Source organism: Vitis riparia, chromosome 14 (assembly GCF_004353265.1).
Source record: "Vitis riparia cultivar Riparia Gloire de Montpellier isolate 1030 chromosome 14, EGFV_Vit.rip_1.0, whole genome shotgun sequence".
Classification (NCBI taxonomy): Eukaryota; Viridiplantae; Streptophyta; class Magnoliopsida; order Vitales; family Vitaceae; genus Vitis; species Vitis riparia.
The window spans coordinates 4,922,932-5,035,590 of NC_048444.1; the positions used below are offsets into that span (position 1 = coordinate 4,922,932).

General features: G+C 36.6%; 11 protein-coding genes across 21 annotated transcripts; 5 read left to right on the forward strand and 6 right to left on the reverse strand.

Moving 5' to 3' along the window:
* The first annotated feature begins 11,341 nt into the window (after positions 1 to 11,341).
* Positions 11,342 to 15,312, forward strand: LOC117931335 (ACT domain-containing protein ACR6). 2 transcript variants are annotated; one of them, XM_034852283.1, is made up of 7 exons: positions 11,357 to 11,641; positions 12,437 to 12,482; positions 12,619 to 12,733; positions 12,830 to 12,897; positions 13,499 to 14,101; positions 14,357 to 14,461; positions 14,547 to 15,312. In XM_034852283.1, the coding sequence occupies exons 1-7, from the start codon at positions 11,595 to 11,597 to the stop codon at positions 14,883 to 14,885; spliced, it is 1,323 nt and encodes a 440-aa protein (XP_034708174.1). In that variant the 5' UTR covers positions 11,357 to 11,594; the 3' UTR covers positions 14,886 to 15,312. The 2 variants fall into 2 exon arrangements, with proteins under 2 accessions (XP_034708175.1, XP_034708174.1); XM_034852284.1 differs by lacking the exons at positions 14,357 to 14,461; positions 14,547 to 15,312 and adding an exon at positions 14,193 to 14,331 and having other exon boundaries at positions 11,342 to 11,641; positions 13,499 to 14,130.
* A 721-nt stretch (positions 15,313 to 16,033) lies between these two features.
* LOC117929717 (pentatricopeptide repeat-containing protein At5g14080) lies at positions 16,034 to 24,269 on the forward strand. Of its 4 annotated transcripts, XR_004653803.1 has the most exons (4): positions 16,034 to 17,111; positions 17,337 to 17,760; positions 17,921 to 18,329; positions 23,913 to 23,995. XR_004653803.1 is itself a non-coding variant. In XM_034850102.1 (2 exons), the coding sequence occupies exons 1-2, from the start codon at positions 16,107 to 16,109 to the stop codon at positions 24,044 to 24,046; spliced, it is 1,788 nt and encodes a 595-aa protein (XP_034705993.1). In that variant the 5' UTR covers positions 16,034 to 16,106; the 3' UTR covers positions 24,047 to 24,269. The 4 variants fall into 4 exon arrangements, 2 of the variants coding, with proteins under 2 accessions (XP_034705993.1, XP_034705992.1); XR_004653802.1 differs by having other exon boundaries at positions 16,034 to 17,760; XM_034850102.1 differs by lacking the exon at positions 17,921 to 18,329 and having other exon boundaries at positions 16,034 to 17,760; positions 23,913 to 24,269.
* Positions 24,270 to 26,254: 1,985 nt separating this feature from the next.
* Positions 26,255 to 29,349, reverse strand: LOC117929947 (cation/H(+) antiporter 15-like). Of its 2 annotated transcripts, XM_034850394.1 has the most exons (3): positions 29,279 to 29,349; positions 28,382 to 28,508; positions 26,255 to 28,182 (listed from the first exon to the last, which is right to left on the reverse strand). In XM_034850394.1, the coding sequence occupies exons 2-3, from the start codon at positions 28,472 to 28,474 to the stop codon at positions 27,535 to 27,537; spliced, it is 741 nt and encodes a 246-aa protein (XP_034706285.1). In that variant the 5' UTR covers positions 28,475 to 28,508; positions 29,279 to 29,349; the 3' UTR covers positions 26,255 to 27,534. The 2 variants fall into 2 exon arrangements, with proteins under 2 accessions (XP_034706285.1, XP_034706284.1); XM_034850393.1 differs by lacking the exon at positions 29,279 to 29,349 and having other exon boundaries at positions 28,382 to 28,859.
* A 1,643-nt stretch (positions 29,350 to 30,992) lies between these two features.
* LOC117929866 lies at positions 30,993 to 42,344 on the reverse strand. Of its 5 annotated transcripts, XM_034850287.1 has the most exons (12): positions 42,026 to 42,344; positions 40,855 to 40,917; positions 40,562 to 40,656; positions 37,186 to 38,037; positions 36,966 to 37,065; positions 36,628 to 36,732; positions 35,681 to 36,481; positions 33,260 to 35,572; positions 33,103 to 33,175; positions 31,879 to 32,012; positions 31,328 to 31,668; positions 30,993 to 31,185 (listed from the first exon to the last, which is right to left on the reverse strand). In XM_034850287.1, the coding sequence occupies exons 1-11, from the start codon at positions 42,099 to 42,101 to the stop codon at positions 31,337 to 31,339; spliced, it is 4,944 nt and encodes a 1,647-aa protein (XP_034706178.1). In that variant the 5' UTR covers positions 42,102 to 42,344; the 3' UTR covers positions 30,993 to 31,185; positions 31,328 to 31,336. The 5 variants fall into 5 exon arrangements, with proteins under 5 accessions (XP_034706178.1, XP_034706179.1, XP_034706177.1 ...); XM_034850288.1 differs by having other exon boundaries at positions 30,993 to 31,668; positions 33,103 to 33,163; positions 42,026 to 42,343; XM_034850286.1 differs by having other exon boundaries at positions 30,993 to 31,668; positions 42,026 to 42,343.
* Positions 42,345 to 44,049: 1,705 nt separating this feature from the next.
* On the reverse strand, positions 44,050 to 47,651 carry LOC117931305 (60S ribosomal protein L7a-2-like). The gene is made up of 7 exons (XM_034852250.1): positions 47,554 to 47,651; positions 47,182 to 47,232; positions 46,884 to 47,085; positions 45,074 to 45,243; positions 44,836 to 44,964; positions 44,653 to 44,745; positions 44,050 to 44,556 (listed from the first exon to the last, which is right to left on the reverse strand). The coding sequence occupies exons 1-7, from the start codon at positions 47,554 to 47,556 to the stop codon at positions 44,425 to 44,427; spliced, it is 780 nt and encodes a 259-aa protein (XP_034708141.1). The 5' UTR covers positions 47,557 to 47,651; the 3' UTR covers positions 44,050 to 44,424.
* Positions 47,652 to 51,976: 4,325 nt separating this feature from the next.
* On the forward strand, positions 51,977 to 60,299 carry LOC117930792 (actin-related protein 2). The gene is made up of 15 exons (XM_034851526.1): positions 51,977 to 52,188; positions 52,808 to 52,918; positions 53,330 to 53,464; positions 53,773 to 53,844; positions 53,959 to 54,037; positions 54,319 to 54,368; positions 55,229 to 55,332; positions 55,449 to 55,517; positions 55,597 to 55,660; positions 55,967 to 56,035; positions 57,495 to 57,578; positions 58,248 to 58,306; positions 58,565 to 58,631; positions 59,485 to 59,568; positions 59,744 to 60,299. The coding sequence occupies exons 1-15, from the start codon at positions 52,147 to 52,149 to the stop codon at positions 59,822 to 59,824; spliced, it is 1,170 nt and encodes a 389-aa protein (XP_034707417.1). The 5' UTR covers positions 51,977 to 52,146; the 3' UTR covers positions 59,825 to 60,299.
* A 2,129-nt stretch (positions 60,300 to 62,428) lies between these two features.
* Positions 62,429 to 63,737, reverse strand: LOC117930793 (pollen-specific protein-like At4g18596). The gene is made up of 2 exons (XM_034851527.1): positions 63,462 to 63,737; positions 62,429 to 63,358 (listed from the first exon to the last, which is right to left on the reverse strand). Exons 1-2 carry the CDS (start codon positions 63,664 to 63,666, stop codon positions 63,021 to 63,023), a joined length of 543 nt encoding a protein of 180 aa, XP_034707418.1. The 5' UTR covers positions 63,667 to 63,737; the 3' UTR covers positions 62,429 to 63,020.
* Positions 63,738 to 67,646: 3,909 nt separating this feature from the next.
* On the forward strand, positions 67,647 to 69,740 carry LOC117929918 (GRAS family protein RAM1-like). The gene is made up of 2 exons (XM_034850362.1): positions 67,647 to 68,531; positions 68,619 to 69,740. Exons 1-2 carry the CDS (start codon positions 67,647 to 67,649, stop codon positions 69,738 to 69,740), a joined length of 2,007 nt encoding a protein of 668 aa, XP_034706253.1.
* Positions 69,741 to 82,656: 12,916 nt separating this feature from the next.
* On the reverse strand, positions 82,657 to 94,485 carry LOC117930749 (membrane-anchored ubiquitin-fold protein 4). 2 transcript variants are annotated; one of them, XM_034851440.1, is made up of 4 exons: positions 94,017 to 94,485; positions 93,489 to 93,705; positions 84,334 to 84,504; positions 82,657 to 83,191 (listed from the first exon to the last, which is right to left on the reverse strand). In XM_034851440.1, exons 2-4 carry the CDS (start codon positions 93,616 to 93,618, stop codon positions 83,136 to 83,138), a joined length of 357 nt encoding a protein of 118 aa, XP_034707331.1. In that variant the 5' UTR covers positions 93,619 to 93,705; positions 94,017 to 94,485; the 3' UTR covers positions 82,657 to 83,135. The 2 variants fall into 2 exon arrangements, with proteins under 2 accessions (XP_034707331.1, XP_034707330.1); XM_034851439.1 differs by having other exon boundaries at positions 93,489 to 93,700; positions 94,017 to 94,484.
* A 7,213-nt stretch (positions 94,486 to 101,698) lies between these two features.
* LOC117929785 (transcription factor bHLH30-like) lies at positions 101,699 to 105,590 on the forward strand. Its single transcript, XM_034850193.1, has 2 exons — positions 101,699 to 102,694; positions 104,881 to 105,590. Exons 1-2 carry the CDS (start codon positions 102,398 to 102,400, stop codon positions 105,316 to 105,318), a joined length of 735 nt encoding a protein of 244 aa, XP_034706084.1. The 5' UTR covers positions 101,699 to 102,397; the 3' UTR covers positions 105,319 to 105,590.
* A 1,623-nt stretch (positions 105,591 to 107,213) lies between these two features.
* On the reverse strand, positions 107,214 to 108,006 carry LOC117930956 (glutaredoxin-C1-like). The gene has a single exon (XM_034851773.1). It carries the CDS (start codon positions 107,917 to 107,919, stop codon positions 107,548 to 107,550), a length of 372 nt encoding a protein of 123 aa, XP_034707664.1. The 5' UTR covers positions 107,920 to 108,006; the 3' UTR covers positions 107,214 to 107,547.
* Positions 108,007 to 112,659: the final 4,653 nt, after the last annotated feature.

A 112,659-nucleotide genomic window follows, 5' to 3' on the forward strand; every position in this document is an offset into this window, starting at 1 on the left:
GGTTGGTAAGTGTCAATTGTCTATATAAGTTCTTATACTAATGCTACTCATTGGTCCAAATACAATTAATAATTTGAGATATTTATTTGAACTATATTAGTTCATATGTAAGGTCGCATATAAACATTATGTTAATTGCTAAGATATGTGCTTGTGCTTTTGGATTTTAGTTGTGGTTGGATGTGGGTTCCTAGCTCAGGGCATGACATTTTGTAAGATTGTTTGAGTAATGAGCTTTGAACCACCAGGCAGTGGTCCTACACTACAGTTTGGACTTCTCATTGTAAGGCATCAACTACTTTAGAAGTCCAAAGCTCAGTCAAGACATACCTTGGAAGGCCATGGCAAGAATATTTTTGGACTGTCTTTGTTACACTCCTAAGTCTAAAATCGTGGTTTGATTTAATTCAAGGTTAGTCACAATTTTAGAATATGGAGCGTGAACTAAGGAAGATATTAAAATGTTTATATTGTGAATCTCTTCTTATTTATTTTATTGATAAGAAATATCTTAAATTAGACAAATGTTAGTCCAAGGGTTTTCCTAATTGGATTTTACTAATTACAAGATAAGGTTAAGATTATTAATAGTTCAAATTAAGTTAAGTTTTTCAAGTTTATTTGTGAAAATTCAAAGAAAGCTCAAACATCTATAGAAGAAGATCAATATTGTGAAGACTTGGAATCCTTGAAGACTTAAACTGATCTAGGACATTGTGTAAGTATTTGTTGGTGCACTTAAGTTGAAATCGTTTTTATGCACTTAAAGTATCAATTTCATCCACCCTTGAACTTAAAAAAAAAAAAAAAAAAAAAAAAAAAAAAAAAAAAAAAAAAAAATCATTTTTATCTTAGATTGGATGATTTATTATTTTCAATAAAAATTTTAGGCTAAATTCTTTCAAAACTTATTCTAAAAGGTTTTAAAAATGTTTTCACAAGTTATTAGAGGTTTTAGATCTCAAAGCAGACCATTTGAGCACTTTATAATATTATCAGTATAGGAGGCTAGAACCAATTGAGCCAATAAGGCTTGACCAATCAAGGAGCATACGTCATCTTCTCCCTCTTTTAGTAATTATGGTGTTGTCGATTGAATTGGTTGCTCAATCGATTGAGGGTCTGAGCCTTAACAATCACTTGCTTATGCATTAAATGCTCAACGGTTAGTGAACTAGTCGAACTAGTTGCTCAATCGGTTGAGACCTATTTTTGGCTATTTGGGTTCTCAAGTTAGAATACTATATATTGAAAAGTAGTAAAGCATTTATGGGCATGAGAACAACTATATTCAATTGATAAATTCTCTTTTATAAGTGCATTGAATTCTCAACTTGTAAATCTTTTTGTACACTTTCAAATCCATCCTAGTTTTTTCTTGTATAAAGAGCCTAACTTGCCACTAGGTTTGGAATTCTTAAATTCCCTCTAGCTTACTCTTTGTGAGAGATCTTATTCAAGTTAGTTGATTATTTGAAAAACTTGTGAAGGTCCATTGGAATCTAAGAATCCATGTGTAAAGAATTTGAAGATTTTGACTATTAAAAGTCTTGAAAGTATTGGAGCTCTCACTCGATGTGGAGTATCATGAGAATAGATGTAGGTGACTTGTCAAACTACTATAAAAGTGTTTGCAAATCTCCTTCTCTCAACTTCTTTATATTGCTCTTATTTTGTTTATCATTTCTCTCATAGTTTGCATATAATTGATTGTTTTAAAAAAAAATCTTAATACCCAATTCAACCCCCTCCCCAATCTTAGGTGATTATCGTAATTTAATTAGTCATTTTTCACAATAAAAAACCCAAAAATATTGGTTTTCGCATTTCTTCTTTGAAGTTGCTTGTTTAAAAAATAGTTCACACATGCACAACTTATGCTTAGTCTACGCACAATTATTTTTGAAACACAATTACAACATAAATGTTGTTTTGGACTATGTTATGATGACTCATAGTAACCAAGGTTTGAAAATTCGGGATATTTCACATATCAAAGATGGTCAAACGAAATCGGCTACCGAGTATCGGTTGGGCAAAAAATCGGAAAATCAGTGAAATTGAAAGTCTCGCGTGGGGAGGATAGCGAGCAAAAAATCCCCAAAAAAATCGGCAATTTTTTGGCCAAAAAAACTCTATTTAAAAAAAAATATTTATCCTTTTAAAAAAAAAAAAAAATCATTTCTTATTAAATATTTATCTTTTTTGTTTTGGAAAAATAGTTGATTTTTAAGCAACTTTTTCGAAAAAAGGCCAGTTTTTTAAAAAATATTTATCATTTTTTTTGTTTTTAAATTATTCATTTCTAATTTATTTTTTATTTTAACTTTATATTATCCATTTATTTTATATTATTATTTTATTTTTAACTATTTTTCATATTTATCTTATTAATCCTATTTTAAAAAATCACTATCACTTCAATTTAAAATATTTTTTTTATATTTATCCTTTTAATTTTATTTCATTTTAAATATTTTTATTTTAAAATATTAAAAATATAATTTTATTAAAAATTTTTGAAATATAAAAGCAATTAATGAAGTTCTAATATTTTATAAATTAAAATTAATTTGATAAGATAAATTATTAATATAATTATTAATAATTTTAATTAATTAATGTTAATAGAAAAAATTGTAACTACAAATTTGTAATAAAATTTTAGAAACTAGATCTCAAACAAATTATTTTATGTGAATCAATTTAATTTTTTTTATTTAAAATGTAATAAAATATGTTTTAATAAAAGTGGTTTTTAATTTTTAAAATAAATGGATATAAATATATTAAAGGAATTTAAACTATTTTTATAAAAAAATTGATAAATATTATCTTTAATCATATTTATGTCATTTACATTTAAAAAATAAATTTAATATATGTATTCTTTCTTATTTTAACATTTTTTTTTTAAAGTTTTCTAAGCATTTTCATGAATTTAAAACAATAATTATCTAATATTTCCGATATATTCGTAAAATTCAAGTATCGATATATCCATGTTTATCGATATTTCAAACATTGATAATAACACATAGTTAGGCTTCTAGATTTGGAATAAGCGAGAAAATGCTGCATGAAAAGATTGTCTCCAACTTTATGAGCACATCATTTTTAAACTTAATGAAGCTTTTGATCCCAACACTACGTATACCTAAGTCAATGCTTAAAAATGGTTAAGTAGAGCTCTTACCAACCTCCAAATGAATATTGTGATGGCAAATAATAGGTTGGGGATGACATAACAATAGGAGTAACAATGCAACATCTTAAGGATCGAGAAATGAAAGGTATGTAATATATCTAAAGGCAAGGACTTATAGTAAGAATGTTCATATCATTAGTGGTTTAAAGAATATTATGTTGTTGGGCGATGAGATTGGAAAACCATAGTGTTGGGAACCTCGTATTACTCTGTTCTCATGCACTGGATCGTGTAGGGTGCATATAAATCTATCATAGACTCTTTAAATCTATTGTAATAAATAAACATGCATTAAAAAACAATATGGATACCATAAAAAAAAAAAAAAAAAAAAACATAGATCTAGAGAATAATGTCTCATTCCTTTGATCCGAATGTTCTCAAATCTATTCCAATTGATGTAGATAACCCTAAAGTCGTAATGGATCTAGTAAACACCATGATCTTTAACCCAATGATTCTTTCTTGTGTCTAGGCACTAAGATGGTGAAGATTTCAAAGGTGGAGACTAAGGGTTTCTCTTTGGATTGAAGGAGAGAATGACAGGATATGGAAACCCTAATCTTTAAATGGGTATTTTTAGGTTTCCTATTAGGCTTAAGTGATTTAAGTCCATCATGGGTTTGGGTCACTTCATCTAACCTAAAAAGTTCCCAATTGATTAATTAGTCATACAATACCATAATTAATTAATTAACTTAGTCTAGAGATAACACTCACTTATCCCTGTGAATCTTGCATAATTATCAAAACGTCCTTATGCACAAAAGTGAAGTAAAAAATTCATTTAACCCTTATAAATCGTGTCATCAAGGAATATTAGCTCAAAGTGGGGACCATTATGACACATAGGATACTCACTCCCTTAGAATTAAATTTTAAAATTGACTTAATATTCCACTACAGAGAGTCAACTGCACTCTAATACTTTATGTATATTACAACGAGACACCAAGTACTCTAGTCTGTGACCTACTATCTACTACAAGCAGACTTCCCATGAACTGGTGTCTATAATCTAACAAAGTAGTGCTATCACCTATCAAGATTATCTCTCAAATTGTTGAGTTGCAAATCTTACTTATTATATGATCAAACAACATGCTCTAACTCTTAGGAGCATATGTTAAATTCCACTAAAGGAATTACTATGACAACATAATGTATGATCACATGTCCTTTGGATCACCCAATGGGACATACTATCTTAATCTCATAAGATATCATGGTGCCTCTATTGAAAATACTTATTACTACCAGTCTCTTTCAATAGTAACTCAACCTATAAGGATATATAACTACTTTAGGATCCTACCCATAGGTTAAAGTCTCCTGTTGATTTTGACACAGACTTAATATCTTCTCAAGGTTAAGAGTCCATGCAGTATAATATCTTAATGAATCATGACAATTGATAGCCTTGTGACATGATTCACTATAAGTCATGTTCAATGTGCATCACATATACTAGTACACTCACCATGGGAAACCTATCTTGGCGGTTAATACAAATCATCCTTCCAATTAGAAGGTGGTGCACTACAGTTTCTATTGGATTGCCCAAATTCATGAACCAACTATGGACAACTTATCTACTTACAAGGAATTTATGACTTGTATCTTCTGTACAACTCCTAATGCAGCTAAGTCATGTACAATATAAGAGACATGGGTTGAATGCTCAAATCAATGTCAATACACTAAAAGAATAGTAAGGGGATAGTTAAGTCTAACTTTGTTGCATTATTTCTTACTTTTAAGAGCTCAATCCCAACACATAATGACTAGAAGTAGGATAGTTAAAGGATGTTTTACCACCTGCAATTCAACTACAGTTGGGTAAGTGTCTATTGTCTATAAACTCTTACATCAGTTTCATTCATTGTTTTACATTGAGTGGTTTTTTCATATTTTTTCATTATTTGTTACAAAAAAGTTCTTAGGTGTACAATTTGTGCACAATTATTTTTGAAGTACAACTATAGCATAAATGTTGTTTTTGATCTCATCTCGATTGAATGATACTATCACATTCTTTTCATGCAATTAAAAAATCAACCTAACTTGATACAAGAAACATGTGTGCAATATCCCTACAACATGTAGTTCATGTAAAGAATTTCCATGACTTTCCAAACATGTGCATTTTTATGTCTCATATACTTTGGATGACTTTGATTTTAATGTTTTATTTAAAATGGTAGTGGCTCTATATAAAGCAACCATTGAAGTTATTATCTCCACACAAACCTTGATAAGATGTCTTAAGATACCAAACTCACCTCCATCATGGTTTTTGTAGCTCTTATATTCATGTCCATGCTTATTCCTCTCATCTCTAGTTGCTCCCCGATGATAATGTAAAATCATGGTGCAATAAGGCATGTTATCCTTAGATTTGTGAGTACTTTATAATCAACCATAAGCCTGATCATTCCCTGGTTAAACAAAAGTACGATTTTCTCAACATATTAATCTAACTTCTTTTGGAACAAGACATGATCACTCATAGTAACATATCTCTGCTCTTCTTTAAGTGTTGGAATGAAGGACAAAAGGTTGTATGAAATGATTGTCTCAAGCTCAATAGGCATAACATTCTTAAGCTTAACAAATTATTGATCCCGACATTGGATGAACCTTGTTGACCAATATTTTTCACAAAGTGATAATGTGTTCTCACTCAATGATGACACTCACACCTTGTATAAAAAAATGAATGTGTATTTTAGAAAAATGGTTTTTGAAGTTTGCAATCACAACATATTTTAAAGGTTATTTTTGGTTTTCTAAATTCTTTCCTAACGGTTATTTGTTTCAAAAGTAGTTCTTACATGCATGATCTATGCACAACTATTTTTGAAACACAAGTACAATATCAATGTTGTTTTTTATCCCATCTCGACTAATTCATACTACCATGTTCTTTCCATGCAATTAAAAAATCAACTAGACTTTATTTAAGCGACATGCATGCAATATCCATAGGGTCAAATGTTGGGTTGACATATCCTTGTAAGCCATGTCTTTCTCTTTAAACCCACAAAAAAACTAACCTTAATATCCAAGAAATTGAAAATAATGAAGGAAATAAAAGTCATGTCCCATAATACCAACTATGAATCAATAATGAAGGAATTGTCACTCCATGGCTTCTTGCAACCATGAAAGAAGATGTTTTGAAGATGATCTTTAGTATTAAAATGACATATGAGGCATGGACTTCCCTTAAATAGTAATTGCTTTAATTACAATTGAGAAAGAAAAAATCTAAAAAAATTTGGATGACTAAAAAGAAAAGGTCACGGTCTCTTGAAGAATATTTAAGAGACTTCAAAAATTTATGTGACAATTCCGCTTTGATAAAAAGCTAGTATCAAACTAAGACAAAGTTTTTCAATTCATCATGGCTTAGGAGAAAGGTATAAAATGTTTGATTTGTTACACTTGTTAAATCACCGTATCATTCTTTTAGCTAGTTCATATTAGCTTTTTAGGGGTATGAACAATTACTCACTATCAAAAAGGAAGAGAAAACATTATTGGAGTATGGACAAGTTTTCTTTGGACGACACGATCATGTTCAGAATGGTTGAGTGGTCGACATGTGGCTTGCGCCTAAGTTCATAAATCTAAGAAGCATCACTACCATCAAAATATGTTTGAACCACAACATCTCAAATAGCATGAACCATAGGAAGTTGAAGGAAAGTGACACTAATATCTAAAGTCATTGAATTAAGAAGCTATGACATCAACATGGCATTCTTCTCTACCCAAGTAAAGAACAAGGATAAAAAATAGTTGGTTGTTCTTCGTGCTAATTAAGTATCCCAACTTCTCTTTTCTTGTAACATACAACTTCACAAATGAATTCCAATTTGTTGGCTATTACTTATCAAATCTTGCTCTATAATTTAGTTTTTGATCTTGTAGTCCAAATAATCCCATACCATCATGTATCTAAAATTGTAGTAATTAGTGATGCAAAAATACTTGTATAAACTATCGAAGTAACCCCATTTCTAACGGTCCAAAGATTAAAATCTTTGTAATATTCTGAACCATTCATGAACATCATAGCAATTATCATGAAAATATCCGCTTAAAAAAATGTTGCAAATAAGAAACGTTTTAACCAAAATCACTTCCAAAACATCATGTGTATATGTATGAAATGGGCAGAAACTACTGAATTATACAATAAGAAAAACATTAAATGGGGAAAAAACCAGATACAGACTCCAATTTACGAAACCTAGAGCAAGGCCCAGGCCTGATCTAAATCAAGCAAAAGTAAGGAGTGGCCCATTAGCCCATTGGGCCTATGAAGTAGCCTAGGTGGCCCATTTCAGAAGGTTTCATGAGAGGTGTCAACCGGGGGGGTGGGTTCTGTGTATGAATCCCTAATTCAATTTCATATTTTTAACCGGAAGAACCGAAGAAGGGAGCAAGGCACATAGATATGAAGAAAGGGGGGACGACCCACTAAGAGAATATAGCGTGGACACAGTACATGTGTAGTGGAAATGGAAGTGTCCCTTCCGCACCTACATTTCACAAAGCCAAAAGGGCAAAAACCATGATCGAACCAAAGGCCTTCATTGCTGAGTCTGACACTCAACTCCCACTATCAGATTTTGGGGCGTTGAGATTGAGAGAGCCATCAGCCACCTCTAACCTTTTCAGTCAACATCACCCAATAACCACAAACAAGCAACAACCCCATCTCCTCCATTCACATCTCAAGTAAACCCTCACTCTCTATTTGAGAGTTTTCCTTCATTTATTTATTCGAGGGTTCTTTTGTCATGTTGACGTGATGGCATCATCCTTGGTGGAACTCATTCATTTGCAGGGGTGACGCTGATCTGATGCCACAAAGCCATTCAAATCCCATGCCTTGTGCTCTTTGTTGCACTTGCACTCCATATTTTCCATCACCAACTCCATTACTTGAAGGGGCTGTGCTGTCAGATGAGTGGGTTTCATTTGCAGAAAGGGAATTATTTCTCTTTTAGTATAAATATATTTATATTATATGATTTATTAAGTTATAATATCACATACCCAGTTGTTAAAAAAAGGGACCTACCAAAGAATTCTACTACTTTAGGTAGTGTAAGTTTCTGATAAAGCAAAGAATCATAATTTGCCATACAAAGTCAAGATTCGGAATAGACAAGCCGTAGTAAATTCATCCTATGATTTATCCACATTTTTGTCATGTGTTCTTAGCTGCATCCCAACAATTGGTATAACCCTTACACCTAAAATATCTTGAATTAAAAAAAAATAAAAACTTAGGGTACATAAAGGGAAGAAAAAAATAATGATGTATGGAAAGTATTCTTACCCAATTGTTTTTTCCAAAAGCAAATCATCAAAATTTATTCCAAAATTCTGTAATTCTTTTATAAAACAGAAAACAAGTTTGATAACTAAAAATCATTTTATGTTTTTTTATTGTCACCAATAAAAAATATGATATTTTTTTATAACATATTTGAGTTGTTTTTACTTATTATTATTTTAGAAGAGTTTTAAAAAATAATTTTAGTATTTTATTTTTAAAAATATTAATGTTTTACAAAACCGAATCTTAAATCTTTACAGGAGTGTTTGGAATCTTTGAATTTGATATTCGTGTGAAGAGTGTTGAATGGGTTTTCCATGTTGGAGGCAAACTTAATGTGCATCCAAACAGGGAAATAACCCTTGAGGGGGCTGCTAAGCCATTAGAATAATAGCAATAATGTATGACTTTCAAAGGGATACTTGGAATGCAATGTCTTAGTCAATGCTCCATCTATTTAAAATTCTATGCATATAAGATATCAACTTTAACGTCTTAATCCTTGGATTCGATGTGGGCTCACCACCTTGTCCTGGAACCAACCAGATATTCTACTTTCAATTTGTGTTTTCCTCCCTCTTCCACCTGTGCCTCTTTCCATCCTGATCTTCTTCTCCACTTTATTCCCCAAATCATATTCTTATCATACAACTGTTTTTCAAAGCAATTTTTTACAAAACAATTTTAAAAAACTGTTTTTCAAAACTATTTTCCCCAACATTCTAAAAAAGTGTCATTTTTCTGCACATTTTTGAATTTTTTTTTAAATTTTTATCGAATATATAATTTAAATAATTATACAGAGGGAAAAAAAATGAAGTTGAAGAAATTTTGATAAAATAAAAAATATCTGGGGAAAAGGTGCCATGTCAGCAATCTGCATCCAGTAAACACCGCCCTTGTCAAGTTGGGCCAGTATATTATGATTCCAACATTAAGGAAATGGGCCCCACCCTTTTGTTCCATTATTAGCCCACCAAACTAAAACTATGTAACTTAGTGTGCACCCATCTTCTAAGTGGGCCCCTTCTGGGCGGCTCTCGGTTCATATCCACCCTCCATCCTCCCAAGCCCAATCATCCCATACTCTTTTTCCAGAAATTTCATATTTCACACCTCCACCACGTGGCCGTAAATAATTGGACCGGTTCACGCTGATGTTGACAATCTTAAGAGTCAAACTTCTCTTTGATTTAAAGGGAAAAAAGATAAAAGGGTTTAGGCTAGCTTAGCTGGGCTGGACTGGGCTGGGCTGGGCTGGTCAAGCCCATTTTCAGGACAGATCGTCCACGTTATGTGGAAAGCATTGATTATGATGCTCCAGTATTGCAGGGAATCTTCCAAGTGCTTAAGCCTCCTGGGTGTCAACTTTACAGAACTATTACCCAACAATAATTTTACTACTTGAAATGACTATAATACCCTCCCCTTCCATACCCCAAAAAGGAAAAAAAGATATTTTTGTCAGGAGAGTGGGATAGACAAGCCCGTGTGTTTCCCAATTTGGTATGAGAAAATTTCAGGATTAGGGTTCAAGTGTCACCCTTGGCGGTCATGAATTAGAACAAGGAGCATAGAGGGAGGGTAGCAAGACTTGGAAGTGGCAATAAACTAATGGATCACATTTCCCTAGGTTTGTCTTCAACTTATCATTATTTTAGCAATCCAATATATATATAAAAATCAAGTAGTAATAATGAGAATAGGTTTATGGGTAGGTTAGGGTTGATGGTGTTTGAGCGCCTACCTCCACTTAGAGTCTATTTACAATTTGGGGTTGACCTCTGCCCTCTGCCTCATGCCATGTTACCAATCTTAATTGAGTTTGTATATTTTATATACATTTTTTATTTTTTATTTTTTATTCTTATACAGGTTTATTTTTAAAAAGACTATAATTTTTAAAACTATTTAAAAATTATTACTAATTTTTTAAAAATATTTTATTTATTTTTTACTAATTAGATGCAATTTACTTCTTTATCAAGATAGGATTTTATTAAATTTGGATACGGGTTATATGGAGATTTGAGTTATTCAAAGTTATAAAATTTAAGGTAAGTTTTTATGATGCTTAATATAAGAAATTAGGAAGAGAATATTTTGTATTTTCATTATATTTTTAATTTAAAAAATTATTTTTATTAAATTTTAAAATTATGTTTATCTCTAAATTAGGAATTTTTTAGAATATTTGTTAATAAGTTTTGAAATTATGATTGTTCTAAAAATATTTTAGAATTAGAGAACTTTCCATTATGTATAATAATAAAATTTGAAGATTGATGGAAAGATCACATCTTCTAGGCTGTTCCATGACCGACAGAAAAATATCTTTCAAATCTAAAGAAGCATGTGTTTATTTATTTATCCTTTCAAATTAAAAATAAAGCTATCTAATTAAGTGCTAAACTGCCCTTGGGTTGGGGTGGGATGAAGGGTATTTTGGGTAGAGGGGCCAAGACCGAGTAGTTAGGCACTTGAATTAACGTGGGCAGGAAACCAGTGGATCACGCTGGAATTGCCGCTAAAATACCGGCAAACATCCGACCGATCTGTACCTGCCACGTGCCATTCACTTCCCTCACCATCACGTGGCCTCGAATCCTCCACCCTTCCGTACGGATACTTAACACATAAAAACACCCCCAAAAAATTATTAGCGAAAAGGGTAAGTGGACGCACGCAATTCACTCTGAAACCGCGGGCAGAAAGTAACCGCCGGTCTGACCAATCATAACCGGTAAATTGATATAAAAACGCCTCCGGGCAAATCTAACGGTCTGAGGTCACTCTTGCCTTTTACCTTCAAGTCGACCTTTTTCTCCCTCCCTATCGTCTTCAGTAATTCACTCACTCTCTCTCTCTCTCTCTATCCAGACTTGTCTTCCTTCAATGTTGGAGACACCATTCTATAGCGTATAGAATCTCAACACTATCGTTTTCTTTTGGGATTTTGGCTTTGTGGGTGCTCCATCTCCCTATTTTACACCGAGTTATTGCGTGGTTTGCGCAAATTTACTTTCGGCCATGGATGATGAGTATGCTAAGCTTATCAGGAGGATGAACCCGCCCAGGTATTTTGCTCACACCTGTCCCTTTTTTTTTCTGTTTTTCTCTTTGATTTCTCTGGGTTTGTCTCATGGGTGTTTTTTTTTTTGGGTGATTATGGTGTTATGGTTGAGATTTTTGTGGCTGTAGCTTTTTCTGGTTTCCTTTTTGCCTTTTCTGGTTTTATCACAAGGTGATGAATGGGATGGGGAAGATAAGCTCAGGCTACCTTTGGTTGCGGATGAAATGTGGGGGAAGCAGGGAAATTTGTTCAACTTGGGCTTTTCGATTCTTACCACATAAGAAAATCTGTTTATTTGCTTTAGTTGGATCGAATGTTTAAACATGAGTCTGGAATTTTCGTTTCTTTTCTTTTCTTTTCCTTCCCTTTGTTTTCTCTGCAACCAAACAGAGGGTTGAGTTTTCTACAAGTTTTATGTTGTTTTCAGATTTCTTATGGAAATCAAATCGTCCCTGTTTGGGTTGTTCCTTTTTCTTTTCTTTTCTTTTTTTCCTTTTTTTTTAGCTTCCAGAATCTAAGCAGAAGTCTTTGTGAAATCTTCTAGTTTTTTCCTTTCCTAATTGTGGGGTGGGATTGTTTCAAGGCTTTGAAATCTTGCAATTTTGCTTTTAAAATTGAACTATTCCTGCAATTTTGCCTTTGGGGTTGAACTGTGCGCCTTTATTGTCTTCTTCTCCTCCATCTTCCTCTGAATATTGATTGACCATTCACTGTTATGGTTTGTTATGTCAGCTCCATGAGAAATTTATTTTTTGAAAGAGAGAAACTCCATCATCTAATCTGGGTCATGTTATTGCAGAGTTGTAATTGACAATGATGCCAGCGAGGAAGCCACTGTTATTCAGGTAAGGCTGGTGTTTTGCTGCTGATTTTCTCATTTGGGCATTTTCCAGTAGGTTGAAATATCTTGAGGGTGCATTTCAGTTAGTTTATCTTCTATAATTTCTCGGGTTTTATGACTACATGTATTATCTTGTTCAGGTTGACAGTGTTAACAAACATGGAATTCTCCTGGAAGTAGTCCAAGTTCTTACAGACATGAACCTTGTTATAACCAAAGCATACATCTCATCTGATGGGGGATGGTTCATGGATGGTATGGTTCTTTGTTCAATTCCCTAAATCAGTATTAAAAAGAATGCTTTTCCTAGATTCCTCATCCTTTCCTCTCTTTGAAATTTCATATGTTCAGTGTTCAATGTGGTCGATGGAGATGGAAACAAAATCAGAGACAAAGGGGTCATCAATTATATCACAAAAGTAAGCAGTTTTCCTTCTGTTTTTCTTTGTTTTTTCTAATCAAGGAATCCCTTGGATTTTTACTTGCCGCATAACAGATGCTGAACCGTCATTGAATTGGTTGTGACCTATGCAAATCTTATGCCATGAAAGGAAAAGGATAAAAAAAGGGAAAGATTTTTATTTTTCCTGTTAGATGATTAAAGATTTTACATTATCATGCATTGTCTTTTCGGCTAAGATTTTGAAGTCTCTTTAGCCAAGAATGTTTTTAGTTACAAGAACCATTGTTTTGCATATATTACTCCTCAAGTAGGCTGTTTCTCCTGCTGCAATGAGGGGAAGAACAGGAAAAATCAAATCTATGAACCAGGTTTTTAAAATGAAGTCCATAAACAAAGCTTCCACAGAAATTTCAACACATCCAACTGAAACAGCGGCCTTGTTATTGGTGTTCAGTTCATATTTTCTCAGTTTTCAACCTCTCCCATTCAAACAACCAGAAGTAGTTTTCAATCATTACCCACTGAGATTGTTCTTTTCCACGGCATCCCTAAATGTCCTTTATTTAGCTAGAGTTCCAGAAACTTAAATGTTTCTTGTCTTATTTGTACGTTTGCAGACACTTGAAAGTGATGCCAGCTTTGTGCCTCCAATGAGAGGGACTGTTGGGGTGATGCCCTCTGAAGATCACACCTCAATTGAATTGAGTGGTACAGACAGGCCTGGTCTACTGTCCGAAGTGTGTGCAGTTCTTGCAGACCTTCACTGTAATGTGGTGAATGCTGAGATATGGACACACAATGCTAGAGCTGCAGCTGTTGTTCATGTTACAGATGATTCCACAGGGTGTGCAATTGAAGACCCTAATCGACTCTCAAAAATAAAGGAACTTCTTTGCAATGTTTTGAAAGGAAACAATGACTTGAAGACAGCAAAAATGACACTTTCACCCCCTGGGTTTACACATAGGGAGAGAAGGTTACATCAGATTATGTTTGCAGACCGCGACTATCAAAGAGTGGAAAGAACAGAACTTGGGAAAGATAAGAGCTCAAGGCCCCATGTAACTGTATTGGATTGTATTGAGAAGGATTATACTGTGATTACTATGAGGTCAAAAGATCGGCCAAAGTTGTTGTTTGATACTGTCTGCACTCTAACAGACATGCAGTATGTAGTTTTTCATGGAGTGGTCCACACAGGGAGGATGGAAGCTTATCAGGTAAGGTCAAATTTCACAAAAATTTATTATTGGAAATGAAGTTTGGGCAAAACAAGTTGATAACATGACTCAACAAATGAAAATTCTATGGTTCAACAAGTTTGCAAATCTTGGTAGAATTGGGAACACAACTATTTTAAACCTTAAGGGAGTCAGAAAGTCAACTTGCTGCATACATTTTTGCAGAATGGCTATGTTGAATTGCTACCACCTTTTGAATGTGTTTGACTGAAAACAAATTTTGGTTTGATATAGGAATATTATATCAGGCATGTTGATGGACTCCCTATGAGCTCAGATGCTGAGCGAGAACGTGTCATAGAGTGTCTTGAAGCAGCAATTGAAAGGCGAGCATCTGAGGTAAGCAACTGATTGAGTCAAGAGTATTTTGTTTCAGGAGACCTACCTGTGGTCATGCTCTAACACATATTTCCTCATTTTGTAGGGACTGGAGCTAGAACTCCGCACTGAAGATCGGTTTGGACTTCTGTCTGATATCACCAGGGTATTCAGGGAGAACAGTTTATGTATTAAAAGAGCAGAAATATCAACAGAAGGTGGGAAAGCCAAAGACACCTTCTATGTCACAGATGTGACTGGTAATCCAGTCAACCCCCAGATTATTGATTCAATTCGCCAACAAATTGGGCACTCCATCCTGCAGGTGAAGAACTCCAATCTTTCACCAAAGGCCCCCCAAGAGACAACAATGAGTTTCCTCTTTGGGAACATCTTCAAATGTCGAACCCTTCAGAATTTCAAATTGATCAGATCCTACTCTTAATACCTTCCTTCCCATAATACATACACTTCCATAAGTAGAAACTGTGCAGACATATCAGATGCTTCTTCTGGAAAAAAGAAACAACATACAAAGAGACTAAAGGACAATGTAAATAGTCTTCCCTTCCTCTTGTTGCAGAGGGTTTACTGCTATGTCCTGATACTGGATAGAAGTAACTCAAGACACAAATACTATACTGTAAAAATGCCTACTGGTCTTTGTATATCCTTGTGTCTTTTAGTAAGCTGTGTACAGTGTGATATTACTTGCCTTGTACAAAAAAATAAAAATAAAACAAGATTGTACAGATGCCTCTAAATTTAGTGATTGGATGTTATCTTTGGCTTCTTGCAAATTGAATTCATCCAATCAAAACTAAATTTGAAGCCCTGGTTCATTTAATGATGGGTTCTTCCCTTCTTTTTTTTTTCTTCCTTTTTATGTGGGGCATGGTAAAAATGCTCTGTTGAGGTCTTGAAGCCTCCATAGAAAGCAGAGTAACACAACTATTGAAGAGGTTGTAGCTATCTTAGTCTATTGGATTTTCACTCTGAATTTTATAAGTAAAAACATTTTGACAAGAAAAGGCCATTCAATTGAATAAACAATCATTTTTATTACTATTACTACAATAAGGAATTTATTTTAGAAGAATAAGCCTATCTGTGCTTCTTGTTCTTCCAAAATAACTTTTAAGAATAAGTTTTTTAAAATAAAAAGACAAAAATAGCTGTTTAAGGGTTTGTTTGAAAATTATTCTTGGAAATGATTTTTTATGTATTAGAATAAAAATTAGTTTCCGAGTTGAAAATGTTTTTTAAGAATTTGGTCTAAAAACATATTGAGTTTAAAATTAAATTAGTTTTTTATACAGTGTTTTTTTAATAATAATTGAAAATATCGAGAATAATTTAAGAACCTTTAATATTATTGAAAATATCGAAAATAATTTAAGAATTTGTATATTATGTATAATTTATGTGTATAATATTTTTATGAAAACTAAGTCCAGAAAATTGTTTCAAAAATAATTTTTTAGAACTGTTTTTGAAAAGTTACCAAATAGATCTTCAATTGAAATCCTATTTAATTTCAAAAAACAATATTGAAAGAATAATCTAATGTATGAGTACTTTGTCTGTTTCCAAACAGCCCTTACAAGTTCGTAGTGGGAAATACTGGGAGTCACAACTTGGCGGGAAGCAACGACCACTCTCTACGATGAAACCTTCGGCGACTGAGGCGGCAATTCGAATAAGCCGAGCTCTAATCGCAGCTTCAAACCAGTCGAGACCCACTCGATCATGGAGCCCTTCACTGGAGCAGACTCTACATCGACTCGAGTGCCACGAATTGCTGAGTCCCTCACTCGTAGCCCGAGTCATCGACCCCTTCCTCCTTCACCATCATTCACTCGCTCTCGGTTTCTTCTATTGGGCTTCTCAGAAACCAGGGTTTGCTCACACTTCCATCAGCTATCAATCAGTCCTTAAGTCTCTCTCCATTTCCCGCCAATTCAATGCGGTTGAAAGGCTCTTGAAAGATGTGAAAGCCCAGAAAATTGTGCTTGATTCTTCGGTTTATCGATCAGTGATTGCCTCACAGATTATAGGGAAGAGAACCCAAAATGCTTTCTTGATATTTAATGAAGTTAGCGCGCTTAGTCGCGAGATTGGACCAGATACGTGCAACTCCCTTGTTGCTGCTCTTGCATCTGATGGGTGTGTTGTTTATGCCCAAAGAGTGTTTGATGAAATGATTCATCACGGTGTCCCTTTGAATTCTCTTGGATTTGGTGTTTTCATATTGAGGTTTTGTAGAAATGCTGAGTTGGGTACTACTTTAAGTCTGTTAGACGAGGTTACAAAGCATGCTTCCGAAATTAACGGGTCCATTATTGCACTTTTAATCATTCACGGGCTTTGTCAGGTCTCCAGGGTGTCAGAAGCTTTTGAGTTACTGGAGGAGTTAAGGAGCAGGGAATGTAAACCTGATTTTATGGCGTATCGGATTGTTACTGAGGCATTTAGATTGAAGGGAAGTGTGGCTGAAGTGGAGAAGGTCTTGAAGAAGAAGAGAAAGCTTGGGGTAGCTCCAAGGGAGAATGATTATAGGGAGTTTATCTTTGGTTTGATTTCAGAGAGACGGATACCTGAAGCAAAGGAATTGGGTGAAGTGATTATAAATGGGAATTTCCCAATTGGGAATGATGTTCTTAATGCATTGGTAGGATCTGTTTCATCTATTGATCCTGGTTCTGCAATGTTGTTTTTCAAGTTCATGATTTCAAAAGAAAGTTTTCCAACTCTGCTAACTTTGAGCAATTTGGGTAGAAATCTTTGTAAGCGTGGAAAAGCCGATGAATTACTGGAGGTTTTTCATATTTTGTCTTCTAGAAACTACTTCTCAGATTTGGAGACTTACAGTGTGATGGTTTCATTCTTGTGCAAGGCTGGGAGAGTGAGAGAAGCTTATGGGGTTCTTCAGGAGATGAAGAAGAATGGGCTGGATCCAGATATATCATCCTATAATTGTCTAATGGAAGCATGCTGTAGAGAGGATCTATTGCGCCCTGCAAAAAGGCTTTGGGATGAGATGTTTGCAAGTGGATATGGTGTAAATTTGAAGACTTACAACATCCTTATCCAAAAGTTCTCAGAAATAGGCCAAATTCAAGAGGCTCAGTGGCTCTTTCAACATATGTTGGAGAAAGGAGTAAACCCTGATGCTACAACCTACACATCCCTGCTTGAGGGGCTTTGTCAGGAGAAGAAATTTGAATCTGCTTTTGAAGTTTTCAAGAAGTCTGTTGAACAGGATGTAATGCTTGCACAAACAATATTAAATACATTTATTCTTTACATCTGCAAAGAAGGTACAGTCTTTATATGTATGGAAAGATATATGTGAAAAAGTTCAATGTTATGGTTGGTGTTAGTGGTGTTTAACCATTTGTTTCTTCTATGTGATGTTTTACATGTTGAAAGGTTGCTGAATATGTTATTAATTTAGTTAATTCCATATGCTCCTTGCAGGTAATTTTCTTTTTGCTTCCAAGTTGCTCTGTGGTCTCACTTATGATGTAGGACATTCAGACTCCCATGTGATTTTCCTGAAATATTTAGCTGATGCTAGTGAGATTTCAACTGCCATTGAACATATAAAATGGGTTGGAGATACCTTGCCTTCAATGTTGCCAACAATATCTACAGAGCTTTTTGCATTGCTTGCTTCTTCTTCAAAACCAGAGCCAATCCTAAAAATGCTTCTAGCAATGCAGGAGAAGTCTCCAGTTCCTTACAATGATAGTTGGAAAGAACTTAGCAACCAATTGTTCACTGGCCATAGTTTGGGAACAAATTGAAGGTTGTGTCTTACTTTTAACCATAAATATTGGCTCCTAAGTATGGTAATAAGGGGTCAACAAATCCAGGTTTACAGCAGGTAATTTGCTCTTCCCCATTTATGAATTGAGTAGGGTATTCCATGTGTATACACAAAAAAATAAATAAATAAATAAATAATAAAATAAAATAAAATAAAATAAAATAATAAAAAAACAACTGATTCATATTCATAAAACACCATTCTATGGGTTTCTATCTGCAACTATGTGAACTTATACTCCTAAAGTTTATATACTCTGTCCCTTCACTTTGTACAGCACTGTTTCCAATAAATGCCTGCAATCAAATTTTTTTGCAATTTTTTTTATTCTACTTCTGTTTTACTGCTCTCTGAGTTTATATTAGGCTTGTCCATCACTAAATCCCTATTCCTGTGCATGCCAAAACCAATTTGGCTCTCCCTTGTTTGATCTCTCTAGTATGTCCTAGAAACTGAAGCATGGTGGCTACAAATCCTGAATGCCATGTTCTATCCAATAGAAAAAGGGATAAGCATTGGTAATGACCCAATCAAACAGTCAAAATGCACAAAAACATAGGTAGTTTAGACATAGGAAAAATTTATTAGTTCAGAAAGACCCAAAGATCTAGTGGGTGGCAAGCTTACTGGGTCAAACATACAGCTCTATGTTTTTAGACATTCTGATTAGTACTTTAAATACAAATCATTTATTGAACTCAGCTCATCCTTTAAATGAGTCAGCTCATTTACTCAATTGGATGATGCATGATGCTAACCATATACTCAAAAAAATGAAAAAATTTGGAAAAGAAAAAAAAGGGTTACCTTAAAACTAGAAGTATTTTTCTGTTGGTGAACTTTGAAGAAAGGAGAATAAGCCTTTTCAATATGCTTTAATTTCCAAGTAACTGTATCAATCACGTAAAAATTCCAACAAATGGAGAAAAAAACAGCAATTCAAAACTAACCAATGATATTGCAAATGCATTAAACTAACCTCTAAGCTAAGCAGGCTCACATGGCAAAAATTATACATGCATATGGGAAGGGAGGGGACGGTGTTGTTGGTTCAGTGTGGAAGGAGTAGATCTAAGGACCACATGACCTTCTTCATCCTCTCTTTACATTTTTCTCCAAGTCTCACCTGTTTTGAGGTGAACATTTTGGTTTTGGAGGAGGCTATTATCTTCTCATTTTTCTTTTTCCACTAATGAGACCCAATAACACAAGTAAAGTCACTTTAAATTTTTTTTCCTCTCCTTATGCCCTACAAACTGCAATTTTAAGCTTCTTTACTGAAAGGTAAAGTGAGGTATCATAATTCTAAGCAAAGTCTTAGCCCTAACTCATTGGAACCTTAAATGTGTGTTTCTTAAATTTTTTATTTTTCCTTCACTATCGATGCTCTCTTATAAACGAGAGTATGCTTTTATGACAGGTAAGGGAAATTTCACACCCTTATTATAAGCTCACTTTTTTTTGTCTTTATTAATTTTGAAAATAAGTCTTGACTAAGTGAAAAATTTAACAGAATTTATGCTTTACACTTAGACTTATTCTATGAATGAGAACAAAAATGTTATACAAAGGGGCAAAAATCGGTTGTGTTCATGTCCAATTCATGTTATGTCAGTTATTAAAAATGGCTCAACCTAGGTAAAACTCCTTTATAAATGAAGCAAATCTTTTGACATTATTAAACTAGCTTAATATATCAAACTCATTTAAGCTTGTTTTAATATGGTTCTTATTTGTAGGAGGCCAACCATATCGGTGAGTTGTTTAGTAGTCTGAGGTAAGAGTGGAGTAGAGTAAGAGGTAAAAAGAATGGCAGTGGAATCAAAGAGAGAACCTAAAAAAGTAGGAACAACATTTTTTTTTTTTTTGGTTTGGTAGGAAATGGAACCTTCTTATAGTGCTCCAAAATAGTAACTCTCATGTTAATGGATCAATTATTACATAGAACGTTTTGGGGATGACATGTGTCATAAAGATACACCGGTCCCTTATCTCTAATTTTGGTCAAGATAAGTTTGATGTTTGTTAATCCAACCTCTAGACACCAAACCAAGACCCTTAAACTAGTCCAAAAGTGCTCAATGATTGGAAGGTTGATTCCACCATTGAGATGCACCAAATTCATTTTATGAGCCCTATTCCAAACTCAGGCAAACATATAAGCATCACAGTGCTATGTCAAGGATGAAATTTTGAGGGAGATGTAGCAAATCATCTAGCTACAAATATTATGGAGGAAGTATCCTTCCTATAGCAGGGATGAAACAATCAACCTTCTCTAGTGCACGTAGTGTCTCCTTCACCAAGGAGTATAGTAATAGAGACCCCCATCCACCATAGGTGAGCATCCATATTCTGTGGGCATCTGGGTAGCTTGGGAATATATTTGGAGGTACGAGAGACCAGATGATATAACATTATGGCATAGGAACTATGTAAGGAGAATATGGATTTGTCCATACATTGGAGATCAAAGGTGAGATGCATTACATGTCATGTTCGTGGAGAGTGGTCTTGAGCATGTTTTACTACATACTAAGACACATGATGTTCTATAATCGATCATGTTATGATGGAGCTCACATTGGATATATTAGACACATGGTAAGTTGTGTCCATGTGGATTTTGCTAGATAGGACATCAACAAGCTATAGCCTTAATTTTATCTCATGAGCAACCTTCTTTTAAACTTGCATGTGGGCTTAATAAATTGGAAGAAATAAGCATGTGATGAGGTTCAAACTCATGACTTCCAAATAACTACGGATCTAATACAATGTGAAGCTATCAATTGACCTAAAAACTTAACTTGTTAGGTAGTAGGTCAATAATATATATAAAACTTATTTGGGTTGCAATTCTAACGAACAAAATACTACATGTTTGTTATATAGATAACAAAATACGATCTCTATAAACATAACAAACGGTTGGATTGGGTTTGGTTTACATAACTTGTTAAATTATATGTTAATTAGACATTATTATAACTCAATCATGACCCATTTAACATGTTCAACAATCTAAACACATAGAAATTACAATTGAAAATGTTTTCTCAATTAACTTATTATAAAAACATAATAAAATTAACGTGACTTACTAATACAATTCTTTTTTAAAAGAATATAGAAATTATATGGTTAAATGGATCATACAATTGAGCTATAATCATGTTAATATGACACCATTGTTAAAAGGGTCCATGTATAAGTTGAATCATAACTAATTAAATATGTTAAATAGGTTGAAACCTCTAATGTGAATATGGTCCATTTAACAAAGGGTTGGGCAAATTGCTTCAAGTGCAATTAGATTGATAGGGATGAATCTTCAATATTTATTCACAAAACAAAAAAAAGAAATGGAAGAAAAAGGAAGATACTAGAATTTGGGAAGTTTCCAAATTTCTCCTAAAAAGAAGTTTCTAAACTTTGACAGAAAAGTCTTTTTTACTTGAGTCCTTTTTATAATCTACAAATCTTTTTTATTAGAAAGTTTTATTACAAGATAAAGTTTAAGTTTATAATTCTAAAAAGAAAGTTTTTATTTTTCCTTTTAATTTTATTACATTTGGAAGAAATAAGAGCTTTGATAAGTTATTATGTAAAGGTTTTGTTTGTTTTTTCATAGTTTTATCGGGGTATTAGCTTTTTCTAAAGCCTATAGATAGGGCTAACTACTCTATCCCGAATCATCCATATTTTTCAAAAGACTAAGAGCGGTAAATAAAAAAGTCAAATCACACCATTTCTGTAATAGGTAAAATGCCTCTAATCAACTTTATGAGATAGAGAAGAGGACGACTCTATCTCCATCAAAACTTGACCGATCTAATCTAGTGGACAGGGAACTAGTTGTTGGGTCTAGAGTCAATTTGAGGAATAGAAGAGCAAACGGCAAACGGTTTGGTTTTATTTTTTATAGTTTTGTTGAGGTTTTTAGCTTTTTCTAAAGCTTATAGATAGGGCCAACTGCTATAAAACAAGTTTAATGAATAAATGCTGAATAATACAAATTTATCTACATACTTTACAATTTATATATATATATATATATATTATTTTCAATGATGAGACTTTATTGTTTTTCTTCTAAGTGAGCCTCGTAGAAGTCCTTAGTGAGATTCTAAGATTTCCTATTTTTCTCTTCTTTACCTTGTTCTTTTCTCTCTTTCATTTTACTTTTCCTTGTTGACATAATTTTGTTCTCCATTCTCTTCATAAATCTTAAATGATCAAAGCTATAGCCCACCTTATTTAATTGTAGGCAACCATCCTAGGGTTGTCCTACATCATAAATCCAACCCAGATCCGCTAATTTAATTGATATTATTTTCTAAGTCACCTTTGCAGGTTGTGTGAAGTATTATTGGCTGTAGTTGTTGTTACATATTTTGTCCAACATTGCTTTATTTTGTTGCCTTAAGAATTCAATTTTCATTTATTATTAGGGATTTATATCATTGATTAATATCAAATTCCATATTTGCCTCTGCTATTGACCTACCTTCTCCCCTTTGTACAGAGATTCTTTGTATTAATTGTAATCCGTGAAGTTGACCATGTACTTATATATATATATATATATATATAAAGGAATGGGGAGGGTTTGTGGGAGGTTCTAGGTTCAAGTCCCAATGGGGACGAAAACTTACCTATCAAAATAGAAAATATATAAATATATATAATTCTGGTAATGAAATATCACATCACAATATTCCAGATACAATATTTCTTCATATGGTGTCAGAACATTTTCTTCCTTCTGCCAGTTGACACTTTGCTGTCATTTACTTACTTTGGTAGTTCTGCAACTCCAGATTCATCTGTGGTAAAAAGGGATTTATTTTTTTCATCTTTGTCTTCCATGTTCATCAATCACAGTAGATATCTACGCAACTGTTGATATCAATCATCCATTTCATCTGCATCATTCTGATAATTTAGGTTCTAATCTTGTTTCTCAACCATTGATTGGTGAAAATTATTTAACATGGGATAGAGCCATGATTATGGCTCTAAGTGCCAAGAACAAAATTGGGTTTATTCATGGATCGATAAATAAACGAGTAGAGATGAATAGTTGAATGTCAATCAATGGGTTCACAGTAATAACATAGTGAACTCTTGGATCTTTCCAAGGAGTTACCCAGCTGAGTGATTTATGGAGAACGTGCTTACAAAATTTAGTCTGATCTTAAAGGAATATTTTTCTCGACTTGATGCTCCTTGTCATTTTGAAATAGAAAAGGCAATTATATCTTTAAGACAAGATCAATTACGTGTTACTAGTTATTATACTAAACCTAAAGTTTTATGCAATGAACTAACAAATCTACAGGTTTTTCCCATTTGTTCTTTGTAATTCCTAATGGGTCTTCATGACTCATATTTGGTAATCCATGTACAAATTTTGTTAATGGATTCTTTTCCATTAGTTAAATGTGCACATTCTCTTATTTTGCAAGAAAAGAGATAATGAAATATTGCCCCAACTGAGCATTCAAGCATTTAGATCACTGCATGTCACAACAAAGTGGAAATTTTTTTTCTCAAAGAGAAGGTTCTCATAATAATAAGAAGTGGGATTCCAAGGGTGGTAAAAGACAATAACCTACTTCTATTCAATGCAATTAGGTCGGTCATGCAATCAAGAAATGCTACAAACTTCATGGCTATCCCCCTGGACATCGATTTCACAAGGAATCATTTCAACCAGCTGTAAATCAAGCATCCCAGAACACCCTTGCCAAGCCCAATATAGAGGATAACATCTCCGGATTGCCCTTCACAGCAGAACAAGTTCAACAGTTACTCTCCTTAAGCCTCCTACTAGGGTGAATCAAGTAAGGTAGCAGCTAGCCAACCACTAATCTTTCAAGTACATCTTTGAGTTTTCTTTTTCCACAATTCCAATTGGATAATTGATAGTGGTGCCACTCATTACATTGTAAATCCTGTCTCTTCTTTCATCCATCAAAGGTTTTATTGCTATCATACTTCTGCATGGTAGATAAGCTCCTCTAACAAATATAGGTACCATTTCGTTAATTCCTTCACTTATTCAATGTGATGTTCTTTGTGTACCATCTTTTTATTTGAATCTTGTTTCTGTTTGTAAACTCACCCTTGGGTAGAGATCAGGTTGAATGGTTTATTTCACTTTTCATTTAATCCAGCTTGTCATTCTATCATTTCGTTTCCTTCAATTGATTTTGGCATGAGCGTTTAGGACATTTATCCATTAAATGTTGAGATCTTTTTTCTCATTTAGTTCTTGGTATTTGCATTTAAAATATTTAACAATGCAATAAAACAAATTCATTCTCATGGGTAGCATTTTTTTTCAAGAAAATGGAATTATACACCAACATAGTTGTGTGGACACTCATCAATAAAATGTAGTAGAACATAAACATCAACATGTTTTATATGTGGATCACACATTGCGCTTTCAAGGTCACCCACCTCTTAAATTTTGGGGTGGTTAGATTCTTATATCTACACCTATGATCAATCGAGCCCCATGTACTATATTTTTTGGTTAAACTCCTTATGAAGGACTCTTTGGTCTGAAACTTCTTACATTCATTTAATAGTCTTTGGATGTGTTTGCTATCCTTCTACTCTTCTACTCATGCTTTAAAGCAAACCAAATTTCACCCATTTTCTAAGCATCCTGTCTTGATTGGATATCCATACGGTCAAAAGCAGTATAAAATTTATGATCTTGAAAATAAGAAAAGTTTTGTTTTATGTGATATCATATTTCATGAGGACACTTTTTCCTCTTAACCAAATACCCCAGACCTCAACTTGTGACCATGTGCTTCTGTCTCTATCAAAGGAATGTGACTTTGATGAGGATGAATATTCAAGATATATATCAAGAAAGGGAATTAGTATTAATTGTAATTAAAGTAGGATTATTATTACTTGGAATTAAATTAGGATTAATATTTGTTGGAGTCTAATTAGGATTAGCTAATTGAGTTATAATATAATTAGAATTTGAGTCATGATAGGTTATTAGAGTCCTAGTAGAATAGGTTATTAGAGTCCTAGTAGACTTTGGATTTCTTAGAGAAGCCTATAAATAGGCTAATCAATGTAAAAAAGGGATCAATTTTGATGAATAATATTATACTTTCTTTCATTGCAAGGTTGCAATCCTCAATGGTGAGACTCCATTGATTTTCTTCTAGGTGAGACTCCTAGAAGGCCTTAGTGAGACTCTAAGGTTTTCCATCTCTTCTTCATTGTTTCTTCTTTCTCTCTATTTCTTATCTTATAATTTTCTCTACCATAAAGTTTATTCCTTGTTCCTCTCCTTGCACCCTAAAAATAAAACCCTAGCCCACCTACCCTCGAGTGTAGGCAACCATCCTAGGGTTGTCCTACATCAGACTTATTTCCCCATCCCCCTACATCACCTTCTACTTCTCAGCAATCTCACACACTTGGTTGTTCTGAACGTCTTCACCAATGACAAGTTATTTGATGTCAGTAATGTTTTTCTTTATGGTGACTTGGATGAGAGTGTTTACGTGCAACTTCCACTCAGTTTTCATTGAATGAGGGAGATTGGTGTTTGCAAGCTTCATAAATCTTTATATTTCCTCAAGCAAGCATCTTGCCAATGGTTTGCCAAATTATCTGTTGCTTTACTTGGTGTAGGATTTCTACAATCAACATCTGACTGTTCCCTCTTTACTAAAATAGCTACTACTTCTTTTGTTGCTATTCTAATTTATGTGGATGGTATCCTTGTTTGCAGCAATGATTCTTCTGCTTTCTCCTTTGTAAAGGATTATCTTTTTCATCATTTTGCCTTGAGAGGTCTTAGACCACTTAAATATTTCTTGGGTTTAGAAGTGGCTCCTTCTAAATATGGTATATCTCTTTCTCAAAGAAAATATGCTCTTGATATATTGGAAATTATTGGCTTCCTTGGTTCTCAACCTTACACAACTCCCATAGAACAGAATCTTCAGCTTTATTGATGGTGAACTTTTACCAGATCCATCTATCTATCAATGCCTAATTGGAGATTTTTTTTTACTTACCATAATTCGTCCTGACATTGCTTTTGCTGTCCAAGTCCAAAGTCAATTCAGGGATAAGCCAACAGGCAACCACAGCTAGACACCCCTGATTGATTGCTTCAATATATCAAGCAATCACCTGACCAAGGCATCCTATTTTCCTCAACTAGTAAAGTCCAATTAAATGCCTTCTGTGTTTCAGAAACATGACCATTTTTTGCTGATTATTGCATATTTCTTGGTTCATCTCCAATTTCATGGAAGTCCAAAACACAGAATACTGTTTCTCAATCATCTGCAGAGGCCGAACACCGAGTGATTGCTACTACTTGTTGTGAAGTCGCACGGCTTATTCACCTATGGCAGACTTAAAAATTCCACATGCCAACCAAGCAGCTCTTCACATTGCAGCCAATCCAGAATTTCATGAACCTACAAAGCATACTAAGATCAATTTCCATGTTGTTTGTGAAAAGCTCTAGGCTGGTATAATTAAAATAGGAGTTTGTTGAATTTCTTTCTGAATGCGCTTGTCTAAAGAGTGTCTACGTTATATAAATATAAAGACAGCTACCATCTTCTATCATACAGAACAGAGTGTGGCTACATCGTATGATTATAAAGATAGCTACCACTCATCATACCAATATCCCTGATCATCTTACCACACAGTTCTCGTCGTAATTGGAATATATTCTGCTTCCTCCTCTGTCACATCTTGTCCTTCAAAGCTTTGTCTGGTTCTCACCCCATTCATCGCTATATGGGCATGCTGTTGCACCACCAAGATTGTTGTATTGCTTTTGAAATCCGTGGAAGCCAGCATCTCTCCAATTATTCCCAAATTTGAATGTTCGTTCCAATCTGTAAGCCCTGCTGTGAGTGGGGACTGTTCATCATGGTGTCTTCCCACCATGAGAAGTTTGTAACTGATCTGATCACAGCAACTGTCCCTGAACCATCCACCTCAACCTCCTCTATGTACATTACTCGATGGTTTCCAGCTGTAATGACTCTAAATTCACTCACTAGTTCATTGTCAAGCTTCCGCTCGCGCCCATCTTCACTGGTAACTTCTCCATCCTTAAGTAGCCGAACCATTGTTAAGTCAATTTTTGGGTGTTCTGCCATTCTTGCCACTACAGATAACGCCTCCCTATCATCAGCTCCACCCAAGAAGAGAACAGCAACAAAATACAAAGCCCAGTCTGCTATCACATGCCTTGAGCTTGAGCTGCTGAGGAGGCCCGGTCAACAAGGATTGCGACAGAGCAAGGTGCCTTATCACGGACCACATTGTTCATTGTCCTAACTGCCTTTTTGAACAACTCCAAACCTCCATTGGCATTAAATCTCCTGTTGAAAGGAACTATTATGAGAGAAATCTTCCTGTCAAGCGCAATTGCGCATACTTCATTATGCATGCTTGCATAGGGAGAAATTGCAGTGAAGGGTTGCACTGAGGCTACACGATGATTGCTTTCCTCAGAGAATCTGAAGGCATTGACAATGCGCTGCGACATGGTGGCCTTGGAGGAGGATTTTCTGGTCAGCTTGTGGGGAATGAGGAGGGGTTTGGCACGGCCAACAAGCTCCACAAGGTGGAGAACATAGATAGCCATGGGGCTCCATTTTGTTGGATATAAGGCTTGGAGGAGGTTAATGGTGGTGTGGACATTTTCTTCATCATGCATGCACACTAAAACTCGAAGTTCAGAATTGGGTTTGGAGTGCATGACAGTTCTCTTGTAGGATAAGTACCTCCTTGAGGGATCATAAAGGTATTTTATAATAGGTGTGATAGACCCTGCAACCACCAGCATGGATGTGCACATCACCACAAAACTTTCATGGTCTATCGCCTGCAGGCAGTTCGATAAACAATTCTCAGATTCATTGCGGTAATAGTAATATCAAGTATAATGCCATTTAGAGATTGTAAAGACAGCCTGCCAACTGTTTCTCTGTGTGATTGCTTCATATTAATGGCCTAATGAGTAGCAGCACAACTGTTTGTCTGATATTGCTCAGCAGGTATAGAACAATGAATGTCAGCCTTACCTTCACTTTCTTCAGCATTTTAAATAAACCGAGCCCGAGCACACCTTGGGCGTTCATGATAAGTCCAAGCGAGATTGCATCCACTGTGGGCATTTTGTAGTAAACTGAAGGCAAAAAGGCTCCCTCCCTGTAGGGACCCATCCCTGATGACACGTGGCACACGTCCCCTGACGACACGTGGCACGTGTTCCTACCCGGAATATCCACATCCGGATTCCCCCAAGAGTACACGTGGCGCGCTTTCCTATCCGGACCACCTCCATCACTCATCCGGCGACCTTTCATGTTCCACACGGATACGTTCATCCCGGACCACCGCCATTACGCATCCGGCGACCTTTCATGTTCCACACGGATACGTTCATCCCGGACCACCGCCATTACGCATCCGGCGACCTTTCATGTTCCACCCGGATATGTTCATCCGGATCACTGGCCAGACTAAGCGTGCCTCACTACGTCATTCTGACATCCTGTCACAAATCATATTCTGATACCTGCAGAGCGAAAAGACAGAAGTGACAGCTAGTCACTTCCCGTTATCTCTGACAGCCGTTCGTAGGATGAGGATGTCCCTGCCACCACCTAGTGGCAATCATGGTAAACCAGAAAGCCTTCCATCATTTATGGAGGAGAGAGAGTTTCTAAATGGTATATATATGAACCTTCGCACAAAGAAGAAGGTAAGCTCCTCAATACCTAGAAAAAGGCCAACTGTGCCATGTACTTTTATCTCTCTTTCCATGGCTGACAAAACCGTCGGAGGGTGTGTCCGGACACCCTGTCCGGACGCCTTTTGCAGGAGCAGCTGAATCAGGAATTTGTGTTCGTTGAGATCGTATGTTTATCCATTTGGCAACTACGTGGATTGCTGAGAATACGAGGCCTCAACACTCCCTGTGGAGCCAAGGAGGACAATGAATTGCACAACCAAACAATTTTTCATTTTGACTGCAAAGATGTCCATCACCAACCCATTTTTGACGAAGCAGAGTGGCATAAACATCCAAGAGGTCAGGAGATCAATCTTTTCTACTAGAGCTGACCCTAGAGGCGGCGGCAGGTATGACCATCCCGAAAACAAGGGGCCCGAAGAACATGTTCAAACCGGTGGCCTGACTACAAAACCCAGTCAGCAAGACGCCTATGAGTACAGCATAAATACAGTCCTCCACTGGCTCTCCCTCTGGACTCTGCCTTATCATCCGTAGCACTGCAGGTCGAAGCACAAAATAGATGAACGCTGCAAAGGAATGCCGGTGAACATTGTTGTGTTTCTCGAGATTGCACTGTTGATTCCATAAAATGCTGAGTGTTATGATGAAAAAATTGAGGAAACTACTAACCATGGAAGAAGACAGTGCCACTCGGCCAAACTCAGAATTTATAATCTTGAGTTCAGAAAGGTAGCTGGCAATGACAGGGAAGCCGAGCACAGATTCTGCCTCTGCTACCAAAGTGATTTGGCAATATGCTTATCTAAACTGAGATGGCTTGTAACGATGAAAGCCCAGGTGGTGGCCAGTATCATAGGCACCACCACAGTGGAAACGCCAATTGTAAATGTCTTTCTGTTTACGTTCTTTAGTATCCTTGGATCCATCTGAACTCCCACCAGGAAGAAGTAGAACATACATGCGAACATGGAGAGCAAATCCAGCTGCATGAAGCCCCTCAATGGGAACACTAGTTTTGTGAATTCACTGATCCGCCCCAGAACCGATGGTCCTGGTATTATACCACCCTGCTACGTTAGGTTACAAGCAATCAGTTCAATTGGGAGACCAACATCTGATCAATGATCAGTTCTCTGTTCTCTGTTCTCTTGCAGGTCAATATCCATTGTGTTTTTGTCTGATATGCCACGGATATATCCTTAAAAATTATGAGAGGAGAGGAGAGGAGAGAAGGCGTACCAAAATCTGAGAAACAACGACAGGTTGGCCAAGAGGCCTCAAAAGCCTAGAGAGGAGGAGGACAGAAGAAGCGAGGGACAACTGCAGCAACAAAATAGGGAGGGAGTAATGCAATGGATTTGTGCCCATAAAAATACCGCTTGATTGTATCCTTCCTGCTGATGTGCAAAGGGTTGTGAAATTCCTAGTCAGGTTTATGTTGCCACCATAGGCGGCTGCCTCATCGGGTTCCATTATTATGGGCCCCATCCCTGCAACCTCTCTTTTCACAACCCACCCGAGAGAGAGGAACAAAAATCATACACAACACACAAAGACAGAAAGACGAAGAGAGGGAGAATGTTTGGACAGGAGGCTGTTGTTTCGGTCAAAATGCATGTTAAGCGTGGCTAATATTAGCCATCCACCACTGTGAGCTCACCTCCAATCCCAACCAACGATTTTATGCGCACATATTGGGCTGATGATTACTGAATGCCCCATCATAATTCATGTACAGTTTGAACTTGGCAAATAATAAAGACATCATCTTACAAACATCACCCCGCAACTGCTTCTCGATATTAATATTTTTTTATATCACAAAAAATAGGCATCCAATGTTCCATATCATGTATTGCTCAAAACAACCGATTTAGTTCATTTTGAATTTGATATACACACCCCAGCACTCCAGTCCCCAAGAAGCATTGAGATTATATTAACCCAGATAATTTAAGCAAACAAACCAACAACCTGGTTGGCTGTAAGTTTATAACAAATCTTTTATTCATCAATCTCTCCTATCAACATTTTTCTCACTCGTCTACAATATCATCTGCATGCACTATACATATCATAGCCAACGACAGGACACTACAAAATTGCATCTGGCATCTGCCCGGTCTCCTAACCCAATAAAGAGACCAAAAAGATGGGAAAAAAAAAAGGCCAAAATAAGTTAGTATATGAACAACTTTTACATGAGAGACTTTAAAAATCTAGAATGTTCAAAAAAATGGGGGAAAGAATTCACAATAGAGAGCACAACCAGTGAGCATCAATCTTCCAGACGTTGGATCTCACCCATCAAGATCCGGTTGCTGGACACTTTGAATCCGAGAAGAGCAGGATCAAGTTGTCTTCCTTTCTTTCCTTTCTTTTTGCCACTTCGTCCAGATTGCACACTACAATCAGATGACTCCAAAGCAGCCCCATTGGTGGCATCAGCCTCTGGAACAGGTTTTTTTAGCATGTCTATGAACGAAGTTTCAGATACAGCAGCATCAGTACAAGATGAGGTCCGCCTAAACCGCATGTCTTTCTTGGCAGATGTCTGAGTTTCAGCCATCCTGTTCGTCATTGGATTCCCAGCAGAATTCTGTCTCCAATCTGAAATTACCAGTGTTGGAACAAGCTAATCAGCCACAATAGTTTGAGCTCATTACCACCAAACAAAATTAACTCATTGAATAACACAACCCCCAGCATTTAATTTCAACTCCCAAAATAAATTTCAAGTCAAAATATTCTTCCAGTGCACTTTTAAAGCAAGCACAATTACCAAACAGAAAACAAATGGGATTAATAACTAGGGTATACCATCTATATTGTTTTTCTGCTTGACAACTGGAGCTGGGGCCGCCTCCAACAGAACATCTGAAGACAAGACTCGAGAAACTGGTGGGCGTTTAAGCATTGAATTATCAAGCTCATTGGATACAATAGATGATAGCCTGCCAAAAAGGAAAGAAAGAATGCAAATATTTGAAATCTGGAGGGAAGAATAATGCTCTACTTCTATAAATTTACAAGTCTTCATGAAAACAGTACATTATGACCATTCAAATGTCAAAACCTCACTTAAAACAAATTATAAAGATCATCACAGTACCATTATGAATTTTTGTTATTAAACCAAATCTTGTCTCAACAATGCGACACAGCAAAGCTGTTGAACTTGTATCACATAACTAACTCCTAGGTATTATATAAGATACTTAAGATAACTTAAATCAGTTATAAAAGTAGACGAGACTTAGATGTTTAACATGAAATAAGAGCTTACTAGAAATAGCAGGAAAGCAAATCCATCCATTTTGTTTTAAAAGGAATTTAAATCCGCTAGTGAGTAGGTACACAGCCACAAACTAGACATTGCCTGACTTCCCAACTCTTGAGGCTAATACTTCTCATGGAATACCACCTTAGGAGGCATTTGAAAGTCTAAAGAAAATGCCAATCCAATGTTTTCCATAAAATGAAATGAGTTCGCTTCATTTTCCAATTTATCTGAAATGGAGATAAATTTGCATTCTGTCTAGGATCATTTTAAAATTTCAAGTAGTGAAATCAATTATTATTTTTCCTTTCATCATTTTTTGAAGTATCTTCAATTCTTTGCAATAACTCAATTATCAAATATAAACCAACTCCATTCAGGAGGATGAATGTCAGCCTTCAAAGGACATGAAATACAAAATCAATCAAAAACACATCCATAGCATCTTCAAAATGTCCCCTTAACTGGGCAATATTTCATGGTTCTCTGACTCCATCCAGTAGGCAGTCAGATACCCTACATGCCTATAAGAACAAGTAGGGTTGGATTCAAGGAAAACCTTCATATTTTTCCTAGATCCTATGAAGTAACAAAGCAAGAATAGTAATACCCTAGTTTGAAACACTTTCAAACATGCAAATATCCCCCACTTCAATGTAATGATACCTCTAGACTAGAAAAATGATAACAAACCTCATCTTATTCAGGGTATCACAACTGTTTCAAAATAATCTTGCAGTGCAATAAAGCAGAAAAAGACCTACCTTTCATTAGAAACATCATCTTGGCATGCTTTATCTAATCCAATGTCATGGTTGTATAAGCCTGCATTTCCACCTACACCATTAAAATGTGCTTTCAAATATATAGTAAACCCAAAATAATATCAGTAATGAAAATGGGGAACGTTTGACAAATTACCAGCATTGCTCAGTGATGTATGCCTGCTATGGGCATTTACTAGCAGCTCCCCATGATCCATGGCATCTTCAGCTTGCTCAGATAAGTTACCTTCAATCTCTGAAACTGACCGGCTCATTTCCGTTCTGCTTTTGGACCCACGCTTCTTCCCTTTCTTTCCCTCCAGCTCTGAGAATTCTTTGCCCATTGATGAATTCCCAATCGAGCTAGAGTCCACAAAACCAATCTGAGAAGTCTCTAGTGTGCTTGAAAATAATGGCTGTTCTCCTAATGCTCCAGAATTAGATCTAAGGGGAAATCTTTCCCTGTTTTCCAAATTGTTAAATTGCTCATTCGCATAAACATTAAGTAAATGATTTTGCCGCAAGTTGCTTGAATTGGAATTTGGGGACCCTTCTGTTAATGTGTTGTTTAGACTGACTATTTGATCTGGTAGAAGATTAGGAGGAAGATTTGAAGAACTTGACTCAGGAAATAGTCCAAACGAATCCCGACTTTTATAAGATGATATAGAATGTTGATGGTCCACTTCTGATGACTGTGTAGATTGAAGATTCAGTTTTTGGTGGAGCATGTCCATCAAAACTCTCTTTGATTTTTCCTCATCATCTCCAGCCAAAGCCCATAAACTTGAATCTGTAGAAGCTACAGAAACTTCAGGCTCCATCTTCCGTCGCTCAACTTCAAAATGTAATTGTTTCATCCCTGGTTCTAGCCAACAATTTTCTGACCGCCCATTGTTCCTGGAGCGGGACTCAATTGCATCTGGATGAGAAGCATGTAACCAGTCTGAAACTTGGTGGTGTTGAGATGGGATACCAGAAGAGAAAGAACCCATGGGGTCAATGGAATGCATATAAGGATGCCGATCTTGAATGTCTAGACCTTGAAAACGAGCATTTACATTATCCAAGTTCATCCCAGGAGCACCAGAAGGCATCGGCCTCTCAAATGCAACAGAAGTAGGCTCATAAAACCCTCGTTGTAGTTGCTCCTGTACAGCAAGATTCCGTTTAAGTTGGCTTAGTTGTTCTTCATGGGAGGAAAGCCTCTGCTGTTGCTGGTAAAATTCTAAAGGGTTCAACCCTGCCAACTGAGCTTGGTGACGGCCAGCAGAAGTCCTGATGAATTGATCAGCTTCATCAACTGGCCAGAGCCCACCAGCACGCCTCTCTCCCTCAATCCCCATCTGCTGCCTCAATGCCAGAGATAACTGCCTTGCATGCAACTGTTCTTGGTGAAAACGAAGCTGCTGTTCTGAAGGGAATGCATTCCCATGCTTCACCTGTGATATGAGCTCCAATAAATCATTTGGTCGTCCTCTATGTGCATTCTGACCAATCTTTGCTTGAATGATCTGTTCTAGAGATGGATCCAGGTGCCTTGAAGCAAACGAATTCTGCTGCAATTCATGGAGAAGGCCTTTCCTCAACAAAGCCTGATCAAGCATGTTGTCTCCCATAAGGTCCATCTTTGACTGCCCAAAACCCGGATCAGACATGTGATGATGCCGCAACTGTTCAAGAAGCAATTGTTGAATATGAGACTGCTGCAGCTGCTGCTGCTGCTGCTGCTGCTGCAATTTCATTTGGTGGTGATGAAGCTGCTGTTGATGAAACTGATGTCGTTGATGAAGCTCAAACTCTCGCTGATGTTGTAACTTAAGCTCCAAAAGATGTTCCATATCTTGTGCTGGATGGTGGACTGACTGTTGGAGAACAGGGTTCTTGCTCTGACTAAAAGAAAAACCAGGAAATTGCTCCACACCTGATCCAATAAAATGAGATGTGGGATGAGGAGATGGACGGTTCTGTGGTTGAAGTTGTTCCTTTTGCAACTTTTGTGGCATCAGGTGCTCTGCCAAGTCATAGCCACTGAATTCTTGCTCCATGCGAGATAAATGCCGGGCATCTATGGCACCTTGATGAACACTGGAGTTAGAACATATATTTCTTCTATAATCATCAGACCATGTCTCTGCAACAAGAGATTGATCAGACACAGCACCTAATGAACTCTGTCTGGGCAACAGGGCATCTCTCTCATGCAAGGTATCTATAAAGTGACTCTGATCACCTATATTTGAAGGTAAATTTGATGACTGACTAGACCTCATGTGGGAGCCTCTGAGCTCAGACATTAACAGACCAAAGGGATGCAACTTATCATCATTATCCATAGACACACCAGTTTCTGCAAATTCATTTGCGAAAGATGGGCGGCTGCTCAAATCAGGAAATGAACCATGAACATTAGCAGAGAGTTTCCTCATATTGCCACTGCTAGTTGCAGACTCTCCAAGAAAGGCGACTTCTATATGAGAGAAAAGAAAAACATTCAGGTAGTAATATAAAAGAACACATGCATGCACATGTACATACATTTAATAAATGGCCAGCATAATCAAACAGAGTAACTCACTCTCATCAAGTGCAACAAAATTTTGGAAGCCTTGATCTTCAGTATACTGGGGTTCAACAGGACACTCCTGTTTAGGTATTCTTGGCTGAACATAAACACCTGAGCTATCCTCAAATACAGAAGATTCCCACTGCTGATCATTCAAGACAGCTGAAACCTTGGCTGAAGCAAGGTCAGGAATACTCTCTCCCAATCCATCTCCAAAAGCATCAGATTTTTCTGACTTGGTAACTAGATCAGAGCTGGAGGCAGACCTAGCTTTATTTTTCAGATGTGGCATGATCTCGCCAAGTTCTTGAAAAGGAGACCCATCAGGAGCATCTGACAATCGTACAGGTAAGTCAGCTCCAAAAAATCCTTGCTCAAACCATGAAATGATGTCAATTCCCAGAAAAGGTCCCTGAGTTACCCCTTGAGGATCACAATAACATAAACTTAACTCCTCAGGTGGGATAGTCCTTTCTAATGAGAAGGCCACATTATTGCCCTTTAAAAGGTCCTGGTTGCTACTAGAAATTTTCTCTATAGAAGAGAAGTCAAATAAAGAACTTGAATCATCAGGAAGCTGGGTACTGATTTCAGAAGACAAAGCTGCCTCAGTGTGTTTCAACTTCAAGTGTTTTGGAGCAGAATCTGTCCACTGCTGATTTTGAAGAGGCTTCAGTTCATTATGTCCAGTACTGTCAAGCTCCCTCAAACTGCTGAAATCATATCTATTTGAAACTGCAGGAGTCAAATCATCAGTCACTGCCACACCAATTGGGGACACAAAATCCTGTTCACCTTCTTTATGTGGATCTCCTGGAAGAAAAAAAAGATGAATGGAATTTTTAACCTATCATACTTTCAACTCAAGAAAACCAAAATTACCAGAGGCTATAGCTTTTTCTTACCCTCAGCTATATCCATCTGGAAACAATGAATATCTAAGATGTCGGCAACATTACCTTGATATGCTTGATCATCAGCAGTCTTTCCCAAAGATTCATAATCAAATTCAGTATTATTCAAGGAAACCTGTTTCCCTTCAGTCAGTGTTAAGTCACCAATGCCTGAAAAAAAAAAGGAAAACACCCTCTAGATGAGAAAAAAACCGTATCCATTTAATCTTTTTCTTTTTCGTTCTTTTTTGTTTTTTGTTTTTAATAGACAAACAAGAATATATTAGACATGTCAATCAAAATGAGGGGAGCATGCCCCAAGTACATGGAAGGTATACAAAAGATGCCTAAGAACTATCAATTCAAAATTAGACAGGGCACAAAGAGATAGAAACTGCTATTACCTGTAAGGTTTTCATCTGATCCCACATTCTTCTCTCTAAATGAGCTGTAGAATACTCCACTGGTAGTGATTTTTCCCTTCCATATATCTCCAAGAACAGCCTGCAACCATCAGAAAATCAATCTTAAAGTAGCAACTAGTTGCGAAAAGCATCATCAGAAAATCTTCAAAAGAAGGGGTAAAAAAACACACACACACATATGCAGGCATATATCTAGTACCTCTTCATCAGAATCAGGCGCCACAAAAGCCAATGGCCCAATTGAGTCTACTTGTGTTATTGAGGGCACTTGCTCCATCTCAACAGGTATGGTATCAAAAGCAGGAACTGTATTTTGCTTGCGGTAAATGTCCAGAAGCTTTCCCCTTGGGTAACAATACGCAGATTTCCCAAATACATTGTCATTCTTATCTCCCGGAACAAAACCACTAGAACCAGCAGAAAGAGGCCTGCCAATTTGTAGACGTCCACTAGCATTTGGCTTTCCTCGTCCAGGAGCAAATCGCACATTTGAACCCTCCACTCGTCCTCTCTCCAATCCAAATCCTGGTGCAGTACGATATGTAGCTGATCCACCTACATGAACTTCCATACGATGCCGTGGTCTCCATTTATCACGTGAATCATTGTCACGCTCTGCGGCTGTGCGGTTGGCACTAAAAGATTGCTTGTCAACATGAGGGTCTTCCTTTTCCACATCTGTCCTCTTCTCAGTTCGAGAATCCTTCTCTTTATCTTCAGGACCCCACCTTGATGACCACTTGTTATCTCTCCGAGGTTCATGCACAGAACTACGGTTATTATCATGCCAGCGATCAGAAGAAGTTAAAGCTCTACTCTCAGCAGTTTCTCTTGTAGGAATGGCATCAGCACGACGTTCTTCTTTTCTGCGATCTCGTCTACCAAGTAAGCCTGTTTCTCTCTCCTCTTCACGCCAGCGACGACTGCTTTCAATGTCAGCAGCAGTCCTCCTCCAGTCTTTCTTGTCCTGAGATCCATCTAAACGCCAGCCATCTTTCTGATTGGGATCAGTAGAGTTTCCATGGGGTATAGGGTTTGGTGCTCGCGTTTCCTGCCATTTTTTGGTTTTGGACGGAAGGGGAAGCAACGCATTATAAAAGTTCTATTAGATAAGCAGACAAGAAATGAATGATGTTGCATGCTGCAGAAAGCTTGGGATATAAAAAAGATTCATGGCAACATGAGGCTAACCAGTTTGCTTCATAGGGTTGGCTCACTATTCAAGAAATGGAAATCATAAAGAAATAAAAAGAAAGGAATACAGCATCAGGAACTTTCATAATCAATGCACTTCCAGTGTTTGTTCATGTATAAGAAGACTATTAACTGACACTACAGAATTGCGTCAACAATGGGAAGCATACAACTAAAGGCTCTTGTAAAATATTGAAGTTAATAGTATTAATTTCACACTGAATAACAAGAATATGGTGTATCAAAAGGTATGCACCAAAAGATTGCAACTCCTCAAAGCACATCTGCCATGCAACCAAACTTAGACATATATTTCTACTGAAATTTAATGATTGAGAGGAGGAGAGAGAGAGAGAGAGATGTTAACTAAAAGTTCACAGATGACATTAGTAAACAGTAAGAATCACAGCAACCAAGGCTAATAGAATTATTTGAAAATAATAGATTAACATCCATTTTTTGGAGAAGAAATAATGGACTAGCATTAAGGCCTTAATAAGGGAAAAATGCTCAGAAAGAAGCCTGTTCCATTGTACAAACTGCTTGCATATGCTCATGTGTGCTCAAGCACAGATGATAGCCCAGTCAAACCTTGGCAATCCACATCCAAAATGCACCAGAACTCATTTCCAATGAAATTCCAGTCAAATTATTCCCCTGATTCACCAATGTAATAGCTTCAACATATACTTCTGACTGCGTTGAATTATCTTAAATAATATGATTTAGAATTTTGTAACTCAAATTCTCAACGTTTCTACTCAGATGTGGTTAAACCTTAGATTAGTTATTGGGTGTGTGGGGGTGGGGGGGGGGAGAGAGAGAATGTGCTTTTTATATAAGATTATTTTACCTCTTTTTCCCTTTTGTGCTCAACTTCTAACTTTATCGTATATTTTAAACAATTAATATAATAATTTTTTCAAGAAAAAAAAATTTTGAATTTGGTTTTTCTTAAAAATTATGAAAAATAACTAAAGATGTGTTATCATTGTATTGTTATACTTTGTATCGTATCGTGTATCGTATATGTCTTGTAAGATACAATTAAGGTATGACACATATTGTGATACATATCAATGTTCATAAAAAATATATCATATTGTGCATCATAAGTTCTTAACAACTATGGTACAAGATTACCTATCCCAAAAAAAAAGGGGGGGAACAACTATGGTACAAGGCACAAGGCCTATCTAGGGTGCACAAGTCTCCTAAGGCTTAGGCTTCAAAGCAATCCAAGGTGCACACTTGAGCAAAGTAAGGCACAACCTAGGTGCATGTCAATTGTATAAAATATGATCCAAAAAATTTAACCCTATAAATTTCAATTTCAATGTAAAATTAGAAATTTTAAGAACAAAAATGTTAAAGAAAAAATAAAAAAAAAATGAGGAGTGCCTCTTGAACAAGGCACAATAGCTAGGAAGTTGTTGTGCCTTAGGCGCACTTAGGCTTGCCTTTAACAACTAATGCAATCTCAGTGAGAAAATTCATTAAAAAAATGCAAGATAGTTTCATGGGAAAATATAGAAAATCATTTAAATATATTTTACCTGAAGTTGCAAGACAAGGATTGCTATGGTATGTCATATAACATTATAGAATTTATTGGATGGCCAGAGAGAACAGTGAGATTGGCCTGTGTTATTTTTAAATGGGAATTGCAAAGGTGTGTCGTGTGACACAACAGAATATATGGAGATGGTCCCATTGGACGGTTAAAAAGGGAATCAAAAGGTCCAAAAACTATAAAATTAAAAGAAAAAAAAAATCAAGAGAAATTGAAAGGCTTGCCTTGAGCTAGAAGTAGTGCCTCTTACTTGATGTAAAGCAAGGCTCACAATGTGTGCCTTGCTGTCCTTTGTACACTTTTGTGGTTAGGCACCCTTTTACAACTATGAGTTGGTAAGGCAAATCTTGTTACAGAAAGTTGGATTCATCAAACCAGACAAAGTGTCCCCAAAAGATCAATAAACAAATACATTATTAAAATCACATTAATGGCAAAATAGAATACCCATCCATACACATGCACACACAAACAAAATCATTTTTAAATTACCCACCTTTTTGCTAAATTTTTTATGCATCAAGGAGTGTAAAATAAATGGAAAAAAATGCACTTGCAAAAATAACATGGTGTCAACATAAATTCAGTTAAAGATATGCCAACAACATGCGGTCCTGCAAAATACAATGCCACGGTTGTTTAAGAAGATGAGGAAGGATGGCAATAAAAGGATTGGAGAAAACAAGCCATACTTGCAGAGAAATAACTTTAACTAAGACATTAATCAAGTTCCTATAAACCAGCCTATCTTCCACCACTTTTTCCAATGCAGAATGAAGAGATTGAAAATAGCTTGATAGGTCCATACCCCTGATGTGCCACCAATCAATATCTTTGCCTCGACTGGCTTGGCATAAAGCCACTGTGGGGACAGAGGTATGCTACTCTCTGATGTTGCTTGATCTGCATTTGTAACCAAAAAATAAAGAATAACAGTGATTATATTAGGATTCACTTCCTTTTAGAAGCACATAATGAGTGCACATGCAAATGAGAAAGTTTAAAAAAAAAAATGCATATCGTTTAAAGTCGGCATAAGGCTTTTACGAGTTAAGTAGCAGTGAACATATAGACTAGAAACTTTAGATGCAAAATAACCACCTTTCAACCCATCAAGTAGTCCCATAAGCACCTTCCCATCACCCTTTCCTCCCAATACTTCATCTACATTGCACAAGACCCAATTAGAAACTGGGATCATTTGGTTCTGAAATTGCCTACAAGTTGATTCAAAAGCAAGGGCCCACAGGAATGTGTTCATAGAATATCATAAGAGCAATATTTTCATAACAAATTTTAAGAAAATGTAACTGGTTGAAGAATTTGGGCCTATTAAAAATTCAACAATTCCATTCCGTCCATAAACCCCAACACAAAGAAAGGATGCAATTTTCCAGAAAATGGAGTTCCAAGCTAGTTGCTTCTTGTGAAGTATGGAAGAAAATTAAACTTTCCCCTGCGTTTTTACTTATAAGTCTGACCCTCCAGCAGCCAGAACAGAGGGTCCCTCACAGAAAAAGGGCAACAACCAGGAGTCAAGCTACATGACACAAACATTTTTATCCAATGCATTCAATGATTACTCATTAACCAAATAATAAGAATAACAAAATTAAAGTCATGATTTTACATGAATGCAAAGAAAAAATATGTAGAATCAGCAGAGCTCTTGCTTTAGAGTACTATGGTGTGAAAAAGGAAATAAGGAAGAATTATGGCAGCACCTCCAAAATATCCATCACTTACAGATTTAACATCAACATTTAAAGCCTAAAACCAATACCCACCTAGAATCACTGAAATTCAGCCAAACACATTTAAAACTGAATCTTCTAGTAGAAGCAGGCAAGAAAATTTATGGCATCAACTAAAAGCACATAAAATTAAGGAGATTTTTATCTAAAGTACCGTGAAAACATACAAGTCAAATCGAACAAATATTATCCGCAATACAAGATCTGCAAAACCCTAAAACAGGGAACCACATATCCAATCGACAAAACAATTTCACCTTATAACTCGCACTAGTGTGCCCACTAAAAAAACCCTATCAGACGATCACAACTACCAACACAACAGCAGGGGGGAAAACCTAATAACAATAAAACAGGTAATAAAATCTTTCAACCATCGAGAATTACAGATATCAGACACTGCAGATCGAGTGGATATAACTTGATAGTAACCATATATGGAAGGGACCACAAAATCAAGAACCCACGTAACAATGCCAAAAGAAAAGGCACATAAGAATTCAAAGCCCTAAGAATACCTTTGTCGGTCCAGTGTTCATCGGGCGCTTTGGTGGAGAGGAGATCGTCCGGAAAATCAATCGTTCCGTCAGCCATCGTCGACCACGCACCAATTGCAAGGCCCCCGAGAGATCTCGGACTAGCGAATAACGCAAACTACGGCAGGGAGATGGAGAAGAAAGAGAAAGGGAATGGAACGGAAATTGATCGATGCAGAAGAGATTTCTAGGGTTCGATCGGAGGAATTGCGGGGCTTCGAAGCGGAGAGAGGAGGGCGCAGAGAGGTTGAGGAGGGTTTGGGTGTATGATCATAACAGCCAAAACATCACTGTGATTTTTTACAAGCTTGGAAATAAAAAACCATATATACGTAGATATAATTAAATTTGGAAAAATATATACAAATTGCAATATCGAACTATCGCTTTGGTGTAACGCGGAATTCCCAAACTCATTCTTTTGGTCCAATCCACTACTGCCACATAAGCAAAGAGTTGGTAAAATTACTTGCTTGGCCCTCTGATGAAGTTTAGCATATTCCCATGATACAACCTCGATGCGTACTATATTTTCCTTAACGATTGAATAAAATATGGAAGATGCCATTTTTATTCACTCGAAAACAAAAATAAAATTCAAAATAAATTAATTCAAATAGCAAGGATCATATTTCAAGCTATTACTTTAGAGTAGGAAAAAATAGAAGTAGCTCTTTTAATCATACCTCCAACGAAAGAAAATAAAAACCTTATATTAGAGAGTAGGAAAAAATAAATTATCTGATTTTATTTTTAAAAAATGAAAAAAAAAATCAAATAGAAATAAAATTAAATAAAAATTTATAAATTTTTAAACTATCTAATTTTTATATAAATGAATTAAAATAAATAAAATGAGTATGAAGAAATATATATATATAAATAATTTATTGACATTTTCACTTTAATTTTTAAAAAAAATTAAGCCCAAAAAATAGAAAAATTAAAAAAAAATTGTGTTTTCAAAATTTTCTCAAAAAGAAATGAACACAATTTTCTAAAGAATTGAGAACAAAAAAAACAAATAAAATCACATAAATAATTTTGTGGAACCAAAGTATAAAAGGAATTTAATATTATAAATCAAATATTAACATACATATATTGAAATCAAATATTATTTTAGAAATAATGTATACATATTTTTTATTAACATACATATATTGAAATCAAATATTATTTTAGAAATAATGTATACATATTTTTTGTTGGAGATAATTATAAGTGGATATTTTTTTATATTAGAGGCTAATTTAGAGAAGTTGATTAATTATAAACATGTTACCATTTAAAAATTAAAAAATAATAATAATAATTAACAATTGTAACATAATAATAGCACCTATAAAGTAAAATTAATAATACTATCATTATCATAACATATACCATGTACCATATACCATATTTATCATTATGATAACAAATACCATAGTTATCATTATAATAACATAAACCACATTGGTATGACATGTATATTCTATGAAATTTTAAGACTTAGATGATGTTTATTTTTTTTACTTAATTCTAAATAAAACTTTAATGTTTAATAGTGTTAAGTATTAAACTATTTATGTTTATAATATTTTATTTTTATTAAACATTAAAAGGTAAAGAAAAATCAACATTTTACTTATTCTATTTAGAAAAAATCAAATATTTTGACTTTCTCTATTCAACAAAAAGTTTATAATAAGTTATGAAAAAGTAAAAAACACAAACAATCAAAAATTTAAAAGCAAATTACTTTCAATAAAAAGCTAAAAAAGCAAACCCTCTTAATCATACAAAAGTAAAGGGAAAAAAAGGATCCAAATGTATTAAAGAAAATGGGATTATATTAGTTGCAAAGGATGGCCCAAAAAAATTTAAGCTATCAACAATTTCATTGCCAAATGGAAGATTCCTATAAATTCACTCTGAAAGCACAACTGTTATAGCTCAAAGGAAATCAATTCTGATGGAGAGGCTAGAGACTTTTTTTAACTTGGTATTGTTGAAAAACAAAATACTAAAATCACTAAATAATTTCTCATAAACCATAACCCATTCACTGCAACATTACCTACGGACTGATAGTATATGATCACGTTCTACTCCGGAGCTATGGGGCAAAAGTTCCCCACTTCATAACACATTGTCATCCACCATTGATGAGATTTTCAAGGTAATTCTTCCAAATAGAGCACCGCCATATAAGTTTAGCCCAAACAGATATAACAAGACAGATGCAAGTTCAAAGAGTGAGCAAGACCATTATCCGCCTTTTCCAAAAACCAGAACCTCGCAGTTAAAATCCAAATGAATTGAAATAACCAAAATTCTACAAATAAACCATCAAAACTCTCATATTCTAAGTAAACAGCAATACAGGGCACTGCCTCCTAGGTCATCCTCTGGGCGGCTTCCTTGGCAACAAGCCTCTCTTTAGCCTTAGTTTTAGCCTGAGACTTGGAACCCATGATCCCACCACCCCACTTCTTCCTATTTTCATCGTACTTATCATTGAAGTTTGCCTGAAACAACAAAAAGAAACATGTCAAATGATATAAGACCTCCAACTAGGCCCCATAGACTACAACATCTAGAAGAGATATTTAATTCTATGCTACCTTGATAGCCTCCAAGATTTTGCTGAACTCCAATTTATCTTCGTTCTTGACTGTGGTCAAGCACAAAACAGAGGCAGTTTTCTTGTGAACAATCTGTCATAAAGATAATATAAATTAGCAATGGAACCAAAGCTCTGCTTTTGAATAGGGATTCAAGGAAATACAAATATAGGGCGCAATTACCGATCCCAAGCGAGATTTTCCCTTGACAATGCAGTATGGGATTTCCATCTTCCTGCATAATGCAGGAAGCCAAACAACCAACTCTATAGGGTCCACATCATGCGCAATAACTACTAATTGTGCTTTGTTCTGCTCAACAAGGAAAATACACTCAAATAGCTGTCATTTCAAATAGAAGCATCCTATGAAAGAGATAGCGATAAAAGGATCTCTTTGAATGACAAAGGTAAACCAAAACCTGCTCAATAAGGTAGGTCACATGATTGAGACCATATTTCACAACAATAGGCTTCTTGGTCTCAGCGGTTTTCCCTTCAGCCTCAGCCTGAGCCCTTTTCAAGAGACGCTCCTTCTTTGCTGCTTTGTCTTCGGGCCTGTACTTAAGAAGCATCTTGAACAGGCTTGTTGCTGCAGAGGAGTTCAGACAAAGTCAGTTGTGAATGTATCTTATGTCTAAAACCCATAATTTTAGAAGGCATAAGGCGCACCTAAGGTGCAAAAGTCTTGTATGGCTTAGGTGCAAGGCACAATACAAGGCGTGTTCCTGAGCGAAGTGAAATGCTACTTATGATACATGTCACTTTTGGACAATATGACCTAAAATCCAATCCAATTAACAAAAAATCTAAGATTTAAAAGAAACATACAAAAACATTATGAAATATATATAATAAAATTTCAATTATATAAATTGGATTGGTCATGGAGAGTCCTAAGGGTTTGGCCATGGAAGGTTCTTCAATTATCGAAAAACAAAAACATAATGAAATCATGTAAATTTCAAGAATAAAAATGTTTTTAAAAGGAAAAGTAAAGTGGATTAGGCATGCCCCTCCAACAAGGTGCACGCCTTTGTAAGCAAGGTGCTATAATTAGGGAATGGTTGTGCCTTGAGCCTAGGCACACTTTAACGCGCCTTTTACAACTATGCTAAAACTGAGGACCATTCAAAAATATTGTTTATCAATTTAAGGTGGAAAAAATGCCAAAGAGGGAAAACAAGAATTCCGTAAAAAAGAAACATAAGCATCAAGAGTTTTTCTCAACAAATGCAAGCAGGGACCCATAAGAATAACTATACCAAGACCCCACACAACCACAGATCTGAGATAGGTTAAGGGGAATTCAGGTTAGTCAAAGTTTAAGTAGAAGAGGAACTAGGTCTCACAGGCTTGGCCTGAGATATTGAGGTAACTACCAAGCTAGGCTCAGGCCTTGGCTGGTCTTCAGGCCTACAAATGCACTCTTAATTTTGATGCTTTTGGTCCTTCTATTTATTATATCATTATACGTACATTATTTGTTAACGATAACGACACCAACTTGGACTTAACCATAACAAACTTGAGGGCTTTTCACCATAGTTAATTCCTACCAGAAGATATTGCATAAATGTATAATGCCTTGGGGGGAAACCTTAACCCAGATCATTTCTGATATGTTATTGAAAGTTTAGTTCTAATGGGCAGATTACTAGTATCCTTATTTTTTTATTTGTGGGCAGATTACTAGTATCCTTGAATTCAAGAACATTGCTTACATAAAGAAGGGACTGTAAGAGGATGTTTGGTAAATCAACTTAATGACTTAAAAGTGATTTAATGACTTAATTTATATTAATCTCAATTTTTATTTTTATTTTTTTGTAAACATAATTTGAAATTTAAGTAAGAATAAATTAATTATTTTGACTAAATACTTAAATTCATTTTTAACTTTAAGTTATAATATTAAGTTATTGTAACAAACATACTTAATCTATTTAATAACTTAAATAATGTTATTAAGTCATTTTAACTTATTAAGCTGATTTACCAAACACCCTCTAAGTCTTCTAAATGTAAGGATTGCATAATTGAATCATGCAAACATGTGAACCACAATGCACTAGTTGTTGAAGCTGCACCTCAAATTACGGCCAAACAAGGGCTATTCATCACATCCAAAAGATCAAACTAGTTTGTTCAAAACAACAATTCAATCAACATGGGCTTCAACTAAAAAGCTATTCTCAACTCAAATAGAAGCTCTAACAACTAAAATCTTACCAAGATTCTTGTCAAGGGTCTTGGTAAATTGGTTCAGAGCTGGGGGAACCTTCAACCGCTGCTTGAGGATTCGTCTCTTCCTCTGAATCTGAACATGCTTCGGAAATTTCACAAACCGGCTAAGATCCCTCTTTGGAGGCAATGCCCCTCCTATTCCAAACTGCTTTGGACGTTTCTCGAACAAGGGATTCACTACCTTCTCCTAAAAACAAATATGATTTGCATTAAAAATAAATAAGTAAATTATAATAAAAAAATGGCAATGAAAATCACAAGGGAGAAAAAAAAAACGAAATACCTGTTTCTTCTTGGCTAATGCTGCTGGTGCTTTTACCCCTTTCTTTGGAGCCTTCAAATTAAAAATTCAAAAAAAAAATCCGCATTAAAGCAAACATAAATTTCCCAAATCATATAGCAAAACTGGCGAAAAAAATTAGGATTTCGCAACATTTACAAGAAGAAATACTTAGATAAACATCTTGATCCACCAAAACACCACAATAAGTTAGGAAATGAATATTAACAAATAGGACAAGCTTATATCTAGAAATCGGTAAAAGAGAGGGCTGTTCTGTTCTGGCTGATATGTTCCTAAGTCATTTGAATTGAAAAGAAAGAGAAGTCCACAAATCAATGAACAATGAGATAGATAGCGAGCGGACTAACATACCATCTGTGATAAGGTTAGCGAACGGCGAAGGAGAAACCCTAAAACCTAAACCAGCCGTCCCCCACACGATATAGCGAGTTGGGGACTATATAGTGGATGTTGTAAACAGTGGAACGACGTCGTTCTAGTCCTCCTGCGCTGTTTTATGAATCCCAAAACGCACCATTTTGGCTTGTAGAATATTCCTCATCTCAATATGATTATAATTAACGCCAAGAATGAAGTAAGATATTTTATTTACTCAATATGTAATTATATGTAACAAATTTGAAAGGTTAAGTGATATATTAAGATTGCGTTTGGTAGTGATTTTAGAAAATATTTTTAACCATTCTAATACTTAAAATATAAAAATTTTCAAATGCTATAAATGTTAGAAGTGCTGCTTAAAATCATTACTAAACAGATTCTAAATATCTTTTAAATGTCTGAGAGATACTTCTTCTTTGTTATATTTATTTTGTGAAAAAAGCTAAAATAAGTTAAAAGTTTTGTATGTATGAAGTCTAGGTATATTTATATGTGGTGTGGACTCTATTACTCTTACATATTTTCCTTATTATTTGATTAAACGAGTTCTTTGGATAATCTTATAATCCTAATAGAGATTTACCACCTAAATTCCCTTAAAGAATGTTGATGGTAGGTCTTAGTACCATATGAGATAAGCTATGGGGAAAGTGAGATGTCAATTGCTTAGTAGAAAAAATTAAGAGGAGGGATGGGAGGAGTGAATGACAATGGCCCTTAATTAGGATGAAACACCACAGAGCACTTTAAGAGGGCCTTTGGAAAGGTCTCCTAAGGATCTTATGTCAAGAGCAGTCTTAGGTGGTGTTTGTTTTTTTAACTTTTTACTAAAAGCAATTTAGTTTTAGAATTTAGGTTATTTGTTTTTCTACTTTTTCATGACTTATTATAAACTTTTTACTAAATAGAAAAAGTCAAAATATGTAGATTTTTCTAAATAGAAAAAATAACATATTGGTTTTTTTTTATTTTTTAATACTTAATAGAAATCAAATACTACAAAAACAAACAACTTAATATTTAACACTATTAAACATTAAGATTCTATTTAGAATTAAGTAAAAAAAACAAACACTACCTTAGTCTTTCTCTTTTTTCTGAATAAATGAACCTATGAATCAGTTATATAGACGCTCAAATTTAAACCTTATTAGTTGTTAAGCCTAACCAATAAGAGACCTTCATAAATTTGTATTAATCAACTCTTGTATTAAATTTATATACTTATAATAATAGATTAATTTCATTCACATCTCTTAAAGTTTTGGTTGAATACGCCTAATACCTCATTGATTTGAAATTTCATCAAATATTTTCTTTATCCTTTTCATTTATTACTTTCACTCATTTATCATTTCACTTAAAATAAGAGAGGTATTTGATGAAATTTTGAGGATCAAATGTAATTAGTTAAAACCTCTAGGGAGATGAATGAAATTAATCCTTATAATACCATGCGACATTAGATGGCAATGGGTTCCTTAATAGCGACATGTCTTCCTCATCTCAATTGAGTCAAAAAGGGTTTAATGCATATGCAATTTATCCCATCTCGACAAAGCCTCCAACTCTATTTATTAAATGAGACTTGGTTTATCTTATGAACTTAATGGTGAGAGGGCTAAACCCACCTATGAGGTGCACCAAGTCCATGTAGAACCTTTTAAACCCTTCTTCTAACTCGAATGGTGTAATAGCATTAGGGTACCATGCCTTAAGTGGGATGTCTTTGAGAAAACATGGAGACTAAGTGGAGGGGCCACAGGGTGATGTAGACTTAAACAATGTTCCCCCTACCTTTCATGAAGTAAAAGAGGTGTGTATTGACACCACCCATACAAAGGATTAAGTCAACACTACCTTCTAGGGAGCAATCTTACGTCAATCTTACATGTTGAAATCATCTTATGGGATCTAGATAAACCAACCTCGTGGGATCATCTTTATGAGCTTAAAACGGCCACCCCTCCCTTTCTCATGTAGGCAAAAGAATGATGTCTTACTTAATTAGTATCTTCTAATTAGAATGTGATGATACACTCCTTTAGAAATCGCTACAAATGGACATCCATTAAGGTGGAGGTAAACACTCATGTCAAGTTTACTTTATAGTTTAACATGTGGCGCATCAGTGTACATACATAGCATCACAAGACATGTGTAATCATGTGAGTGGAGAATCATTTGCTACATATGGTGGTGTATTAGTGGTACTCTACCATGCCAAATTTGAATGTGGCAGAGACATACAGGTCTACATAAATTAGGCAAAACTGTGTATCAACTTCCAACTCCTTGCACGAGCATTGTCTGTGTAGTCAAAGTAAGCATGTGCACTTACATGAGTAAGCCCTTATTCATGCAAGTTGACGTTATCAAAATAATCTAACTTGATTTATTATTATTATTATTATTTTCAAAATCTCAAAACAGTAGATTGAGAGATACAAAAGAATAGGTTATTTATTTATTTTTTAAATTACATTGACTAAAAGATATTGAAACTACATAGATTATTTGCATTGTGCCTACTACCATCAACCAAGGAGAAAATATAAAATGAACATGTGGTAATAATGGATATTGATTTGAATCAAACCATACACTCCTATTTTTAATAAGATTTCAGCTAGAAGCATACAAGAACCTTTTGCATTAATTGACGTTTACCGAAACTAAGACTTGAAGAAGCAAAATCTTGGGGGAAATCTAAATGTAAAGAGTTCGGTTCACAAGAGGCCAACAAATCAAGCTTCTATAAGGAGTTTGAATTAAAAAAAAAAAAAAATCTTTTTTGTTTGAAACCATGCCTTAGAATATGAATTTTTTTTTTCTACATGAGCTTCTTTAGGGGAAGAGACATGAGTACACCATGCTTATGAAAACCTTTTTAAAGAGTGAAGAGTTATGCCTACCAAAGTGAAGGTCTCAAGTATCCTTGGCTTCAATCGTATTCTATGAATTATATTAAAAAGAAATATAGGTAAATTGTATTTCGTATAGGATTAAGACACAAAAGAACTCTAACTATATTTCAACTCATGATCAATCTATAGGCACTGATAGAAAATAATTAGTTTATGATAAAATCTTTTTTAAGTCAATTGTTGTGTTTTGAAACGAGGGGAATTTAAAAAAAAAAATGTAATACAATCATGAGTTATACACTACCTTTAGGCAACACTCTCAATAAATAAGAGATTCATATGAGGAACATGAGGACTAGTTTAGATAATGAATATTAAGTTACAGTTGGGCCATAATGGAATTTCAGTCAAACTCTTAATAATATTATTACTATACTTATCAAAGATTAGATTCATTATGTAAGACATGACAATGGAAAGAGGAAAAAATCCAGAGTTCCTTAGGGGTCCTTCTTAATCAATAACAATTGCAATAATGTCATTATATCACATTATCATATTGTTGTCATGTTTTTGCCTCTCATTTTAGGCATCACCAATCATTTTTTAATAAACTACTAGAAATCTGATTCATGTAGCTTGGCAAGAAAATTTTGAATTATGGATATAAGATCTTTTACATGTAAAATGTATTGCTCGTGCAATTTGGGATCCTCATTTTGGTCAACTGGTTTATACCAAAATTTAACAAGAATTTACTATGATTTTGAACTTGTTCTTCATATGACTCCTCTAAATCGAAACAAGATTTGAAAAATGAATCTATTTTATTCCACCATATATATCTTAGATGTATTGGTAATAATCATGAATAATCATCGACCCCAAAAGTATAGAAAAATAGGACCTTATTATGGGATATACATGCATTACAAACCTATGATCATTAACCTTCAATCAAGTTATTCTATTCCACCTCTTAGAACTCTTTAGTTTTAGCTCATTAGATTCAATAGTGGGGTTCAAGAGTGATCGCAAATCCCCCTAATATTATTTGAAAATATAAATTTTCATTGTGTAAAAAAAAGGATTTTTATTAGAATACAACAAAATTCAAATGATTTTGAACCAATCTATAAAAACAAAACGGTTATTTTTTAGCGAATCATTCATAAAATTAAATAAATCGTTTTTGTTAAGATCAACCCAACTTGAATGGGAAGAAAAGGATCAATCTAACTGTGACATACTTTGCGATCACTTTATAGTTTTCATCGTAAACCTAATTAGTTACTCCCGATTATATAAATAAATAAATTATTGATTGCATTCAAAAGTAGAGGATCCCATTTATTTATTTATTTATTTTAAAGTATTCCCTTACGTGGCTTTTTTTTTAAAAAATAAAATAAAATAAAATTCGGAAAACTGAATCTAAAAATCAAGGGATAAGGAATCAAGCATAAGCGTAGGGCTTTAAATACTATAAGAGCTTTACAAAACATATGCTGATTTGACTCCTTGGATCTTGGTAGTTAGGCGTGGGCTGGAGGGGGCGAAGAACCTAAGCCCAATAGCATCGCCATCAGCAGAGTTGCCTTGGAATCGCTTGCTTTATTTGCAAGCGTCTCCTGGTTCAAGTCTTCGACGAAGGTGGTAGGGGAAACAACTCTCTGCTCCGCAACCTTCGGAGTAAATGGACAACCGAAACGTCGTCGTCTGCGACAATGGCACCGGAGTAGCTCCTCTCTCACCATTTTTTCTTTTTAATTTTATTTTCTGCTACAATTTTCTCTTTTGTGCTTCGTTCAAATTTTGAAGGCCGTTTTTATTTTACATTTCTCCGGTCGATCCGCTAATTATTCGAATCCAATGACTTTGCCAAGTAAATCTTTGCCAAATTTGGCGTTTAATCGAGTAATTGGTGATTTTGAGTTCAGAAAACACTTGAGGTCTTTAATCTTTTGATTTTGTTTCGTTTGAATAGCCTCTGTTTGGGAATCGGATTTAACCGTTTGACCATAAGATCTGCTGATTGCGATCAATAATCTGATGTGGTTGAATTCCAGAAACTCTTGAGTTTTGGGTTATGTTTCCGTTGAGTTGCACACATACAATGTTGTTGGCTCAATTGTGTTCTATGTAAGATTTGAATGTAAAATTCTAATTCTATCGTCTATTTCATAAAATTCCTTTTTTTTTTGTGCTTCGTCTTGTGAGGAGGGTTCTCATTTTCAATCATGGATTCATACATAAATAAACGACAATTGAGCCATTCAACTTAGGTGCATGTCTTGAAAATATCTATATTTATTTATTTATTTATTGGTATCTGAAACTGGATTTATTGCATGCAGTACGTCAAATGTGGTTTTGCTGGCGAGAACTTCCCTACCTCTGTGTTCCCTTGTGTGGTAGGCAGGCCCCTGCTAAGATATGAAGAATCACTCATGGAACAGCAGCTCAAGGTGAACATTTTCATCTACCAAGAAATTTTGCATTTTGTCTCCTAGTTAACGAGCCTCTCTGTTCATTTGCATATCCCCATCGGCATTGCAAAAGTTTTATATGAGCTCTTACCCAGGGGACAATTAAATTTATCAGCAACCGTGATTATTTGCAGTCTCATCTGAACAACTTCAGTTATGTACATATAGTCAACATTTACTAATATCATAGCATGGAGTAATAAGAGAAGTTAGTACATCTCTGAAAGCTTAGCATTTATTTTACCTGACATAGATGTTATGTCAAGTTTCTTTATGGGCATTATATTGGGGGCTCAGGCATCCTGATCTTGAGCTACATAGCTTAACATTCCATCTTTATAACTTGGTTCTTGAATTTGAGGTGCTGTTCTTTATTTCTCATTCGTATAGGATATTATCGTAGGAGAAGGTTGTGCAGAGTTGCGGCATCAACTGGATATATCTTATCCTGTTAACAATGGTATTGTGCAAAACTGGGATGATATGGGTCACATCTGGGACCATGCATTTTTCAAAGAATTGAAGGTACTTTTCAAGGGCTGCTGATTTCTATGCCAACTGATAATTAAGTGTTCATTCCTTTTCTGTAGGATGTGTATGGTTGCATTGATTGTACTTGGAATTCCAATTCTATGGAATTTGAAAAATTCACTTTCCTTATGAATTAGTTTTTGTGGATTTATGGACCATTGAATTTAAATTTTATGTCAAATTATTGGAATGTAGAGCACCAGAAGTTGATTTAGATAGTGGGCCTCCACTTCAATTCTATGCAACCACATACACATTTCATCTGAACATAACTGACTTTATTTCACATTTTCTTTCAACAGATAGATCCAACAGAATGCAAGATTTTACTCACAGACCCGCCCCTTAACCCCTCAAAAAACCGTGAAAGAATGGTTTGTGATCCACTTCAAAAATAATTTTGTTATAATGTGTCCCAAATTATGACTGCTATTTTCAATTACTATATATTTTGTCCCTTTAAGTTTGAGTTTGACTTGACATTACAGGTTGAGACCATGTTTGAGAAATACAACTTTGCTGGTGTGTTCATTCAAATCCAAGCTGTTTTAACATTGTATGCTCAAGGTGCTTATAAAGAAGATTCAAGGTCAAAAGTTCAAAATTTCATTTCTCACAAATATCACATGGATCTTTTACTAAGGCACTTTAAAAGTTCTATTTGAAACTATAGCCATGAACAGTGAAATCACCTGTAATAGCTTTTTTGAATCCTATTTTGAAAATAATCATCATCTTCATTATGATGACTATTGCTATTGCTATTGTTGTTATTAAATTTAAATGCGCAAGTATCTTGATCCAATATAAGATTGATTTTTCTTCAACATTACCTTGACTTTACTCAGGTTTGCTGACTGGACTAGTTATCGACTCTGGTGATGGTGTCACTCATGTGGTAAATTATGCAAGAACCATTTCTAAATGAGACGTACCATAATAATTTTTAGTTGTTTTTCTTTGGGATCCAAATTTATTTGCTTGGGTTGATATGTCCCACAAGAATGAAAGTGTTTTATTGCGTTCTTTTAGCATTTGGAATAAGTTCAATTGTTTTCTGTAGCATTTGAATCAAAATTTCGTTTTCAGTCCTTTATGAAAGGACATGGTTTAAAACTTCTACTATACTTGTTTATGGCTCCATTTCAGAAGGTGGGATTTTTCTTTCAAATTCTTTTAGGATCAAAATGGAATAATTCTACTTAATGTGCCAACCAAATTTGGTTGTAGTGTTTTCTAAATTGGATTCTTCTCTGCATGGCAACCTTGAGGTTGAATCATCTTTACAAAATAAAGGAAAACTTGTATTTGTGAAACCTCAGTGTTGATAGGTAGTCATTTTTAGTTGAGACCTCAAATATAGTCATCTGATGAAGTTGTTATATCTTTTATATTATGTTGTGGAGACAATTCAACCTGTCTTTGGGTGGCTGGATATGGATTGCGATGTGAACATGTTGCATCATTTCAACTCTCTCTCTCTCTCTCTCTCTCTGTTTTTTCATTTTTTACTTTTTTTTGTCTCCTTTGACTCATAGAAAAAACATATACTTGTTTGGTGGCTGGGTATGGATTAGGGTGAAAAGATGTTGCATCATTTCATACATTAGAACTGGTAGTTCTACAGTTGATTAATCCAGGACAGATGAACATTAAAAATCATGAAAGATCTTTTAGCACCACAAAACTTTTTAGTGTTGCACTGTATCACTTGTAGGTTAACCCTTAAGTATAATTACTTTTGAAAATACCCTCCAGGTTCCAGTTGTCGATGGATACTCATTCCCTCATCTTACCAAGCGAATGAATGTCGCTGGCAGGCACATAACATCTTATCTTGTTGATTTGCTCTCACGGAGAGGGTAAGTGACAATGTTTTTGCTAAAATATGTTACTAGTTTCAATATGACTTTCACTATTCATGTTCTTCAAATGATATTTCTTTTCTGATTGTAACACTGAACTTTCTATTCTAAAGGTATGCCATGAATCGTACTGCTGATTTTGAGACAGTCAGAGAAATCAAAGAGAAGCTCTGCTATATAAGGTGAACAAAGAACTTGACATCTTAGTCTGCTATCGTGGAAGTTATTGTATTACTGTGTGATATATCTTGTTTCTTGCAGTTATGATTACAAAAGGGAATACCAATTGGGACTTGAGACCACCATCCTTGTTAAAAATTATACTGTAAGTTAATTCTTTAGTGTCTTATATATCTTCATAGGGTCTTTTTCAGAGGAAAGTTTGGTTTGTCATTCTTTTAGGCATAGCATAAGTGAAGAAACTTTGATCCTAAACTTCCTAGGATTATTTATGTTTTTATCTGCTTATTTATGGTAGTGATACATATAGCTGTATATGCTTGCCATGCTGAATATTATACCAGCAATATCATAATTGTAGTCTTCTACTGGTGATTGTGGATTTAAAACATTTTAGCTTCAATAAATAATTATTCATTTAATTTCTTATAGTCATTGGTTATTTAATCAGCTGCCAGATGGAAGGGTCATTAAAGTTGGCACTGAACGGTTTCAAGCCCCTGAAGCACTTTTTACTCCAGTAAGCTTGAATTTCCCTTGGTTTTCTGTGTTCTATATATTCTTCTATGTTCTATATATTCAATCTATCTTCAAGTGCTCCAATTCTATACAATTTCTGGGTCTATCTTAGTATTAGCAGTTTATCACATAAATGCTAAACTGCCCATGTCATGGCACATCCTATCGAGGGTTATCATGGAAATAGTTTTTCTGTCGTTTGCAATCAAAAAGTAAAAAAGAAAATAGTTTCTGTTATACTCCTTTGTCTTTATATGCTACATCTTTTTATGTTATTGTAATGCTTTTCTATAGTTCAGTTGTTATTTGTTTAAGAGATAATCATTTATGTTACTTTGTTGGGCATTCAATACAGTGCAAACTGACCGCATGAGTATCTTACAGGATGACAATTATTGCAATTACTGTTAGTCTGACAATTTATTAGAGCTTATGTTAGCAGTAATATGGACCATATGCATCAAATTAGGTTTATCCTGTTAAACTGCAATGACTTAGCAACCAAATAAATATATCAAATGCCTGATGAATAGGAAACCAAGCTTGCCTTTCTAACTGCAAATCATTTAATGTTTTTGTATTTGTCTTGAATGTATGCAAAATTTTCATGTTTACAATACATTAAATGCAGGCAGTAATTGTTTACATTAAATGCAGTTGATACACATTTTTCAGGATATATGGCCCTAGATAGTGCTCAATAGTGAAAAACTGCTTCTGACCAACCCTTCATTGTTGTGATGAGGCTAGGTTTAGTCCAGTGCTTATACCACTGGTAATTTTTTTTTTTTTTTTGATGAGTTATACCATAGATAAAACCTAGAGGTGACCTTAACAAGAAGCAGAGTGACATTGTCTATACACTTTCAATAACATGAAATTAATATGCTAAAGTTGATGAGTATCATCACTAGTTACACTTTTATTTCTGCTCCTGAAAAGGGGAAAAAAGCTTACACTTTTGTTGCTATTTTTTCTAATTATCCTATTTTAAATTGTTGAGGCAGAGAAACTCTGAGATCAAATTAGTAGATCAAAGGGTCTCTACAAACACATGCTTACCAAGCTGATTACTATAGTAACTCCTGATAGTTTTTACTAAGGAAAATTCTTTTGTTTGATATGTTATTCCTCAGGTTTTTTTTTTTTTTAATATTATGGAACAACCTATCGAAAAGGAAAGTTCTTCCATCATAAAAGGCTTTGACTTGTAACTTATGATAGTTATGTATTCTTTTTGAAGTTGGCAACCCTGGTGCATGTTAATATTATTGTTATTACAGTCTGTGATAAAAGCATTCATAATCTCATTGGAGCCATCTCACCCTTAAATTCTGGTTACTGGAGCTCTTTAACAGATTTTTATCCTGTAAGGCTGTAACCATGAAGGCATGCAGTCATAGTAATAGTTTTGAATAGGTAGAAAATTGTGGGTGTTTAGATGTTCTTTTTTCTTGCAGGAACTCATAGATGTTGAAGGTGATGGAATGGCAGACATGGTATTTCGCTGTATCCAAGAAATGGATATTGACAATCGTATGATGGTACTGAGATCATTTCTAAAAAAATAATATTTCCTGTGTGTCTTTCTGTGATTGAGCATTAAATTTTTAAATATTGTGGAATGAATGGCTCTTGGTTTCAACTGAAGTTTAATGTGATAAAAGTTAGAAAAAGGAACTATGCTTTAGATAATCTATTATTTCATTCCAACAAAACTTATACAAGGACTGACCTTGGTATTTTCTTTAAATTTCCATCAGTTTCTTTGGTAGATTTCTTTCTTTCTTTCTTTCATTTTTTTTCATCCCGATCTTCCTCTAAGTAGTATAGGCTTCAGATCTTGGATACTGCCATCACAAATTGGTTTATTTTCTTATCTGCTGTGGTTTCTTTAGTGGATCTATGTGCTTTACCCTGCATGTAGAATGGATCTGACAGTCTTATTTTTAGATGTTGCATGCCTGCATATATCCTGCATATATTGAAGTTGATTGACCAAAGGTTAGGATTGTTTGCCTGTGCACTTTCTAAGTTGACCATCGTAAAGATGTCCCATCAATTGAAGATCTGATGATTACATCCCCTGCATCAGTTGAGGCAGGCTATTTAACCATGTGGCTGTGTGCATGCTTTATTCTCTCGCTATATTTTTGTCAATGTGGATTTGTTGGTATCTCTTTGTTTACTCTATTCTATTTTGTCTTTTGCAGCTTTACCAGCACATAGTTTTAAGTGGGGGAAGTACTATGTATCCTGGATTACCTAGCCGGTAGTGTATTAACATCCTCTTTGCATCAAATATTTTATTGCTCTGTTCTGGTTTCATACACTACACAAGCATATGTGAGGCAACTTATTACATATACATGGATAATGAATATTTGACCAACTTATTCATGGATAATGAATATTTGACCAAGCTAAACACATCATTTCTTGTGGGTGTATTACTGCATTTACAATAATGGCTATGCTTTTCATGATTTATGGATTGGATGTTAGTAAAGTTGTATTCGTTTTTCTACAGTCTGGAGAAAGAAATTCTAGATCGTTATCTTGAAGTAGTTTTGAAGGGGAACAAAGATGGGTTGAAGGTAAATTCCAAATACTTTGTGCTATGCTTTGGGAAGATAAATAAGTAAATAGGCATCAGATTCTTGATTTTCGTTGTCTTCATATGGTTTAATAATGAACTTTTTATATTCTACTGTTGACCTTTCTTTGTATCTAACCTAACATGGCCTGATATGTAAGTTACTTAGCGAAATAGAAAAAACATCCATGGAATTCTAAGCATGAATGGAGTTTCATGCTGTCAATGCATCAGAAATTAAATGGTATTTCCCTTCTTCGTCTTGGATATTCTGACATTCAGCGCAACAGGGCTTCTTTGCCTAGAATTTTACTTTTATTTTTTTACCTTTTTCTATAGGTACTTTTGTTTTTCCTCTTAACATAAATAAGATGAAGATTGAAAAACATTTATGCATCTTAGCACCTTCACTGCAAATCCTGCTTAACTCATGATTCAAGTTGAGTATCCAACTACTATCTTGGTTTTGTCCATAATTAAGTGGATGCCTAGATTCATGCCTTAACCATTCAGATAAACTTTTGAGAGGTCAAGACATGCAGCAGATTCCTAAGCCTCCAAATTCTGGACTTCTTTTTCTCATGGACTTGCCTGCAGCACATGATCCTATGGCTTATGATAACACATAGCTGCAGCTTATTATGGTTGGCTAGCATACTTAATGACAGTTCATCTCTACATTCTGTAGCAGTAAACTTTTTCATAAATTATTGATGATTTTACTTTGGTTTGAAGTATTGATTCTGGCTGCTTCACTTGTACAATTTGGGATTATATATTGATTCTCGCTGTTTCACTTGTATAATTTTCTGTCTGAATTTTTTTTCTGAATGTTTTGCTTTGGTGAGGAACAGAAACTGCGATTGCGGATAGAGGATCCACCACGAAGAAAGCATATGGTGTACCTTGGAGGTGCAGTCCTTGCAGGAATTATGAAGGTGCCTTTTGCTCAAACCTGTACTGCTTGTATTTCTGCTCCATAATTTAACTGAATGGGTTTATGCTGTACTAAATCTTGTCTTCCCTGCTTTCAAGTCTGGCCAGCAGAAAACCGACCTTTTGATGTTTTAATTGCTTGATCATTTATTTGATTTTTCTGGTGAACCAATGTAGGACGCACCAGAGTTTTGGATTAGCAGACAAGACTATTTGGAAGAGGGCACTGCCTGTCTTAGCAAGTGTGGCGCTGCATGACTTTTCTTTGCAGTATGCCATCTCTTTGTTTTGAGTTATTGTAATAGGTACAAGCTGAAGCAAGGTAAGCCTGATATCTGTGTCTTAAGGGTGCTGCCCCTATCTGTAAGGAGTACATTCATTTACAACAATCACATCCCTGTGGAGCTGGTCCATACACATACTGGGAAGTTTTCAGTGGTCCATGCTGTGTTCCAGATTGCCAACGCCATTATGTTGTACCCATGTTGGTTGTGTGCCCTTCAATTTGTTTGGATTTTCAGCCTTCTTATCTTTTGCATCGAGGATGACTTAATTTTTCTCTCTTTCTCTCTTCTTCACTCATCTTATTAACTGAATGGAGCATTATTATTCATTTTCCATATTGTTTCACCCCCCCCGTTTAAACTTAGAATCTAGATATCTCCTTTGTAACAGCATAATAGAATTCATAGTGATGAAGATTTGGGCTATCGCAAATTTTTATTTTTTGCAATACTGGTGATATTAAGTAATTAGGAGAATATTATAAATTCACTTTCTACGTAAATATGTCAGTAGAAATCTGAAAATAATTGGAATAAAGATTGGATTTGTGCGTGGAAAGGGCATTTAAGGAGTTAAAATGGAGAAACATCATGAAAAATTTGTTCTTATGGTGGACTCTTTTTAATCGGGTAAATGCGTCATGAAATTGTGAGGATTAATTTGACACAAGACAAACAACATTTATATAGGATGAAACAAGTAGATGGTTTGGTATTAGAGTTGATACTTGACCTTGATACGAGAGTCTGAGTGTTCTAAGTGGTATCAAAATTTTGTGGGATGCAAGGATGTATTTGTACGAGAGCGATTGTGAAATGAGAGAATGTTGTGTTTATACTCTGAAATCCCATTATAAAGACATGAGGCTCCTATATGTTTGTTGTCTTCATGATGGGCACCATGTTTAAGGCTTTTATTGGGGAGTCCCAAGCCTCATAAGCTGTACGAAGGCAAGCAAGTAACTCATGATTGTCAAGAGTTGAGGCCCTTAAAATGGCCCAATAAGCTTGGTGCATCATCCATTTTGAGAGGTGATTATTGGTTGAATGGGGTCTTTATTTATATGATTGTATCCAACTTCGACTATTTTGTTTTTAACCCAATGATAGTCATGGAGGAAAAAGCAATGGGGCCTCTGTTTTCTTGTTGATCCAATATTATAATGGTGAAGAAAGAAAGAAAGACAGAAATGGCCTGATTTTCCTGTTGATCGAAGAACAATAATGAGGGAGACAAAGACGCACTGGTCTGATTCATTATTGGTCTAATAATGGTTTAATTTGATATGAAAAACTCGAGTAAGGAAAGTTGGGATGCCAGTCCACCGGCTATCACTCCCCCACTTGCCTCAGGCTCCTTGTGGACTTGGGACCATGTTTCAATTTTGGATTTTGTTTCCGTGCAAGGCACGTGTTCCCGATTGCTTAGATTTCCGTTACCGTCCTTGTTTCCACTATTTTCAGAATTCTGTTTCCCTTCACTTTCTTTGTGTACTCTCTCGGTCCCGTCTCATAGGGCCTGTTTTCTCAGAATCAAGAAACATTCCATTTCAAAGGGCTATTTAAAAATATAATCATATTCTGCTGCATTTTGCATCTTCACTCCACCATGTATATATCTTCTTTCTTTGACTTGTTATTCAGGTTGTGGAGTTTGGAGAACAAATTTGTTTTTGGACTCTGCATGAACCATTGTATGTTTGATGAGGTTGGGGATATGGAATTTGTGAGTAACTGTCATTCTTGTTTTAGCACTGAAAAGCTTGAAGAACTCAAGATGAAAGCCATGGAAGATGGGTGTCTTACCTAGTGTACTATTTTTGAAGCCCTCTGAGAGCTTGAAGTGAAGCTTTAAAGTTGCAGGCTGATCAACAGACCAAACATACCCACCACTATGAAGGCTGCTCTTGCAACGGAATTGTGTTAACAAATTCTCTATGCCAGGCAGGTGAAGTACTGGAAAACCCGCTATTTTTTGAACTAGTAATAGCTAGGCGTTCATTGCATCCACTTCTGATCACTACTTGGTCTAGGCTGTCTTTCCATGCCAGAGACTGTGGATGGGGAGAACCAATCCTATAGGGGCCACTGACTTTGCTTGAGAAGGAAGTGCTCTTGTTCTTATCTCATGGGAGGGAGAGGAAAAGCATTAATGTGCTTCTGGGTTTGCTAACTTCTGCCGTTAGGGAGATTATGGAGGTGGGAGGCATCAGCAGGGCTCATGTACTACAGCTGGGCCCATAAGTGGCATTGACAACTGGTGTCCATAATAATTGAAGAGAGCAAGTCTAGAGTAATTACCTAGACTTGGATAAGAGTAAATCTACACCATTCCAACCACCATCCTACCTAATTCACCATATTCCTTTCATTTCAAGACAAAATAGTCATCATGACACCACTCTGATGGGGGTACCTACAGCAATTTTGTAAAGCTTTGTGAATCTGGTGTGGGTGAAATGGTAAAGAGTAAAACATTCTTCTTCTTGGGAGTTTGGGCATCCTTTTGTAAGTTCCCTTCTTCCGTTGTCTCTACATTCCTTGTATAAATCTCATGAATTGTCCCAACAATCTAGACTCATTAAAAAAAGAAGTAAATATCAAGTTTGCTTGAACATACAAACCTTACATATTCTCCACAGAGACAAACTTACAAATTCTTCACTCCACACTATGCAGGCTTAACATTTTCTGACAGCATAAGTAGTATAGCTCATGTAATTATACAAGCACTGCAGTAAAGAAACTGAACTGATCTCACTAATCCCACTTTTGTAGTTGAAGTGGAAGGAAGGGATGGGGTTAGGTGAACGGTGCTTGCTTAATGCTGTAAATGAAATTGAAAAGAAATATCACTAATCCCCAGCTTTTATGGTACATAAATGGAGTGGATGAAGGGATATATATATATATGTAAAGGATATCCAAGGCTCTGGATTTCTAGGACCATGACGAGGCTATATATAGTAAGAGGCATAATGATGATCACAAGCATGATGGTTTGGAGTTGAGATTGAGGGGAATATGGAAAAGAAGGGAAGGGTAATGTAATAAGAGGTGGTCTGGTGGAAAGCGTTTTGAAGGAAATGAATTTAAGCAAGCATGGTGGGAAAAGTCTGTAACTAGGGAAGGGAGGCAGAGGAGGGTTTGAGCTTGAGAAAGTCCTCTCTCTAATTTCCACATAAGGCCGTATCTCTTTCTGATGGCCTGTAATTCAATGCATTGAGGCTGTAAATACAGACGTTGGCTTGTTTTGATTTAATTGCAATTTCATCAGTTGTGGTTTTGTGACCAGGAACATTGCATGAAGAAGATGAACTCCACATCAAGCTTGCTTGGCAGGAAGACTCTATTGCTGAATCGCTTGCACATTCAATTCCTTCAACTGATGGTATTTCCAACTTGTAAACACCAAACTTGTCTGTGGTTCTTGTGACTGAGAATGATATCTGTTCTGTGGTTCTTGGTGAAATTGCTTGGAATTTGCACTCTATATTAACTTCTACACCTGCTTAGACAGTTGAGAACAAAAATGTAAAATCATAACCTATATTTCTCTATAGATGAAGCCAAAATTTGAAACTAGTTCATGGGTATTTGAGATTTATCACCTGGTAAGAAGTAGCTGTTTCTGGAGAATGTGTTGTTGGAGCAGATATCACAGTAAACAATCCCCATTACAGTGATGTGGGAGTTGTGCGGTTTTTCTGGTTCAACTTTCAAAAATAGTGACTGAGCAAACAAAGAGGAAAGAAGAAACAGAATCACTGGAGCCATGGTAAAGAACCGTGAGAGAGTAGCAAGACCCTTCCACATATGATTCTGTATGAATAACTAGTACCCTTTCTAGTAGCTAGCTTCCACTGGGTCATTATATAGTTGGAGATGATGTGTTGGTGTGGATAATGAGAAGCAGCAGTTGGTGGAGAACCAACTGTAATTAAAGACTTGAGGGACTTCATCATTTAACTTTTCAGAACAAACAAAGACATGTGAATGTCCTTTGGCAGGTTGTGGAGTTAAGACAGAGAAGGAATGAGGGAAGGAAAGAGAGTTATGTGAGTGTAGCTTCTTTCCAAGATTCATGTTGATAGCTTAGCAAATAGAAGTTCTAACTATTTAAAGACTTACCACATAATGGGGTGTTTGCATTAACATAACATAAATTATTTTCACTCTCCCCTCCCCTACCCACCTTTTTTTCCTTCTCCTCTCTGGTTGAATGAAAATATTGCTGAAAAGCTATAAGCAAGCAATAAAATAACAAATCAAATCTTGGAATCTTACAAGTCAGTTTGAGCCAAAACAGTCTCCATGTTTTGGATCTTTTCCTAATGTCTTCTTTGGCAATCAAATTGGACCACAAGGATAAAGTATATGGTGTGTCAGGATTTTTGGTTTCCATGTTTCTCAAACATTTATAGCGTCTTCCAGTAGTTTCCGCATCCCATTTTATACACATCTCAGAGTGCCTCAAGCTTTGATTTCTAAGGTCTTCCCATATTTGGTTATTAGGAATCGGTTTTCAGGTTGCTACATATGCTTTTATCCTGTTCCAAATTGTGCAAGCCCTGCTAATCAACTAAGAAAAGCAAAGCTCTATGCCTATTTCTGTTCAAGTTGCTGGGCTTTTATATGAAGAAACATCAGTTTGTTTTGGGTTAGGAGGCAGAGTTGGATTTGTTTATTGTTTTGGGGTTGGGTAAAATCAGTCATACTACCAAAATTCCAGTTCAGAGATATTGCTCAAAAGCAGCTGCATTCCAAAGTGAGTCATAAAAAGCTGGTCTTGCTCAGTTTAGCCTTGGGCGGACTCCTTCCAACGCTGGTCAATGGTACACGAAAAATTTGTACCATGGCCAGTGGGCAAGTGGGCTGGTGACCGGCCTTGTTCTGAAGGGTTTCCTTCACATTTATATTGAGGCCTCAATCTCAATTTCCCACAATCTAATGTCAACATCGCATTAACGAATCCATGTGACTCCTGGACCTCTGAAATGTGCAACTGAAACCCATTAGTAATGTCAACTCTCCAAGCCCACCCATCACCATAGACCCTTATCAGTTATCACTATAACTAATGCTCATCTGCTGACTACTGACTACTGACTGCAGCCACCAATCTATTGATTCAAGGTATGACTAAAGTAGAAGCCTCCCTCTGGGCCTTGGAGTCATTTACTCCAAAACTCAAAACAATTCCCAAAGAGCATTAAGTTTGGAGTGAGATTGCAATTGGCTTTAGAACAAAGTACAAGTAACAAAAAAATAGTGTTCAAAGCAGTGTTGTAGCAGGCAACATTTATAAGAAGTCACAACATTCCGGGCTGAGCATGTACCCATCAAGGACGTATACCAAGACTGTGTACATGTTTTCTCTTCTTGCTAACGACGTTGCAGACCCGCTGTTAGCCACTGCTACTGGACAGGACCCCATCATTTGACACAACATATAAATAAGTACTTCTCCCTCCCTCTAATCACAGTTGCTTCTGCCATGTCACAAGTGAGTTGACATTGAATTGCTGTGGAAGAAGATGAAGTTGCAGTAGCAATAATGGTGCAAAAAAAGAATCAAGGATAATACTAAACTAACAATCATAAAACTCTATACTGGATGTGATGGGTTCGCAATTATGCCACCAATTATTCACACTTAGTGGCATGATAGACGGTGATTGGGAAATGGAATCCGACTAATCTTTTTGAGGGTGAGTGGTGATATTTTTTCGTGGCAAGAAACTTTCTGATTTGGGGTTTCTTTGAAAGGACACAAATGATTATTATATTTGATTATTAAAGAATTACAAATCATATCATGTATCTGCAGACTGTTCTAAAAACAAAATTTGATTAGCAATTATTTAAAATACTTGTTTAAATTTTACTGGTTACAACTTGTGTGAAGCCATAAGGATATCATGTCTTATCATGTGACCTATATATATGATGTTAGACAATGATTAAATGAATGAATTTTTTAATTAACTAATGTTTGAAACTTGAATGAAACGTGTAATACCGGATACCATATCGGATGAGAAAAAGAAGTTATTGACATTATATTAATATTTTAAAATCATGAAAACTTATCAGAGATTTAATGTACATCATAGGAAAGAGAATGAATCGTGAAAAATATTATTAAGCTCGATCCTTGATTTGGGTTAAAACTATTTGTCCGATCTCGTAACAGATATTCATTTGAGGATGTTGTGTCTATAGAAAGAAATAATTGTGATGCCTTGCATCAGTTTTAAGTGCACTCTTCTTAATCATGTAGATGGTTTTTAAAATCATAATAGTTGATTGCACCAAAGCATGGGATGAACTTGATTGAATAACCGAGGAAAAAAGTTCATGATATTGTCGAGTTTTCAAAATGAAACTAGATTAACAAACCATTAAACATGTTTAAAACTAGTGAAGAAAATAAACGAGCATTAATAACACACGTTTTCATGGATTGAGGGAGGAAACTATGCATGGATCCATGGCTACATGTGTTATTGACACAAATATGAAAAGACCAAGGAAGACCAAATCATTGTGATTGGGCACACCTACATTTGGAAGGAGCCACATCGTGACATTGGCTCCCGCAAATAGCAAAGAGACATGGGACTGAAATCAACGGTAGAGTGGATATGGTTTTCCCTGACTGAGAAAGAGAGAGACAGAGAGATGCCGCCTTGGAAGGGAAAGGGGTGGAGACAAGCGCTTCATTCCTTCGGCAAATCCAAAGGAGTAGGCGGCGCCACCGACGCCATATCCGACGATCTCCTCTATGTCTTCTTCTTTGTCTCGTTTCTTCCTCCTACTTTCCTGCATCTCATCCTCATCTCCTTCCTTTTCACTTATTGCCCATTATTTTCCCTTAAATTCCATGCAGAATCTCTTGCAAAGTGGGACTTTACTCATTGATATTATCATATTTGGCCTTTGATTCACATTTTTGTGGCCCCTAAGACCCTAGGACCTTGGTGTGATATTTCATTTCTCCTGTACCCAACTATATGTCTAGGTGGTCATGCAGCTAGCATATTCCAAAAATGTTGGGAAGAGGTGTGTTCATATTGAATAGCAATAATTTTCTCAGCATAAAAGGGCTAATGTGCCCTTTTGTAATTATGCTTAGTTGGAGTGGTTTTACCATTTTGGCACCACATCTCCCAAGTCCAATTAGGTCTTTTTTTTTTTTCTAACTTCAATTTTCTTCTGGTTTTCTCCACTCAATGGATTCTCTTTGAACCAAACACCAATCACCAATACCAAATTCACAACTCATACTATTATACATACAAGAAAATGTCCATTTATTCCATCTGCCTTGTTCCAAGCTGGCCGGCCCAATGAAAGTGGGTCCCCAACCAACAAAATTGTCTTCTTCTACTCCAAATCTGAGGCATTCTCAGAAACAGTTAAAGCAGGTACCAATACGACAAACTACACCTATAGAAAACAGCTAAACTTAGTAGAGGTGGAACAATGCAGGTGGTTCAAATCAAATACCTCCAAACATATAAAATTGAAATGCTATTTGTCTGTAAATCTCTTTCCTTTTCTCGGGCAATGTGGACAAGGAGGCTAAAAGGCCAAATAAGAAGAGAGATCCACAGGTTTCGCTTTTCCTCTATAGCATGAGGCCTATGGTTTTATGCTATAAGAAGATATTAATGTGAGAGCATTTGAAGTTTTCATTTCTTCCGGTTTGAGATAGCTGAACAGTATTGTGAGAATTCTCATTTCTGGCCGGTGGGTGCTGGGAACAATCGCTTTTTCTGATTGGGAAAAGCATGATCAATTCTCTCTGTGGAAGCATGGGGTCTCTGAACAGCGAGAGCTCATGCACCAAACTGCAGCAGCCAACTTCCCCGAATAAGTCGATTTTGGAGTCAAGAAAGGCTCCTCTCTCGTCTGATTTGGAATCAAACAGCTTGGCCCCGTCCAGCCTCAACTTGCATGGACTCAAGTTTGATGTGGATGGAGATGCTGAAGTCCAGTCACCTGACAGTTCAATGTGGGAGGCCTTTTTCACTGATCACTTCGACTCTGATTTCATGATCTCGTCCCCGGTCAGGAGTTCACCAATGAATTACAATTACAACCATGTTCAATCAATGCAAGGGCAGAGCCTTCTGGGGTGCTCTCCTCCTCGCAATTCATCTCAGCTAGGATCTTTCAGCAGCACCCACAAAGGGAAAGGACAGAGTCCACTCCATAAGGTTTTCAACTCTCCCACATATCAGTATATTCAGCCTGATACCCTTTCACTGCCACCTCTCGATAGTCTTTTAGATGATTACCAGAGAGATGGAGTTGGAGCATCTTCATACCCCATGATGAAGATACCGGCTGTGGGAATTTCCGGTGCTTCAAGTTTGGCACAGTACCTGGATATGCCAATAACAATTCATCCGGCAGCGTTGGATTTGCCACTTCAGAATACTTCGAGGTTTTCTGGATCAGTGAGTGAATCCTCGGCCACTGGAGGTTCTCAACTAACCCAGGAGAAAGATATGTATCAGATGGGCTCTATGTCAAGCACTGCATCATTGTCACAGCAACTGCAAGAAGAACACCGGCAAGAGCAGCAACTTCAGCAGAAGCAGCAGCAATTGCAGGAGATCCAGAACCCTAACCATGGCTTGATGGTGCCTCATCCTCTTGGGTCTGAGCAGGTATCTCTCTCTCTGAAAACTTAATAAGTCAGCAGATAATCCTCTGTTCTCTTTTGTTTTGCTGACTTGTTGAAGTGGTTTGTACAGGAACATGATAGTGGCCTCCAACTGGTGCACTTTCTTCTTGCTTGCGCAGAAGCAGTCGCCAAAGAGGACTACATGTTGGCAAGGAGGTACCTGCACCACCTCAATCGGGTGGTTACTCCCCTTGGAGACTCCATGCAAAGAGTAGCCTCGTGCTTCACCGAAGCCTTGAGCGCAAGGCTTGCAGCAACTCTAACCCCGAAACCCAGTACCTCCACCGCAAAGCCCTTCAATCCCTTCCCACCAAACTCTTTAGAAATCCTCAAGATTTACCAGATTCTCTACCAAGCCTGCCCCTACATCAAGTTCGCCCACTTCACTGCTAACCAAGCCATTTTTGAAGCCTTTGAAGCTGAAGAACGTGTTCATGTCATCGACCTCGATATCCTCCAAGGATACCAGTGGCCAGCCTTCATACAGGCCCTAGCCGCCCGACCCGGTGGCGCTCCATTTCTCCGTATAACAGGCGTCGGATGCTCACCAGAAAGCGTGAGGGAGACGGGTCGTTGTTTAACTGAATTAGCCCATTCTCTCCATGTCCCATTTGAGTTCCACCCGGTTGGAGAGGAACTCGAGGACCTTAAGCCCCACATGTTCAACCGGCGGGTCGGCGAGGCTCTTGCTGTGAACTCCGTTAACCGCCTCCACCGCGTCCCAACAAATTTCCTGGGGAACCTGCTGGCTATGATCCGAGACCAAGCGCCCAATATCGTAACCATAGTGGAACAAGAAGCAAGCCATAACGGGCCCTACTTCCTGGGCAGATTCCTGGAAGCATTACACTATTACTCTGCAATTTTCGACTCCTTGGATGCAACATTCCCACCAGACTCCGCACAGAGGGCGAAGCTGGAGCAGTACATATTTGCACCAGAGATAAGGAACATAGTGGCGTGTGAGGGGGCAGAGAGGGTGATGAGGCACGAGAGGTTGGAGAAGTGGAGGAAACTAATGGAAGGGAAGGGTTTTCAGGGGGTACCACTGAGTGCAAATGCGGTGACACAATCCAAAATACTGTTGGGACTTTACTCATGCGATGGATACAGGTTGACGGAGGACAAGGGCTGCTTGCTGTTGGGGTGGCAAGATAGAGCCATTCTTGCTGCTTCGGCTTGGCGATGCTGATCCTTTGTTGTTTTTCCTTTTACGTGTATGTGTCTTTGGTTTTTGTTTCCCTAGCTAATAGTCTATATTGTCTGCCTGTAAACCCATGCAAAATCCCATTAAAAGAATGCCAACAGAGAAGACAGACAGGAGAGCAAGGTATGTGGGGAAGAAAGAGAATTAATTTATTTCTTTTGTTTTTTAAAATGTAAGAAAATGACCTTAGGATTAGGTCAAATGTTAATTAATTTATTTAAATAGCCTTTGGATTCTATTATTCTGAATTTTTGACCAAGTCTGCAGAAAGGGGTTGAAAGTTGAAACCCTAGGCCATATCCAATGTGTTGATATGGGAATCTGGTCAACTGAGGATGGATTCCTCCCTTAGACGAGGTAAAGAAAGCTTCCGCTCCAGTACTGGAATCTGGGCTTTATACTTCCCTACACAAAGATGTCTGGATGGGTTGTCTGGACATACCCTCCGAAGCTCAAGTTAAATTTTGGAGTGAATAGAGACCCCTGGGGGGAGAGAGAGAGAGAGAAAACAATCATAAAACTCACAGTGTCATCCTCTCCGTTCTCTTTCAGTAGGGTTTTTATAATGTTCAAATATGGAGCCAGACTCTATAGTGTTGAGTTGACCCTTGTAATGATAATTGTGCAGTAGTGACAAGGCAATCATCACATTTGCAGGTGGCTGGGGGTTGTGTCAGACGGCATGTCATGACACAACTTGTCGTCCCTTCAACCTTGTTGATGACCTGAGATTGAGTATGCCTATCTACTGAAGCAGACGTGAGGATGGGAAGAGTCTCATCAATCAATTTGGTGTCAACTAACCATGATCTCATATATTAGAGAAGATTTGAGGCTATCAAGGAGATGTGGGCCGCTTCAGTAGCGCAAATAGTCTAAACATGATGTCTCTGGATGCCTTGGAGGTTCTTCAGGTAGTGATGAAGAACTGACACGTGGCCTAGTTGGGGTGATGTCACGTGGACAGACGCGTAGAAGTACTTGTGAGTGGACACGTGGGATAAGGCCCCTACAATGCCCCTTTCAGCACTTACGCTTGTGTCCGAGCAAGGGTAGACGAGCTGAAATTGTCTCTTGGAGTCCGCTAGTGTGGGTAAGACACGTGTCAGATGTTTACACGAAGGCTACTTCCACCAAGGTGTTTTGTCAGGCAGCGTATCGTTTCGGGGTGTGTCCCCTAATGGCTATCTTTTGGGATCCCTAGAGTTTTGGTCCTTTATAAATAGGGGACCCCAAACCTTTGGGAATACCTTTTGGACGTTTCACTCTTCTAAGGTTTTTCTTCCTTCTGCCATTATTTTTCCTGCTCTCTGCAACCTGCAACTCTAGCCACTGCCTTTTTGTTGTCTTCACCATTTATCTTTTCCGGTAGCATTTGTAATCTATTCTCATTGCAACTCCGGTGGCCGTCCATCTTCTTGACACAAGCCTAGTTTCTATCAGTGGTGCTCTTGAGGTAAGGCTTTATTATCTTGTATTTGACTTCTTTATTTTCACCGCATATCTGGTTGTTATTGGGGATTATTTTGAGCTCGTGGTTTTTTGGGGAGCAATATGAGTGTTGCAATGTGTAGGATGTAGGATCGTTCCGGTATTTTTCTGGATAAGAGAGACCGTCATCGGTGATAAGCTTGGTAGCGTTTTGCTCTTTAAGGCTTTTGACCCTTATTTGGTTCAAGACCCATGTGGGGTATGGTTAAAGGAGTGACCATTGGCTAGGGTCTACCCTGCAGGCTGAGCTAATGGCTCTGTCCGGGTATGGGCTTTGAGCCAGTGTAGGCTAGTCTCTACATAGCTAAAGTATTACTTACAGGCAGGAGGGCCGAGTGACTAATTTCTAACATTCGGTCATTATGTCGTGTAGATTTTACTTGGCCCATCACTTCAGCATATCAACACGAGGGGGTGCTGCTTCTACCAGTGAGGCTGGTAAAAGCAAGAAAAACATCCGGCCAAGAGAAGGCATCAGACGGACGAATGAGGATAAACTTATCGAACTTCTTACTGAACGGGAGTTTAGGAAGCGCTTCCGTATGCTGTGTAGGATTGCTATTTGTTTGATGGATGGCGGTCCCGTGTCAACCGAGGAGGAGTCCTTTAATGCTATCGTTTTCAGCAAGGAACAATTTAATGTTGGGCTCCGCTTTCTTCTTCCTTTCCTCTTCAAGTCGTTTCTCCACTTTACAAAGATTCTCCTAGCCTTCCTCAATCCGAACACGGTGAGGATACTAAAGGGGTGTAGCATCCTGAATATGCTATACCACTTAAACCTTTCTTTGTTGGAGGTTCTGTTTGTTTACACAATCAAGATAAGTCAAAAAGAAGTTTTCAATTTGTGTGCTCATAATCCATCACTACAGTTGGTGACCAAACTTCTAGATTCCACCAAGAGCGCGACAAAAGGACACGTTGTTGTTTCGAGCCCTTGGGCTGGTTCATATGAGCATCCGACTCATGCTTTTGAACCATGTTGTTCGTTGGGGATTCCGGGTAGAGAAAATTGTTGTTCTCTTGTTCTCTCATTTATAATAATAGGATTGCTGCTGACATACCTTATTTGGTGTATTACAGGAAAGAGGATGAGAGATCAGTTGGTAGAGTGGGTGGACAAAACTTCTTTTGATTGGCTGAACAAATTGTTTGTGATTTTTTCTGGTTAGCAAAATCATGAGACTCTGCTGACCGATCAGAATTTGCTAGCATTGGTCCGAGACTTAGAGTCGTACGTTGTCCATACCCTTCCTCGTTTTGCACCCAAAGTACTGGTGCTCGACGAACACTACGTGTTGAAGGATTTCCCTTTCTACACGGAAGCCTGGGTAGCAGACGTGAAAGGAATGCAAGATTGACTTGAGAAAAGAAAGAAAAAACATCAAGAGAGGACACTAAGGTAGGCTTCGGGTGCAGGTCATTCGACCACCAACTCTACTGTCCATCCCCCTATTAAGAAGAAGTTTGTTCCCCGGCTTGTTGAGAAGGCCTTGGACTTATCTTTGTCATCTTCACTATTTGCAGAGGTTGGAACCAATCAGGATTCAACCGACTCGCCTTCCGTGGGGGACAACTTTGACCAAGAGCTTGAGCTAGTGGTTCCTTACATCAACCTTGAACCCGAATGAGAAGAAAAAAAAATGGCTCCGAGACTGAAGATCAGCTTCAAGGAGAGGCATTGCTAGCATCTCTCTGAAGCACTTCCTATTGTTCCTCTACCTGCCAAGAAGAGTCATCTGGAGGCTCCTCATGAGGAACCAGCTCCGAACACTCCTATGATGTAGGTGCCCCCTACTGATGTCGTTGGGTCCGGACAAGAACTAGTTGTGATTCCATCTGTTGAGGACGCTTGCTCGACTGAAAATGGGACTTTTGCTGCCACTCTGGATGACAATGCTAATGAAAAAGAGACTTCGGTCAGTCCTTCAAGCTGGAAGGATATAGCGGCACTATTGAAGTCGGTTCCTTGCTTTACCACACCCGAGCCTTCTGTATTAGGCGCAAATGCCTTATTTCCTATGACACGACGTCACTTTGTTGAGTTGTGCGACGACCCTCGCCTTGCTGGCGTGGTTCGCCCCTCCCATGGCACTCCGGAGTCTGTACTTCGGTGTACTTATCCAATGCAGAAGTACACTGCCAAGGAAACGGTGGAAGTGGTAAGGTTTGCTCCTTCTTTGCCTAAGTCTACTTAACGTCTGACTTTGACACCTAGTTCAATGTTGTTTTCAGGGGTTGTTGTTATCCACAACCTGATACGACAATGAAGCTTGTTCCTCAAACTACTGGACGTTGTAGAGAGCATGCAGACATTTCTTACCCAAAAAATATATAACAATGAAGAACTCTGCGCTCAACTTGTGCAGGTAGAAAGTGAACTAACTGCTGTTCGAAAAGCCGTCGCGGACTCGGAGAAGCTGCTGAAGGAGTTGGAGGAATGGATGTAGGCGACGAAGGATGAGGCTTGTCGGATGGGATATGAAAAAAGAGATTGTAAAGGCCAAGTGCAAGGATGCTGAACAGGAGAGAGACCAATTGAAGAAGGAGCTGGAGGAGCTTCGGACAACATCCGAGGCTTAGAAAAAAGAGCTTAAGGAGTTCCGGGCCAGGTTTACTATTGAAAAGAAGGAGCTGAAGAAAGATTATCAAAAACAAGTTAATGAGATGTTCTTCTTTGTCTATTAATGCTACATGAGGAAGAACGATATCACTCATGATATTCCCCACTATCCTTCTGACGAAGAAGAAGATGTGACAGTCAGTGGCCCTACCCAAGGCGACAAAGATACAGATGCTCCTAGTCCCTCTAATGGACAGTGATTTGTATTTTTGTACTTTTCCCTTCTTCCATTTGGCTTTGTAATGAACTTTTACATTTATTAATACATACACCTTTTATTCTACTTATGTTTTCTGATTGAAGTTTCTTTCTATTTGCTCAATTTATTGATAGTACTACTTTAAGTTAGACACATTCCATGGGCGAAGTAGGAGTGTTCCATCTAGCGTTTGCAGATGGTAAGCCCCTGAATCTCCAACCTTAGATATAATATAGGGTCCTTCTCAATTTGCTTGGAGTTTTTCAGCTCATTTTTCTACTATGTTTTCAAAGACTTTCAAAGGACTAAAGTCTTAATATTAAAGGCTCATGACTGGACTTTTCGATTGTAGTGAGCAATAGCTTTTTACTGATAGGACGCCATTCGGATGGCTGCACTTTCTTTTGCCTCATCTTCCCAATCCGGGTGTCTTTCAAGTTTTATATTCTCGTCATTCTAGTCTTGGATGGTAGTCCGGGCTATGAGCATGCCTATTTTTGTTGGGATAATTGCATCCATCCCATAGGTGAGAGCAAAAGAAGTGTTCCCTATTAGTCATCTGAGTGTTGTTCAATAAGCCCACAGGACTCTGGGCAGTTAATCCACCGACCTTCCTTTGACTTTTTACAGTCTTTTCCTTAGTGCAAAGAGTAAGGTTTTGTTTGTGGCCTTTGTTTGCCCATTGCTTTGAGGGTAATGAGAGGTGAAATACAAATTCTTGATCTTTAATTTTGAACAAAAGGTTCTGAAGGCTATGCTATCAAATTGTGGCCCATTATCAACTACAATTGTTTGTGGGAATCCGAACCAGTAGACGATGTTTTTCCAAACAAATTTAGAAACGTCTTTGTCTTTGATGTTGGCATAAGTCTTCGCTTCTACTCGCTTACTGAAGTAGTTTGTGGCTACCAGTAGAAATTTCTTCTATGCGACTGCGATGGGTAGGGGGCCAACTATGTCCATTCTCCATTGCGCGAATGGCCAAGGGTCCGTGACCGGATTAAGGACTTCAGATGGCATGCAAGGAATGAGGGTGTGCCTTTGGCACCGATCACACCTCTTGATGTAGTCTTCAATGTCTTGTTTCATGGTGGGCCAATAGTACCCTTGCGAATGAGCACGACGTGGTAAGGTTCGTCTTCTTATGTGATTGCCACACACACCCTCATGTAGCTCTGCCAATACATACTGGGCTTTCACGTTGTTTAAGCACCTGAGGTATGGACCTTCAAAGGATCGTCTGTAGAGACAGTCCCCGATCAGAATGAAGTGGGCAACTTGCACCCGAATCTTATGCTCTAGTTTGCTTTTTTCAGGCAGATTCCCTGTTCGAAGGTAGTTTTCGATCTCGTGCATCCAGTCAACACTTGTTTCATTAGTGTTGCATACATGTGCGACTACAATTGATGAAGTAGTTTGAAGGTGGACGGGCAATAATACTGCTTCCTTTATAGGGAGTGTAGCAGTTATTCCAGCCAAGGTGTTGGCTTGTATGTTTTCTGTGCGAGAGATTCTCTTGATGACCCACTTGCTTAAATTTATCTAGGGTATTTCATACCTTAGAAAGGTACTAAGCCATGTGTCCATTCTTGGCTTTGTACTCTCCTTTAATCTACTCAACAACTAGTTGGAAGTCACTGCATATTTCGAGCTTAGATGCTGACAAAGTAAGAGTAAGGTCCAATCCGGATAGGATGGCCTCATACTCGGCTTCGTTATTAGAGGCTGAGAACCCAAGCTAGATAGTTTGTTCTCCGGTTGGTGATTGTAAAAGGAAGCCCACTTCGGACCCCGAGACCTGGGATGCTCCGTCAATGTGGAGAATCCACCATCCCTCTTCACTAGGTCCTACGAGTTGAAACGGTTTCTAAGGAATCTCAGTTGTGAAATCAACCATGACCTGCCCTTTTATGGTCAACCTATGTTGATATTTGATTTAGTACTCGCTCAATTCTATGGCCCACTTCAACATTCTTTCAGATAGGTTAGGTTTATGCAAAATACTTCTGAGTGGTTGATTTGTGAGAACGGTTACCTGATGGGTCTGAAAGTAAGGGTGGAGTTTTTGTGCAACACTCTTTAAGGCTAAAGTCGTCTGCTTTATCTTGGAATATCGTATTTTTGCGTCAACCATGGCCTTGCTTACATAATATATGGGTCTTTATTCTTTATCTTTCTCGTGGCGAAATAGTACAACGTTGACAACACAATCAAATATTGCTAGATACATGTACAGTTCTTCGTTAGGCTGAAGGCTACTCAAGATGGGTGGCAATGTAAAATAGCATTTAATCTCTCCAAATGCTTGCTCATAGTCACTTGTCAACCCGGTCGAGCTAGCTCCTTTTAGTGTGAGGAAAAAAAACTTTAGTTTGTCTGTGAAATGGGCTCTAAAGCATCCCAACGCAACTAGGCGGCTTGTGAGACGATGCAGCTCTTTTTTAAAACTTGGAGGGAATGTCTCCATGACGGCTTTGATTTGGTCTTGATTGACTTTTATTCCCCTTTGTATAACCATAAATCCTAGGAACTTGCCTGCGCTAACTCCAAAGGTGCACTTGGTCGGATTCAACTTCATGTTGTATGCTTTCATCAAACAAAAGGTTTCTTCTAAATGTCGAGCGTGCTCGCTCCCGATTCTACTTTTCACCACAATGTCCTCGATATACACCTCTACAGTATGTCCAATTAGAGGTTTGAAGATCTTTGTCATCAACCTTTGGTAAGTGGCTTCGACATTCTTGAGCCCAAACGACATGACTTTGTAGCAATAGAGTTCGTGTGGTGTTATGAAAGCCATTTTTTTTTCATCTGGTTGGTACATAGGAATTTGGTGATACCCAGAAAAAACATTTAGGAAGGAGAGCATTCCATGTCCTATGGTGGAATATACTATCTGATCTATCCGAGATAAGGGAAAACTATCATTTGGGAAAACATCATTCAAATTAGTGTAATCAACACAGACTCGCCATTTTCCTCCATTTTTTGGGACCACGACCATGTTTGCCAACCAATTGGGATACTCAACTTTTTTTATATATTCGATTGCCAACAACTTGTCTTCTTTAGCTTGAATGATCTTTTGTCTATCCAAATGGAAACGTCGGACCTTCTGGTAGACAGGTCTCGAGACTGGCATAACATTAAGCAGATGTGAGGCTATTGATGGGTGGATTCTGAGCATGTCTGAATGGGTCCATGCGAAAACATCTTTGTTATGCTGAAGTACTTATTCAAGAGCTTGCAACTCTTTCGGTTCTAAGAAAGAGCTGGCATAGGTAAAGTGGTCACTTTCTTCTACAAGATGTATGAACTGTAGCAAGTCAGCCACCGACAGATCTCTTTTTGTCGGGCTCAGTAATTGCTATTGTTTTGTCGCACCCGTTGGCTCTATGGGTGATTCATTATCGTTGGCGGGCCCAAACTCGCGTGCTACCTAATAGCACTAGCGTGTTGCCAGCTGGCTTCCATAGAGGTTGATCTGTCCGTTAGGTAACTCACCATTTGGTGATATGTGGAGGGAATGACCTTCATGCCATGTATCCATGTGCGCCCCATGATGGCATTGAACGAGGATAGGTTTTTTACTACCGAAAATTGTATGTTCAGAATAACTGGCCCGGCTTGGACGGGCAGCATGATATCGCCTAGAGAGGTGGTAGAAGTTCCATTAAATCTTGACAGTATTCGCCTAGGATTTTCTAGAGCTGATGGTGGGAATCCCATCTATTTAAATGCGGACATCTGTAATAGGTCAGCTGAGCTGCCTGGATCAACTAAAATTCGCCTTACATCGAAATCGTTAATCTCTAGTGTTAAGATAAGAGCGTCTTGATGTGGCTGTAACACCCGATTGGGGTCTACTGGAGGAAAGGTGATTACCCTATCTATTGGGCTCATGCCCCCATCAGCCAATCAGGGTTGGATGGAACTAACCCGTTCTCGTACGGAGGCAACCCAAAGTTATATTTGCCTCTTCCATTTAGAGTTGTATTCCTCATCAATGCCGCCCTCCCCCCCCCCCTCCCTCCCCCATGAATGTAGTTTATTACGACTCTAGGAGTCACTGAAATTGGTGGGGTTGTGGTGGTCGGATTCCGGGCTACCTTCCCACATTTTTCTTCCAAGTGGACGTACTGTTTCAAATATCCGACTCTTATTAACTTTTCCACCAAGTAATGGAGGCTTCTGCATTGCTCCGTGGTGTGGTCATGTTCCTTGTGATAGACACACTTTCTACTCCTGTCCCTTTTAGCCGGATCTATTTTTATCGGCTCTGACCATCTGAAATCAGATAGTTCGCGGATCATGGAGAGGAGCTTTTCATATGAAATGTTAAGAGGGGTGAGGTTGGCTTGGTTTGACTGTCGTTGCCTGCCTTGCCCCTTACCCATCTGCTTATGTTGGATCATGGCCTTGGAGTTCCTGACTTAGTCGTTTTTGGCAGGTCGACTGGTAACCAGGACTTGTTGAGTAGCTGCGTGGACGTCATCCTCAAGCATGGAATATTTGTTTGCTCGTTTGAACAAATCATCCATGGTTGTCGGAGACTTCTTGGCGAGGGATTCAAAGAAGGGTGAACTTGGGCAAATACTCCTTTTAAAAATTTGTAGGATGGCATCCATGCTGTAAGATTCCACTTGGAGCACCTCAATGATTCATTTTCTTGCATTTTATGTTCTGCAGGATACTGATGTTTTGTTTATGTCATGCTAAGCACAGATATTATCCCACAAAGGCCTCCGATAGGTCCTGGAAGTTGTCAACAGAATTCCTCCGGAGGTGATGGAACCATGAAAGAGCCTAGCTTTGAAGGCTGGTTAGAAAGACCTTGCACAGTAGTGCGTCATTCCCTATGTCAAGGGTCATAAGTTGCCTATAGTGCATGATATGGTCAAATGGATCGCTAGTTCCGTCCTACGTGGAGAATTTCGGAACCATGAACCCTATTGGGGGGTTGTAGTTGATGATGTGAGGGGTGAAAGACGTGGAGAGCATGTCGTCCAGTCTCCTACTAATAAAGCCGGAGGGACCCTTACTGATCGGATCCCCAACTGGTTGTTGTACTGGAGGATAAGGGGGCCAGTTAATTGTGGCCAATGCAACTGAAGGGCCAGGATATGCTTCCTAGGCTATCACTGCACATGGCTTTTCCCCCATGTCGGGCACTTGAGGCTCTAGTCTTGCGCGCATTGCATCCAATAGCTAGGAATCCCCATCACATCTCCTTTTTGCTGAGATGTGAGTGGAGTCAGAGTTCTCATCTTGCTAAGCGTGGTAGGCTGGTGGGAACCATTCCTCGGGCTGAATTTCTTGTTCATTATAGGGGAGTTCTGCATGCCCAAGGTACATAGCCTCATTATTCTGCCTGGAGTTCGTGCACTGACTTCTAGGCTGTCGGCTACGAGGATGACCCGATGAGGACACTTGAATATGCAATACTTCGTTCTCCTCCCTGAGTCTCCTTGTTTCGAGGAGTAGGGATTGCATTTGTCTCTTGCTCTCACGCTAGCGTCTTTCCATACTCTCATGCCAGTTGAAGTAGTCTTCTCTACCTATGGCCGACGATCGACTTCTGGAAAGTGTTGACATTTGTATTTCCTTTCCACAGACGGCACCAATGTTGATATCGGGATCTAGTCAACTGATGATGGATTCCTCCCTTAAACGAGGTAGAGAAAGCTCCGGCTCCGATACCGAAATCTAGGTTTTATGCTTCCCTGCACAAAGATGTCTGAACGGGTTGTCCGGACACACCCTCCGAAGGTCAAGTTAGATTTTTGGAGTGAATAGAGACCCTTAGGAGGGGGGGAGGGAGAGAGAGAGAGAGAGATAACGATCATAGAACTCATAGTGTTCTCCTTTCCATTCTCTTTCAGTAAGGTTTTTATAATGTTCAAATATGGAACCAAGTTCTGTAGTGCTGAGTTGGCCCTTGTAGTGATGATTGCGCAATAGTGACAGGGCAATCATCATATCTGCAGACGGCTAGGGACTGTGTCAGACGACACTTCATGACACAACTTACCGTCCCTTCAACCTTGTTGATGGCCTGAGACTGAGCTTACCTATCTACTGAAGTAGACGTGAGGATGGGAAGAGTCTCATCAGTCAATTTGGTGTCAACTAGCTATGGTCTCGTATATCAGAGAAGATTTGAGGCTATTAAGGAGATGTGGGCCGCTTCAGCAACGTAAATAGTTCGGACAGGATGTCTCCAGATGCCTTGGAGGTTGTTCGGGTAGTGATGGAGAACTGACACGTGGCCTAGTTGGGGTGATGCCACGTAAACAAATGCATGGAAGTACTTGTGTGTGGACTGTGGGATAAGGCCCCCACACAATGAAGTTCACATCACCTTGAATTCAAAATTCAAACCCCAAACCCAATTCAAACTATGGAATATATATAGCCATGGATGTCTTAACCATTGGAATTTAAGCTACAGACAAGGTTTCATATTTTTTTTTTTCCACAAAGAGAGGGGTACTTAAATGGCAGATTGGTCATCCAAATAAGGTAGTCCAGATTCAAACCTGGGAGGTTAATTAAAATCATGAGGTTGGATGTTGGGGCTTGAAATTTATAGCAATCATAGCAAGTGGTAGCAAGAAAAAAGGCAAACACCTCTGCTACTAAAGACGTTGAGATTGTGAAGAAGAAAGAGTAGAGTTGGTTGAATTCTTGAAAACTTTTCAATTTGATTTTACATGAGACATTCAAATCCCGAGGTGGTCATTCATCAACTTAACATAGACTCTCGAGCAATGCTAGTATAATAATAAAATAAAATAAAATGTCCCAAAATCTTTCACTCAAAAGAAAGACATTGTTAATTAGATATTAGAAGGTTAATGTTAGACCCAAGCTCCATTGAAGAAATCTAGTACCCAACTTGGTTGGTCAACACAGTGGTCATGCCCAACAAAAAATGGGACATGGCCACTGTGTATGGACTATTATAATGTAAAGGCATGCCCAAAAGGTTTGTTTTCCTCTGTCTCAAATTGATTAGCTAGTGGATGTAAACGTGAGGCACTAGATATGTCTTTTTTGACATATTTCGCGCCTATATCGGTTCTAACTGGATGATGATGGATGCTATGGATGCAGAGACGAAGACGACCTTTAGAATCAATCGGAAAAGGGATTTTCCACCATTTGATCATCCCTTTTGACTTGAAAGACATAGGAGCAACTTACCAATGGGTGGTGTTGAAAATGTGTGACCAACTCCTAGGGCAGGTTATAATAGCATCTATTAACAATATGCTTGTCATACTTTCCTATTATGATGAAATCACATTTCAATTTTTGATTAGTCTAGTAGTCTTAAAAGAGCTTAATATGTCTCATATCCGTTGTTACAATATATTTATATGGATTGGATTTATAGATAATGGTATATACATGAAAATCTCAAAATGATTCAAATTATTGAAAGCAAATAATGAAAACCTCTTAGCATGTATTCAATTAAGTTCCAGTAATCCTTGTATGGATTAAAATAATTCAAACGCATCCCGTATAATTAGCTTAATGAACATCTATTTAAAAAAAGGTATATGAATAATTTTACATGTTCATATTTTTTCATTAAGAAATTAGAAATCATATTTACAATTATTGCAATATACATTGATGACTTAGGTGGTGTTTATTTTTTTTTACTTAATTCTAAATAAAACTTTAATACTTAATAGTATTAAATATTAGGCTGTTTGTTTTTGTAGTATTTTATTTTTATTAAGTATTAAAAAGTAAAGAAAAACCCATATGTTATTTTTTTTCTATTTAGAAAAAGCTACATATTTTAACTTTTTCTATTTAATAAAAAGTTTATAATAAGTCATGAAAAGGTAAAAAAACAAACACCACCTTAGCCTTATTTTCCAACCTATCATTTTTTTATATATTATTTATTTAAAATGATATCTAAAAGAAAAACCCATCAACCAGCACCAAGCGTAAGCACATTCCACAACATGATACCGTAAAAATTTCTTTCAGTACGAGCCTGGACGTGATAGCTGTGTCTTCATGGTGGTATCAAGGAAAGCTTTACAGTGTAATTTTAAACCTTCTATGGCTCATATATTAGGACAAAATTTTCATCAATTTTTCATATTTTCCAGCCAGTCAAATAAAAGACATTTAGAGTCTCTTTTCATTCAAATCCCACTCTCAGCTTCTCCATAGATCGCAATTACTGGACCTGCTGGACATTGAACCTGTGATACATATAAAACATAAATACACAAAGGGACTGGGTGGGTGGTGATATCAGACTCATTTCCCAGTCAAAGTTCCAACTAAAAAAAAAACCCTTCAATACAAATTTAGAAGCCACAGTTTCAAGTAACGGTATCTTACTTTCAAAATACTGTTCCAAACAATTTTCTAAAAAATATTTAAAAGACGAAACATTAGAAAGGAGACCATTTTGAACCCAAATTAGGAATTGACAAGGGTCTAATATTATAAGCTCTCTAAATGATACATGGGCAAGCAAACTTTCACGCATTTCATTCTGGAAAAGTCTTTTATTTCATCAGAGGAGAAATAGGTAAGAGAGAGAAAATGAGACACCAGGATGAAATTGAACTTTCATTGAATATCCCAGAAAAGGGTGGCAATTCCAGTCAAGACTAGCCTTCATCACAACTATAGGATACACACGAATACAATTTAATCAAGCCATACAAAGAATGGGTTCAGAATGCTTTACGGCATATCCCCATGCTACAATATACTTCTATGTCCTATCATAGAATATTACTGTGGGATCATGCTGATAGAAACTTATCGTAGAGGTTTCAATCCCACAAAAGCTTTGGAAGTAAAGGACAAACTACACCTACAGAAATACATCAAACACCAATTTTATAAAATGCAAATACATCATCACCAACATGCACTGTTACACAGGAATGCCCTCCAACAAACATGTAACAATGAGGGATGGCACAGTTTTACAGATTATTGTCTTTCCAGCTATTTGAGTTCCATGGCCCAGGAGTTCCCAGGAACCCCACAGAGCTGAAATCTGAATCAAATTTTAACTCTCTTACAATATGGAACATGAACAAACATTTTTCTTTGGGGCCTCATCGACCTTCTTTTCTGCTCAGACAAACAAATAACGTAACTTTCAGCAACTATATTGAAAAAATAAATGATCTAAAATGAAAAGTGCCAATCTTATCACAAGCTGTGACTTGCATTTAACCATTGAATCATACAAAACTTTCATAAGTGAAGGAGCTCACATGTTGGTAAAACATATATCCTTGCTCTGTACACAGTTATGCCACTAAAGACGATGCCAGGAAGTGAACTTATGATCAAAGTAACAAAAATTACCATCATGGAATTTCTTGAAAATCCTTAAAAAATTATTCTCTGTTTGGTTTGTACAAAAAATAAATGCTCATTTTACATGCCATGAAAAAATGGAAGGCAAAAAGAACATATGAACTCAGCAAACTAGTCAGCCATAACTTTTAATGCTATTCAGTGAAGCAAACCAGCATTATTAGCTAAGAAAAACCAATTGGCCATGTATATGTTATATTCAATAATAAAATATGCTTAGGTTTTTGTAAGTGCTTGAATGTAACATTGTTGGGTTAATTGGAGGACTTGACTCAAAGTAATTACAAAGTTGCAACTAAATAGGGGAAAATCAACAAGTTTGGATATGCAAAGAAATAAGATTTGCAGAAATTAACAACTGAAAATTATTAACAAAACTTTCAGCCCCCCAAATCATGGAGGGCCAATCGCATTTAGTAATGACCATTAAAGGGATCAAAAGTGAATATGGGAATTGAATATTGTCGAAGGTGGAGAATTCAGCTAGCTACTTAAATTAACCTTTCCAGCATCCAAAAGAAAAAGAAATAATTGGTGCATCTTGAACCACAAATCAGTTAAAAACTCTCTCTGATCAGGCTTTTGATAGTCGGTCGTTTCTTTAGTTTCTTTAGACAGAAAAACTAAGTTGCATGATTTCAGACAGTGCATGAGGCTTTGGGATTAACAAGGCAGCAGAAAAAGTTTTACATGGAAAGGGGGAAAAAGGCCTTTACTACTTGAAAATGAACCCAGTCTTCAGTTGGAAATTTATTTAGCAGTCCAACTCTCAGTAAAAAGGAATTCCATCCAAACAGCAGAAAGCACATAGAGAAATCAAGTCCTCAACAAAAAGCTAGTATCCAGGAAGGCATACAATGTATTAACTTTTAAGACTAAATGGAAACTACCTGTTTTTGCTTTCGCTAAAGATGGCTGCACAACAACATGCATGGTGATAACCCCTCTCGGAAGCTCACCAAATGGTACCCTACACTGGCCAACTGTCTTGTTGTTTTCCAAAATTTTACCCGCACTTATCAGTTTGACATCATTTGCTGCTTTAGGTGCAATTTTTTTTTCTGATACAAACCAGAATGTTTAAACCAAATGTCAGAAGAATATCACAAGTAGTGAAGATTAGAATTCCAGAAATGAAGTAGTAAAAAAAATGTAAAACAAATGCACCTTTTTGCCTCCTTTCTAAAAGTGAAGAATAAAAATCTAAAGGACATGAATGCCGATATTGGTTAACCATTATAACCATATTATGACCCAAATGATTAAAATCTAAAAGAAAGCATAATTTGTACCATTATATAATCTCACTGCCCCTGACTAAACTTTTTCGAGTGCTGCAGAATCAAATAGAAAACTTATAGATTCACATCCAGTCATCCCCACAAAAGATATCCAAATGACCTTCTAACTGTCTATTCCTATGTTGTCAGAATACCCCAACTTGTCATCAGTCATTGTTAGACTAATACAGCCCATCAAGGATACAGGGTACACAATTGGTGGCTTAGCTGTGATAGGCAATATAAACACCTCAGCTAAGTTGAAGCCACCAAGTACAGTATTGTTTTAAACCCCTATGCATTCATCAAACCAGCAGCCTGGCTGCTTCATTTGAAGGACAGGTCAACCCACTAAACTAACCAGATATCCCATGATATAAATAAAATATATAAAATCTTGAAAGTAAAGAAAATGCCCAATAAAAATTTATAAATGTTAATACAAACATTAGATAAACTAAAATCTAAATAAAGTAGATCTAGATATGACATAAATACTTTACCACATTTAGGATTAAGCAAGTCTATCACCATAAATGTAGTTCTAAAGATTTAAGAACCTAGGTCTATCTGGGTTTTCAAAGAACTGGTTACTTCCTGTTGAATGCCTCCATTTTCAAGGCCTTCTGGATATTTCAACTCAGGAAACATCAACTTTCACCATTATTAAGATCATACCCTTCCTTGACACAGATTACAAGAAAATTTCTCAACTTCACTTCTATTTTTTCTTTTCTTTTTTTTTGGACCAGAGATTTACTGATAAAAGAGTTTAATTAATAACAACCACCAGTTCATATAATTGTTAAAAACTTAAGATACACAATACAATACAACAATACAATGCAATTTTTATGGAAATCGATACATATCATCAGTTTATTTCTTATCTTAAACATATCCTATAACACATGTACAATATACAATACAATATGCAACACAACGATATATTGATACATAGACCTTCAACTATTTTTCATACTTTCTAAGAAAAATCCAATTCAAAACTTTTTTCCTTAAGAGAATTATTACATTAATTGTTTAAAATGTACTTAGGTTACAAATTAGTCATAGAAGGGAAAGAGAGAAAACAATTGTACATGAAAAAGCTACCTTGTTTTTGTAAAGGCACACATGAAATGTCCAAAATTAAGTAAATTTATTCTTGTAATAAGCCTTGGAAAATTGTCAAGTGAATGATTTGAATGTTGACATTGAAAATGATGGTAATTGATAAATAAATTTTTTTACTTAATTTATTAGTTTTTCTTTTTTGATCTTATTTTTAGGTGGAAAAGAATGGTAACAAATATACAAAGTTAGAACTTCGGAGATGAAACCAAAAAAAAAACACACATCAACTGCACATATGAATATAAATGCTCAGTTGGAATTTGGATCCAAGAAAAAGCTAAAAATTCTACATGTATATTTTTGTGAATTTTGTGATAAACCTATGCATTAAACTCATATTTTGTCAAATCCTACTATTTTTCATGAAATTGATTATATATTACTCTACACTTCATGTTTTCAATACACACACATATTTTTTTATCTAGTTTTCATTATGTAAAAAAAAAATAGGATACATGATACGATACAAAAAGAAAAAAAGAAAGAAAGAAAAAGAAAAGCAATAGATGATAAGTTTTATGAGTTAACAATTAAGCTAGTTCAAATGAAACTTGACAATCATCAACTATAGAGAGGTCTATTGCACATAAAATGAAGGCCATCCAAATATCCTTCTAGTTATGTCATCCACATGGTGATAAAGACAACTTTCAAGGTATGTGGCCACAAATGAAGAAAAAGTGTCATGGCATTCCTTTAACTGTTAATTCCAAAATTATGATTAATGCAACCGGCAATCAGTGCAGTTAACTAAAAGGGAAACTTAAATTGTCCTAGCCACCTGTTATAAAGCTTTCATTTACCAGTTCAGGTTTTAGATCTAGATCTTTCAAGTTATATGTTCAAAGCTGAGAGCAGTCGAAAGGGATGGATGGGTTCCTTGCTTCTCTAGGTCGTTTAATAATTGGAAGGTGGAGTGTGGAGCGCTTTCTATTGAAACTTCAAGCAAAAAGGGTGTATAGGGATGAGGAAAATAGGGTGATTCGGTCAAAAAGGGTGTAACGGTTTCGAAGAGAGGAAAGTTTTCGGTCAAACCCCTCTATTCCATCTTGGAGCCTAGTGACCCTTTATTGTTCCCATGGAGCATCATTTGGGGTCCTTGTGTCCCACCTAAGATGGCCTTTTTTTTTTGCTTGGGAGGCGACATTGGGGAAGCCTTAACTTTGGATCAAGTCCAAATGAGGGTTTTATTTGGCAAATAGATGTTTTCTTTACCACTCTAAAGCAGAAGCCGTCAATTACATTTTTTTCTCCATTGTGCAAAAACAAGGATTCTTTGGCAACAACTTTTTACTCTCTTTGCAGTGACTTGGGTCCTTTTCTCTTTGGTTAAAGAGATACTCCTTGGATGGCATGGGTTCTTTATGGGTAAAGTTTGCAAAAAGTTCTAGAAGGTTACCCCATTATGTATCTTTTGGACTGTTTGGAAAGAAAGGAGCATGTTTGCTTTTGATATGTTGAGTTTTTGGTCCAAAGGATGAAAAACTCTTTTGTTTGTAATTTGTGGTTTTGGTCTAAGTTGTCTGTAGATTTGGGCCCTACTTCTCTTTTAGCTTTATCAATTGGCTAGGTTCTGAGTGAGGGTAGGTAATGTTTTTTGTCCTCTCCCTCCTCCATTTGGTTGAGCCTTTTGGGGACCAGTGTATACTTCCTATATACTTTGGGACGCTGTTTTGACATTTCCTTTTAATATATAATCTTTGTTTACCTATAAAAAAAAAATATGTTAAAAGCTGAGAGTATGTATTTTGGCAAACAGCAGGTGCATATATGAATTAGTCAACAATTTGTCAATAGTACTAAATGGATTTCATCATAGAAGGACTAAACCAAAATGGTAACCATCACTAGATGACTACAAGACATTGCGGTAATCACACAATCTCAATGCATACCATATAAAATGAGAAATCAGTGAAAAGGCAACAACACTAGCTATGAAATACCCTTCAAAAATTACAAATAAAAAAAAAATGCAGTTGTAATATTTAAAATAGGATCTTTAGTTGGGCAAGGTGAACCACATGGGACAATAAGGTGTCCAAGTTTTGAGAGGAGAGAGGATTTAAGAGAGTAGCAACAGTCCTGACTCAGAAGGGGCTATTTCAAGTTAAAGAGGATCTAGGAAAGAGTCCTTTTTCCCAGTTTATCTTTTTGGCAAGAAAATGAGCCTTTTTGTGATGTTCCTAAAGGTATGCCTCACATTAATTGTCATGACAACATGGAAGCTCCAACCTTCTAGTAACAACACATCTCCCCTTCCCCTTCCCTCAACCCCCAATAACAGCAATAGGTACAATGCAAGTTAATCATGTCTTTGTGTGCTTTACACCTACCCACCAAATTGAGACCCACAAACCAGTTTTAAAGCATGTGATGGTGGAAGGATCGTCCCTATTACTGAGATAAACCAAGGCCATATGGGAAACCTATGATACACTGATACTTCAATTTCAATCAAAATACCCATGTCAACATGATACGACATGGGTGTGGGTGTGAGATCCATGTCCAACATGCTTGCTTGAATTGCATTGCCTATCCACAAAAAAAAAAAAAAAATGATTATATCTCTTTCTTTAAATTCTTTTTTCAATAATGCCAATATAAGTTATTTAACTCTTATCTATTTCTCATTTTTTTTCTTAATTTCTTTGTAAACAATAATGAATAATAATAATAATAATTATCTATTATCTCATAAAAAGAAATTATAATAGATATTAACAATTATCTATTTTCTTTTGAAAAAAAAAATATTAAATTCAAAATAATTTTATCAACGTGAATAACAAGATTTAAAAAATACATTTACTTAGCTGAACTATATCAATATTAAAATAATAAAACTTAAATAGTATAAAATTTAAAAATAAATTAGCTTCAATTTAAATAATTAAAAATATAAATTTTGAAAGTTTTTCACTAATAAGGGTTCACACGAAATAAATTATATATTTTCTTAAAAGTTCTAAATAATTATCGTAAATAATAAATATGTTCCCATTTAATTTCCTAAAACTTATCTCAACATCCAATTAAAATAATAGATTTATTATAAATATGTTTCACATTTACATTTAAGGAAAATTTTCAATAATGTTTAACATTCAACTAAAATTAAAAATATATAATAATTAATAACAAATAAAATTTTAAAACATATGATAATTAATAACATATAAAATTTAAAATAAATATCAAAATTAATATATTAAAAATTTATAAATAAAAGAAAATTTTCAATAATGTTTAAACATTCAATTAAAATATATATATATATATATATATATATATATATGATAATTAATGTTGTATCTGAGTGCCCACACTTATAATTTTTTTTTTTTTTTGATAAGTATATGATAATTGAGACCCTTTTTAGCCAAATCCCTATGTCTTAAGATTCTTACACCACAAATGTTGTCAATAGAGTCAAAGCAAGCATATTGAGCCTAAAATTCTTGCCATTCATAGAGAGTCATTGATTTTCAATGAAACAAACTCCATCCCTTATTCTCTCCACCTCAAGCAAAGTATAGATCTAGATCTAGATGCAAGATGATCTCAAACTAATTTCATAACCACCATCCATCACCAATCACACTCCAAATCTCATTACTCTTAACACAAGTGAGCATATTAGTATTAAGATATTGTGTACATGATGTCACCTTCAATTGGAAATATAGTAGAACCCCATCTACATCCACTATGGTCAAGCATCCTCATTCCTTGGGCATCAAAGGCACTTAGTTGTATTGCAATATTGCAAAGAGATATGGAGTCAAAGATAAAGGAGTATGCAATAGCCAATAAACAATGATTTGATCATAGTCTCTGCAACTGATGAGATGTGTCAACATACATGGGGGCATTACAAACCAAGAAAGGCATGTTACATGAAACATGAATAATTGTGCAAGACAAGATAGGAATGGCATCATGGAACACTATTCATCCCAAATCATGGAAGATAAGGAACATTGAATTTGACCTAGTAGAATCAAGACACTCATTAGTCATGTTGCTCGGTTTTCAGCCTATGGAAGAGGAAGGGTATTCAATTATTGGAATGTGGTTTCATTTTTAATAAATATGAAGCAACCAGCTTAAAGGAGAATAAGCACAGCCTAGTGATCAATTTAATGACAAATCATAGTTTGCTGCAACATTTGTATGTCATAGGTTTGGATCATAATATTTGATGGTGGCTCCTTGCTGTTCAGCATCAGCAAAACTTTCGGGCAAAAGAGACTAAAATACCACCAGGCAGTTTTTTCAATCCCCTGTATACACCGAGTTTTGAACAAAAGGTTGTGCAACCAACCTCAAGCATTCATTAAGCATAACTTAGCTGTTCTCTTCCCTACCTTTAGGTTAATGGATGCATGACCTTACAGAATAAAGAGTGCATGAAACTTTATATTTTTAGGAGAACCAAAGAGGCGATAGCAATTGAGGATATCACACTTGATAAAGTTGACCAAAAAAGGACCAATAAAGCCAGCCATAGGGAGTTTGTCCAGAGCAAAAGAGATGAACAGCCACTACAATTTCAATCACCCTAAACCAAATCTTAATTGAGGCTGAAATAAATTGCTCTCATCTGTGTAACAGAGGCAGGTACCATAATATGGTTAATAACCTAACTTAATCATGCGTCCAATGGATGCCAGGACTGAGTTGTTAGTCTCATATTAAAGTTCTAAAATGATACATGTTTGCAACCTTTTGTAAGACATAAGAATGGTGGACCACAACCTTGGTTCAAAGTTGTGGTATCGGTAATTAACTTAAGAGATCCTAAGGCACATTAACTTAAGAGATCCTATGGCACATCAATCTTGGAATCTTGGATCAATATCAAATGATATGAAAAATAGACTAATTTAAAAATCAAAAAATTCTAAAATAATTATGAAAATGATCAAAAACAAAGAAATACAATTAGTTACACTAAAAAAATAATATAATAAACATTTACTTGTGTAATATTATTTAAATATAAAGTAGGCATTTGCATTATAATAATATTTAGAATTATTTTTTATATTTAATCGATCTATACTAAATTTAAGTAATTATAATTTTTAAAAATAATTATAACATTTGATTTAACATTGCTATTAAGTAATTGTTAAATTCTTATATTATTCCACTACCCAATTTTTTATACCAATATCTAATTTTATTTTATTTTTTACAATGTTTTAAAAACCGGACCAGACCGGCCGGTCCAACCGGTTCAACCGTCGACCGGTCATGGCTCCGGTTCGGTTCGCCCTATCAAACCGTTTAAAGATTAAACCGGTAACGAACCGCCTAAACCGGCGGTCGGACCGGTGACCCGGTGAAACCGGACGGTTCCAATCGAACCGAACAGTTCAATTTAAACCAAGGTCCCTTGTATATAAATCAAAATACTTTAGGCAAAACTGTGCTGGGCCTTGTCTAATAATGACAAAGCCCACACCTTACCCACACACATTGTGGGCCGCTTCTGGAGCCCAACCAGCAGATGAGATAGTACCTTGGCCTTCCAAGGGATGCCTTTTATAGGCATCCTTTGCACCCTCATTCCTCTTGCCATCCGATGTGGGATTGCCAACCAACAATGAAAAAAAAATAACAAATCCCTCCAAGAGGATTTGAACTTGGACGGTTGGACCCCAAATTCCATGGCTATCACAGGACACCACTCGGCTACACCCTTCAGCTATGTAACATGCCAAACAAAATAATATCTATTGGATTTTAAATTTTTTTATATTATTAAATAAAAATAATATAATATTTTTAAAAATTATAAAATTAGTTTAAATTTTTATTTTTAATATATTCACATTTAAATATTTTACATATATCATTTAATAATATTAAAAATATTAATATAATTTAATTTGATAAATATTATTGATTTTAATTTATTCATATATATTTTAAAATTTTTATAATTATTTTTAATTTTAATAATATATATATTATATTTATGACGTCACCGGTTCGACCGCGGTTCGACCGCCGGTCCGACCAGTGAACCGTGAACCGGTAACTTTTCCGGTTCGATCACCGGTCCAGTTCTGAAAACATTGATTTTTTATACTAATATCCATAGTTTATTTATTTCATAAAAAACCCAAATATCCATGAAAATACAAATTTCCATGGATATCCAAATTTCTATACAATACCCATACCATTGCCAATTGAACCCAAATAACCAATGACCCAAAGTCCCATGGCTTCCCATTTGCCCATTTAAGCTCAGAGACCCCTTCAAATAGCAATTAACCATTACCATAATGAATACCCATTTCCCCCTTCATGAGATGCCATGGATAAAGTAGCAGTAGCAAAGAAGATCCCAAAGGCATGCCGCTCCTCTCTCTCCTTCCAATCTTCTCCAGTTTCATACTCGTTCTTCTCCTCTCCATTGCTTCTCTCTCCTTCTTAGTGCAAATCCCCAAAGGGGTATCACCATGCTTGAGATAAAAATGCATAACTGCCATCACCACCTTCAAAACTAGTCTCTACAACCTCTTAAATTTGTGAATTGTCTCAAAACTATAAAGTCATCTGCTAGTATGCCGATTTGCCTAGCAATTCAACAAAATATGGAACTCGGTTATTGGTACCATATCAGACTTAGACAAGGCAGATATGACTCGATCGACTGGACTTGACCGAGGTTTTGAACCTTGACCACAACTACCTTAACAAGCAACACAATGAACAAGTCACTATACTCACTATCTGACTGGTGGTTGGTAATGATTGTTTTTTTATCACAACTTAGTTAAAGGGGTAAATGAAGAGTATATGACCATAGCCGCTGTGAGAAAAGATAATATCTCAGATAAAACTGGTGGTTACAGACAATAAGGCCATTGCCCAGTGCTGTTCCCCCAGCCTCTGGGACTTCTGTACAAAGTAGCCAGTCACTAGATTTGAACCTGTGCATTCACACATAATAGCCTGAGAGGTTTGCTACCACAAGAAGCCAATAACAGTAGGTCCAAAAGTAGTAAACCTAAAAGCACACATTGATCCAGAGGAACATCCATCACATGAGTAGTAGACACATGAGGCAATGAAATTGTCTCCTCAATATCTCCTTCGGGTGTAAATTATCTTTTGATGGTAGTATAGCTGCCTTTTTACTTAAATCCTCACAACAGAAGTTGTTATACATGATTTTCTAATTATAAAATTGGTGCCAATTCCTGCAGAGCTAGATTTAGCATCTTGAAACAACACTTAAAATGAGCAATCTGGACCAAGAGGACTAGATTACCTGAAAATTTGTGGTACCAAACAAAAAAAGATAAGGCTATTCTCAAATCACATACCATCACCACATTAGGCTTTTAGGCTTGATCATCAAGATATTTTGAACTCGATAAAAAATACTGCCCACTTTTTAAATAGCATGCCCAAACACACCTAAACAAACAACTAACTCAAGTTTCTCCAAACAAGAGTTCCCCACAATTCAACAAATACTACGATGCACTATATCAACTAATCATGGTACAAGCAATAGAGAAAAATAAACAACTAGGATTGAAGCTAAAAGCCCAAGAACATTTTCAGAGAACAAAAAACACTGAATAGAAACATCTAACCTTTTGGCCACTCGGTAACAATTCTCTCCTTGAGCATGGCAACCGTAGAGGTAGGGGAGTATCGGAATGGCCCAATATCCGATCCATCATAAAGCCGAAACTTCAGCTCAACTAAGTCCTCCTCCGGCATCTGAGCTTTCCCAGTGGCACCGTTTCCACAATCCCGTCCTCACAAATTCTCCTCCAATCCACCACCAAGTATGCGCCCACACCTGCACTAAAAAAATCAAACAAATTAAGCCCCTGTTTGTTTCCCGAGAAAACAAAAACAACACCACGTTCCAAAACCCGCCCTCAATAGAACCCTAACAAAACCAACCACCTCCAAAATCAGAAAACAACTCCAACCATAAGAAATTCAAAAATTTTGTTTCCTTCTCTTTTCCCTTTCTTTCCCTCGCCTACCTAGCCACCAAATCAATTCAGAAATCACAGACGAAACCCTCGGAAATCGCAACAACAACCGAAAACTGTCTCTTGATTGCAAAATTTTCCCAAAAAAAAATAAAAAGGAGGATAAGAACACACCTTGAACAATAACAATAGATCAATCGAGAAACAACCGTGTAAAACCAGTAAACTTGACCATGGGAAGGAAGAAGAACAGAGAAACAGAAACCCTAGCGCGATCACTCTAGAGGTGTTGGTGTGGGTGGGTTTTTGGGTTAAAGCCCATCCCCTCCTTTCGGTTTTCTTTTAGTTTCCTTTCCGGTCGGTCGGATGGACAGATAAAATTAAAATTCAAAACCGATAATTTTTCAAAAGATAAAATAAAATAAAAGTGAGATTTGGAGGTCGAATCTTATCAGTGAACAGTGGACAACATTTGTTAATTTGTCCGTAAAGGCCCTCTAACTCTGGGGATCTGCTTCCCTGTCATCGCCTGCTTCTCCCCCAACTTCCAACAACCAACCACTTTGCGCCACGTCATGTAAAACAAGGTTGCGGAGTGGGTTGGGATTGGGTGGCGATGAGAGTGCAGCGGAGGAGGAGAGATATGACGTGGGTGAGTCGGTGAGAGGGAGATGGCATTCCAGAGACAAATGGCATATACTCCCTCGCATCTCCCAATAACGTACTGACAAATTACAAGTCATGAATGTGGCTTTGAAATCATTCTACTCACCGACGCACCTCTGACACACACACCACTGCAAAACTAAATCTATTTTTCAAAACAAAAATGGAAGTCTTAAAATATTCCTACTATTACAATGTACATAAAAACGACACACATGAAAAATGCTAAACGCATCTTGCTTTTTGGAACAGTCAAGAACAAAAAACTACAAAAATAAATAAATAAATAAATAAATAAATGTCATATTTGATAATAAAAAAATAGAGTATTTTCATAAAACATTTTTATTTATTTACGTTTTTTTTACTGTCTTAAGAAATAGTTATACAAACATGTAAAATGATAGAAATAAAAAATTATATATATAAATTATTTTTAAAAATATTAAAAACATTTTTCATTCTAAACAAATTTTTGTGCTATGAAAATCTAATTTTGTTGTTAAAAATATTTTCCAAACAAACGCTACCCATATGTTTGGAAGTACTTTGAATAATATTTCAAAAAAATAACTCTTGACTACTGATTAGTCTACTGAGTTATTCAAAATATCCTTTAACCTAATTTTTTATATTTTTAAATGTGTTTTAAAAATAATTTTATATATAATATTCTATTTTTAATCATTCTTCCTAATTATATAGTTATTTTTTACAATAATCATTATAAAATAAATAAAAATAACTTTAAATAATTAAAAGATATTTTTCCAAAATACTTCAATTATATTTGATTAATGATATATAATATGGGATATGATAAGAAACATCATATAATATCATATCCTATATTTGGTTGGTGATAGGATAAAATAAATTATCTCATCATCTATCATATTTTATATTCAACCAAGATAAGATAAATGATAACATATATTATCTACTTTTTTTTTAGAAATATTTAGTTAAAAAGGGATAAAATAATCCCCAAATTGGAAATCTAACTCTTCCCATGTTTTTTTTTTTTTTTTTAAAAGTAACTCATTTTTTACATAATGTTATTTTCTATTTCAAGTATTTACATATAAGTTTTAAAAGAAAATGTTATTTTTACAAAAATAAATAATGAGAGCATTTTTGTCCAAATGATGCAAAAAAAAAGGTGGAAAGTTAAATTTCAAAAATTAGGTTTTGAAACGTCCTTTTAATCAAATAACCATTTTTTTATATATCTTCTATATATGATATGTTGATCTTATGCTAAAATGTAAAATTGTGTATTTCATATATTATAAATTAATTTTTTTATCATTTTTTTTATATTTTATATTACTTATTTTCCAAAATATTTTTTTATTATAAAATTAAATTTATGATTAAAAAAAACTAAAAATATTTATAAAAGTATATCATAAAATAATATTAATATATGTATTATTTAACATATATATGTGTGTGTGTGTTATTTTTATATATTAAATAACATAATATAAAAAAATTATAAATTATAAATATTTTAATCATGAATATTGTTAAACGTAAAAGAAATTTCATTTTCTTAAATATAAAATGTTGGAATGTAATATAATTTTTATTTTAAACATTGAAAAATAATATATATATATATTTATATATTATTTTTTATTTATTTTATAAATTAAATATAAACATAACATAATATCGCATATCTTATTAGATATATTATCTTAAGATATCATGTTCGTTGAATATAATGTCTAAACGATACCACATCTCATTGAAAATCATATTTTAGAATATGTATTTTCTATTCAATGAGATATGATATTTTAGAATGTACATGTCTTATTCTATCTCATCCAACCAACCAGAGGTAATCTTTATGTTTTATTTCTTAATTATCAAATGTGTCTTTATGTTTTTTATTCTGAAAAATGAAAAATTGTTTTAAAAATTTGTTTTTATTGGCACACAATTTTAGAGAATTTTCTTTTAATCATAAAAGTAGATAAGGATAAATAAGACTAAACAGTTAAGCATTTTTGCATAAGCAAAATTGGCACAAGTGTTTATGATTACATGGTTTTGCTCACTACCTATGCTATTTAATTAGTTGGAGTTCATTAAGGTTAATTAATTAAATAGTTGGAGTTCATTAAGGTTAATTAATTAAAGAGTACCCATAGGCTAGATAAAATAACCTAAGACTTAAGACCACTAATAGTCCATATGAACCCTCTTAAGTTTAAGGTTAATAGACCTAATCTTTTATTTTTATTTTATTTTATCTTTCATAGAGAGTAATAGAGTAGAAACCCTAGTCACCATCCTTGAGGAAAAGTAGTTACTTTACTCTAGTGCCAAGAAAAAGATAAGAGTAATTGGATGAAAGATCTTTGGCCTTTGAGGTAACCTTTAATATTTGGAATTTAAGGTTTGGAAACATCGAAACCCAAAGGTTTGTATTTTAATCCTAAAGAATTAATTTTAAAAATTTGTACTACTTCCATTATGCATAGATCCAAGATGCTAACAAGTTTCTATGGGTGCCATGACACCTGAGGTTTGGTCTTGTGATAGAGTGTGCATTGGGTAGGCATGAGGGTAATCACTTGGTGGTGTTAAAGTGGGAAATGCATTAGGATGGGATGTGTGAGGATGTAGGTGTGGGGTTTCGTGAATATGAGATAGAAAGAGATGAGGTTGTGATAGTTATGGAATGAGGAGCTATGGGTTGGGGTTGTGATCAATGAATGTTTTGAAGTAACAAAAAATGACTTGGTAGTGTTATGTTATGGCAATACAACCCCTTATGAGTTATGAAGGTTGTCTTCCCTTAGTCCAAGGGCACATAAATATCTTAGTATACCTAGAGAAAACATCCATGAATGACAATAGTCATGCTCAACTATGACATTAACAATTTGATCCACCCTTAGGAGCTATAAAATGTCCTTGAGATGAGTCTCATTTAGATCCATAAAATCCACACATATATCACCATAATGTTGTCTAATTAATTTAGATAGTTCGTTTTCCTAATGAATCTTACTTTCAATAGTCAAGTTAACTCTTCTTCTATGATATTTTATTGCACTGGTTGAATATTAAGTTTGCGACTTGTTACCACTAGGTTGATTCATTTTGTGTCTAAATGCTTCCAAGTGAATGCATGCATGTTTCGTCTAAGGAGGAATATTAGTTCAAGATTTTCTTTTCTTTTTTTATAGTAGACACCCAATGAATACTTGACGACCTTTCTCATTTCCAAATAGGTCAATCAATTAAATTTGTTCCACTAGAAAATACTCTAGTTTATCTCCTCCTAAGTAGGGTTTGTTCAATAATTGTTATTTTACCTAGTCAGTGAGGGCCCTTACACCCACTTCCATTTAGTCTTTTAACTTGATAGCTTTGTCTTGCTATTCGTTGATTCCCTACCCTTGGCCAATCAAGTAATTGATATTTTAATGGTAAGTGGATATAACTACCTTTATTTCATTTATCCAAGTATGTCCCAATGTCACATTGTACGGTGACGAATCAACTACTACTAAAAATTAGACTATTAAAGTTATAGGGCTTAATAATATAAGGATGACTAGCTCCCTTAAAATAGTAATGAAACTGTTGCAGCCAATACTCTCCCTAAGCTCTCTAATGCAGTTAGAGAATAACCCATTTATTTGTAAGTAAGACATGAAACAAAATGGTTGAACTTCCTTGATTAATAAGTATATTGCACCCATCATGGTTTAAGATGCTTAGTGTTTTTTATCAAGGCATCCTCATGAGGGCGAGCCATGTGTATAGGTCTAGCTCTGAAAAGGTGATAAGTTCATCAATCAGTTGCAAACTCCCTACAAAGATTATTGTATGATACTAACATATATACTTAACCTTAGAAGTGTTTCAAAGATGGAGTGCATATATAACCTTAGGAGCATTAATGTGATTATGTTGAACCATTATGTAAAACATATATGGTGTGTATAGCCTTGCTATGTGTTAAATGAGAGGCAGAATGAGCAATAGTGTTTATCTAGTGAAGGCAGTTCCACTATTACACACATATTAACTAAGTTATTTAGCCTTGACTAGGTTTTCAACTAGGAAATACAAGTGGTGATATTCCTTTGTCCTTGTGGTAGTTGCAGTATAAAGTCTAGTCTTTTTTTCCAAACTCGCTACACATGAGGTTCAACCATTTGAACATAGGCATACCTAATATAATATGGAGCAATCAGGCATAGGAAAGCATGAGTAAAGTTAGTTGCATCATTGTTCCTTTGGCTTTCAGAGCCTTCTTCTATCTTTTGCTATGAGGTTTAGAACTACCATCATTTCTCTTAGGTGCCTAGTGTTTAGAGGAAGTTGCTAATGGTTGTTGTTCGAGATGGGAAATCACTATAATGTGTTAGAGAGCCACCTACAAATTATCTTCTAACATGATGTTCTTTTTGGCTTAACAAAACAACTCATCCATGGTTTTTGGTGGTTTCTTTGGGATTGAATTAAAAAAAAAAAAAAAAATGAGCTTAGGATGATACATCTCTTGAATGTTTGCATAAGTGTGTCCATGCTACAAGACTTTATTTGTAAGATAATTTGCCTAAACTTTTTCATGAAGTCTTGTAGTGATTAATTTTTTATCATGTGCACTTTCATAGACTATTAATTTTCTTCTTCTGGCTAACTAAGCATATGTAATGTGTAGTAAAATTTTCTGATATGGTATAAAATGAGCACATAAAATTAGGAAAGAGACAATGGAACCATGTTAGGGTTGGCCTATAAAGGTTGACCATGAAAACCTTACACAATAAAGGATTGTTTCCCATATCAGGGGTTATAATATGGCAATAGTATATAATATGATCACAAGGATTAAAGATACCACCATTCACAGTGAAGTCATGAATGACAAAATCTCTAGAAGGGTTGTATTAGAAGATATGTAGGCAAATGATGTGCATAACATGTCGTTAAAATTTTGCTTTTGAAACCAAAGGGTGCCCTAACCTTTCCAGTCTTGTCCTACCATGGGGTAATGGATGTGTGTATAATAATGTTGTAGAAAGTTTCAACTCTCGGAGCAATAAACCTTGGTTTCTTGTCTTGTTAGAAGGGTTCCATAAGGCAAGCTCAATCTTGCTACACATTAGTAGCCTCATATGGCTCAAACTTGCAAGATAAAAGCTCTAGCAAAGGCTCAAGGACTGATGTGATAAAGTGTGGCTTGAGGGCTTATTAGATAGTTTAGCCTCTAATAAAGGATACCTTCATCTTGTTGAATAGAACAAGACCTACATTCAATGGATAGACGAGGACAACATAAGTATGATTAAGGGGTATTCCATGCATAGTAAATTACTCTTAGGCTAGTTGTGTTGAGCGTATTGCAATGGTACCACCTATGATAGTTGTCATGATCCATACATGGAATAGTACCAACATATTACACGATTTCTGATTACACCCTCTCTTCATAAGGATCAAATGAGATCCCATAGTACAACAACATCCACTCAATTACTAGTAAGATTTTTTTACTTACAAATTGTTTCTTAAATTACAATTAATATAAAATCATCTTTAATGTTTTACTTTTTTCATTAAAATCATTGTTGTGGCTAAGGTTGCTAGTTGATCTATTGGTGCTACTTTAGGTGATTTAGGAGACATTCATCAGATTGCTACTTATGTTTTGCATGTTATTAGAGAGGAATATCATATACATTCAATCCATAAGTTGTCTACATCATCAGTCCATGTATGAGACCACCTATGTTGACCACTATTGTTAGGATACAACCTATTAGAGGTCAAAGGAGAGGTCATGAGCAAGTTGGTCGATGACCTCGATCATTCGTGCATCCACCTAAGACTATGTTAGCATTATCTACATCAACTACCCCATTGCACCTAAGACTTCCATAGTTACCTTTTTACCCTTAGCATCACCTTTACTTTTTCCTTTTAACACTGCAATATCGAATATAACCTTACCATTACCTAGACCTTCTCCTCTAGAGCATGTCCTCTCAGAGACCACCTCATCATTTACCATCGTATCATCATCTTTATTTTCTCTCTTAGAGATCATTATATCTTATGTCACCACACCAAAGACTAATCCACTATCTACCAACCTACCATGACCTTTAAATTCTCCTTTAATGACCATACACCACATGTCACCTCACCATCATCACTTATATCTTTTTTTCTAGAGACTACCATATCAAATATTCATCGTATCATAGACCACTACATCAAATGTCATTTGATCATCTCTTATGTCTTCTTTCCTAGAAGCTACTATATCATCTTTCCTAGAAGCTACTATATCTATCATTGTACTAGAGATTGCCTTACCAACTACCACCCTACTATCACCTACACTTACTATCACCCTCACATATGTTACACAACTAGATATATGCTCACCCAAGCAACATTGTGGTCCACACGGACGTTACTCCATCTCACTCTACACATAAGGAGACATTCCATATTACATAGATAGATTCAAACCACTTACATATTCATAAATAGAAAATAAAAAATAATATAATAAATTTATGATATTAAATTTATTTTATTTAAGTAACGTTCAAAATAGTAGTCACCAATTACACTTTTAAATTTAAGCTTAGAATTGAAGTTGATAACTATGGTTTTAAATGTAAGCACGAAACCATGGTTGTTTTAGTTGTAGTTTATGACTATGGTTTTGAATGGTTTAAAATTGTAATCACTAACTACGATTTTGAGTTTAAATTAAAATCGTAATAAGTGACTATGATTTTGATTATTTAAAAAATAAAATTAAACAATAGTTTTCAAATACTGTTTTGTGATGTGGATACTCACACGGTTGCAAAGCAATGTATGGATTGAAAATTATTTTGCTACTAAACTTAGTTTATGGATTTTTTTTTTAAAAATAATTTTTTTTTTGTCAAGACCCAGCAAGTCTCGAGTAAAGGTGATTTGATGGTTGGAAGAGAAGTTTGTCTGTGGCCTTTTTTGTGTTTGGTGGTTGGAATCTTCATATCAATGAAAGGCTGAGTTGGTGAGAAGTCAAATGGCCTTTGTTAAGCCAGGGGGCATCCCTTCCGCGCCCAACTATTTGTTTTTTAATCGTATATTTTGTCTCTTGGCATTACTTGAACATTGCCGACAGGCAAAAGAGATTCAGACTCCCGAATCAGTACTCAGTCCTCGCCAGGGTTCAAGTAAATTACATTATAAACCTTGAGCATTGGTAGAAATAGTCTCTATCCATTCTGAGTATGATACCAATTTTTTTTTTCAGAGAATCAAAAGTGGTTTGATGTTTATGAAGCAATCTGTCAAAGATTACATGCTTAATGTACCCGGCATTAAAGAAAGAAAGAATTCAAGTTCTTTGAATTGAAACCAAACAGACATAGTTTAGTGATCTAGAGCCAGAGTCCAGCAGACTATATATATCTGGGCTGCAACACCCTCGCGTCACGCACCACCCATTCTTCCTTTGAATCTCTCTTCCAAGTTCCAAACCCCACGCTTGGCTCCCTCTGTCCCTCTCCATTCTTGGGGTTTCGATTCATTTTGAATATTCATCGATTCCCCCAGCTGGGTCTCACCGAATTTCTCCCCACCCACCAAAAACGCCACCGTTTTCGAATCTCGAAATGCTCCAATTCGAGACGGTAAAGAAGAAAATGTGGATGTTCTCTCATTGATCTCGCTCTATAACACCCTTGTCTTCTTGCTTAATGGAAGTTATGTCCGTAGCCATAACCATAGCCGCAAGCACCCTACTCTGCACTAGAGGTCGTCTACTCAAGCTCCGATTCCGTACACTCCCCTTCTGGTTCGCACCCACGACTCGCCCTCCTGGCTCTGGTTAATCTGAAACCATGGATTCAAACTCCTGGAACTCAGCCTCTTCACGTGGGTCCGATTGTTTTCAAGTGTTCGACCCATTCTCGCATAATACAGGAGGGGATAGAGGGGTTGTGCGAGGTGGGTTTTTGGTGTTGGATTCTGACAGAGGAGAGCTCGTGAAGGCTCCGGTCATAACGGTGAAAAAGGAGGTGCCGGAGGCGAAGGCTATGGCGGCTTTGAAGAGTCATAGCGACGCCGAGAGGAGAAGAAGAGAGAGAATCAATGCTCATCTGGATACGCTTCGCGGCTTCGTGCCATGCACTGAAAAGGTTCTATATTTTTCCATGTATTTTATGTTAAACAATAGCACCAGTAATTATTGTTGATATCGTTGTTGGTAGTTGCCTTGTGTTTGGTTGTTTAATTTCCATATTGCATCATATTTGAAGTGCATATAGGTTTTTGACTTGGTAGTACTTAAACTATTTATCCAACTCTTTTCCATGCTTATATTTGGTAAACTTTCTGAATCCAATTGCTGAATGGGGAAAGTTTACATGGGAAATGGTTTGTTTGGAGAGTTTTGCCAAGTATTATTGGTTTTCTGGTGTTATTTGAACTAAATAAGTATCTTTAGTTTTCGATTAATCTCCCAAAATTAGTATTTTTGAGTTAATTGTTAGGTAGGTAGGAATGTCTGTATGGTATTCCAAGGCATGCGGGAAAAGAAAGGAAGTTCAGGTTTTGAACACTCCCTTTGGTTTTTGGAGAGAATGAAGGAAAGGAAAGAAAAGAAAAGGTAAATGGAGATCTTAGGAGCTAACAACGATTTGGCTTAGTTGAGATGCATAATTTTTTTAGCATTTATGACATGTCGAGAGGGCATAGACTTAAACTTGTATTCCCCTTTTCTTTTCTTCAATTTCCTCAGAAACCCAATGGATGTTAAGATGTAGACAAATTGTGAGAGGACTGCTGGGCAGGGGTGGTCATTTGTTATGTTTATGTTGGTCCTTATTCAATTACTAAACATGAATTAGCCCCTCGTTATGGCAGATCACTGACAGTGATCTCTGTAAGTTTGTTGGGGTTTTGTGTTCATCTGTTCTCATTGAGTTTTCTTAATGAAGAGCTTCTGGGATCTTAGAAAGTTTAATGTTCTTGCAGTGCTCCATCGTACTCTGGTATTTACAAATTTACAATTAGCTTGGTTTCCTTAGTCAAGAATAAATAAAGTTAGGTTCAGTATTTCCTATTACTCACTTAGGTTAGCCTATGGGTGTAGAACAGATTGAAGTGTAGAAAAAGTAATTTTTATCATAAAGAAAGGGGAGTATGGGAACATGTTTGTGTATACACTAGTGTTAAGATGAAGAAGAACAGAAATAGAAACGGCTAGAAATTCTAAAGCTCTTAATTTATATTTTTGTTTTAGTCAAAAAGCACCTCTTGTAAAGAAAGCTAAGGTCCATTTCATGGTGAGTTCAAGCTATTAATTTAGTTTGATGATCTTCAAGTTATTAACAAGTGTTCCCACAGGAGGTATTGCTGACTTAAGTAAATATTTGCTTCACCGTCAAAAGTTACAGTTGGTACAAGTATGTAAATGTAATAGAAATCGATGGCGGCTGATTGTTATTATAAAGTGGAGCGCTCTGCATGAGGTCTTCGTTTGAGCATTTATAAATAGATTTTGATGTGTGGGTAGTTGGGAGCATGTCAATAAACAGATGTATGCCACAACACTCGCAAATGGTTTTCTAGATTAGTGGACTGAGCCACCAAGTATTCATTTCATCAACTCAGCCAGAGTTAGGGTTTGACATAGCAAAATCTAATTGCAATGGAAGAAATAGCTTTAAAAAGGGATTGATTTCCAAGTTGAGCTTTTTCCTTTTTTCTTTCCTTTTCCTTGTAGGTAACATTCTTGTATGGCAACCTGAACATGATCTTGCTGTTACCACTGATGTCTTTATCAGTAAATAAGATTGGTTATGTGTTATGAGGTTTCACCTTTTTCTTGTTTAAATAAAATTGCTATGAGGTTTGAGTGTATAGCTGCATAGAGCCATGGGTACCCCCACTATATATTGAACTTACATGTGACATTGACCAAATTTATGTAGGAATCTACTCATCTAAAGGTACGACGCCAATTTATATCTGCTCCAACGATCTTACTTCTTTATAATCAATATTATCTTAGATATTCTAAGTGAGTACTAAAATTCCTGTAATTGTTGCCTAAGTGGGGAGAAGTTTCCATCAAATGAATTCGCAGCTTAAAATTAAAAAGAAAAAGGGATGGATCTCATGAACATATTCTGCCAGAATGCAAATTCCCTGGAAGTGCTTTGCTGATTCTATTTTCTTCTCAATTCCTGTACCTTTGATTCTTTGTATTCTATATTCTAAATGAATTTTGTTTTTGGTCCATGCTTGAACAAAAAAGACTAGGTAATGTTTAGTTTTTCCTCATTGTCCAATTTAATTAAGGTTGAATTTTTGGTCATAGATGGACAAAGCTACATTGCTTGCTGAAGTTATCCAGCAAGTGAAAGAACTAAAAAGGAATGCCACCAAAGCAAGTAAAGGATTACTCCTTCCAATAGAAGAAGATGAAGTAAGAGTAGAACCACATGATGACAGAACAGATGGAGCTTTTTCTTTGAGGGCATCTGTGTGTTGCGATTACCGACCTGAGCTTCTATCTTATATAAAACAAGTTCTTGACACCCTTCCTATAAATACAGTAAAGGCCGAGATCTCTACTTTGGGAGGACGGATGAAAAATGTATTTGTTTTCACCAGCTGCAAACAAGGGAACAGCAATGATTCCAAGGCACACATGCTTCTTGCAAGCTCTGTCCACCAGGCCCTGAGTTCTATCCTGTATAAAGTTTCCACCTCACCAGAATTCTCTCCAAGAACAACACATCCAAAGAAGCGGTGAAGGGTTTCCATTTTTGATTCTTCAAGCTCCTCTTCTTCAGAGCAGAGATCTTGGTGATGGTACATGCATACTCTCTCTGTTTCTCTCTCTCTCTATATATATATATAGTTATTCTGTGTCTGTATATCATTGCATGGATGTATTGAAAATTAAAGACATGCAGCAAATGTAATTTGTAGAGGAAAGTATTATGTGACATAATACAGAATAAGAAAAAAAAAGCACCTAGTGACCTGATGACAACGATAATAACACCACAAGCATACCCTTCAGTGGCCTAGTGTGATCATGATTATGATGATGTCCTGTGTGGTGATTCTAAATCTACAGTCGCAAAATGAAAGCAGAGGAAAGGTTTAGGATGATGTTAAATGACTAGATGCTCCCATGTATCATAAAAGAGCTTTGTGTGGACTTTCCCAAAATTTTAAAATGAGACAAACCCATCTTCTAAGGGAAGCCATTGAAGAAACTGCAGGTAAGACAACATCATAACAAGAAGCATAGTTCAGGGGAAGTCCAAAAATTGGGAGGACACCCTTGAGTGTATCCAAGTCCAGAGGTCAGAGCTGTTGAGTATTGGGTATATTGGGTGTTGATTAGGTAGATTCATTCGTATGTTAAGACCACATTAGGAATGTCAAAGATGCTCAATAAACAAGAAATGAAAATGCCTCATGCCTCTGTTTTCTGCCCGTGTCTTTTGGAAGTCCCAAAGGAAAAGAATGGGCTAAGTCACTGTGACTGATTCTGGAGTTCGTATAAAGGGACTGGTGGCGCACCACCCTCTATATCCAGGATCAGCAACCTCCTTTTGATTTGAGACAAAAGGACACCTATATGGGCATTGATTCCAATTCTAAAGGCATTCCTTTCGTCACTCGATTCCTCCTAAATTCGTTCTGTTTTTGAGTGGTAAGCAGATTCTTAGATTTATTCATGGTCCATCACCCACCCACCCATGATATTTGATTTTTTTTTTAGTCCTCGAAATATTTTCTTATGAAAATTACAAATTTAAATGGGTTTTTTAAAAATATGTTGTGAAAAACAAGTCACTTGTGGGGTTTGGAACATATGCTCGCTTTATAGCAGGAATAGCTTTCTAAAATAAATATCTGTAAAATTAAAGAAATTCATAATTAATTCTTGGAAAATAGAAGTGGATAAAATGACCATCTTATCCGGAGAAGATCCAACTCCATTTCCCTATAAGTGACGTGGCAAAGAAAAGTGTGAGGTATTAGGAATGACGTGGCAATGAGTAAGGGCAGAAAAGAATCTCACGCGAGCGGGAAAGGCCGAAAGAGAGGGCAACTGCCTAGGGTACCGGTACCCCCACACCCTACAACCGACCCCCTCCCAGTATGTCTCTCCTACGTGGCTCCCTGGGGCCTCAACCCTATAACTAACTGCTACATTCCAAGTTCAACACGTGTCATTGTGAGATAGTGTAGGTCCCATTAGTACGGACTTTGACAAGACCCTACGATCACATTACATTCACTCATGCTGTGAAATTCCGGCCAAGTCTCCGGCCGAAACAACCCACACACACCAAGTTACCAACCGGTGAAAAATTTACAAATGGAAACAGTTTTAGGAAATTAAAAGCAATTTTTTTTATTTTTCTTTGTTTTTTGAAAGTAAAAAAGATATGTTGCTGAAATAATGTGCGCTTGTATAATGTACCTAAGCTGCTACAGTAAGAATTTCCTTGCTTTCCATTTGTTTTGAAGAGGGTGTTTCGATTTGAGGTTCTGAAATGGGTGGTTTTAATTTTAGCCAGAATTTTACTTTTGGAAACAAAACTCAACATTGACCAAACATGATCTGTGAGACGTCTGGTAGCTAAAAGATGAGAAGAATGTGCAGAGGAATAAAAGAATAGAGGGTGATGAAGAAGCTTCAGATGAGAAACTCAGTAGTTTTTTTTTTAATTTCTGTTTCTATACAGAGGAGGGAGCAATTACATTTCTCTCTGCAGCTCAGATTAGTGAGACACAAAACAAAAGCAACAGACCCAAATAGACAAAAATAAAAACAAGAAAAGCAGAAACAAAGAGGAAATTAACACATCAGTAGTGTGTCCAAAATGGAGGAGACTCGCAGACCAACTCCTCCTCCTCCGCACCCTCTTCTTTCCCTTTTTTTTTTTTTTTTGGTGTGTAAAAAGAGCTATAACTCCTCTCTCTATCTCTCTCTAAAAACTGTTGGGAAAGAAGAGAATTAAAGCCAGAGAGCACCGGCGTCCTTGAGGAGAGGCACCAGCGTCCCATTAATATGGGAGGCCATGACTCTGTCCATTGCTCCGACGAGCTTCCCGCCGATGAAGACCACCGGAACCGCCGAGGAACTACCCAGAAGCCTCGTCAAGGCCTTCTCCATCTCCTTCCCTCTGGGGTCCTCGTCGAGCTCGTAGACCGTGGGGTTCACGCCCATCCCGCAGAAGAGCCTCTTAATGGCGTGGCACATACAGCAAGAACTGATGCTGAATATCACCACCGCATTCTCTGAGGCCAGTCTCTCTATGCGCTCCAATGGGTCTCCAACGCTCCTTGTTGGCATGTAGGAGCCCCACGATTCCGTCTGGTAATGCATACTGAACAGCTAAAAGGAAATAGAGAGTGAATGGTTAAACGTTTGACGAAATGCGTGAGTGAGTGAGAGCAAGTGAGGTGAGGTGAGGTGAGCTGAGCTGAGTGAGGAAACATGGAGGTGATGGTTGGTATTTATAGAGGGAGACTTCACAAAAGGAGAGTCCAAGGTAGGGACAGTGGGGGGGATTATGACTCAAATATAATAATATTTTTAAAGTTCTAAGCCTTGGGGTAGTTTTGTAATAATAAAGTTTGTTGTATTGATGAGAAGAGAGGCCTTTAAGAATAAATTCCATCTTTCTCAAAATATATAATTATATACATTAAATTTTTTTAAATAGACTCTCATTTCAAAAAAAACCAAAAAAAAAGCCTTGAAGGGATTGGTCAGTTCAGTTGGTAGTCTTAATCAAGTCATAAAAACACATTTTAAATTCCAATGTTTTTTAATTTAAAGCAAAAAAAAAAAAAAAAAAAAAAACCAAGAGGGAAAAGAGAGAGAGAGGGGAGGGAAGGAGAGAGACATGAGGAGCAGGCTTTATCAGAGGGGAGTTGTTGGTTAATAGACGGCTGTCCCCGTCCTTGTTGTCGGCACTACGTGATCAAAAAAAAGGGCAGAAACGTGGCCATCACGAACCTTTGTTTCTTTTTCGACGTGACCTTCATGCGCATTTCCCCCACTTGTCCCTCATTTTTCCCATTTCATCCCCGCCCCCCACCCCCCGGACCTTTGGCCCAGATGAAGTCGAATTTTTCCAATGGTCCCACCCTTCGACATGTGGCTTCATTTCATATCATCCATGAATATTCTCCTCATCTCTGATTCTGTTTTTTCCTTTGGTTTATCTTGGATTTGGACGGTTTCTCCTTTCCTTTTATTGCAAAGAAATCTTTTTAAAGTTATCAGAAGAATATTACTCTCAAATTTATTTATGAATATTGTGCAACATTGAGCATCAAACCAGATATATGAGGACAATGTCTATGTGTCTATCCCCTTGGGATCAGCTTTTCCACATTCAAGAGATGCCCATTTATCTGTCTACTGTCTCTAGATTTTATTCAATCAAACCCCCTTGGAACTGCTTTTCCTTTTACCCTCAACCTCTCCCCTAAAAGAAATTATTTTCACTAATCAGTGTTTGGCTATAATCATTCATGTGGGCCATGCCCAAGCTTTTCCCAAATTTGAGTATCAAGAGCCAGCAAATTAATTTCATGCCCCAAGTTCATTCTATATACATGTTTAGGCAGACCAAACTGCTACTCATTTTTTACTTATCTTAATTTGCAATTCAAAGATAGCACATTATTGCAAAATTGATGCTTAAAATTGCTAAGTCAATCTTTCTCGATCATGCAAGTCATATGGTATCATAGAAGCTATGTAGCTTAAGCTTTTTAGGAGACAATTGTTTAAGTGAAATGAAACCAATGTGAAATTGTTAATGGCAGGCCCAATGGGATGACGTTATGAAGATTAAAATCACTAATAAAGTAGTTATCATCAAATGAATGCGAGAACATTTATGGGGAATTGGGACAAAAGGGGCTTCAAATTTGCACAAATATGGTTGCCAAGCCACCAGTAAAGAGGTGGTGTTGCAGTCTTGCAGACGCATGCCACATAAATGCATAGAAAATAGACATGTTAAGCAGCAATGTCACATGTAGCACCCAGAACTTTTCAATGGATTTGAATAGCAAAGATGAAGATTAAAATACCAAGGGCTCTAAAAAGAAGGATGGTCCGTTCACAGGGATGTTCCTTTTAACAGAAAAGAAGATTACTCCATTTGGTATTTTGGGGGCCGTTTGGGGTTTTGGCACAGATAGAGGAGAGGAGGGGAGGGGAGGGGGGGACATGCAGATGTATGTTTGGATTGAGAGAAAGATGGAGGCGAAGAAAAAGAAAATGATATTATTCGATTGTGCTGGTCGCCCTTTCTCTTTCCCACCTCATGTATACAGTATAGAGTACATTGGTACGTATAGAAAAAGAAGATTCGAGGCCCTGGTCCCATGGGATCATGTCTTCAACCTCTTTTAAGCTTTTTCTTCTTCACTGGATTACCCCTTCTTGCCATTCAAGAGATGGGGATATGTTAGTTTCTGAACAAGGGTGGTCTGGGGAGTGAAAATTTGGACACTGCCTGGACTGTAACACACTGGATATGCCTGAGTAGTAAGTACTGGCCACTGCCCTCTCTTTTAAAAGTCTGAAACGCTGAGAGTTTAGAGTAAGACCTTCAGTTGTATGGCCGTACAAGCTACCCACAAGTCAACCTCTTCCATGAAGTGTTGGGTCCCATATATCTAACTTAAATTTATAAGAAATTTTGTATAATATTTGCAGGTATGAATAGCAAGTTAAGGCTAACATGGGGGTGATCATATCATCAACTTTTTATCTGTTCAACGCTTGAATATCCTCCCTTTCCCCTTCTTTTGTTCTTTGCCCCATTTCAGGGAAAAGGGGAAAATAAAAGGGAGTTGTACGTACCCTAAAACCAGGAAATTAAGGGGAGTATGAATCATGATCACAACCAAGGGTTTGGTGGAGCAGACATACGTATATAGATGGGTGTTGGCCATGGGAGCTAGCTCATGGCCTTGGTGACAGAATCCATCACAGGATGATGAGTCATTTTCATATTTCCAACTTTCATCCATTGTCCCCCTACTCCTGCTTTAGAGGGCCTTTCTCAGCCTTTTAGCTAGCATCACTGCTACTGCTACTGCTGCTGCTATATTTTAATCAGCCTTATCTACATGGGGTTGAATTGAAATGTTTCCCTTAGAAAAGGAAACCCTTGAGAAATATTGATTGTAAAGAATTATATATGAGCATGAGTGACGTATGAATTGTGGGCAGCTGGACATGTTTTGGGAGGGTGATTATGGTGTTGGAGAAGGCTTTAGGCAATGAGGAACATGGTGCCGCAAAAAAGCTGATAAAAATGAGGTGGTGTGTATGGTACAGAGTAATAAATATGGGTGATGCCATGCTGGTGCCACATGTTTTGACTTTTCAAATTTCATTTTGGATTGATTAATTTGCCCTAACTGTCAGGGGGGTGTTTGTTGATCTTTGACGTGTCGACCCACAACTCCCTGTGTGGTTAATGAAAAATGTTGAACAGGGGGATTTAGATATTGTGCAATGGTTCCAAAAGAGAAATATTGGGGAAGGACCCCGAAATAGAAAACCTGAGGGGTTATCAAATTGAGGGAAGAAAATGTCATGGTGGCATTAGGCAGACAGGGAAAAAGCTGTGGCCAGAACACGCGAGAGAGAGAGAGAGGGGTGGGGCGGGCGGCGTGTACGGAAGCAGCGGAAGGCAGAGAAAGAGAGGATGTGGGATGTGGGATGTGGGATGTGGGATGTGGGATGGGTGATGGGTGATGGGTGATGGGTCTGATCAGGGACTGAGTCCACCCTCATTTTTCTCATTTTACTGTGGGATCTGGCATGCCCCATTGCCCATTGTCTATAGGCCAATGCACTCCCACAGTGGCACCCATGACCCACCAATCTCACTCACAGGCGGATGTCTGACGCAACACACCTTTTCAAAATACGACCAAACACAATCCCATTTCTCAATCCGCAAGCCTACCTCACTCTCTCAGTCAGCCGTTGACAGCAAAGCAGACATGACGGCTTTTCTCAGCCTTTGTTTTTTTGTGCCTCCACACCCACTCATCCCACCCAACCATTCTCCAACCCAACTGCTGACGTTAGCCCTCCACACTCCCCCCTTCCCAGTTGACTGCTTTTCTTTTTCTTTTTCTTTTTCTAACTTTTACTGCCATTCGCCACCCGTTTGTCGCTTTCCCTCTCGCATGGGGCGGTTTGGGCTTCAAAATCCAAAGCCCTTCAATGTAGATAAAGTTGAAAGGCCTGTGTATGTATTGGTATTGGGATCTGACGGTGATTTTGTCTTACCTTGTGTTTTGTTACTGTCCTTCAGGGAATGTCTCTCTGCCTCTTCTGCCTCTTGTTTCCTTACCTACCTACCTCTTTCATTTTCTACTCATTAATAACTTGCTAAATGGAACGAGGCAATGGCATGCATACCCTTGTGACCATGGAAAACGACACTGGAAATACAATATCAATAGATGCCTGCCCATTAACAGCCAAAAGTTTTGTAGGGAGGTTGAGACAGAGGACATTAGATTGTGGTGAGTGGGTTTAGAGACAGAGGGGACCCGGGGGCCACTCTTGTCTTGTTAAATAAGGTTTTCTAGTGTGGTTAAAGTTAAACTAGATGTCCTGTTCACTCTTGCTCCAATATTTTTGTTTGTGGGTAATGGGTATGGTTGGTAGTAGGCAAAATTTTGCAACTTAGTTTACAATCCCAAAACCATGGGAACTGATGGATGAACAAACTATCTTTTTGACTGGGAGTAGCACAGCACATGGTCAAGGAGCATGATGGCGTTTCTGCTAGCCTCATTCAGCAACGACTAGACAATGGTCTCTGCCCATTTTCCACTGCCCGTTCGAGTGTTGTTTTCCACTTTCTCAAAATACTTTCCCTTTTTGTTTTTAAAAATATATTTAAAAAAGCTTTTGCTGTCTAACCAAAACACCCAAAGATGCAACATTTTTGTGTAAAGGCACATTGGCACGTCACTCACACGTGATCCTTTCATCACCCAACCCCCTCTTCCTTCACCCATGCCCCACTTTGAGATCACTCTATTTCCACTTCCCTTTCTCTTTCATTATATT

Coding starts and splice junctions, on each gene's coding strand:
- LOC117930956 (XM_034851773.1), bottom strand. CDS start 107,919: ATGCATTACCAGACGGAATCGTGGGGCTCCTACATGCCAACAAGGAGC.
- LOC117931335 (XM_034852283.1), top strand. CDS start 11,595: ATGGATGATGAGTATGCTAAGCTTATCAGGAGGATGAACCCGCCCAG. Junction 11,642..12,436: donor AGGAGGATGAACCCGCCCAG/GTATTTTGCTCA, acceptor ATGTTATTGCAG/AGTTGTAATTGACAATGATG. Junction 14,462..14,546: donor TTGAAAGGCGAGCATCTGAG/GTAAGCAACTGA, acceptor CTCATTTTGTAG/GGACTGGAGCTAGAACTCCG.
- LOC117929785 (XM_034850193.1), top strand. CDS start 102,398: ATGGATTCAAACTCCTGGAACTCAGCCTCTTCACGTGGGTCCGATTGT. Junction 102,695..104,880: donor TCGTGCCATGCACTGAAAAG/GTTCTATATTTT, acceptor TTTTGGTCATAG/ATGGACAAAGCTACATTGCT.
- LOC117929918 (XM_034850362.1), top strand. CDS start 67,647: ATGATCAATTCTCTCTGTGGAAGCATGGGGTCTCTGAACAGCGAGAGC. Junction 68,532..68,618: donor ATCCTCTTGGGTCTGAGCAG/GTATCTCTCTCT, acceptor TGGTTTGTACAG/GAACATGATAGTGGCCTCCA.
- LOC117931305 (XM_034852250.1), bottom strand. Junction 44,746..44,835: donor GAAAATCTCGCTTGGGATCG/GTAATTGCGCCC, acceptor TCTTTATGACAG/ATTGTTCACAAGAAAACTGC. Junction 44,557..44,652: donor AAATCTTGGAGGCTATCAAG/GTAGCATAGAAT, acceptor TTGTTGTTTCAG/GCAAACTTCAATGATAAGTA.
- LOC117929947 (XM_034850393.1), bottom strand. CDS start 28,687: ATGAACGTATCCGTGTGGAACATGAAAGGTCGCCGGATGAGTGATGGA. Junction 28,183..28,381: donor AAATGCTGAAGAAAGTGAAG/GTAAGGCTGACA, acceptor AACTGCCTGCAG/GCGATAGACCATGAAAGTTT.
- LOC117930793 (XM_034851527.1), bottom strand. CDS start 63,666: ATGTGGAAGGGTCTTGCTACTCTCTCACGGTTCTTTACCATGGCTCCA. Junction 63,359..63,461: donor AAACAGCTACTTCTTACCAG/GTGATAAATCTC, acceptor CTGTCTAAGCAG/GTGTAGAAGTTAATATAGAG.
- LOC117930749 (XM_034851440.1), bottom strand. CDS start 93,618: ATGCCGGAGGAGGACTTAGTTGAGCTGAAGTTTCGGCTTTATGATGGA. Junction 84,505..93,488: donor TGTTACCGAGTGGCCAAAAG/GTTAGATGTTTC, acceptor GGTTTGTATCAG/AAAAAAAAATTGCACCTAAA. Junction 83,192..84,333: donor TTTAGCGAAAGCAAAAACAG/GTAGTTTCCATT, acceptor TTGTCTGAGCAG/AAAAGAAGGTCGATGAGGCC.
- LOC117929866 (XM_034850287.1), bottom strand. CDS start 42,101: ATGGCTGACGGAACGATTGATTTTCCGGACGATCTCCTCTCCACCAAA. Junction 36,733..36,965: donor ATCAGATGAAAACCTTACAG/GTAATAGCAGTT, acceptor TTTTTTTTTCAG/GCATTGGTGACTTAACACTG. Junction 35,573..35,680: donor TTTTGTTGCACTTGATGAGA/GTGAGTTACTCT, acceptor TCTCTCATATAG/AAGTCGCCTTTCTTGGAGAG.
- LOC117929717 (XM_034850101.1), top strand. CDS start 16,107: ATGAAACCTTCGGCGACTGAGGCGGCAATTCGAATAAGCCGAGCTCTA. Junction 17,761..17,920: donor TCTTTACATCTGCAAAGAAG/GTACAGTCTTTA, acceptor TGCTCCTTGCAG/GTAATTTTCTTTTTGCTTCC.
- LOC117930792 (XM_034851526.1), top strand. CDS start 52,147: ATGGACAACCGAAACGTCGTCGTCTGCGACAATGGCACCGGA. Junction 58,307..58,564: donor TATCCTGGATTACCTAGCCG/GTAGTGTATTAA, acceptor GTTTTTCTACAG/TCTGGAGAAAGAAATTCTAG. Junction 59,569..59,743: donor TCCTTGCAGGAATTATGAAG/GTGCCTTTTGCT, acceptor GAACCAATGTAG/GACGCACCAGAGTTTTGGAT.